General features: G+C 39.1%; 8 protein-coding genes across 8 annotated transcripts; 3 read left to right on the top strand and 5 right to left on the bottom strand.

Moving 5' to 3' along the window:
• Nucleotides 1-43,696: 43,696 nt before the first annotated feature.
• Nucleotides 43,697-47,237, bottom strand: LOC139353119 (transcription initiation factor IIA subunit 1-like). The gene is made up of 4 exons (XM_070996418.1): nt 45,234-47,237; nt 44,344-44,392; nt 44,214-44,270; nt 43,697-44,148 (listed from the first exon to the last, which is right to left on the bottom strand). The coding sequence occupies exons 1-4, from the start codon at nt 45,906-45,908 to the stop codon at nt 43,775-43,777; spliced, it is 1,155 nt and encodes a 384-aa protein (XP_070852519.1). The 5' UTR covers nt 45,909-47,237; the 3' UTR covers nt 43,697-43,774.
• A 3,571-nt stretch (nt 47,238-50,808) lies between these two features.
• LOC139353130 (uncharacterized) lies at nt 50,809-52,113 on the top strand. Its single transcript, XM_070996447.1, has 2 exons — nt 50,809-51,677; nt 51,737-52,113. The coding sequence occupies exon 1, from the start codon at nt 51,163-51,165 to the stop codon at nt 51,520-51,522; it is 360 nt and encodes a 119-aa protein (XP_070852548.1). The 5' UTR covers nt 50,809-51,162; the 3' UTR covers nt 51,523-51,677; nt 51,737-52,113.
• Nucleotides 52,114-66,196: 14,083 nt separating this feature from the next.
• On the top strand, nt 66,197-70,765 carry LOC139352841 (uncharacterized). The gene has a single exon (XM_070995479.1). The coding sequence runs from the start codon at nt 66,197-66,199 to the stop codon at nt 70,763-70,765; it is 4,569 nt and encodes a 1,522-aa protein (XP_070851580.1).
• A 606-nt stretch (nt 70,766-71,371) lies between these two features.
• On the bottom strand, nt 71,372-72,425 carry LOC139352840 (uncharacterized). Its single transcript, XM_070995478.1, has 2 exons — nt 72,068-72,425; nt 71,372-71,862 (listed from the first exon to the last, which is right to left on the bottom strand). The coding sequence occupies exons 1-2, from the start codon at nt 72,423-72,425 to the stop codon at nt 71,372-71,374; spliced, it is 849 nt and encodes a 282-aa protein (XP_070851579.1).
• A 1,025-nt stretch (nt 72,426-73,450) lies between these two features.
• Nucleotides 73,451-80,330, bottom strand: LOC139352839 (uncharacterized). Its single transcript, XM_070995477.1, has 4 exons — nt 80,241-80,330; nt 74,603-74,915; nt 74,062-74,529; nt 73,451-73,995 (listed from the first exon to the last, which is right to left on the bottom strand). The coding sequence occupies exons 1-4, from the start codon at nt 80,328-80,330 to the stop codon at nt 73,451-73,453; spliced, it is 1,416 nt and encodes a 471-aa protein (XP_070851578.1).
• Nucleotides 80,331-90,561: 10,231 nt separating this feature from the next.
• On the top strand, nt 90,562-95,510 carry LOC139352838 (uncharacterized). Its single transcript, XM_070995476.1, has 3 exons — nt 90,562-91,041; nt 91,130-91,427; nt 91,696-95,510. Exons 1-3 carry the CDS (start codon nt 90,562-90,564, stop codon nt 95,508-95,510), a joined length of 4,593 nt encoding a protein of 1,530 aa, XP_070851577.1.
• Nucleotides 95,511-96,353: 843 nt separating this feature from the next.
• Nucleotides 96,354-98,416, bottom strand: LOC139352837 (uncharacterized). The gene is made up of 4 exons (XM_070995475.1): nt 97,880-98,416; nt 97,106-97,787; nt 96,547-96,900; nt 96,354-96,487 (listed from the first exon to the last, which is right to left on the bottom strand). Exons 1-4 carry the CDS (start codon nt 98,414-98,416, stop codon nt 96,354-96,356), a joined length of 1,707 nt encoding a protein of 568 aa, XP_070851576.1.
• Nucleotides 98,417-98,488: 72 nt separating this feature from the next.
• LOC139352836 (uncharacterized) lies at nt 98,489-118,213 on the bottom strand. Its single transcript, XM_070995474.1, has 4 exons — nt 118,103-118,213; nt 99,641-99,953; nt 99,100-99,567; nt 98,489-99,033 (listed from the first exon to the last, which is right to left on the bottom strand). The coding sequence occupies exons 1-4, from the start codon at nt 118,211-118,213 to the stop codon at nt 98,489-98,491; spliced, it is 1,437 nt and encodes a 478-aa protein (XP_070851575.1).
• Nucleotides 118,214-144,179: the final 25,966 nt, after the last annotated feature.

Here is a 144,179-nt window from a genome sequence, read left to right as displayed (position 1 = left end):
GTCACACTATTATTAAACACATATATATATCCCGGTTACTCTTAAGAAACACTATGCTTGTCTCACTCCCTCATACTGTATACTCCCAACTCTTGTAACATAGGCTAAGCCTGTACAAATCTGCACAATAAAGATCACTTTTGCTGCGACCGCCTAAGAAGAAACACCTAGAAAGTGCCGTCTACACTTTTTAAGATCAGCATGGTTTCAGCATGGTGCAACGAACACACTAACCACAACAAACGACTTAACACTAAAACCCGTCCAGCTTTCATATTTATACCCGTTACTCGTAGAGTAAAAGGGTAAACTAGATTCGTCAGAAAGTATGCAACAGGCAGAAGGAAGCGTTTCCTTCCCCACAAAGTATATATATTCTTGATCAGGATCACTAGCCGAGTCGATTTAGCCATGTCCGTCTGTCCGTCCGGATGAACGCTGAGATCTCGGAAACAATAAGAGCTAGACTATTGAGATTTGGCGTGCAGATTCCTGAGCTTCTTACGCAGCGCAAGTTTGTTTCAGCAGAGTGCTACGCCCACTCTAACGCCCACAAGCCGCACAAGCCTGTGGCGCCCACAATTTTCATGCTAGATTAAAAAATTAAACTGAAATGTATTGACTTCGTCAATACCTAACAATTGATCTAAAACAAATTGCCACGCCCACTCTAATGCCCATAACGCTTAAATCTGTCTACCGCCGGTAGGTAGCGCATTTTAATCTCGCTTTGCTTCTTGAGTATCTCCATTTCCCTTTGGTCCCTTTAGCTGAGTATCTAAAAGTCGAGGTACTCGGCTATAGCATTCTTCCTTGTTTTTAAATAAAAAATTAAATTAAATTTAACTCTTATTTTTATAACCCGTATACATCCCAAAAATGATTGATATCGGCCCGGTTACTAAAAAGTAATAACCAAATAAAAATCAATATTTTGCAATTTAAACGAGATTGTTCACCACATGCAACAAATCCGCTGTTTTCATTAATACGCCACCAAGCCCCTAAGTGCGCTGTAGGCTAGGTGGCACTATAGAAGAAAAATAATAGAAATAGTTTCTAAAATGACAGCGTTTATACGGACGGACAGACAGGCGGAAGAATTTATATAGCACTGTGGACGGCTGTGGAAGCGCACTAGGAGACTATGCGGAGGTACTAAATATAAAAATGACAGAGCTTTGAAAGTGTAGAAGTAAAAATTCAGAAAATTTGCAGCTGATGGGGCTGATGGAATGCATTGGATTCTTTTGACCTTTTCTTTCTGCTGGTATTACGCGAGGAATGTCATCTCATTTGCTAAAATTCGATGTTTCGTTCAAAAGCTATTTCAAAAACAAGATTGGGTGATACAAATTAAAGTTATTGTCCTTTTGTTTGTTTAATTAAACTAATCACTTGGAAGCTCTTAAGAAGGTCTAGATAGAAAACCTTTGTTTTACAACTTTTAGAGAAACTCGCTAGTTAGCTGAAAGTCCCAAATGAAAGTAATACCCAAATAAAAATCAATATTTTGCAATTTAAAAGGGATTGTTGTGGCACTACAGATGAAGAAGATAGGTGGCGCTAGACGTGTTAGTGAAAAAATCAGAGTTGATTTGAGCATATCTCCATTCCTCTCGCACTCCCTCAAGCTGAGTAACGGCTATCTATTAGTCGAGGCCATCGACTATAGCTTTTTCACTTGCTCTTAACCTCGTTAAGAGATGTTGTTGTTTTATATTTTATATCGTCGGATACGCTTTCTTTAACCTGGTACATACTCTCCGACGAATCTTGTCAGATAGTTCTCTAGCCGGGGTAAAACCTATATCGTGGACAAGGAACCTATACAAGAAATTTATGTAGAAGGGTGGAACCTGTAGTAGGAATTTGTATGAGAGGTAGCAGCACGAGGTACTGAGAGGGCGATCGCACTGCTTGGTGGGGAACTTGGGAGGGGTCCCGCTGAAAACGCTCTCTGGTGGCAGAGCGAGGTACTGAGAGGGCGATGGCGTTGCTTGTTGGTGAACTTGGATGACTCCGACTGGGAGGTGGCAGCACGAGGTACTGAGAGGGCGGAGGCTATGAGGATTCTACACTCCGGATTTTCTCTGAGCCTACGAGGACTCTACACTCCGGATGCTCTCGGAGTCTACGAGAATTCTACACTCCGGATATTCTCGGAGACTACGGAGATTCTATACTCCGAATGCTCTCGGAGACTACGAGGATTCTACGGTGGGAGCTCTCGGCCGAGATGCGCCGCGCGGATGCGAAACCAAACACGCGCCGTTGATCTGAGTCGAGAAAGGGTAGGAGGAGGAGGAGGGGGTGTAGGGGTAGAAATAACACACGGGGTTTTTAAGTTTCAGGTTTGTATTGGCAATTGATAAGAATAGGGGGGCCCTGGCTACTGCCCTCACAATGGGTATGCTTGCTTACGTGAAATTTGGTGCGCTGGTCGGTGTTGCGCAGATCGGCAAAAGCCTAAAACACTAACGAAAAGGTGCGGCGTTCGCGGGTTCGAGTACGCAAGGCTGACTTGAGCCCCCGGCGGATCGGCACGTAACTTGTCACGTGTGTGTCGGTAGTGGTGTGCCGGAGTGATGGACACACGTCCACTCTCGGCGAAAAGTCAAAACGGAAGAGGCCGAGCTTAGGAACCTCACGAGTGCGATCACGCGTTAGAGGGGCTTTGTCTAGGGTGCGTCTCTTGGCTCAAAATTAATTCTAGTTTAATTAGTTTCCTTGGTTCCTAGTATTTTAATTCACAACGTTGAACTTCATGTCCGATCTTAAAGCTAATAGCGAGACTATGACTATGATTACAACAAACTAATTAAGAATGAATACGCTTTGTGCGCCCTTGATTTAGGGCGTTACAATCTATATATATATTTTAATAAATGTGTTTAATACGTATTCATTATTAATTTATTTTTTTTTTGGGTCAATCGATAGGTATGGATGAGAACAATAAATTTCAGTTAACATTTTTATTCTAGCATCAAAACTGTAGGAGCCACAGTTTAGGGCGGCTTGTGGGCGTTAGAGTGAGCGTGGCACTCTGCTAAAACAAACTTGCGCTGCGTAAGAAGTTCAGGAATCTGCATGGCAAGTCTCAATAGCCTAGCTCTTATAGTTTCCAGACGGACAGACGGACACGGCTAGATCGACTCGGCTAGTGATCCTGATCAAGAATATATATACTTTGTGGGGTAGGAAACGCTTCCTTCTGCCTGTTACATACTTTCCGACGAATATAGTACACCCTTTTACTATGCGAGTAACGGGTATAATTAGTTTCGGCAATAACAGGAAATGTTAGTACATAAATATTGAAATTATAAAAATTGTGCAATATAATTCTCTTAAAAACATGTATTATAAATCAAACTGTTTCTTATTGAATGCAAGTTGTGTTTTATTTAACTGGAATGTAAAGCAATTCACTTGATTGTTTACCGTAACAGAATACAAAAGTTGGTTTGCGGGCTCTTCTCCGTGTTAAATTAAAAATTTTTGGTTTTTGAGCAATGAAATATCATGCGATTTATACGTTAAAAACCTGTTTTCAGTTTAAAATGCGAACGAAAAAATATGCCGAAAATTCTGGGAAAAAAAGTCAGCAGACGGCACAAACTCTAACGCGAAGATGTCAGAATATTTGGATTGAATGAGAATGAATCCTTGATAAGGTGTCCCTTAAGAAAATAGAGAGGAACGCTATAGTAAATTGCGTCGACCATCAGACACATGTTACACATCTACAGGAAGTGCTATAGAAGTAGATATACTCAGCTACAGGAAGTGCGAGAGAAGTATATATACCAGCAGCAATTTGTGGGCGTTCAACTGAACGTGCCAAATTTTGTTGAGTTCAATCGCTAGGTGTTACAGAAACCAACACATTTCAGTTAAAATTTATATTCTAGCGTCAAAACTCAGTGCGCCAAAGTTTTGGGAGGCTTGTAGGTGTAAGAATTTACGTGGCCCCCGCCAAGCCCAAGCAAGGTCTTCTCAAAGTTAATTTGTAACCTTTTAGCCTAGCTTCATGGATTGAAGGAAAAATGTAAGTCTACATTTTAGAACAAAATTCTTAATTCCAATTTCCTTCTTATTCGAGCATAATGTCCTCCCTGTCTTTTTGTTCATTTTCGAATATAAAACTCGTGTTCTGCGTGCTCTGTGTTATCCAACTCGCAGAGTGAACAGAAAAAATACTGCTACTAGTTAGGACTGCCTCAGTCTTGTGCGCTGCCAAGGCGAGTCCCTCGGAATCAAGGCAGGCGCTTTCTCGTTTCCCTGCTTCGTTGTAGATTCTTTCTGCACCCAAAAGGTGCTTGGCAGCAGCGACTATGGCTACGTCGTACGCAATGTCAATCAGTCCTACCTTAATCAGGAATCGTGGTCCTTAAGATCCCATTGTAAATGACATTTCACAACAATGGGCTTAGATCTAGTCGGTCTAAAGTCAGTTTCATACAGAAATAGGCGGTCTTTGAAATAGATCGACATCACTCCATGTATATGCATTGGAACATTTACGCTGCTCAATGCATTTAGTGTGTGGTGCCAGCTAGCGCAGTTGAATGCGTTTTCTATGCAGTAGTGCCTAGTGGTAAATTGACCATACTGCATCTCTGAGAGACCGTTGGCTTCGGCAAGGGCACCTCCCAGCTGGAGCTCGCGGCCAAACCGGAGCTCACTAATGTACGTCTGCTTCGTTCCGAAGTTCATCAGCACTAGGTAGAGTGCAGCGAAGCTCTCAAGTAGCGCTTTTCCGCTCGAATTAGTTTTGGGAGAGCCCCAGTCCCTGGCCCAAGCATTAAAGTTCCCGACAATTGCGATGGGTACCGATATTCCCAGATATCGCCTCCAGGAGGCTAAGGCTTTTTTAAAGATAACAGCTATAGAAGGATCTTACTGTAAGCAGGTTAATTTGATTGTATAATGAAAATTCTTTATTTATTGTTCGAAATCATTGGACATTTTATCGGGAGGGAATAAGTTTAAAGGGGGTGATTTAAACTTATACCCTTCCGATAAAATATACCTATGCCAACGTTTCTTCCAATCCTCCAAACATGCCAAATAGAAGCTTTCCGGCATTGTCCCCGCTAACGACTCGAATCGCGGATCAGGCGAATACGGTGGTTTCGAATCGATGTGCGTCGAATTTTTAAAAAAATGGTTACGAAGGACGAGTAAAATGTGAGCCGGTGCATTATCGTGATGCAAAAACCAAGAGCTGTTGTTTTCAATAGTTCTGGTCTTTTTAGACCACTCCAAGTCTGCCCCTGGGATTTGTTCCGACAATCCTCTGCTTTCCCCGTCGGGGAAATGTAGTGCTCACTGGTAGCGTAGGAGGTTTGGTCTTTGTCCCACAGAAGCTGCTGTGTTTCAATTGAGCTTTAATATTTTAAACTAATTTCAAAATTCGATTTACAAAAATTATTTCTTTCCTTAAAATTCAATTTTAAATACAATTTACAGATAAAACTTTTTTAAAGATTCCGCCCAATAATTCCCTACGTACTACGGCACGCACTTATGTGATGACCTGCACCCTGTCCATAGTTAGCTGCTATAGCATCCGCAGATTTTTCGCACACTACTATCTGCTGAATGCGTCAGCGCTTTTTACCAACGACTAAATATTTGCTAAGTAAAGCGTGAGTGAGAAAAAGTTAGTAACAATTACGCAAACAACGAGTGGAACAGTAAAAGCAAAGATTCCTCCTGTTTGGGAGAAAAAGTCCCAGCCGGGACTTCCAGGTCACAAGCTGAAGTTTAGGTGCGTTTTGAACACCTCCTCACCTTACATATCATCAGGCTTAGGGTAATCCAACGCATATGGGAGGCTCCTTTTCTGTACCCTCAGTATCTTAAAAACACAATGTTCATTCATTAGTCACATTTTTAATTCATATAGCGATGACGTAGTATGACTAATCACGAACATACGTTACAAATTTTGTCAAACATAATGTAATGTTAAGAAGAAATCATACAGTTTAATGATAATTTCAATACAACTTAATTTCTTTCTTTTCAATATCAAGCCCAGTTTTTTTATTTTTTTTTTAAATGCTTTGCTATTTATATATTGAATGTTCTCCCTTTGGATACTAACAATAAGTGTATCAAATCTTAGACTAATTAATCTAACTCACAGTCATATGACTGATGTTGTGCTAAAGGGGCCCGAAAGTTATAGCTGGCTTGGCAGGTCGTTGCGTTGTAGACGGGATCGGCTGGAAACCCAAGTCAAGCCTCTTGCGAAGCGATTGGGGTGCACAGAGAGTTTTTCGTTGTAGGACGCTTTTTGTTTGTCTATTTCATCTTTTACGGTAAGAATGCTTAGGTGCCTGTGGATGTTTTGGTTGCGAATATACCATGGTGCCCCAGTGATAGTTCGCAGGATTTTCGATTGAACGCGTGTATAATGTCTATGTTGCTTCTGCTGGCGTTCCCCCATAGTGGTTGTTGTAGAGCAAAACCTTGTAGTCCAGACGCAGGGGCGAACGAGCGTTAAGAATCCAGTGGAAGCTGCTGGCCTTTAGTTTTAGATGTACTTTCTTGCGTTCGATGTGTCTTCTCCAGGTTAGTCGTCTGTCAAGGTGGACGCCGAGATACGTTACATCGTTGACTTGAGGAATCTGCGTATTATACAATAATAGTGGAGGGCATGTTTCCCTGTTGAGAGTAAACGTTATGTGTTTACATTTTTGTTCATTTATTTTAACCCGCCAATTAGATAGTCATCTCTCTACTACGAGGAGGTGGTTTGCTAGCTGTGTTGTGGCTCGGCCTGGGCACCTCGAGTGACTTAAAATTGCGGTGTCGTCAGCGAACGCAGATGTTGTTAGCTGCTCGTTCGTGGGAATATCCGCTGTGTATAGGAGGAACAGAGTAGGCCCTAGCGCGCTTCCTTGCGAGACTCCAGCTTTGATAATGTAGTCGTCGGATGTTGTTGTATTGCACCTTACTGCGAAGGTCTTGTTGTATAGATACGACTCAAGAAGCTTGTGAATGTAATCAGGTAAGTGTGATTTGATTTTGTGCTCGATCGAAGGCTTGAGATACATCGAGGAATATTGCGCTGCAGTATTCCCGATGCTCAAAGGCTGTGCGTATTTCTGATGTTATTCTGTTAACTTGTTCGATTGTTCCATGGTTTTGACGAAATCCAAATTGATGAGCAGGGGTAACATTGTGTGCTCCTAGATATGGTGTTATGCGATTTAGAAGGCATTTTTCGAACAGCTTAGACAGACACGATAATAAACTAATTGGTCTGTAGGATGACGGAATTGTGTGCTCTTTTCCGGGCCTCGGTATCATAATGATAATAGATTTTTTCCATTTTTTCGGATAGTAGCCGAGAGTTATAATCCCATCGAAGAGCTTACAAATAACCTCAATGGCAGAGTTTGGAAGTTCAATTAACATTTTTGGGGTTATTTGGTTACCGCCAGTGTCCTTTTTCGGTTTCAGTTCCCCAATGACTTTCGCGATCTCCTTTGGCTGAAACAATGGTGGTAGGGAAATAGATTCAGATTCGATTTGTGGTAGAAAAAATGAACCAGTGGCAGGGTTCGGCTGGAAGACGTTTCTTAGATGTAAAGGAAAAGTTTCGGCTTTATCTTCGTCGCTGCGGGCCCAGATGCCAGAAGAGTTTCTTATGTGATTGTTTGTGTGACTGTTTCGATTGGAGAGCTCAGATTTGGGTGAGCCCTCCACAGAGGATGTTTTGTACTGGTTGGCGATAGTTTTTTAATGTACTGCAGCTGTGCATTTTCTGTTTCTTGCTTTAGAGCTCGATTTAGTGAGCGAGTGGCTTCCTTAAGACGTTGTTTTGATGACTGTTGGCACGTCGCAGGCGCCTCTTTTCTAGGACTAACCGTTAATTTGCAGATTAGTTTTGAAGTGGTTGGTTTGCACGTCCCTGCCTTGGGGTGTTGAGATAGTGGCTGCCTCCACGAATACTTCTTCAAGAGCATCGGTAGAGCAGTCGATGTCCGCTTCGATGTTGAAGTGAGGGGTTAATTTGAAGTGTGAGCTTACGTACATTTTATATTTTAACCAGTTCGATCTGTGCGACGTCAGCCTGAGGGGGTGATCTGTGGTTTTTGTGCTTCGAAGAAGAGTTATTAGCACTGGCGAATGGTCTGACGACAGGTCCGAAAGCGCTTTGGCGCTTATTAGATTGCGGGGAATGTTTTTTGTCACCGCAAAGTCTATTAGGTCTGGAACTTTCCTGTTGTTCGGTTTTATGATTGCATTGCATAATTGCCTTCCTTTGGGAGTAACAAGGCGAGATCGTCAGTGCGTGTGTTTGGCATTAAAGTCCCCTGCAGCTATAAAGCGATCTCCAAGCAAGTTGTAGAAGTCCATGAATTGTCCTTGAGAAATTGGAAAGCGAGGCGGACAGTAGACAGCGGCTATGGTGAGGTTTCCGTTGCCTGACTGCACTTTGATAGACGTGGCTTGTAAGTAATTAGTTGCAAATCTTTGATAAAAGTGGTGCTTGATGCGTTCCCTGATTAGGATGCCGGTTCCGCCGTGGGCCTTACCATATGGATGGTCTGTGCGGTAGAAAGTGTAGCCTCTTGTTTGGAAGTTGTATTTGTCTGTGAGGTGCGTCTCTTCCAGTAGCATAATGTCGATATGATTATCATTCAGGAACTGTGTTACTTCAAGGTTGTGCGGTGAAACGCCATTAGCGTTCCACATTGTTATTCGAAGATTTGGCATCTGATTATTTGGACTGCTTAGCTGCAAGTAGCTGTAACACCATGTTCTGGTTTTAAACCAGTGTTTGCATGGTCGTTTTCATGAATGAAAACTTTGTTGGATGGTGACCATCATAGTTTCCAGAGTGCTTTGCGACTGTACTTGGATCTGCTGAGCGTTTCCTAGATTAGACTGGAGTGGGTTTTCCGTCCCCGATCGAAGGGCATCGGCGTATGAGAATCCCTTCTGGGTATTTAGTTGACCAAATGAGGATATTGCAGCCGTGCCCAAAAATACTTCCGGCGTCGTACTCGAGTAAGTGTACGCATTTTGGGTATTCTGATGACGCGTTGCTATTACTTTTCGCATGCGGTCCTTCATCTCCTTGTAGATCGGACAGCCCCTGTAGTTTGCCGTGTGGTTACCTTGGCAGTTAACGCATTTTTTCTTTTTGGGGTCTTCTTTGTTGGCAGGGCAGTTAGCCGAACTGTGGAAGCCCCACAAGCCACACAGACTGTTCGAAGTGAACAGTATGCCCTGGTGTGTCCATACTCCTGACAATTTGTGCATTGCACTGGACCGTTCCTTTTATGTGGCTCTTCCACGTTAATTCTTCGGTGCAATAAGTATTGCAGGTTATAAATGGGGTGCACTTCATTTTTCTTCAAGACTCTGCTGTCTGGCTCCAGCTCGACCCTGAAGAGTGGTTGCGGCTCTTTTTTCCTGTTTATAATGTTGCTGACGTTCTTTGCAGAAAACCCTTTTTCCTTGAGAGCATCGATAACTTCCTTGGCGGTTACGTCGGGCTCGATTCCTTTTATTACCACTTGCAGGCCCTCGCTGCTTTTTAGTTGGTACGTGTAGTAGCTTTTCCTAGCTTCCTCCAGGTATTTGGATACTGCTCGGAAGTGTTCTTCAGATTTGGTCTGACGCTTGGTTTCATGGATATCCCCTTTTGTGACCGGAACAACATGAAAGTTTCCGTCCCCGGTCAGCGTAACAATTTTGTTGACCACGGCGTTCGAGATTTTCTCCCTACTGTAAATTGGTGGGGGCTTAGGTTTCGGTTGGATCTCCTGAGCCCCTCCTGATTAATTTTCTGCTAGAATCGCAAATCGATTGCTGTCGGATCTCCCGGGTAATATATCTTCTACTTAGACACGGTTTATTTTTGACTTGTTACCTACCGCGGTGTTCTGCGGGCTAAGCTTACGGTTGATATGGATGTATCGATCTAGTCCGGTCTGTATGGCCGGACCCGCTTGCTGAATTTTGTTTTGGTTTTGATTTGTTGCCTTGGTTTTTGTTGCCGTTGTATTTAGAGCTGCGGTTGCAGTCGATTCCGAAATAATAGTCGTAGCTGTGGTTGTCGTTGGTTTTTAGGTTTTTTTAGGGCGGATGCAGAAGTTTTACCGTTGCATGTTGTTGGTGCGCCAGGGGTCGAAACTGATGGTGGGGGGGTTTTGCATTGTTGACTCCACGCCGTCGGAGTAGGGGTAGCCGTAAGTAAGCATGGTGAGCAAGATCGTGCTCTTTGGCTATCGACCGACAGTAGGGTCGTTTTTTTGCACTTCGCTATCACGCGTTGAGACATACGAAAAGTAACCGTCTCTTCGGCTCGCGGAGCTGAGTTGCTTTTTATTCTGTTCGTAGCTCATTGAGCTTTTATTTGCGTGGCACTTATTTATTATTATAAGATGAAAAAATGTATGTGCTAGTTAAAGTCATTACACCGATTTTGTGAGTTGAAACCAAAATTTCTTTCGCTTATTTGAAATTAACCAGTTTAGTTTTTGTGTTTTGTTTGCATTTAATTTATCAACTTTCTTGCACTTTTCGCGGAGCTCGCACAAGACACGTCCGCTCTCTTCAGCGGTCGCGTTCTAAAAAACTCAGTTCAAATTACAAATAATATTTAAGTTGACCGCGTAGCCCTTCATTTAATGTGCACACACAATCTTAGAACCATTTAAATATAGGAAGAGTGTCAGGAAATCAATTAAGTGGTAACAAAATCTTCTTAGGCAAAACTTTAATTTTAATTCATAGAGCGGTAGCATAGCACTATCAATCACTAACATACGTTACAATGTAAAACGTCAGGAATTGAATAAAGTGGTAACTAAATCTCTTTACGCATTACTTCGGCGATGCAAATTCAGTGTGTATTACGGCAAGTGCCGAGAATTTGCTCTACACAGATTAAGTTCAATGAAAAAGTGAACGTCGAAAAAGCATAGCGCCCGAGGCGGTGACTGGTGGGTGCGCGTCGATCCTTCATAGTTCCTCCAAATGAAGACTACTCCTAGTGCTCATCTGCGTTTTCGCATGCTAGACTAAAGGTCTGTTCCTGCTAAAAACAATTACATATTTTTGTCGAGTTCTTAAGATACGCCACTTTGAATTTCAATTAGGCATTCATTTCCGTGGACCATCGAGGCCCCTTTTCTAGACTATTACCAACCTCACTCAGCTTTGCTTTTCTTTATTTTTTCCGAGTTCCTGCTTCTGTTATGACCAGCAATCGACGTGGTGGTGCTTTGGGTAAATGTTAACTACTTTTCTTCACGACTCAAAAGCACTCAAATCACTGAAGGCAACTCAAAGTGTCGCGAAAATAGTGGACAGTGGCAAAGCCAATAGCTAGAAATAAGAACGAAAATCCAGCTTCCTCTTGGCTTAGATTCGCCCACTCCAATCTTTTTGATTGAATAGTTGATTTAATTAAAATGCAAGATGTTTAAAGTTGTCATGCTCATGTCAACAGTTCACTTTAGGAATATGGAAAGTGATTAAGTGTTTTATATTGAGAACATGAAAGCCGTTATCAACATTAATCATGATCTGCATCAAACACCTTCCATCAGATCACCTCAGCGAGCGAATGAAGGTGAGAGGAACAGGATCATCTGAGGCCTAGGGACTAAAGAACGGAGTCAGCGAGGCGAATGATTGTCGAGTAATCGTGGCCAGCCGAGCCACCCAACCAGCTGTAATCAGACCACCGAAATAATCCCACCGAAAGCATTAAATTCTCTGATTTCTCTACTAGGCAGTCACGTTATATAAATTTGGTGGGACGAAGACACAGTCCACTGAGCTAGCCGCACGAATCTTGAGGCCAGCAGACCAACAAAATCAGTTCGTAACATCTAGAGCCCAACGTGATTCTCCCAACAGTGAAAGCAGCATAAGCAGAATGAATAAGAAGTGGAGCAGGAGGACTTTGCCTATGGCGCACAGAGGCTTAACATTACCCTAGATGGCAGAGTGGACGACATGAGAAAGGCATTGTCGGAATATTATTCAGGGACGAAGTACGCCAAAACTCGTCGATATCTGGGCCGAACTGGAGGTTGCATTACACTACCAATCAGTACCGACCATCACGGTAATTCATAGAGCTTTTACACCTAATTCCCACCGCGGTACTTTAATACGAAGCTTACGGATCAAGTCAAGCAACGGAAGCAGGGTCTTGAGGCCACTCAATTATTCCCGGAAAGAAACCCAACATCATACTAAATTCTAAAAGTATTTGGCTTAATGATGAATTAGTCATTAAAGAATTTGTTCCAAACAGACGGAGAACTAGTAATAGGCCTTCCACGACTGTACCTGCGCCAAAAAAATGAGCAGCTTATTTTTGGCCTATCAAAATGTTAGGGGACTCAATATGAAACTACCTAAGCTTTATGCTGACTCCTCTGCCTTTTCTGAAGACATTCTGGCCTTTACTGAGACTTGACTGAAACCGGAGATATCAGACTCCGAAGATCTGTCCAAAAATTTTAAAACGTATAGAACTGATCGCTCTCCTCGTAGGGGGTGTGGGGTGCTGGTTGCCGTTACCTCTACTTTATCATCGGAGAGAATATACTTTCTTAATCCCAATGACATAAAATTCGTTGGTGTTCAAGTTTCTTTGAAATCTTTTTCTATTTATGTAACTTGTTCTTATATTCCACCTGGATCCGACTTAACAATTTATGAGCAACATTTGTCTGCAATAAAAACTGTTTTATCTCATCTTTCCGAAAGGGATCTTTTAATTGTTTTGGGTGATTTCAATCTCGCTGACATTTCTTGGTCCCTTTCCACTGACTCACTTGTCTCTACCCCTTTATCTGACCATGACTTCGTTGACGGTCTGTTAGAATTATCATTACAGCACGTTAGCTTTATACGTAATTCACTAAACAGACAATTAGATCTTGTATTTGTTTTAGATCCGTCTGAAGTCACTGTATCTAGAATTGACCAACTAGTTGTGCCTGAAGACCAGTATCATCCCACATTAGAACTTACAATTTGTCTTCCCGGCGTTGATACCCTCTCTCCTTCACTTTCTTCAAATAAATGTAGATGCTTTCGTAAATGTGACTTTAGTAAACTCAACCACTTGATTTCACAATATAACTGGACAAATTTATATAATTGCTTGGATATTAAAGTGCTACGGAACTATTTTATAGTGTCCTAAACTCTTTTTTCTGTGAATTTGTTCCTGACAGTTTTCCTCCTAAGTTAGACGGGCCACCTTGGTTTACCAATCAATTGCAAAGACTTAGAAACCTAAAAACAAACTTCTATAAAAAGTACAAAAAGTCGGGTAGGCCAACCGATTTTTCAAGATATGTGGTGGCTCGTACTAATTTTAATGTACTTAACAGTCATTGCTATTCCATGTATTTGAACCATGTATTTGTCTTTGGACCGAATATACTCAGTAAACGATTTAGGTGTTCTCCTAGATCCTAAACTTAAATTTGACTCCCACATAACCTCTACTGTAAATAAAGCTATGAGTGTTCTTGGGTTTATAAAGCGTTGGTCTAAAGAATTTGATGATCCATACACTACCAAATTATTATTTACCTCACTTGTCCGACCTAATTTAGAATACTATTCTTCCGTTTGGAGTCCTCAGTATCAAGTGCACATTGACCGTATAGAGTCCGTACAGAAACAACTTCTTCTTTTTGCCTTACGTGGTTTGAACTGGGATCAAAACGTCAGGTTGCCTTCTTACTCGAGTAGATTGCTATTAATTAATTTGCCTACTCTAGTAAGCCGTAGAATTATGCTTGGTACTATTTTTATGAATAATCTTATCAGAGGCGATATTGATTCTGTAGATTTGGAAAAGCCGTCTAAGTTTCAATGTTCCTGTTAGACTAATGCGAAACTACCATCCTATCAGCTTGCCACGATGTTCATCTAATTTTAGTCAGCATGAGCCCTTTCGCGTTCTTTCTAATAATTATAACAACCTGTATCATTTAATTTGTTCCTCAACTTCTATCCCTGTACTAAAAACTAAAATCCTAGCTCATTTGTTTTAATCTTGTTGATCAATGTTTTGTCCTGTCTTTATTTGTTCTATGTACCTTCCTCGCGAACCGTATTTGCCCGAAATAAAAATGGGTCCGCGCGTAACAAGCACGTGCTTGGTGTCGTTTGGGCCACTTGTTTGTACTGCTTTTAGTGCATCAACGTTCAACAATATAATAAAATAAATGAGAAAATACACTATATAGAAGTGTTCAGTGGCACTTTCAATATCCATACAATTGTACAATTCTGTCCAATTATATTGAGAAATCATGTCGTTAAGTTTTTTATAGTTACATTTTCGGAAACATCTCACTTTAGTTTGAGAAACTAAAGGAGAGAGGGTATCAACGCATGGGAGGCAGATTGTCAATTCCATTGTTGGATGATATCGGTCTTCAGGTACAACAAGAGCGTCAATTCTAGATACCGTGACTTCAGACGGGTCTGAAACAAACACAAGATCTAGTTGTCTATTTAATGAATTCCGTATAAAGCTTACTTGCTGTAACGATAATCCTAGAAGACCATCAACAAAATCATTGGCGGATAGAGGTATAGCGACTAGTGAGTCAGTAGGAGGAGACCGAGAAATATCAGGGAGATTAAAGTCACCCAAAACAATCAAAAGGTCACTTGTAGAAAGAAGGGATAGAACAGATTTTATCGCAGACAGGTGGTGCTCATAAATTATTAAATCAGAGCCAGGTGGAATATAGGAACATGTAACAAATATTGAGAATGATTGCAAGGAAACTTTCACACTAACAAATTCAATTTCATTAGGAGTATCAGAGTGAATTCTCTCGGATGTTAGGCTAGTGCTAACGGCAATCAGCACACCGCCTCCCCTACGTGAGGAGCGATCGGTCCTATAGGCATTAAAATTGTTTGACAGAACTTCATTGTCAGATATCTCTGGTTTCAGCCAAGTTTCCGTAAAAGCCAAAATATCAGCAGTAAATGCAGAGGAGTCAGCATAAAGCTTGGGTAGCTTCATATTTAGTCCCCTAACATTTTGATAAGCCAAAAGTAAACTTTTTAGTTTTTTGGCGCAGTGGAAGGTCTGTTATTTGTTCTCGGTTTATTGGGAACAAATTCTTTTATTACTAAATCATCATTAAGCCAAAAGCTTTCAGAAAGTAGTACCTTAAACACATCAGGCGGAGCAAATATTTTAAACGACGATATACTACGAGCATATGAAAATCTAAATTGTTCCACTGAAATATTCTCGGATGGGAATTTTTCACGAATAAATTCCAAAACATCCTCAGATGTGGTACCTGGGGTGAATCTCGAAACAAATAATTGTTTTCTATGTGGAACAACTGATAATTTCTTACTACCATCCTATTAACTTGCCACGATGTTCATCTAATTTTAGTCAGCATGAGCCCTTTCGCGTTCTTTCTAATAATTATAACAACCTGTATCATTTAATTTGTTCCTCAACTTCTATCCCTGTACTAAAAACTAAAATCCTAGCTCATTTGTTTTAATCTTGTTGATCAATGTTTTGTCCTGTCTTTATTTGTTCTATGTACCTTCCTCGCGAACCGTATTTGCCCGAAATAAAAATGGGCCCGCGCGTAACAAGCACGTGCTTGGTGTCGTTTGGGCCACTTGTTTGTACTGCTCTTAGTGCATCAACGTTCAACAATATACAATATATAATATATATCATTAAGGAAGACTTCACCCCGAACCTCAGGATCTCTCTAAAAGCATACAAGGAGTATGACATGGATACGCTAATAATCTTATTCATGACTGAGGAACTAAAAAAGGAGCAAGAAGCGTTCTTAAAAGATTACAAGTTCTCTAGGATCAAGTCAGCAGCCCCAATGATAGTCACGTGTAAGGCACCGGCGACCATGAAGAAATGGCGAATGGACACAGCCACACCTTGGCCAACGGCAGACGTCAGTCAACGGCCCAAGTAATGACTCGCTGGACATAATTTTATAATACCAGTCAGGAACCGATACAAAGGTTGGCTCAAGTGGAAACTATCGGTGGCAGTCATTCAGCAAATAAGCGAAGAAAAAGATACTACGAAATTCCTTCAATACCATGACGGGAACATTGAACATGGCGGAGCACCAGATCACAATGAAGGATGACAAACCAATCAAGTAGAGATACTACCCCAAGCATCCCAATATCTAGGGGGAGATCAACGAAAAGGTAGATGAGCTTCTCCAGATGGGCTTTACTCAATGAGACCATCCAGTTCCATTATAGTAAAAGTGAAAAAAAAGATAGGCAAGTGGAGTCGACCTCAGAAGGATCAACGCTAAGTCTGTAAAAGATGCCTACCCAATGCCCCGCACATCCTGGAACAGCACGAGGAAATGCGGTACATCATCAGATTATAACTAAAGGATGGATGCTGGCAAATTCCACTGGTGAAGAGCAGTAGGCAATACATTCCCTGCCAGGAAAATGCCTGTTCCAATGAGGGTATTGCCGTTTAGACAAACGGCAAACCCGAAAGAATGTAAATTTTCAAGAAAGAACTGCTAAGCCTGAGCCGTCGAGTGACCCTAAGGAAGTGGCAGCCATCGCTGAAGATAAACTACCCTCGACCGTCAGAGAACTCCGGCAATACCTGGGAATAGCGTCGTGGTAACGCTGATTTATGCAAGAGGCATGTTTGCGGAAGTGAAGGCAAGAGAGTAGTAGGGAAAGATGGGTTCTGGGACAATTAGCATATTAATGGCCCCCGGCCCCCCTCCCCCTTCAATAACGTATGCGGGCTCTGGGACAATTAGCATAATCCAATAAATTAACTGATTTTAATGGGCTTTGAAGTCATAAAAATGTCACGATCATGTCTATAAAGAGTAAAATTAATTGCCCCCATCGCCCCCACATACCCATGTGACAATATTGATCATGTATCCTTCCCCTCATTATGTGCAATTAATAGTCAGGTGAAAAACGTGTACGTGAGAAAGGTCGCACAGCCATAGTATCCAAAGTATCATGTTGGGGAAAGGTGTGATCACGTACCCTTTTGCCTCATTATCACAGGCAAGTATTCAAAGATGGTTATTTTAGAGGAACATGTCCGATCATGTTGGGGAATAATGTTTCCTATGATTGTAAAACTAATTTAGAAATCAAAAGAACCCCAATAAAATAAATCTCACAAGTTAATGATTCTCAGATGTGGAATATTTTCAAATACACATTTTTGTTCCGCCCCAGAACGTTTAACTGGTAAATTGTCTAAGATTCTCTCCTTTCCACAAATGGGTCATAAACATGTCATAAAAGGGATTCAAGCAAGAGCTACCCGAACATGCGCACCTGTCAATTACCTGACCGCAATAAAAGGGACACATGCACAACCCAGAAGGCGCACGCTCATTGACAAGACCATGGGCCTCACGCCAACGACCTCATACGACGTTCCCATAATAGGGGTTGAAATCTCGACCGCGCAACAACTCGCAAGTAGCCGACATATCTCAGTCAAGGAAGTATTTTCCATTCTCCGTACCTGTAATTTTAACTCGAAATAAAAAGTCAGAAGTTTATTTTGTAGCATAATAACACATTTATTCATTTATTTTGGTATTGCAAACATTTTTGTTATATATATAGAAATAAATTTTCTGCTTTGATTCCGGCGATTTGCATAGAAGAAGCAGGCGCACGTTTCCGACGTCATTTCTGCATTACAAAATGTAAGGTGTTCACCATAATTCGTAGTTTTGAGATCATGTCCACCTCGATTCATGAACATAGATTTTGTGTTTAGAAGATATTGAAAATGCTGACCAATTATCTCTCTTTTAAATTGTTCAATAAATTGGTCAATTTCCTCATGAAATTTCATTTTGTTAATTTTTTTTTCTTGTAGGTCTTTACACATCTAGTCTCAACTTTAAAATGATGTATAAAAATTATTTTATTGCTTTGGAGCTACTTTTAAAAAATGTCAAAATAATTTATGCATTGTTTAGAGCACAAGCCCCGTCCTTAAGGTGTGTTTCACAATAGGGAAAGCGGTTTCCTTTAAACCTGTTTAATGACGGACAGCCCAATTCCTCGATATTAATGAGCTGACGACTCCCAAAAAACTTCTGTAGAAATCGTTTCTTTTCCACACCTTTTCAAATAATTTGTTTTCCGCTTGTAATTGTCCTTAGATACTTCCGAGTTTGTGGAAAACTGTTCTCTCCATCGTTCCAAAAAATTTTGTGATGTGTATTGGTTAACCAAATTGCAGTCTTTCGAGATTTTGTATTTAGCAAAGTAAAATCATATGTTGGTTTTATTAAAATACTATTATTCAAGTTTGGATCTTTTTCGAATACAATTCCAATTTCCTTTAAAATATAACTATTATTATTATCAAAGAATCCTTGAACACCAATCGAAACAGTATCTTTCAACATTTTTCTAATGCTAAACGACTCGTTGTACTAGTCCGTTTAATGGGTTATATTCAACTAAACGGTCATGTATGAGGAGACAGTAAGCTTGGGTATTTTCATGACTTGGTGTCTTTAGTTCTATTGAAATTCTCACATCAATAGGACCAGTTTTCACTGATTCGTTTTGATATGAAAGATCAACCACAATAATAGGGCCCTTCAATTTAAATTCATTTGGGGTCAAAAATGGCTGTGATTCACGATTATAGTAACTAGATTGAAATCTTGTATACATTTCATATAGGTGAGCATACTGATTCTTACTAAAATCAACATTCAGATTATCATATGTATATGACTCAGAATTCAAGTGAACTTTCAAGTTTGATAAGTTATTTGTGATAAGTTCTCCATTTAGTGTAAATCCAATTATGGCAAATCAATGCTTTTTCGCGGTTAGCCGACAATTTCACATTCCAGCTGTGTTGACTTCCATACCCCAATTTGGGGATAACATATGAGTCCCAACTCCGGAATGCGATTGGTAGGTTTACACCACTTTTAATAATATCGTACATCTTAATTTTTGCAAAATCGCTCGGAGTTACATGGGGAATTTTCCAGGTTACTTTCGTCATTTCCAACTTAAAAGTTTGTTCATTTCTGGTTTGTTCAAACACATCACCAAGATTCTTAGTTAGCATCAACACTAGTTCATGTTTACAATTTAACAAAACTTTTTTATAATCCTCAGCAAATCCCAATAAATTTTTTAATGGTACAGAAAAGTTAAAGTGGGGTCCCGTAGATATTTCGTCCCCACTGCTCTATCCGGAATTTAATAGATTTTGACTTTGAAGATTATCCAGAGATATAAAATATTTTAGGGTAGTACTCATATTGATGGACATGGACTTGACACATTGGACACGTTGTGTTTAGTTGTTACCTAGCAGTATTTTGATGCTTACTTTCTCTTTAGTCTTGTTTTTGGGATGGTTACTTTGTGTATGATACCTGTAAAGTACTTGCTTTTGGATGATTACTTTTTGTATAGTATCTGTAAAGTACTTGGTTTTAGATGGTAACTAACTGTTAACAAGTGTTATGAGTTGTTATAGTTTCTGGTTAAGAATTATCAAAGCATACAAACCAACTTACCGTGAACTATAATTACCTGACCATCATTAAAGTCACATGCCCAAGACCTAAGGAGCAGGCCGTCTGATAAGTTCATACATCTCAAGACCATTGATAAGGGATGATGTTCCGACCGTTCACCAACTCGGAAGTAGCCGACGTACCTCATTAAACAAAATACTTTCCCTTCATCCGTACTTGTAGTTTTAATTACAGTCAGAAAGAAATTTTGTATGATCATTTAATTTTATTTTATTTATTTTATTGTTGTAAACATATTTCATTTAATTCATAATTAAATATATATTATATATATTTTTATATAATTAATTTTCTGACTCCTCCCTCTGTAAGAAATTTATGGGCTGTTAACCTTCGTTCCAAACGCAGATTTTCGCTTGGCTCCCACAGATAGATGTAAAATTGTTCTCACAATTTAATATTTCTCAGATGTTAAATTATTTTTAAAGCATTCATTTGTTCAGTCATCAATTTTATATTATTTTGTTTATTTTATTATTGTAAACATATTTCATTTAATTCATAACTAAATATATATAACATATATTTTTAATATTTAATTTTCTGACTCCTCCCTCTGTAAGAAATATATGGGTTGTTAACCTTCATTCCAAGCGTATATTTTCGCTTGCTTCTCATAGATAGATGTAAAATAATTCTTACAATTTAATGTTTCTCAGATGTTGGATTATTCTTAAACCATTCATTTGTTCAGTCAGAAACAAATTTTATAGGATTATTTAATATTATTTTATTATTGTAAACATATTTCATTTAATTCATAACTAAATATATATTATATATATTTTAAATATTTAATTTTCTGACTCCTCCCTCTGTAAGAAACAAATGGGTTGTTAACCTTCGTTCCAAACGCATATTTTCGCTTGGTTCCCATAGATAGATGTAAAATAATTCTTACAATTTAATGTTTCTCAGATGTTGGATTATTCTTAAACCATTCATTTGTTCAGTCAGAAACAAATGTTATAGGATCATTTAATATTATTTTATTATTGTAAACATATTTCATTTAATTCATAATTAAATATATATTATATATATTTTTATATAATTAATTTTCTGACTCCTCCCTCTGTAAGAAATATATGGCTTGTTAACCTTCAGTCCAAACGCATATTTTCGGTTGGTTCCCATAGATAGATGTAAAATTGTTCTCACAAATTTAATATTTCTCAGATGTTGAATTATTTGTAAAGCATTCATTTGTTCCATCCCATAATAATATTGTAATATATTTCGAAACCCTCTTTCAATTTAATTTCTGATTCAAGTTTATGATAGAGGTGTTGGGACCTGGTAATATCGGTTCTTGTTGTCAACTATTTTTCTAGTTCTAGTTTTCTAATTGTATTCTATTTGTATACTATTTGTATGAGTAAGGCATCATTGTCTAAGATTCTGAATATGTTTAATAAGCTCTTTAATTACAATACTGATTAGCTGGTTGCTATATATTTAGTAGATGTATACAAGTTGTTTAGTATCTGGTTTCTATATGTTTAATAGATGTATAAAAGTTGTTTACTAGATGTTTACAAGTTGTTTACTAGCTGTTTAGTATCTGGCTACTATATATTTAGTAGATGTATACAAGTTGTTTAGTATCTGTCTACTATATATTTAGTAGATGTATACAAGTTGTTTAGTATCTGGTTTCTATATGTTTAATAGATGTATACAAGTTGTTTACTAGATGTATACAAGTTGTTTACTAGCTGTTTAGTATCTAGTTACTATATATTTAGTAGATGTATACAAGTTGTTTAGTATCTGGTTTCTACATGTTTAATAGGTGTATACAAGTTGTTTACTAGATGTATAAAAGTTGTTTACTAGCTGTTTAGTATCTGGTTACTATATATTTAGTAGATGTATACAAGTTGTTTAGTATCTGGTTACAATATATTTAGTAGATGTATGCAAGTTGTTTAGTATCTGGTTTCTATATGTTTAGTAGATGTATACAAGTTGTTTACTAGATGTATACAGGTTGTTTACTAGCTGTTTAGTATCTGGTTTCTATATGACTAGTAGATGTATACAAGTTGATTAATATATGTATACAAGTTGTTTACTAGATGTTTAGTGTGTGGTTTATATATCTTTAATATCTGTTTACTTGATATTTACTATTTATTATTAGCTGGTTACTAGTTGCTATTAACGTCTACGAGTTTTTATAGTCTTTTGTTAAGAATGATCAAAAAATCTTGATCACTAGACGACTTTCAATGTGAAGTAAAAACTTACACTCTGATTTTCAATGTGTTTGCTATGTACGTAAGAAAAAATGCAAAGCCAAAATATCTCAAGATTGATATATAAATCTTAGAGGAACATGTCCGATTATGTTGGGGGAAGATGTATCCTGTAATTGTAAAACTAATTAAGAAATAAATTGTTCACAAGTTGTCTAAAAGCTGTGTAGAAGCTGCTTTGATAAACAATTTTGATTCATAATGACAGATATTAAGAATATATAATAATATCATCCACTTTAACTAGTATATTGTTAAAATAAAACATTTCCATTTTTCATGTTCTTTCATCTTATGTAGGTATAGTAAATGTAATCTTAACTACGATAGCTAGCCTTACATCCCATAACTATAGTTATTAGCTACAATAAAATGTCTAGAAAGAAGAAAATATATGAATGTCAAATAACGATTTAAAACTAACTATAATTGGGAAACTAATTGAAATCGCTCCGACGTAATACAGTAAAAAACAAAAAACACTGTGATTATCCCATTTTCTATCACCATAACAAATGAGTATACTCACACCTAAATGACCAATTGTATCCTTTGTCCAAAATGTCTGTGACTTTCACTTATAAATTTGTCACCGATAATTTAAATCCCATTAAGCAAATCACCCATTGCTAACCGTACAATAAACACAGGTGGTGGTGTAAAGGATTGCTAAAATGTCTCGACGCAGGCGCAAAGGTCAAGGTAATGGAAAAAATTCATGGAATATTATCCCTTCATAAAAAAGGTCATAAAAAATATAATAAGGAAAGTATTTTTTATTTGCGAACCATTTATAACTGTTACCAACAACACAAATAGTTATGTTACAAGGGTTCCGAAAATGCCTCAACGAAGGCACGTTGGGACCTGGTAATATCTGTTTTTTGTACTTTTTATATATATCTTTTATTTATTATTTTTTATTTTTATAATTAATTTATTTATTTATTTTTTTTGTTTTCTAATTGCTTAATTTCCCTTAGAACGAAAACCGGCGGAATGTGCCTTCTCCCGGGAAGAGTAGCTCCTCCGCCTCTCTCTCAGCCGCCTGCTGTCTCCGCTCCTCGGTCGGGAATAAGGCCATACCTGGGCGGACGCTCCTCCGCCTGGTGACGGGAAAGCTCGGGAACAATGGGTTCCAGAACAGACCTTGGTACACTGCGGTGTACCAGTCCGCCTCTTCCTTTATCCTCTCGTGGGTCGCCATCCTTCATAGTTTAGCATGTTTTGCTCCTGGCGATCTACCAGCGCGAGCAACCTATCCTCGTTTACCGGACGTTTCGATAGAACCCTCCGGAGCTGAAACGCAGTGGTCCTCAGCGCGTCTATTAGTGGGAGTTCCTCCCAATACTGATGCTCTGCTTCTTCCTGCAGCGCTTCCACCTGTTGGCGTGCCCATTATTCTGTCGGGTAGGGCTCTCGGCCCACTCGCGTCTTTGCTCGCTCAGGCGAGCGCGCATTTCAGTGATGTCGCTAGGAATTTCGGTCATCCTTCTGCTGTGATGTCTTCTGGTGTTCTGCTTGGGTTATCAAGCAGCAAACAGCTCTTTAAATACTGTTAGTGCTGGCAAGAAATTTATGACTAACCGTTGTATTAGTTTTGAGAGTGTTATTCCACTTAAATTTAAAATTTTGTTGTTCCAATCTTCCAAGGATTTTTTATTGTTTGTGCTTACTTTTGCACCTTCGCTGTGGACTTTTTCGGAACCCCTTGTAACATAACTATTTGTGTTGTTGGTAACAGTTATAAATGGTTCGCAAATAAAAAATACTTTCCTTATTATATTTTTTATGACCTTTTTTATGAAGGGATAATATTCCATGAATTTTTTCCATTAACTTGACCTTTGCGCCTGCGTCGAGGCATTTTAGCAATCCTTTACACCATAACCTGTGTTTATTGTAGGTAACCAACTTGACTCTGGGGTTATGGCACGGTTAGCAATGGGTGGTTTGCTTAATGGGATTTAAATTATCGGTGACAAATTAAAAAGTAAAAGTCACAGACATTTTGGACAAAGGATATGGTTTTTTTGTTTTTACTGTATTGCGGCGGAGCGATTTCAATTACTTCTATTGGTGTTGCTGGTAACAGTTATAAATGGTTCGCAAATAATAAATACTTTCCTTATTATATTTTTTATGACCTCTTTTTGAAGGGATAATATTCCATGAATTTTTTCCATTACCTTGACCTTTGCGCCTGCGTCGAGGCATTTTAGCAATCCTTTACACCACCACCTGTGTTTATTGTAGGTAACCAACTTGACTCTGGGGTTATGGCACGGTTAGCAATGGGTGGTTTGCTTAATGGGATTTAAATTATCGGTGACAAATTTATAAGTGAAAGTCACAGCAAAACAGCTCCTACACAGCTTTTAGACAAATTGTGAACAATTTATTTCTTAATTAGTTTTAAAATCACAGGATACATCTTCCCCCAACATAATCGGACATGTTTCTCTAAGATTTATATATCAATCTTGAGATATTTTGGCTTTGCATTCTTTCTTACGTACATAGCAAACACATTAAAAATCAGAGTGTAAGTTTTTACTTCACATTGAAAGTCGTCTAGTGATCAAGATTTTTTGATCATTCTTAACAAAAGACTATAAAAACTCGTAGACGTTAATAGCAACTAGTAACCAGCTAATAATAAATAGTAAATATCAAGTAAACAGATATTAAAGATATATAAACCAGATACTAAACAGCTAGTAAACAACTTGTATACATCTATTAAACAACTTGTATACATCTACTAATCATATAGAAACCAGATACTAAACAGCTAGTAAACAACTAGTATACATCTAGTAAACAACTTGTACACATCTACTAAACATATAGAAACCAGATACTAAACAACTTGCATACATCTACTAAATATATTGTAACCAGATACTAAACAACTTGTATACATCTACTAAATATATAGTAACCAGATACTAAACAGCTAGTAAACAACTTGTATACATCTAGTAAACAACTTGTATACATCTATTAAACATATAGAAACCAGATACTAAACAACTTGTATACATCTACTAAATATATAGTAACCAGATACTAAACAACTTGTATACATCTACTAAATATATAGTAGCCAGATACTAAACAGCTAGTAAACAACTTGTATACATCTAGTAAACATATAGAAACTAGATACTAAACAACTTGTATACATCTACTAAATATATAGTAACCAGGTAATCAGTATTGTAATTAAAGAGCTTATTAAACTTATTCAGAATCTTAGACAATGATGCCTTACTCATACAAATAGAATAGAATTAGAAAACTAGAACTAGAAAAATAGTTGACAACAAGAACCGATATTACCAGGTCCCAACACCTCTATCATAAACTTGAATCTGAAATTAAATTGAAAGACGCTCCTATGCTAACTAATGAGACTTTCGAAATATATTACAATATTATTATGGGATGAAACAAATGAATGCTTTACAAATAATTCAACATCTGAGAAATATTAAATTTGTGAGAACAATTTAACATCTATCTATGGGAACCAACCGAAAATATGCGTTTGGACCGAAGGTTGACAACCCATATATTTCTTACAGAGGGAGGAGTCAGAAAATTAATTATATAAAAATATATATAATATATATTTAATTATGAATTAAATGAAATATGCTTACAATAATAAAATAATATTAAATGATCCTATAACATTTGTTTCTGACTGAACAAATGAATGGTTTAAGAATAATTCAACATCTGAGAAACATTAAATTGTAAGCATTATTTTACATCTATCTATGGGAACCAAGCGAAAATATGCGTCTGGAACGGAGGTTAACAACCAATTTATTTCTTACAGAGGGAGGAGTCAGAAAATTAAATATTTAAAATATATATAATATATATTTAGTTATGAATTAAATGAAATATTTTTACAATAATAAAATAATATTAAATAATCCTATAAAAATTGTTTCTGACTGAACAAATGAATGGTTTAAGAATAATCCAACATCTGAGAAACATTAAATTGTAAGAATTATTTTACATCTATCTATGGGAAGCAAGCGAAAATATACGTTTGGAACAACTCATATATTTCTTACAGAGGAGGAGGAGTCAGAAAATTAAATATTTAAAATATATGTAATATATTTTTAGTTATGAATTAAATGGAATATGTTTACAATAATAAAATAATATTAAATGATCCTATAAAATTTGTTTCTGACTGAACAAATGAATGGTTTAAGAATAATCCAACATCTGAGAAACATTAAGTTGTAAGAATTATTTTACATCTATCTATGGGAAGCAAGCGAAAATATACGTTTGTAATGAAGGCTAACAACCCATATATTTCTTACAGAGGGAGGATTCAGAAAATTAAATATTAAAAATATATGTAATATATATTTAGTTATGAATTAAATGAAATATGTTTACAATAATAAAATAAACAAAACAATATTAAATTTATGACTGAACAAATGAGTGCTTTAAAAATAATTCAACATCTGAGAAATATTAAGTTGTGAGAACAATTTTACATCTATCTATGGGAACCAACCGAAAATATGCGTTTGGAACGAAGGTTAACAACCCATAAATTTCTTACAGAAGGAGGAGTCAGAAAATTAATTATATAAAAATATATATAATATATATTTAATTATGAATTAAATGAAATTTGTTTACAATAATAAAATATAATATATATATATATATATATATATATAATTTAAATCCCATTAAGCAAATCACCCATTGCTAACCGTACAATAAACACAGGTGGTGGTGTAAAGGATTGCTAAAATGTCTCGACGCAGGCGCAAAGGTCAAGGTAATGGAAAAAATTCATGGAATATTATCCCTTCATAAAAAAGGTCATAAAAAATATAATAAGGAAAGTATTTTTTATTTGCGAACCATTTATAACTGTTACCAACAACACAAATAGTTATGTTACAAGGGTTCCGAAAATGCCTCAACGAAGGCACGTTGGGACCTGGTAATATCTGTTTTTTGTACTTTTTATATATATCTTTTATTTATTATTTTTTATTTTTATAATTAATTTATTTATTTATTTTTTTTGTTTTTTAATTGCTTAATTTCCCTTAGAACGAAAATCGGCGGAATGTGCCTTCTCCCGGGAAGAGTAGCTCCTCCGCCTCTCTCTCAGCCGCCTGCTGTCTCCGCTCCTCGGTCGGGAATAAGGCCATACCTGGGCGGACGCTCCTCCGCCTTGTGACGGGAAAGCTCGGGAACAATGGGTTCCAGAACAGACCTTGGTACACTGCGGTGTACCAGTCCGCCTCTTCCTTTATCCTCTCGTGGGTCGCCATCCTTCATAGTTTAGCATGTTTTGCTCCTGGCGATCTACCAGCGCGAGCAACCTATCCTCGTTTACCGGACGTTTCGATAGAACCCTCCGGAGCTGAAACGCAGTGGTCCTCAGCGCGTCTATTAGTGGGAGTTCCTCCCAATACTGATGCTCTGCTTCTTCCTGCAGCGCTTCCACCTGTTGGCGTGCCCATTATTCTGTCGGGTAGGGCTCTCGGCCCACTCGCGTCTTTGCTCGCTCAGGCGAGCGCGCATTTCAGTGATGTCGCTAGGAATTTCGGTCATCCTTCTGCTGTGATGTCTTCTGGTGTTCTGCTTGGGTTATCAAGCAGCAAACAGCTCTTTAAATACTGTTAGTGCTGGCAAGAAATTTATGACTAACCGTTGTATTAGTTTTGAGAGTGTTATTCCACTTAAATTTAAAATTTTGTTGTTCCAATCTTCCAAGGATTTTTTATTGTTTGTGCTTACTTTTGCACCTTCGCTGTGGACTTTTTCGGAACCCCTTGTAACATAACTATTTGTGTTGTTGGTAACAGTTATAAATGGTTCGCAAATAAAAAATACTTTCCTTATTATATTTTTTATGACCTTTTTTATGAAGGGATAATATTCCATGAATTTTTTCCATTAACTTGACCTTTGCGCCTGCGTCGAGGCATTTTAGCAATCCTTTACACCATAACCTGTGTTTATTGTAGGTAACCAACTTGACTCTGGGGTTATGGCACTGTTAGCAATGGGTGGTTTGCTTAATGGGATTTAAATTATCGGTGACAAATTAAAAAGTAAAAGTCACAGACATTTTGGACAAAGGATATGGTTTTTTTGTTTTTACTGTATTGCGGCGGAGCGATTTCAATTACTTCTATTGGTGTTGCTGGTAACAGTTATAAATGGTTCGCAAATAATAAATACTTTCCTTATTATATTTTTTATGACCTCTTTTTGAAGGGATAATATTCCATGAATTTTTTCCATTACCTTGACCTTTGCGCCTGCGTCGAGGCATTTTAGCAATCCTTTACACCACCACCTGTGTTTATTGTAGGTAACCAACTTGACTCTGGGGTTATGGCACGGTTAGCAATGGGTGGTTTGCTTAATGGGATTTAAATTATCGGTGACAAATTTATAAGTGAAAGTCACAGCAAAACAGCTCCTACACAGCTTTTAGACAAATTGTGAACAATTTATTTCTTAATTAGTTTTAAAATCACAGGATACATCTTCCCCCAACATAATCGGACATGTTTCTCTAAGATTTATATATCAATCTTGAGATATTTTGGCTTTGCATTCTTTCTTACGTACATAGCAAACACATTAAAAATCAGAGTGTAAGTTTTTACTTCACATTGAAAGTCGTCTAGTGATCAAGATTTTTTGATCATTCTTAACAAAAGACTATAAAAGCTCGTAGACGTTAATAGCAACTAGTAACCATCTAATAATAAATAGTAAACATCAAGTAAACAGATATTAAAGATATATAAACCAGATACTAAACAGCTAGTAAACAACTTGTATACATCTATTAAACAACTTGTATACATCTACTAATCATATAGAAACCAGATACTAAACAGCTAGTAAACAACTAGTATACATCTAGTAAACAACTTGTACACATCAGATACTGTAACCAGATACTAAACAACTTGTATACATCTACTAAATATATAGTAACCAGATACTAAACAGCTAGTAAACAACTTGTATACATCTAGTAAACAACTTGTATACATCTATTAAACATATAGAAACCAGATACTAAACAACTTGTATACATCTACTAAATATATAGTAACCAGATACTAAACAACTTGTATACATCTACTAAATATATAGTAGCCAGATACTAAACAGCTAGTAAACAACTTGTATACATCTAGTAAACATATAGAAACTAGATACTAAACAACTTGTATACATCTACTAAATATATAGTAACCAGGTAATCAGTATTGTAATTAAAGAGCTTATTAAACTTATTCAGAATCTTAGACAATGATGCCTTACTCATACAAATAGAATAGAATTAGAAAACTAGAACTAGAAAAATAGTTGACAACAAGAACCGATATTACCAGGTCCCAACACCTCTATCATAAACTTGAATCTGAAATTAAATTGAAAGACGCTCCTATGCTAACTAATGAGACTTTCGAAATATATTACAATATTATTATGGGATGAAACAAATGAATGCTTTACAAATAATTCAACATCTGAGAAATATTAAATTTGTGAGAACAATTTAACATCTATCTATGGGAACCAACCGAAAATATGCGTTTGGACCGAAGGTTGACAACCCATATATTTCTTACAGAGGGAGGAGTCAGAAAATTAATTATATAAAAATATATATAATATATATTTAATTATGAATTAAATGAAATATGCTTACAATAATAAAATAATATTAAATGATCCTATAACATTTGTTTCTGACTGAACAAATGAATGGTTTAAGAATAATTCAACATCTGAGAAACATTAAATTGTAAGCATTATTTTACATCTATCTATGGGAACCAAGCGAAAATATGCGTCTGGAACGGAGGTTAACAACCAATTTATTTCTTACAGAGGGAGGAGTCAGAAAATTAAATATTTAAAATATATATAATATATATTTAGTTATGAATTAAATGAAATATTTTTACAATAATAAAATAATATTAAATAATCCTATAAAATTTGTTTCTGACTGAACAAATGAATGGTTTAAGAATAATCCAACATCTGAGAAACATTAAATTGTAAGAATTATTTTACATCTATCTATGGGAAGCAAGCGAAAATATACGTTTGGAACAACTCATATATTTCTTACAGAGGAGGAGGAGTCAGAAAATTAAATATTTAAAATATATGTAATATATTTTTAGTTATGAATTAAATGGAATATGTTTACAATAATAAAATAATATTAAATGATCCTATAAAATTTGTTTCTGACTGAACAAATGAATGGTTTAAGAATAATCCAACATCTGAGAAACATTAAGTTGTAAGAATTATTTTACATCTATCTATGGGAAGCAAGCGAAAATATACGTTTGTAATGAAGGCTAACAACCCATATATTTCTTACAGAGGGAGGATTCAGAAAATTAAATATTAAAAATATATGTAATATATATTTAGTTATGAATTAAATGAAATATGTTTACAATAATAAAATAAACAAAACAATATAAAATTTATGACTGAACAAATGAGTGCTTTAAAAATAATTCAACATCTGAGAAATATTAAGTTGTGAGAACAATTTTACATCTATCTATGGGAACCAACCGAAAATATGCGTTTGGAACGAAGGTTAACAACCCATAAATTTCTTACAGAAGGAGGAGTCAGAAAATTAATTATATAAAAATATATATAATATATATTTAATTATGAATTAAATGAAATTTGTTTACAATAATAAAATAAAAAAAATAAAATTAAATGATCCTACAAAATTTCTTTCTGACTGTAATTAAAACTACAAGTACGGATGAAGGGAAAGTATTTTGTTTAATGAGGTACGTCGGCTACTTCCGAGTTGGTGAACGGTCGGAACATCATCCCTTATCAATGGTCTTGAGATGTATGAACTTATCAGACGGCCTGCTCCTTAGGTCTTGGGCATGTGACTTTAATGATGGTCAGGTAATTATAGTTCACGGTAAGTTGGTTTGTATGCTTTGATAATTCTTAACCAGAAACTATAACAACTCATAACACTTGTTAACAGTTAGTTACCATCTAAAACCAAGTACTTTACAGATACTATACAAAAAGTAATCATCCAAAAGCAAGTACTTTACAGGTACCATACACAAAGTAACCATCCCAAAAACAAGACTAAACAGAAAGTAAGCATCAAAATACTGCTAGGTAACAACTAAACACAACGTGTCCAATGTGTCAAGTCCATGTCCATCAATATGAGTACTACCCTAAAATATTTTATATCTCTGGATAATCTTCAAAGTCAAAATCTATTAAATTCCGGATAGAGCAGTGGGGACGAAATATCTACGGGACCCCACTTTAACTTTTCTGTACCATTAAAAAATTTATTGGGATTTGCTGAGGATTATAAAAAAGTTTTGTTAAATTGTAAACATGAACTAGTGTTGATGCTAACTAAGAATCTTGGTGATGTGTTTGAACAAACCAGAAATGAACAAACTTTTAAGTTGGAAATGACGAATGTAACCTGGAAAATTCCCCATGTAACTCCGAGCGATTTTGCAAAAATTAAGATGTACGATATTATTAAAAGTGGTGTAAACCTACCAATCGCATTCCGGAGTTGGGACTCATATGTTAACCCCAAATTGGGGTATGGAAGTCAACACAGCTGGAATGTGAAATTGTCGGCTAATCGCCAAAAACCATTGATTTGCCATAATTGGATTTACACTAAATGGAGAACTTATCACAAATAACTTATCAAACTTGAAAGTTCACTTGAATTCTGAGTCATATACAAATTATGTTTTTTCCTTCGGGATATATTAAAAAAAAGCGATTTTTATTTTAATATACAACGGAGTTTTTATTGGTAAAGTTCTTTCAAGTTAGATCCCCAATCTTAAACTGATTTTACAAAATGCATTATTCTTATAACTATGGCTTTTAGCGGGGACAGCGACGCGAGCAGCGAAAGTGGACTTTGATTGAGAATTTTGATTGGTCAAATCTGTGGCCCGATGAAACGGTTTCTAGGCTGCATCTTTTGTTTAATTAATTTGGATTGGCCAAAGCTTTTATGCTGACGAATGGGTTCTCAGGCTGGACCCTTTGTTTAAATGTTTGAATATTGTTTATGTCTACCGTCGTCGATAAAGGCGTGAGAAGTGTTTATAATTCTGGTGCTGCCGATTGAAGGCGTGGGAAAGATTTGTGTCTGAGTGGTTAAATGTTTATGTCGGATTGATTTGAATAACTGCGATAGTAGGCTCTGGACTTATGTTATTGACAATTGGAATAATGGGTATCTCGGGATATACAGGTTGTATGTTGGGTTTGGTATCCAGGGTATTTGCGTATACGGCACTCGCCCCTCCTTTAGAAGATTCAACATCCTTGTTGAATTTAAACAAAATTTCTTTTTTGTTGGCTAGGCGCCTATATGTAAATATGATGTAAGTAGTAATGCTTAAAAGTATAATTATTAATATTGTAAAAACAATCCACTTATAAATTGATTCTTGTTTTTGTTGATAGGTAATAGAGTTTTTAAGTTTTAACAATCGTATTGGTTCATATAAAGTAATATTAGTGCTGGATAATATAATTTTATATTCTTTTATGTTCTTTGATGTTGTAATTTTAATATCTCTTATTTCTAAGGTACATTGACTTAATTGTATTATATTGTTACCCTGAATTGTTTTGTTGAACATTTCGCAATCTTGATTAATTTGTGTCTCTTTTAAATTATAAGTAATAATGATGTTAGGCTCAATATATTTTAAAGATTCATTTTCTGATACAAAAGTGTGTTGACATTTCGCAAATTGATTAGTAAGGATTTGAGATATACATTGATCAGTGATAATAAATTTTTGGTCTAAAATATTTGCTAATGAATTTGGTGAATTTTCCAAGTAAAATACTTTCTTTTCGTCATTTACAAAATATTCATAATTATCATTTATATCAATTTGTCGGCCCATATTATCTGGATATTTAATAATTCTATATTTTTGTGTTTCTTTAAAAGAAGTGGGTATATGGGCTAGAATAAAAGTGTCTTTAGTTTGACTGCTTAACCAAGCTGAAGTTTTGATTGAGAGTAATTTTTCTTCGTTTATGTTCTCCAACTCTTCATGTTTTAGTATTTTAGGATTAAATATTCCAACTCTTGTTAATTGTAAACTCATTTGTAAATCTTCAATGTATTCTAGGAACATATTTAAGGAATATCTAAAAATGTGCAAAGCTTTTTCTTCTTGTTTATCTTTTACGAGATTGCTTATATCTTTTGATTGTTCATTTATTATTTGATTTATTTCATTAAATTCTTTGTTTTCAATTAACATTTCTTGTAAGTTTTGTAGTTTATCTTCCAACTCTTTTTTATCATCTTCAGTTAATGTTCCAAATAGATACTTGTGAGCTGTCCCTAAAAAGTTAATTAATCCCCGTTTTTGTCTCGATGAATGAAGTAATTCCCTTGATTTCATGTTTTAATTGTTTCAATGTTAATGCAATGTCCGGTACATTTTTAAATTGGTTTTCGTATTTTATAAATTCCTGATATGTTTCAAATATTTTAGTTTGATTTATTTTAATCATATGATGTTCATACTTTAGAGGTATTTTTATAGTCCCTGTGTTCAGAAGTAAATAACCGTTATTCGAAGTAATGGGTGTAATGCTAATTTATTGAGCTGTTGTCAATGGTATTTTTGTCCATGTCACTATCATGATCATTTTCATTATCAGAATCAGTACTGTCAGTTTCCCTGGAATGAGGAGAGAGATTTTGTATTTTAGCTTTTTTAAATTTACTTATGTGTTTTACTACTTTATGACCCCTATTAGTTTCTTGCCAGTGCTTTTCGTCTTTTTGTTCCTGTCTCCTGTCTTTTTGAATGGGTTTACTAATTTAGCTTTACGTTTCATTTTTTTTTTCAACTTTAGTGTATTCCAGATCTACTTCATGTTCCTCGAGGTCTTTATTAAGTTTATCTATCTTATGTTCTTTTTGTTTTTGCATATTTTTGCTTGGTTTTATTCCATAAAGAAATACTACAGCAGGAGTTTTACCTGTGGCATCGTGGGTTATTTCATGATTATAAACATATGTTGCCTTTTCTATGTTCATTAACTTATCTTCAGCGTCCGTAAGTGTATTAATAATTCTAAGTTTTTCATTGATTGTTTTATGTACCCTTTCTATATCGGCTATACCATTCTTGCTAGTTGTAATTTCAATGTTAATATTTTCTTTTTGTAACCAATTTTGTAATGATTTAGATACTAGGCCAGGATCTTGATCCATTTTAATTGTTTTCGGTTTACCTATCATATTAAAGATTTTAAGAAGAGCTTTTTTACTTTCAATCCAATCTGTGGTTTTTGTTTCAATAATAGAAATGAATTTTGAATGAATGTCGATGCATGTTAAAAATTTACGTTGGTCAATAAAGTAATAGTCTATAACATATTTATCGCGAATATTTTTGGTTTCTGGAGTTTTTTCAAACGGAAGAGCAACTTTTCTGTGCTCTGCTTTGCATAAATTACAAATTTCACATTTATTAATAATGTTTTGAATAAGTTTTTGTGCGTCTGGGTAGTAGTATTTCATTTTAAAAGTGTCATAAGTCTTTTTAATTCCTTGGTGTATTGTTTTCTCATGTATTTCTAATATTTTTTCATGAAAGTCTGCATATGTGGGCAAGTTGGGAAGTGCTACTGAAGTTTTCATTAATTTCGTACCAGTATTTGGTTTAATTAATTTCATATAGGCTCGTTGAAAAATTGCAAAATCTTCGTCATTATTAATGTACATATCAAAATTGTGTCCACAAATAAATTTTATAATTATGTCTTTTGCCAAAGTCTCAGTCATGTTACTGTAAATAATTGTATTAATAGTTTTGTTAAAGTAGTGAGTAAGTTCGTTAGTGTATTGATTTCCCTTTTCAAATATAAGTTGGTGATTAAAAACGTTAACTGGTCGTTCGGTAATTTGTATGCAATCGCCATTATCTTCTTGTGCACTATGCACTGTTGCTGCAGTAGTATCTACATCGTCTTCATTTTGAAATACTTCTTCAATTTTGTTATCTTTTGATTCCTTTTTTGTAATCCTGGATAGAGCATCTCCTACATGATTCTATTTTCCTTTAATGTACTTTATTTCATAATCAAACTCTCTAAGCTTTATTTTCCAACGTTGTAATTTCATATTAGGTTCCTTTATATTGTGTAACCAAACAAGTGGTTTATGGTCAGAACATATTTTAAAACTTCTTCCAAAGAGATAGGGGCGGAAATACTTAGTCGCCCATACGATAGCTAATAATTCTTTTTCAATAGCTGCATAATTTAACTCATGTTCATTTAAAGTTCTACTGGCAAAACAAATGGGTTTCCCTTCTTGGGATAGTACAGCACCTAATGCATAATTGCTTGCATCTGTAGTTAGATCAAACTTCTTTTCAAAATCTGGATGTATGAGAATTGGATCGTTACTTATTAAAGTTTTTAATTTTTCAAATGCTTCATTGTAACTAGGATCGTTTATATTTATTTTTGCTCCTTTCTTTAAGCAGAGAGTCATTGGTTTGGCAATTTTTGCGAAATCTTTTATAAATTTACGATAAAAACCACAAAGGCCTAAAAATGATTTTATTTGTTTTGGAGAGTTTGGAATTTTAAAATCTTGAATAGCTTGAATTTTATTTGGATTTGCTCTGATTCCTTCAGTTGAAATAATGTGACCTAAAAATTCAGTTTCTCGTTTCATAAACTCACATTTATCTAATTGTAGTTTGAGATTCGATCTGCGAAGACGTTCGAATACTTTTTTTAAAGATTGAATATGCTCTTGTAAAGAGGTTGAAAATATAACAATGTCGTCTAAATATACTAGACAATGGGTACCTATTATGTCGTGTAATATATTATTCATACAACGCTGAAATGTGGCGGGTGCAATTTTAAGGCCGAAGGGCATTCTAGTATATTCATATTGACCCTTCTTAGTGGAGAATGCAGTTTTTTGAATAGAGTCCGGGTCCATTTCAATTTGATGGAACCCTTTAGCAAGATCTAATGTTGTAAAGTATTGACATTTCCCTAACTTGTCTAATATTTCGTCCATGTTCGGAATAGGGAATTTATCATTGATAGTTATTTCATTCAGTCCTCTGTAATCAATAGCCATACGAAATTTGGGTATGCCCGATGCATCCCTTTTCTTGGGTACCATTACAATTGAACTGCAATAAGGAGATTTGGATTTTCTGATAATACCTTGTCTTATCATTTCTTCAATTTGTTTTTCTACTTCTGTATCGTAAATGTAAGGATAACTATATGTTCTCCTATAAATCGGTTCTTCATGTTTTGTTTTTATAACGTGTTTGATTTCGTTCGTGAAAGTCAAATTTTCACCTTCATGATACTGAATATCAAAATATTTTGACATTAAATAATGAAGTTCAGTTTTTTCTTCATAATTTAAGTGATCGTCTCTAATATTATTGTCAGATAAGTCCGTTTGTAAGGCATAATTATATTCTTCATCATCTACTACATTTGAAGCAGTTTGATTACATTTATCCGTTATATTTACCATAGGGAATTCATAATTATGTAATTCAATGGTGTTTTTCATAAAATCAATTTTTGCTGACGATTCTTTCAGAATTTGTCTTCCTATAAGAATGTCATAATGTTTTGAAAAGCTTTTTATAAAAAATGTTTGCTTAGATGAAAATAATTTTGGAATACTAAACTGAATATATTTATTCAAAGTTACAGATTCACCAATTGTTTCAAATTTAGTAGAATTATTTTTAATTGGGTAGTTAAAGAAGTTTTCGTTAATTAAATTTATGCTTGATCCTGTATCGATAAGACAGAGGCATGGTTTATTATCAATTTTAATTTTTATGGCTGTAGTGTTTCGTCCGAGGCTGTTGTCTGAAAATGTGTCAAATGTGTCCATTGGCTCAGACTTACGTTGTTGATCTGAATCTGAAACTCGGGGAGGTTTTTGGGGAACAGTGGTACTCTGAGTACTTTGGTTACCCTGTCCTTGATTGTTTTGAAAAGTTTTAGGATAGTAATTATTTCCTGAATTATTATTATTAGAATTATTGTTGTTACCCCAATTTCTATTAGAGTCGAATCTATTCTGTCTCTGCTGGTTGTTGTTATATTTGTTTTGATAATTGTTATTTTGGAATCTACCCCCTTGGTTATTATCTGAATGATAGTTGGGTTTTGCATTTGAGTATGATTTTGATGTTTTAAAATCCTGAAATTCATCATCTTCCTGAGAGTTTTTGAACATATAAGAACGATTGTTTATGGATTTATCTTCAAAGATTCCTACAGTTTGGGCAGCTTGTTTTAATTTAAGAGGAGACGAAATATCAAATTTACTTAATGTAATAAAAGTTTTGACTGGTAATTTTTCACGAATCACTTCAGCTAATGTATCACTCAATGTCCTCGAAACTAGAACTGTGTTTGATGAATTATTGTCTAAGCTCAATTTACAACAAATTCTACTAGTCTGTTCTTCCAATTCTTCAACAAATTTTCTTAAATTATTTTTATATTTAATCTCACGTAATTCTGCTATCATTCGATGTGGAGGTGTTGCGCTGTTGAACTCGCTGATAAGTAGGGTTCTCAATTCCTTCCAGTCCTGTGGTATGTTTCTCATCAAGAGTGATCTGGCTTGTCCAACTAGGAGGTTCCTGATGGCTGCTTGGATAATTTGATTTTGGCCTTCTGATGTTGTAGGGTAATGGTAGACTAATTCATCGACTTCTTTTATAAAGAGAGCCAGTAGGTAGTTAATACGGGAGCTGGCTCACTAGGTAATAAATCATGTCAAAAAAGGAGGTGGGGGTGACCCTAATTAGTCACGCATGGTTGCACACTGACCCTAATTAGTCACGCATGGTTGCACACAGGTGTTCTAATGACCTACTTAGCATAATTAATTCAAAAAGGGGGGTGTTGCTGACCCTAGTTAGATGAGCATGGTTGCACACAGGTCACTTAATGAGGTTAGAAAGTGGTGTGTAGGAGTGTGAGTGAGTGGTGTTTTGAAATGTCTTGTTTTGTCTTGTCTTTTTCTCAAGCTAAAGGTGCGTGTGTGATAGGGGTGTTTTGTCATGCGTGGGATTTTGTGGAGTGCAATGGTTGCACACAGGTCACTATGTTGCTTCTAACTTGTGTTAGAACGCGTTATGCGTGGGCGTTTTGTTGAGTCAATTAGGGTTGTAGGTGACACCTGGCTTGCGTGTGTGATAGGGGTGTTTTGTCATGCGTGGGATTTTGTGGAGTGCAATGGTTGCACACAGATCACTATGTTGCTTCTAACTCGGGTTAGAAGGCGTTATGCGTGGGCGTTTTGTTGAGTCAATTAGGGTTGTAGGTGACACCTGGCTACGGTCTTGTGGTCAAAAGGTGTTGGTTTGAGGGATATTAGACCGCATACTTTTGTGGTGTGAAACAAGCGTGAGTTCGGTAACCTCCCCCTCTTTAGCGAGCATTAGATGGGAAAGTGAGCGTGGGAGTGTAACAAAAACGTTGTTTTGTTATGCGTGGGCGTTTTGTTGATTCAATTAGGGTTGTAGGTGACACCTGTTAGTGTAACCTGCCTACGGTCTTGTGGTCAAAATGGTGACTGTGGTGGTGGTGGTTCCTAACAGAACAAAACCAAATGAGATCGTTTGTTTAGTCAAATACGTTTTTCTTTAATCATATTTGAAAATTTTTTCTCATGCGCTTACATGAGAGAGAAAACGGTTACCTTCTAAGTTTTCAAAAAATGTATGTGTTAAGGAGAAATGTGGAAAGTAGTTCAGTTTTAGAAAACTATTCGTTTTACAAGGGGTGTTTTGTCATGCGTATGAATTTGTAAAACTATATTTAGGCGGAGGAGGAGGAGGAACGGAAGTTGTTTTTCTATGCGTGGGCGTTTTGTTGATTCAATTAGGGTTGTAGGTGACACCTGTTAGTGTAACCTGGCTACGGTCTTGTGGTCAAAAGGTGTTGGTTTGAGGGATATTAGACCGCATACTTTTGTGGTGTGAAACAAGCGTGAGTTCGGTAACCTCTCCCCTCTTTAGCGAGCATTAGATGGGAAAGTGAGCGTAGGAGTGTAAGAGGGATGGTGGTGGTGGCGGTGCTTGTGGTGGTGGTTCCTAACAGAATATACACATTTATACACAAAAACAAATGAGATCGTTTGTTTAGTCAAATACGTTTTTCTTTAATCATATTTGAAAATTTTTTCTCATGCGCTTATAGAAAGAGAAAACGGTTACCTTCTAAGTTTTCAAAAAATGTATTTGTTAAGGAGAAATGTGGAAAGTAGTTCAGTTTTAGAAAACTATTTGAGTTGAGCGAACCATCTAGAATCGTCGTGTGAACCCTCCGGTAATTCAAAGCTAAAGTAAAGTTGTGTTAACTTACGTTCCATCCGAATTCGATTTGTGCGAGATTATCAAATTGATAAAAATTAAAATACTTTACCAAGTGTAAAGTAAAGTTGTGTGAACTGTGAACTACCCAGATTTGTGTTGTGTAAACTTATCAAATTGATAAAACATAAAATACTTTACAGTAAAAGTAAAGTATAACAAAGTGAAAAGTACAAGTAACAATACAATACTTCCAAAAAAAAAAAAGGAAAAAATAAAAACAAAAAAATGAACAAGTATTGTGGAAAGTGCAACATTACCCTATCGGGTAACATTTCGTGGGCTCATCATCTGCGAACGGAGCAACACAAGAAGAATGTTGTTGAACCAGTGGATTCAAGGATAAAAAAAATCAGTTCTGGATTTCAAGGAAGGATTGTTCACTACTTATATGAAAACACCAACAATGATGTAATTTATCCAACACAATTTATGGAGCAAGCAGGAGAAGCTTTTCTACCTCACTTGTATCCATTGTTGGAAAGTTATGCATCGGTGAAAATAAATTTTGAACTTTTTGGAGAGTACGGACTTTTGAAGGAAGAAAAGGAATGTATTGAAATAAAGTCATTTCAAAGTAAGATGACAATAATTAGTGCCTATTCGAACATTGAAAATGAATATAAGGAGCACATGGAAAAAATTTTGGCGAGGATGGAAGAATTCCAAGAAAGGGATAGTGGATGGACTTTGCTTCATCTCACTCGATTGGAGATGAATATTAATCAATATTCACCCTTAAGAGGATCATCTTATATAAAACTACCCTCTTGTTTAGAAGGAAAAAAAGCAATTATAAATGTAAAAAACACAGATGATGAATATTGTTTTAAATGGAGCTTAATCGCAGCATTAAGTAAACTAAATAAGAATGCGAACAGATGCACAAGCTATAAAGTGAATATAAATGATGAAGTAATTCAAGTCAATGGGATCACACTAAATTTCACTGGATTGCAATTTCCACTAAAGCCTGCGGATATATCGAAATTTATGGAAATAAATAAGGAGATAAATATTACACTTTTTGGATTCGACGATGGAGTTATATTCGGGCCCATATTTTACTCTCCTGAAGTGAGGAGAAATCATATAAATATGTTGATACTGGAGGAAGGATGTAAAGCACACTATACTTGGATAAAAAATCTCTCAAAGTAAGTTGTTTTATCATTTTATCATTATTATATCTTTTACCTGTTTTTGTTTTTAAATTTCATAATATTTATTTGCTTTCATACTTAAAAAAAAATTTTTTTTTCTTGTGTTTATCTTTTTTTAGTTTGGTTTCCTCTCAAGTTTCGAGAGACAAATCAAAAAAATGGTTCTGTCAAATTTGCTTAAATTACTCATTGAGTGAAGATGCTGCTAACCGGCATTCAGAAGTCTGTGGGAAAAAAGTCTCGCGTTTACCCAACATGAAGGATGCCACTTTACGGTATACAAATGTTCAAAAGGAAGTGATGGTCCCATTCACAGTTTACGCTGACTTTGAAGCCATCCTTCAACCAATTAATAAAAACGAAACATTAAATTTAAATATTATAAATATACATAGACCTGTTTCATATGCATACTATATAAAGTGTGCACATGATAACAGTTTAGATAAGTTAGTCTTAGAAACTGTATTTAACTCGGGAATGAATTTCCTGTTATCACTAATAGAAAATTTAAGTTTTATATATGAAAACTATATTTCAAAATCTGTTTCTTTAATAATGTCAGATGTTGAAGAAGATGATTTCCAAAAATCTAATAATTGTCATATATGCAACACTCCTCTTTTATTAGACAGAGTTAGGGATCACTGTAACTTCACAGGAAAATTTAGGGGGGCAGCACATAATGAGTGTAATTTAAAATATACAGTTCCAAAATTTATTCCTGTTTTCTTCCACAATTTCACCAGGTATGATTGCCATCTATTTATTAAAGATTTGGCAGTCATACCTGGTGAAATAAAGGTAATTCCATTAAATAAGGAACAATATATATCAATTTCAAAAATTATAACTTTAAGTAATGGTGATAACTTTGAAATCCGTTTTCTAGACTCGTTTCGATTTATGCCTTCTGCTTTAGATACATTAGCTTCAAATCTAGATAGTGAACAAATGTGTATAACAAGATCATTTTTCCCTAATGAAAATCATTTCAACTTAATGCGACGAAAGGGTGTATTTCCATATGAATATTTAGATTCAGTTGAGAAATTAAAAGAAAGTAAATTACCTCCTAGAGAAGCTTTCTATAGTTCCTTAACCGAAAATAAATGTTCAGTTGAAAATTATACTCACGCACAAAAGGTATGGAATGAGTTTTCTTGTAATAATCTTAAAGATTATTTAGAATTATATTTAAAAACAGATGTTTTATTAATGTCTGATGTCTTTGAAAACTTTCGAAGACTTTGTAGTAAAATTTATTCACTTGATCCAGCACATTTTTTCACTACACCAGGATTATCATGGGAAGCTATGTTAAAATGTACTAAAATTGAATTAGATTTATTAACTGATATAGATCAGTATAAATTTATTCAAAGTGGTATTCGTGGTGGCTTAGTTCAATGTACATGTAGATATGCTAAAGCAAATAATAAATATGTTGAGAATTTTGATAGTACTCAAAAATCATCATATTTGATTTATTTGGATGCAAGTAATTTATATGGTTGGGCTATGTCACAATCTTTACCATATGGAGGTTTTGAATGGATTTCAAGGGGGGGACTTGATAGTATTAACATTGCTGAGATTGCAGATGATAGTGAATATGGATACATTTTTGAGGTAGATTTAAAATATCCTTTAAAATTGCACGATAAACATAATGACCTTCCATTTTGTTGTAATAATCAGTTACCAACAAAGTCAGACAAAATAAAAAAATTAATTGCTGATTTAAGGGATAAAGAAAAATATATAATTCATTATAAAAATCTTCAACAGTGTATAGAAAATGGATTAATTCTAACAAAAATTCATAGAGGTCTTCGCTTCTTTCAGAAACCTTGGCTAAAAACATATATTGATTTGAATACATTCCATAGAACTAATGCAAAAAATACATTTGAAAAAGATTTTTTTAAACTTTTAAATAATGCTGTCTACGGTAAAACGATGGAAAATGTAGATAAGCGCGTTAATATTAAATTAATTACTGAATGGGAAAGTGCTTCACCATCCGATTCTTCTGGTCCAAAAAGGCATTGCGGTAGATCTCTTATTTCAAAGTCAAACTTCCATAGTGTCAAACAGTTTTCAGAAAACTTCTTTGCCTTTCAAATGAAAAGATTAAATGTGTTGTACAACAAACCTTTATATTTAGGTTTTGCTGTATTAGATTTATCGAAATGGAAAATGTATGATTTTCATTATAATTATATCAAACCTAAATACAATGAAAATGTTCAATTAAATTATATGGATACAGATTCTTTTATATATACCATTAACACTGAAGATTTTTATAAAGATATTCAGAATGATGTTGAGATGAAGTTTGATACATCAGATTATTCTGATGAATTACTTAATCTCTATAATTTTCCTAAAGCTAATAAAAAAAGGTTGGGTTTTTTTTAAGATGAACTCAATGGAAGACCTATGACTGAATTTGTTGGTTTGAGATCAAAAATGTATGCCTTTAAAACATCTAATAGTAATGACAGCTCTGAAAAAACAGTGAAAAAATCAAAGGGTGTTAAAAGAAGTGCAATAGATCAACTAACTTTTAATAGTTTTAAAAAATGTTTGTTTTCGGAAGAGGAAGTGGTAGGCTCTATGTCAATGATTAGATCTAAAAATCATCTTTTATCAACAATTAAATGTAAAAAAGTAGTTCTCAGTCATAAAGACACAAAGGTTCTTATACAAGACAATAAAATTAATACACTACAATATGGCCATTATAAAATAGATGAAAAAAGATTAGAAAATAAACTTAATGAAATGGATTCAAATATTTATGTTTATGAATAAAGAATAAAAGAAATAGAGAATTGTTCTAATAGAAATAATTATCAAGAGAATGAAATAGAAAAATTTAAGAAAAATATATATGAATGTGAATTTGAAATGTTTTATACAGAACTAGAATTAAATTTATTAGATTGTAAAAAAAATGAATAAATTTACTCTATAATTGTAAATAAGACAGAACAAACAACGCTTTTTTATTTAAAGGGTAAAATGTAAGGTAATGTATAAACTAAATATTACAATTCACAATATTATTATTATTATTATTATAAAATTTTTATTTAACAGAACAAACATCGCCTTTACTTACAGGGTAATGTTAAAATTTATGAGAATTAACAGAACATGAAAATTTGAATTTAACAGAAGAATTACAATATTTTCTTTGAATTACATTCAATTTGTTTACTTTCTTCTATATTTAGTGGTACAGTTTGTTTATAGTTATCTATACCACCCTGTAATCTATATACTTTATTGTCATCATTACTTAAAGGAATTGATTTAATGTATTTATCATTATCTTCATCTAAATTAAACGGTATAGTTTGAACATAGTTATCTATACCACCCTCAACAAGAATAGTTTCATCCTCACTAGATGATCTTGGAATACATGGTTCCGGATTTTCATCATCATAAAGGATTGTATCATGGTCATCATCATCATCATCATCGTCATCGTCATCACCATACAAATTATGAGAAAATTTGCCATCCTCTTTTTTATTAATGTTTTGGAGATCTGAAAATATAAATATTTTACTATATATATATATACAAATATTATTTTATATGTATTTAACCAACCTTTTTGAGCTCCATCCGAAATATTATTTTCAACTTTTTTATTTATGTTTTGGAGTTCTGAAAATATATATATATATATATATTAGTATAGAAAATTATATATATATATATATATATATATTAAACTCACCTTTTTTTAATTTACTCGAATTATTATTTTCATCTTCTATTTTTATATTCTGTAAAAATAAACATATTTCCCTACTAAATCAGATTATGTTATAATATCACTATTAGTTATTTTGAAATCGTTAATATCGTTAATTGATATTTTATCTGTACTAATCTGACTTTCTTTTTTATTTAAATATTCAAGCATCATTTGAGCTGCTAAATTTCTCTTTCTTAAATATATCCCATTAATTCTTTCTGCTTCCTCTATTTCAATTTCTTGGATTTGTGGACCATCACTAAGATAACCTGTTTCTTCTTCTTCTATCTCTTCTCTTTTACTCTCTTGTTTGGAGAGAAGATCAGCATCCTTTGATATTTTTTCATAGACAATCCTGTCTTTTCGTCTCTCTGCATTAATTACTGTTTGGGATAAAACTTCTGCAAATTCAAAACAATTTATTCTTAAAGTTGCTAAGGGGGTATTAGTATTGCGTTTAGATTTTTGATGGCGGTGGCGATTAGATAAATATTTTAAATTCATACGCTTAGATTTACTTAGACTTCGTCTAGAATGTGTTCTTCTATATATATTATTGTAATGACATTTAACTCCTACTGTAGCAGTTTTGTATTGGATGGTAAAGAATCTGTTTAGACCCCTTCTTCCCAAATCCATATGCCCTCCTATTCTCCTTTCATTTTCAACTAATTTTTGCTTAAAATTCTCAATTATACCTCTCTTTGTGAATTCGATTTGAGAGTTGTGTATGTTTTCAGTGCTTTTTAATTTATGAGTAGTGTTCCTTTTTATTGGAACCCGACTTACACTTTCAATTCTGTATCACTATCACTGATCCCCAACACTAATTCTTGTGACGTATTACTAAATGTTGGTGCTCGACTTACGTTTTCAAATTCTCTCTCACTATCAATTATACCCATATCAATTTTTTCTGATTTTTCTTCTCCTATGTTCTTATTTTCTATGTGATCAACACTTTCATTTTCGCTATTAAAATCAAAAAGATTGGTTGGGGTTGTAGTTGTTGATGTAGCTGTTTTTGTTGTATCTTCTTCCAGAAGTTCTTTTTTTAATGTAGTTGCTACTGTTGTAGTTGTTGTTTCTTCCTCCTCCTCCTCCTCCAGAATTCCCCTTCTCATTGTAGGTGTAGTTGCACTTGTTGTAGTTGAGGTAGATGTAGTTGTAGTAGATGTTGATGTAGATATTTCTTCTTCTTCAACTGTACTTGCACTTGTACTTGTTGTTAAGTCTTTTTCATTAATGCTACCATTAATAGCATTAAATATTTTAGTATCGAGTTCACTTTTTAAGTTTGGTTTCTCACTTTCATCACTTGTCTTGTTTATGAGATCCATAAAAATATGACTGTCCTCTAGGATCTCAAATTTTAAGTCAATTTTAATGATTTTTTTTAGTTTTGGAACATTGATAAATAACCCAATCGAATTATTGGAAGTCGATGGGTTTTCAATTAAAGTCATTTCATTGGGGAGTGGTACCATTTTCACCATCGGATTAAAGAGGGAAAGTATCACAAAAAATATTATAAAAACCGTCATTTTAATTTTGATTTTGTTTTTTTTGACAATCGAACAAACGAACTATCGAATGAATAAGCAAACGATCCGAAATTGAGTTGCGTGAACGAATAGATGGAAACTGAACACTTTTTGAAATTCTTCCGCCTTTATACCCTCCAGATTTGTATATATAAATATGTAACGTTCTGTTTAAATTCTTATCTGTACATGCTTTTCTTCACACTTTATAAATAGGAATTGCGTGATTGTGAAGAAACATAATTTATTTCACGCATTGACGTCAATGTCTACATTTTTATTGTTGTTTATAGAATTTCGTTTTTATGAATCCAACTATCTTCTGATTTTGAAAGGCCTACCCAACGCACAAGCACATAATCAAGTTCCACCCAAAATTCTTATCTGTATATACTCTTTTAGTCTAGCCAACGCACAAGCTCATAATCAAGTTCCGTTCCGTTTATAAATAGGAATTGCGTGCTTGTGAAGAGGAAACATAATTTATTTTCACGCATTGACGTCAATGCCTACATTTTAATTGTTCTATGCTTCCACTTGTTCTTTATAGAATTTCGTTTTTATGAATCCAACTATCTTCTGATTTTGAAAAGCCTAGCCAACGCACAAGCACATAATCACCTTTTTGTTTCACAATCTTTTCAACAAGATAAGTATTAGGGAATTTTGTTTTTTTAATTTCTTGTTTATAGAAACCGCCTTGTACTGGATCACCCTTCAAGTCCTCAAGTAAATATGTGGTGGGGGATGTATTTTGTACTTTCCGAATTCGAAAAATTTCCGTTGTCCAGTTTGGGGTATAGCCTTTTTCAAAGACATGTTTATATTTACTTATTCGTACATGATCCCCCTCTTTAAAGTCCCCATTTGTAAATATTTTTAGATGATTGTATGATCTCATCAAAATCTGTTTTTCATTTTTAGCATTGACGTCAATAGGCTTCATTTTAATCGTTCTATGCTTCCTGTTATTATAATTATTAATCAACTCTTTGTATATTTGAAGCCAAGTATATTTTCCATTAAAACTAAACTCACGCCACATAAGTTCTTTTATTGTTCTATTAAAACGTTCCACAATAGATGCTTTAAGAGTACTAAATGTTGAGTAATGATTAATTTCATATCTTTTCATCAATTCTCTAAATTGTTTATTATAGAATTCATTTCCATTATCTGTTTGTAAATTCTTTGGTACTCCACGACCAGATTTCATTATTTTTTCCATTGCTTTTGTAACTTCATCTGCATTTTTTGATTTTATTGCTTCACCCCATCCATATTTAGAAAATGTATCTATTACTGTTAACAAATACCTATACCCCTTATTTGATGATGCATTGCCCCCATTTCAACCAAATCAGCCTGCCATAAATTATTAATACCCTTTACTATAACTCTACGTCTTGGGAAATTCTTGAATGATGGGCGATGTAACTCATTTACAATATCTCGTTTACTCATAGCTTTATTTTATCTGGTATAAATGGTTTCTTCTCTAAAGATTCAGTTTCACCTTTTAAAACTGAGGTTGGTGCAATTATATAATTGAAAATGTTACTTTCTATTTCATTTATATCCTCCACTACCTTATTAAAAGTTTTCATGAGAAATTCCAATTTTTTAGAAATTTCACTCACTTTTCCCTCAATATTATTGATTCGAGGTCTTAATCTAAAGATTTGTTGTTTCTGCGGTTGCTTAGAAATTTCATTAGATGTATTCTGTACTACTTTACTTATTTCATCATCAATATAAATCTTTGTTGCAATATCATTTTCATGAATGGGGGGTAGGGAATTTTTAAATCGTTTCCTCTGAACATTTAAATGTCCATCATAATCATTAAGTATACTTTGAAATTTTTCTAGACCTTTTGTTATATCTCTTGAGTACTCTTTCTCATTTAAAAAACAACCAAACTTATCAACTGACATTTTAATTATAAAATAAATAATGAAAGAGTGGTATATTTATGTATGATCCACATTAATTGTTAAAACTTCTTCTTCGTTTACACGATGTGCAAATGGACTTTTCCGAAGTATTATTCCATCTATTTGTGTCTGATCAGAACGAATGATTGGTGGAGGTTTTTTTAAATGTTGGTTTATGACTTTGTTAAAATTTTCCAATTTATCAACAAACTCTTTTATTGAATTATGTATATACTCCATTTGAGTTATCATTTTTATTACTTTACTTTCCAGCTCTGATACTCTTTTATTTCGTAGTTGAAATGATTTAGTTATAGTTTCCATTTGATGTGATTTCGCTTCATTAATTTTATCATCAACATACAATTTAATAGCCAAATCATTTCCGTTTATTGGTTTTGAAGAGTTTTTAATTCTTTTTTTCTGAACATTTATGTGACCATCAGTGTCTATATATATACCTGTAAGACTCTCAACTTCCCTTTTGAAAAGCAAGGAAAAATCTCTATCATTTGAAAAGTGACCAAACTTGTCAATAGACATTTTACTATTAAACAAAATGAGAAAATGTTTTCTATTTTATTAATATATTATTTTTGCTTCCCGCAATTCTTCTATTATTGAAAGAATTTCATTAGTATGGTTATTATTACCAGCAGCTCTCGATGCCATTAAGAGTTGCAATCTTTCAACAAGTTCATTAACATTATCCCAATATACATAGTTTGGTGGTATTTTTTGTAGTCTCATATACCCAGAACCAGTATGTTCTTCATTTACTGAAGATGATATTAATGGTTTAATAATTGAAGAATATTTTTTTAGAACGATTCCCCTTTACTTGACCATCTGGTTGATAGTTTCTTTTGTGAGCACTTGTTTCAATTAAAATGTTTTTATATGATTCTAAATCGTTCTTAGTATAATCCTTAGGACTATTATGAAAAATTAAAGAGTATAGACCTGGTGATAGAGTCCATAAATTTCCACTTCCTAATTCCATCAAATTTTTTTTAATTTTAAGTGTTGTATTACCCAACATTAAAATATTATTTTCTTCTCTTGGTCCATAACTATTGTCTAAAATCTTTTCTTGCTTTAACTGATTAATGTTGAGATTGTACTTCACCCCGGTTTCTTCATATACACTTTCATTTAAATCATCTGTGTGAGGTTGTTGAGAAACATCGGATTCATCTAAAAGAGACTGTTGTGAAACATCAGATTCATCTATAAGAGACTGTCGTGAAAAAGCATCAACATAAGCATCACTCTCACTATCACTTTCGATTACTCTCTCGTGTTCCCTTTTTTTCTTTTTTACTTTTTGGTACTCTTATATTCTCTTTCTTGAACTTAGTCTTAATATCATGTGTATCATTAATATATTCTTTTTTATTCAATTTTTTATTTTCAGTGAGTAATTCATGTAAAGGTTCTGTAATAGGTTTAAAAGTTTCCTCCAAATTTGATACTTTCTCATTTTTTTATTTGTTTCAATTCGTTAAATTTTCTTTTTAATGAATTTCTACTTTTCGTCAACTGTTCTAAAAGTTTACGCTTGATACTCATGTGCTACTGGGAAAAATGTAGTATAATTTAAATATTTATAACAAAGAGTTTGAGTTTGAGTTTTATAAAACTTTATTTTTATTTTTATTTTTATTTTTATTTATCAAAATAGATGCATTAATAATATTAAAAATGAAAACATTTTAAGCTTTATTTAATTCTAAATAGAGATTGTTATCCTTCTTTTTAATAATACAAAAAAGATTATCTTTTATATAATCAATTTTCGGCCAAAGAGCTAGTGAGATGGCTCTGAGGGCGCCGAGCTGAAGGCTACCGAACGGGTCGCAGGTTGCGGATAGCGAGCGCCCTGGTTCTCCAGGGTAGCTACGAATAAGCGTGGAAGTTGGACACGGCCCGGCCACCGCCAAGCCCCCAACACGAAGCGCAAATAAGTAGCCCCGGACAGTCAGCGGGTATCTGCGCCGTAGCAGTACCGACGTCGCGCTTGTGCTGCCGCCTCCGACAAATAGCTCACACACACCCATTCCCACACTCTTTGAACCTACCTCTTTCCCACCCACACAACTCATCTCACCCCGGGCTGGACTAAGGTGTCACTCGTACCGTGCCGAGAGTCAATCTGGCTGGGAGCCCGAGTCATCAAATAACTCAGTCTCAAACGGTGAGCTCAGGCAAGTGGCGACCGCCTGTTCTAAGTCAGCCTTACCCGGGTACGGCGGATCTCTGCCCGGGTGGACCTGTCCTTTCTCCGCAGCTCGTGGGATTTAACATGGAGAACTTAACAAATACTAAACAAAAAGACTGCACAAGACGAGAGCCCGACACTCTTATAAAGTCGGAAGTCGTAACCAACGACGAAAGAAAGAGCAAGATCACGGCTCTGACTACCCCAGTCCACGTGACGTCGACCCCTGCCAAGGCCAGCGAACAACGCAGCCGGCTAAGCCCAACTCGCCATAGCGACAAGCCCAAGCCTCCCACCAGCGTAGGTGTGGCTAACCAGCCACTCCAACCTGAGGGGAGCGCCAAAGCCGGTCTCGTGGTGAGTACCAGGGCAAAGGAGTTTAAGAGGGTACCACCTAACCAGGCAGGACCTTTTGAAAGAAAGAAGGCTTCCAGGATCCTCAAACGGCTGGCCACCAATCCGATACGTGAGGATCAGACTTCGAAATTGGATTACCAGAAAATCCAAGAGGACATAGCCTGGGCGAAGGCAGATATCCCAGATTTCGACATCGCTATGACTACCAGCAACAAGCGAGAGAGGTCGATGGAGTCAGCTCAACCAGCGAGCAAGAAGGCCAAAGTAACCAACCGCGGCACATGGTCGAGATCCTTTGCGGAAGTGGTAAAGGATCGGAAGATCATTGGAGTCATCGACCAGAGCGATGAAGGCGGAAGGATCCCAAGAAACCATTGGTCTGGTTAGACGGGCCCTTGCGACAGTGGCCTTGAAAGTGCTGGACGAAAACCCAGGACCGCCACCCGATTGCACAGATGCAGGGTGGTACCAGGGCAACGTAAAGTTGATCGCCTGCGAAGACGAGAGATCGGCAGCACTCTACAAGGCTGCAATTGACAAAGTCGGCGAGGTCTACCCCGGGGCCAAGCTGGCAGTTTGTGAGGCTGCGGACATCCCGTCTCGACCGAGAGCGAGGGTGTGGCTGCCGTCGGAACCATCGGAACCAGAGGCTATACTCAGCCTGCTGACCAGGTTCAACCCAAAACTGCCAACAGACGGTTGGAAGGTGGTCAAGGTGGAGAAAACCGAGCGAGTCACCATGAGCGTGGTTATCCTCCTAAACCAGGCCTGCTTGGAACCCCTCGCAGCCCAGCAGCACAGAGTGAACTACGGGTTCGACAAGGTGCAGCTTCGTATTTACGACACCGATAAAACAGCGGCAGACAACCTGGCTGCCTGTGCGTCGTACGAACCCCCGAGCGACGACGAACCAGATCACGAGGAGGCCACCCTCACCGGCTACGTGTCAACCGACTCGGAGCTGACGGAGAGCCTGAAACAGCTGTGCACCCAGGACACAACCCGACCAGGGCGCTCTGTCCTCCAGGACATAGCGGAGGAAGCGGAGGGTACCCAGCCCGACCCCAGTCCCAAAGATGGTGCAGTTTCTGCAAATTAATCTGCACCACAGCAAGGCAGCATCCGCTGCCCTCCTCACCCGCCTGGCTACAGGCAACATAGACGTAGTCCTCATTCAAGAGCCATGGATTGTTGGTAACAACATCTGTGGCCTATCAACCCCCCTATACAAGCTATTTTACACCAAGGACAAGGGTAAAACCAGAACCTGCATTCTTACAAAAACACACTTTAACACATTTCTTATTCCACAGTTTAGCGAAGGCGACCTTACCACGGTCAGACTGGAGCTAAACGAACACACCCATCACACCATAGCATCATTCTATCTGGCTCACGACCACGAAGGGCCACTACCAAACACCACTACACAAGAACTCATACGCACTCACTCATCTAAGGAACTCATCCTGGGTGGGGACGCTAACTCACACCACACATAATGGGGAAGTACAAACACCAACGAAAGGGGTGAGTTACTCTACGACTATCTCCTTCAATCAAATCTATTCATCTGCAACAAAGGTAATGACCCAACTTTCATCACTAGAAATAGGAGGGAAGTACTAGACATTACTCTAATATCTGATCCCTTACTTAACCAGCTAGACGCGTGGAAGGTGGGGATCGAACACTCATTCTCGGACCACCGATACATAGAATTTACAATAAGTCTAGAACATCCTTCCGCCGAGAACATAACTAATCTAAGATTAACCAACTGGGGATACTATAAAAATCTCCTCAACAGGAACCTACCCGCTCCTCCGACACACATACGCAACCGTCAAGAATTAGATAGCCTAGTTAACACTTTTACTGATATCTGCGGTGAGGCCTTAAAAAGGGCTTGCCCAAGTAGAACAGTCAAAACAAAGCACAAACCCCCATGGTGGAACCCAACCCTAGCGAACCTTAAAAGAGAGTGTAGAACTTACTTCAATAAAGCTAAATACAACAATAGCGAATCCTCCTGGAATCTATATCATTCAAAACTAAGCCTATACAAAAAGGAAATAAGAATATCAAAACGAAGAGCCTGGGCTAACTTCTGCAGTAGCATAGAATCTACTGCGGAGGCATCCAGACTCAGAAGAATTCTAGCTAAAGCTCCAGCTATTATTGGCTATCTTAAAACCAATGCTGATGGCTGGACGGAAAACAGTCAGGAAACCCTTGAACTACTGTTAGACACACACTTCCCTAACAATACCCAGGTAGTGGAGGACCTCCACATAGAGGTGAATCTAGACGACCAGAGTATTGCCAACATTTCAAACCCTGACCGCATTCAGTGGGCTGTTAACTCTTTTAAGCCCTTCAAATCACCTGGCCCAGATGGGTTCTTCCCGGCCCAGCTACAACGGACATTAGATATGTCCCTTCCCTGGCTGACAGCCATCTTCCACGGCTGCCTTGCTCTAAACCATATTCCAACAAGGTGGCTGGACGTCAAGGTAATCTTTATATCGAAAGCCGGCAAGCCCTCCCACACTAACCCAAAGGACTTCCGCCCGATCAGTCTCTCTTCCTTCTTGTTGAAGACCCTGGAAAGGCTAATTGACACCCATATCAGACTAACCATCGACCATAGCCTACTCTCTGACGCACAGCATGCGTACCGTAAGGGTAGATCAACCGATACCGCCCTCCACTCTCTAGTGTACAGTATAGAACGAGGCTTCCACAATAAGGAATACTCTCTTGCAGCGTTTCTAGACATAGAAGGCGCCTTCAACAACGTCACCCCAACGGCGATCACTGGTGCTCTGACTGAACTGGGCATTGAGCGGCCCATAGTGGGACTCATACACACCATGCTAACCAGCAGGGTAGTGCACTCCACTATGGGATCGGCCCTCTCGACCAGGAATGTCAGTAGAGGAACCCCACAAGGGGGCGTACTCTCACCTCTTCTATGGGTTTTGGTGGTCAACAAACTGCTATCACTTCTAGAAGAGGCGGGCACAAAAGTGGTAGCCTACGCGGATGACGTGGTTATCCTACTGCAGGGCAAGTTCCCGCAAACCCTTTGTAATCTAATGGAGACAGCCCTATCCACCCTTTCCAGGTGGACGGCTGGCTGTGGACTGGGAGTTAACCCGGAAAAGACCGAACTAGTTCTCTTTACAAGGAAGTACAAGGTACCAATTCTAGTTCCCCCAAAACTACACCAAACGCGCCTAACCCTTAGAAACCAAGCAAAGTACCTAGGTGTCATTCTTGACAAAAAGCTCCTCTGGACTGATAACATCCTAGATCGCACACGCAAAGCGGCCATAGCCCTCTTCGCTTGTAAAAAAGCCATAGGGAGGAAGTGGGGTTTCTCCCCCATGATAGTTCACTGGCTATATACTGCAATAGTCAGGCCCATTCTCCTCTACGGAAACATCGTTTGGTGGCCTTCTCTAGATAAGAACTGCAACCTCCGGATCCTTCACAAGATGCAAAGGAGCGCAGAGCTCTGCATCAGTGGGGCGCTGCGCACTACCGCCACCGAGGCACTAAACACAATTCTCGATCTCCAACCCCTGGACCTACTTGCCAAAAGCTGGGCATCTGCAACAGCGCTGAGACTCCGTGAAGCAGCGGCTTGGACAACGGGCTCCACGGGTCACTCCATTATCCTATCAAAACATTCACCCCTACCACGTTATACAGACTACGTCCCACCCATAGTCAACTTCGAAAGAAGATACAAAATTCATATACCCACCCGTTCAGACTGGGACAACCTCCCACATCAATTCGTAAACGCCGTCAACATATACACTGACGGCTCCAAGTTTAACTCCCAAACAGGTGGGGGAGTCTTCTCCCCCGAACTAGACATAAAAGTCTCTTTCCGCCTACCAGACCACTGTAGTGTTTTCCAAGCGGAAGTGATGGCAATTCAGGAAGCCACTACCCACCTGAACACGTCTGTACATAAAGACAGTGATATCTTCATATTCTCGGATAGTCAAGCTGCCCTCAGGGCCCTCGACTCCTACACAACGAGCTCAAAAACAATCTCTGAATGCCGCAAATCTCTTAACGAGATGGCCACTCATCTGAGAATCAGCCTCATCTGGGTGCCTGGGCACCGCAACATTGAGGGCAACTGCATAGCAGACGAGCTGGCAAGACAGGGGACAACCGCCGATATCCTTCGTGATAAGGACACGGTAGGGATGCCCATGGCTACCTGCAAGCTCCTTCTCAGGCAGAGATTGTATACTCTTTCCAACAACCGTTGGAACTCAATCTCAATATGCCACAATTCTAGACTCACATGGCCAAACTATAACACGAAAAGAACAAAAACTCTCCTACAATGTAGTAGGGAGGACATCTCCACTCTCCTAAATGCCCTCACGGGCCACTGTCTCATAGGGACTCATGCGACAAGGCTGGGTCTAAGTAACCACGACTTCTGCCGCAGCTGCAAAGAGATAGACGAAGAGGAGAGCATCGAACACCTCCTATGCTTCTGCCCAGCGCATAACCTAAAGCGCTTTCAAACCCTAGGTAGCTACACACTTCCGAACCTTGCGGCCATTCAGGACGTAAGCATTCAAAAACTACTATGTTTCTTAAGAAGAACAGAATACTTCGCGAAGGCAGTAAACCCATGAGCTAGGGAAACGGATCTTTCAGAGATCATGTGGTATCACAAGGGGCCCATTGTGGCCTAAGTGAGGGGACTAATATTTAGTCTCCAACCACTCCTACCTAACCTACCTAACCATATAATCAATTGTTGAATCCTCTAAAGTTGAGTATCGTTCCGGCAAGTACAGCATATACTCTTCAAGTTCAAGAGTGAGGGTCATCCCAAAGCTGGTTTTCTTACGTTGAGCACGTCGAATAGGGTAGCACACCTCCGATTCCATCTTCGCCTTTGTTAAGAGAGGTTTTGGTGCGTTACCATTAAACTCCTTGAGTACTTTCATCATTCCCGGTTTGACCATTTGTAGTTGTTTCTTCTTGTAGTTGTTTTCGTTGTTTTTGGTGCTTTTACCTGTTTTTGTTGTTGATTTTAGTTGTTATTTTAACAGTTGTAGCTGTTTTTTGTTGTTTAATTTACCTGTTTTTAGCAGTTGTAGCTGTTTTTTTGTTGTTTAATTTACCTGTTTTTAGCAGTTGTAGCTGTTTTTGTTGTTAATTTTAGTTGTTTTTTAGCGGATGTAGCTGTTTTGTTGTTGTTTTCAGCTGTTTTTAGCAGTTGTATCTGTTTTAATTGTTGTTGTTGTCTTACTGTTTTAACTGTTTTTTATGTTGTTCTTATTGTTGTTGATTTTGATGATTGCAAGATTTTTTAGGTTGAAACTTTAGGCTGAGAACGTTTTAGCTTGAAACTTTTAGGTTGAGACTGTTTGCAGGTGGTTTTTAAATGTGTGTTAGAATAACTTTTGATCGAGTTTTTATACCTTGAGGTAAACTAACCCTCCCTGTTCTCTCTCATTCTTGATTTAGCATCGACCAATCATAGCAGTGAATAGCATGTAAATAGGGTGGGTTTCAAGAATCATAGAGAAATTACTTGATCATAGTGTAAAAGTTAGGGTGGGATAGAGAGAGTAAGAATTGGAGGGACAGGTGTCCACAGTTGGTACTATTAAAGTCTTGTTTTCTCTCATAGTTATAGTTAATGTTATTCCCCAAGTATTTCACAATTTCTTTTGGGGGTTGTAAATTTCCAAAACTATCAAAGTAATGTATACTTTTTTTATTTTTGTTATAAGCTACCCAATGTGTACCATTTGATGAACTATCATCTAGATTTATAATTCCTGACTCTTCTCTCCAAGGAGATTTGGGGAGTGAGTCTCTCATAAACACACCTCGGAAATGTGGAATGTACTTTTGAGCAAAATTCAAAATTTCGAAATTTGAAAGAGGTTTTTTAGGTAGCTTAGTAATTAGTTTTTTGGATTTCCTCTAAATGGATTAAGATATAATCCATAACCTTTTCTATAAGGTTTAAGAAACATACCTTCACCCACCTTAATACTTTCCATTTTCTTATTATGTTGCTTACTCTCTTCTAATTGTTTTTTCCCCATATTTGCATTATTAATAGTTTTAGCAATAGCTGCACTACCAGAGGCGAGACTACCTAATGCACTTAGTGCAGTCAAAATGGGTACAATAGGTAAAAAACCACCAATTTTCGGTACATTAATAATACGAGGAATCTTAATTTTTTTTTTATTTCTGCCAATTGATTTATTGACTGCTTTACGTGCAACCTTAATCGCACTCATTAGATCTAGTGGCTTCTGAGTTTTCAATGCCCGCATTCCTGTTTGGATAACATTTGAAAAACTCTTTACCTTTGATTTCCTTTTCTTACACTTTCTCTTTGTTCCCTTTTTCACACCCATTCCGAATTTCTTTTTTGTTTTCATAATATTTGTAATCAAGTATGCTGCTGTTTTCTCTGCAATACTACTATCTTTTGAACCAACACGTTCCCACGCTTTATTTATTAGTACTGCGTCAGCCCTATGTCGATCAGCTAGATCCTTATATTGTGAATATGCAATATCATGTACTCTACAAGCTTCATCCAATTGATTTATCCCACGATCACCGCGCTCCAACCTTTGTTTTAGCTTTGTTCCAGGTCCACAAAAATTATAACCAGGAATATGTACTTCAAATGGAAGTGTGTTAATTATTTTGTTGATAATACCACTACCTCGTTTCAAGTTTGAACTCTGACTGCAACAATTATAAAAACTTTTACCCATTTTATATAATGTTTAATCAAGGAGCATTTCTCATCGAATGAAGTACATTACACACGTGAATATGCGTTTAATACGTCAAAAACAAGAAATCTGTGTTAGAAATATCGAGGGTGGTGATCATTCATTAACAAATTCAGTTCCACGACATAGTTCTTTATTACCCAATACAATAAGAGCATTGGTTGTCGGTCCCTCAAACTGTGGAAAAACAAATGTTATGCTCAGTCTTATTGAAAGTCCAAACGGGCTAAAATTTGAGAATATATATGTATTCTCAAAGAGTTTATATCAACCAAAGTATGAGTATTTAGAGAAACTAATTAAACCGATAAAGGGAATGGGATATTATACGTTCTCACAAAATGATGAAGTTTTACCACCCGCTAAGGCTAAAGAAAACTCTATTATGATTTTTGATGATGTTGCTTGTGCAAAACAAAACAACATTCGTTCATATTTCTGTATGGGGCGTCATAAAAATATAGATTCTTTTTACCTATGCCAAACATATACTCATATTCCAAAACATCTAATACGTGATAACGCGAATATGATTATAATGTTTAAACAAGATGATTTAAATATGCGTCATATATATCGTGATCATGTAAATACTGATATGTCCTATGATTCATTTATGAAAATTTGTCAAAAGTGTTGGAGTGATAAATACGGATTCCTCATAATAAGTAAAGATAACGATATGGAAAAGGGAAGATACAGGAAGGGTTTTAATGAATTTATAATTATTTGAGAATATAAGTTTCATTCTGTAAGCTATATTTTCACAGTACATTATTAGACCCCAAAATGAGTAGATCATTCACTCTTACATTAAATGGTAATGAACCCATTACAAACATTTCTTATTTCCCACCCATTGAACTGACAAATGGTGAATATGAGTGTGCACTCATTGACTTTCATATGTACAACTCTATACCCAATGTTGATATAAATAATAATCTATTTCATATTGGTGATAAACTAATTCAACTTCCAATCGGGTCATATGAACTCAATGATATTTATGATTTTCTAAAAAATAAACTAAAAGATTATGATCTTGAGAAAACATTTCAAATGGAGAGTAATAATAACACACTTCAAGTTCATATTACAACTACCAAGGAACCTATTTATTTTAATAGAAACAACTCCATTGGACAATTGCTTGGTTTCAATAAAAAAATAATTTATCCCGACTTGAAAAAAACATATATATCTGATCAACCTGTCAACATTTTAAAAATAAACACAATACGCTTAGTATGTAATATTATAAGCGGGTCATATATTGATAGTAGACAAGATCATTCATTATACGAATTTGGAATTAATGTTCCACCAGGCTATAAAATGAATATCACACCACACAATCTTATTTACTTACCAGTCAACACTAGAGAAATAAGTACACTCTCTATTCACATAACTGATCAGAACGGTGAATTAATAAATTTACGCGGTGAAAACTATACAATTCGTTTACACTTAAGATTAATACAATGATTATATACAATAAAAGAGGTGATACCTACCATCATCAGCACACTTTAAAACATAAAGTTATAGGAAGAGATAAGAATTACAATCCAAAATCAAGATTTATATGTACTCCCCCATGAGAGTCTTCTAAATTTTCAAGGAGATATTACCCTAATTAAGGAAGGGGGAGCGGTAGAAACTCAAAATGTTATTGCGAAAATGAGAAATAATTGTATGGCATACTTTTTAGATGAAATACGCTATGAAATCAATGGTGTTGAAATAGATAGAACAAGATTTAGTGGTATTACTTCTACAATAAAAAACTTTGTTTCTTTAAATCAATTTGAAAGCAAGAGACTTTACAATTCTGGATGGAGTGGAGGACCCGTTTTCAATTTAAGCCCCCACTTCAACTTTTCAATACCCCTTAAAAACCTACTTGGATTTGCTGAAGATTTCAAAAAAGTATTATTAAATTGTAAACATGAACTAGTACTATTAATATCAAAAAATTTTAATGATGTACTTGAGCAAGATAAATTTGAGAATGCACAATTAGTCGGAAAATATCATCTCAATATGACTAATATTACATGGAAAATTCCTCATATAACACCCAGCGATTCAACGAAAATTAAAATGTATGATATTATAAAAAGTGGAACCAATCTACCGATTGCATTCCGTAGTTGGGATACATACATTAATCCTAAACTAAGTAATGGAACAAATCATGTTTGGAATGTTAAATTAGCTGCTAACCGAGAACGTCCACGATTTGCTTTAATTGGATTTAAAGATAACCACTATCTGATTACAAACAATTTAAGAAATCTAAAGGTCTATTTAAACTCTGAAACTTATCCCTACGATGACTTAAACTTGGACTTTGATAAAGATCGATTTGCTCACCTATATGATATGTACTGCAAGTTTCAATCTAGCTACTATAACCGAAGTGAATCTCCTTTACTATCACCTACAGACTTTAAAACTAAAGCTCCTATTATCGTAATTGACTTATCATATCAAAATGAAATGGTTAAATCGGGGCCCATTGATGTTAGGATTTCAATTGAACTTACCAAGCCCGCTATCGAAAATGTTCAAGTATATTGCGTGCTCATACATGATCGTTTAGTTGAATATAACCCGTTGAATGGTCTAGTTCAGCGGATTGTCTAACAATTAATCAATCAATCATGAGTGAAGATATTGTTGCAATTGATGTTCAAGGATTTCTTGGGAACAACAATAAATTTATTCTAAAGGAAATTGGAGTCGTATTCAAAAACGAGACAATCTTGAATTCTAATTTTATCATACACTCTCCACATGATTTTATTGAATTGAATAAGAAATGTAGAAAAACAGCTACTTGGCTAACAAAAAAACATCACAAAATTTATTGGAATGATGGAGTATACTTTTTCAAAGAAACACAAATGTATCTAAGAGAAATAATTAGAAAACAGGAAATAATTTGTAAGGGATATCAAAAAAGGTTATTCCTACAAAAATTTTTAACAATTGATAATGTAATTAACATTGATGAAATTGGTTGTCCCTCTCTAAAAATAATGGATGGAAAGCACTTTCCATACTGTTCATTACATGCTCGGGATGGTGTCTGCTCTCTGAACAATGCTCATAAAATCTTAAACTTTTACACAAACGAAAACTCCTAAACACCTTTTAACCATTCATTCACATTTTGAGAGTCGGGCAAATAAGTTTACGAAATGACTGATTCTAATAACAATCTTAATATACCGACTTATTCATCTTTAATAAATAAAATTAATTTTTTTATTAATACATTTGGAAATATGATTTCAAAAGAGGACTTGAAATTACTACTGGAGACAAGGAACATGTTCATGGGTACTGACGTAAAGGAGTTTATAAAAACAACATTTGGAGAACATTTAAATTTATGTACATTTTCTAATGATAATATAGAAACTTGTGCTTGTTTTCATTTTGTAATTCAACAATATAGAGTTAGAAAATTAATTTCATCATATATTGAAATTTTTAAATAAAGAGAAAACCAAAAAAAAAAAATTTTCTATTGTTTTGAATTTGTTTTCGAGGGTGGGTCTATCATCAGCTGTTGCATTTTTTAACATCTGTTTTCTAAGTATAATACAACGAGTTGTCTCTACCAAACTTTAGTTTAAGATAAACATTCAGACTATTACGTTGAAAGAAAAAATGATTTCCTCAAAAATTGAAGAGTTCTTAAGGGAGCATGGAAGTGAGATCTTCAAGGAACATGCTACGAAATTGAAATCATTTCATACATTTTTTAAAGATGTAGAAGCCACCCCACTACTTCATTCAAAGTATGGAGAACACCTATCATCCTGTGCATGGGCATATGATGATTGTAAAGTTGGACCTGACACTTGCAGGTGTATGCATGTTGAAAAGAGAGAAGAAGACGCCTTAAAATTGATGGAAAGATACATTCATTTATTTAAAAGACTCAATGTAAACTAATTTAAGACGAATATATAGAAATAAAAACGTATTTGACTAAACAAACGATCTCATTTGTTTTTGTGTATAAATGTGTATATTCTGTTAGGAACCACCACCACAAGCACCGCCACCACCACCATCCCTCTTACACTCCTACGCTCACTTTCCCATCTAATGCTCGCTAAAGAGGGGAGAGGTTACCGAACTCACGCTTGTTTCACACCACAAAAGTATGCGGTCTAATATCCCTCAAACCAACACCTTTTGACCACAAGACCGTAGCCAGGTTACACTAACAGGTGTCACCTACAACCCTAATTGAATCAACAAAACGCCCACGCATAGAAAAACAACTTCCGTTCCTCCTCCTCCTCCGCCTAAATATAGTTTTACAAATTCATACGCATGACAAAACACCCCTTGTAAAACGAATAGTTTTCTAAAACTGAACTACTTTCCACATTTCTCCTTAACACATACATTTTTTGAAAACTTAGAAGGTAACCGTTTTCTCTCTCATGTAAGCGCATGAGAAAAAATTTTCAAATATGATTAAAGAAAAACGTATTTGACTAAACAAACGATCTCATTTGGTTTTGTTCTGTTAGGAACCACCACCACCACAGTCACCATTTTGACCACAAGACCGTAGGCAGGTTACACTAACAGGTGTCACCTACAACCCTAATTGAATCAACAAAACGCCCACGCATAACAAAACAACGTTTTTGTTACACTCCCACGCTCACTTTCCCATCTAATGCTCGCTAAAGAGGGGGAGGTTACCGAACTCACGCTTGTTTCACACCACAAAAGTATGCGGTCTAATATCCCTCAAGCCAACACCTTTTGACCACAAGACCGTAGCCAGGTGTCACCTACAACCCTAATTGACTCAACAAAACGCCCACGCATAACGCCTTCTAACCCAAGTTAGAAGCAACATAGTGATCTGTGTGCAACCATTGCACTCCACAAAATCCCACGCATGACAAAACACCCCTATCACACACGCAAGCCAGGTGTCACCTACAACCCTAATTGACTCAACAAAACGCCCACGCATAACGCGTTCTAACACAAGTTAGAAGCAACATAGTGACCTGTGTGCAACCATTGCACTCCACAAAATCCCACGCATGACAAAACACCCCTATCACACACGCACCTTTAGCTTGAGAAAAAGACAAGACAAAACAAGACATATCAAAACACCACTCTCTCACACTCCTACACACCACTTTCTAACCTCATTAAGTGACCTGTGTGCAACCATGCTCATCTAACTAGGGTCAGCAACACCCCCCTTTTTGAATTAATTATGCTAAGTAGGTCATTAGAACACCTGTGTGCAACCATGCGTGACTAATTAGGGTCAGTGTGCAACCATGCGTGACTAATTAGGGTCACCCCCACCTCCTTTTTTGACATGATTTATTACCTAGTGAGCCAGCTCCCGTATTAACTACCTACTAGAGCCAAATAGAGTGGGTCTCCGTTGAATTTATTTATCTGTTTTAGTTGCAGAAGGAAATGATTCATGGATACATCTGAGAGGGCTTGTGATGCTTTTGCTGCTGCGGCCACGGCTGCTGCTGCTGCGGATGTTGATGGCAATTCCATTTTTTAATGGTTTTATTTTTTTTAGGCGAAATTAATTAGATTTATTATCGCTGGGTTAGACACTAGAAATCCTCATTCGTGATTTAACTAATGTTGGTAAGTTCGTTTTGCGGATACAAATAATGTTTTAATTTTCGCGAAGTGATTTTTTTAAGTCCCTTTTAGGTAGTCACTCGCGAGGATATTACTTGTATCCTACCGACTGCGCCAATTATGTTTTTTGCTTCGGGATATATTAAAAAAAAGCGATTTTTATTTTAATATACAGCGGAGTTTTTATTGGTAAAGTTCTTTCAAGTTAGATCCCCAATCTTAAACTGATTTTACAAAATGCATTATTCTTATAACTATGGTTTTAGCGGTGACAGCGACGCGAGCAGCGAAAGTGGACTTTGATTGAGAATTTTGATTGGTCAAATCTGTGGCCCGATGAAACGGTTTCTAGGCTGAATCTTTTGTTTAATTAATTTGGATTGGCCAAAGCTTTTATGCTGACGAATGGGTTCTCAGGCTGGACCCTTTGTTTAAATGTTTGAATATTGTTTATGTCTACCGTCGTCGATAAAGGCGTGAGAAGTGTTTATAATTCTGGTGCTGCCGATTGAAGGCGTGGGAAAGATTTGTGTCTGAGGGGTTAAATGTTTATGTCGGATTGATTTGAATAACTGCGATAGTAGGCTCTGGACTTATGTTATTGACAATTGGAATAATGGGTATCTCGGGATATACAGGTTGTATGTTGGGTTTGGTATCCAGGGTATTTGCGTATACGTCACTTACATATGATAATCTGAATATTGATTTTAGTAAGAATCAGTATGCTCACCTATATGAAATGTATACAAGATTTCAATCTAGTTACTATAATCGTGAATCACAACCATTTTTGACCCCAAATGAATTTAAATTGAAGGGCCCTATTATTGTGGTTGATCTTTCATATCAAAACGAGTCAGTGAAAACTGGTCCTATTGATGTGAGAATTTCAATAGAACTGAAGACACCAAGTCATGAAAATACCCAAGCTTACTGTCTCCTCATACATGACCGTTTAGTTGAATATAACCCATTAAACGGACTAGTACAACGAGTCGTTTAGCATTAGAAAAATGTTGAAAGATACTGTTTCGATTGATGTTCAAGGTTTCTTTGATAATAATAATAATTTTATTCTAAAGGAAATTGGAATTGTATTCGAAAAAGATCCAAACTTGAAAAATAGTATTTTAATAGAACCACCATATGATTTTACTTTGCTAAATACAAAATCTCGAAAGACTGCAATTTGGTTAACCAATACACATCACAAAATTTTTTGGAACGATGGAGAGAACAGTTTTCCACAAACTCGAAAGAATCTAAGGACAATTACAAGCGGAAAACAAATGATTTTTAAAGGTGTGGAAAAGAAACGATTTCTACAAAAGTTTTTTGGGAGTCGTCAGCTCATTAATATCGAGGAAATGGGCTGTTGTGACGATTCGCACCCGATCGTCAAAGTTGAGCAGAAGTCTACTCTGGGTGTCTTTCACACACTTTGTAATAAAAACTCGGAAATATGTTGAACTTCACCAGTTGTATTCTTTTGTATACTTTCAATCTTTGACTTAATTGCTATCTTTTGATTTACAAATTAGGAAATATAAAGCTCGGTTATAAACGCGACCAGCTTCTCCTTATGTCTTCTTCGTAGTGTAATGCTGCTAACATTAGCAGCAGAAATCTAACATTCGCTGTTAAAACTGCTGTTGTCCACTGCATCTCAGAGTCGCCAGAAAACAGCTGTCCAGCTTCTCCTAATCGACAGAAACACCCGTTCATGCCGCCCCCAATACTGGACCCAGTATTCAAAGCCTTAAACCATGCTTAACTCTGAAAAGGTTGAAGTGTGGAGTGAATGCGGGTATATTCAAAGGTGCATGGGTTGTGTACTTGGGCTAGACTCTTCAGTAAATCTTGGCAAGGGCAAACGACAAATCTTTGACACAGACCTCTTGTAAATACCCGTTGAGGTCTTAATTGTAGCTACTCGAACGAGCCCATCGGCCCCAGGATGTAAGTCGATGATTCGCCCTAATTTCCAGTCAGAAGGACCAGTTCTATCCTCCTTGATGATGATCATGTCGTTGCGCTGAAGATTGTCAGTTTCGTGGCGCCACTTGGGGCGCGCCTGCAGATGAGATAGCCAATCTGCACTCCATTTTCTCCAAAAGAGGCGAAACATCCTTTCACCATTCAGGAACTCTGTGTTTAATGAAGAATCCTTAAGACTAGGCTCAGGGAGTGACATCATTGAATCCCCGATTAAAAAGGGGTGAGAGCTTGCAAATCATCTAAGTCAGACGTTAAGGGGCATAATGGCCAAGAGTTCAAGCACGCTTCTATCTGGACAAGAATGGTAGACAGCTGCTCGTACGTCATTCGAATCCCATTAAACGATCGATAAAGATGGGTTTTAACAGCCTTGTTGATGAACGCATTGCAGCCGTTATTTAATTTTGAATCTTATTCTTTTTGGTATATGAAATACTAACTTTTGCCTTTTTTATGTATTTTGGTGCTGCGTCACACTTTAGAGATTTTTTAGGACTTAGTGTTAAGACTACAACTGTACGCATCGGACACACAAGAAAATGTGACAAAATTTAATCATTGAAATACAGTCCACTCAAATTGGGAAATAAAACGTTTTTATTCTACACCATATCTTTGGTCCTTCTAGCCAGATTTAGTTACTGATTAACATGGATCAGTTTAAACTTTTGAAGGCAGCTAGAAGCCGTGCGAAGGCAAGCATTACGCGTTTGCTAACGGCGTCTCAAGATCCACGTGCGGGATCAAAATGGGAGCTTGATGAAATACAAGTTTCATTGGAAAGGCTCAACATCGTCTGGAAAGAATTCGAGTCCATCAGCGACCAAATGGTCCTTTTTGACGAAGAGGAAGGGTACGTCGATCCAGCCATCGACAACGAAAGGTACGAAGACAAGTACTTACAAGCAAGCACATTATTTCGCAACCTCATACGCACCTGTGAAGAATGTCCGGAGAATGAAAGAGAAGGCAACAACTTCAGACACTCTGGCAACCCTGATGAGGCCGCACCAATGGCATCAGGAGTGGGAAACGAAAACCTAGTTCGTTTTCTGGAACAACAACAACAGCTCAACGAGCGTTTGGCTGAGCAACAAGCAACGCTTTTGAGGGCAAACTCGGCAGCAAATGTAATGCACAATGAACTGCCAAAAATCCACATCAAGCTATTCACTGGCGACTACAAGGAGTGGCCAGCCTTTAAAAACATCGCAACAGCTCAACGAGCGTTTGGCTGAGCAACAAGCAACGCTTTTGAGGGCAAACTCGGCAGCAAATGTAATGCACAATGAACTGCCAAAAATCCACATCAAGCTATTCACTGGCGACTACAAGGAGTGGCCAGCCTTTAAAAACATCTTAGAGAGTACGATCCATAGCAAGCAGCATTTGACAGCAAATCACCGTCGCAAATGGATCGAAGGAAGCCGAGAACTGGAATCTCCGTCTGTGGATGATCTACTCAAGTTTTTAGACCGACGTTGCGAGGAATTTGAGCTCAGCAAAAGTGAGTCAGACATAGACTCCAAGGTTGGCCCACAACATGTCAAGGCAAAGCGATCGTCACACGCTTTAGTATCGATGGAAGCAAACACTTGTGTGAAGTGTAACTCGAAGGAGCACAAGATCTACGCCTGCTCAAAGTTTGGTGAATTGTCAATCGAGCAGAGACGCACATTTGTTAAGGCAAAATCACTGTGTTTTAACTGCCTTAAGCCTGGGCATGTGTCGCGAAAGTGTGAATCCAAATTCACATGCAAGTTTTGCCACAATCGTCACCACTCTCTGCTACATGCAGATATTCTTGGTTCGCAAGCCGCTGTCGCTGCGACACACTCACGAGATGATGAAAGACACATCCCAAGCGCTCCCGAAGATGCTACCGTCACCATCAGCCATATCGCACGGGCACAAGTGGCTCCCACAGCTGAATCCTTGTGCAACGGATCAACAACCGCAACACAGCCACAAGGGCTACGAAAAAGTGCATTGCCAACAGCTCTAGTGTTTGTAAGAAACGCAACAGGATCGCACACTACCTGCCGGGTGCTTTTGGACAGTGGTTCGGAACTGTCGTACATCTCGGAGCGGTGCGTACAGGCACTCGGACTGGCACGCTCACCGTCACGAATCTTGGTGACCGGTATTTCGTCAATCAAGGCTGAGACAACTAGAGGCTGCAGCACACTGGACTTGCAGTCAAGGATCTCAGATCACACAATGAAGGTACGTGCTCACGTACTCAGCAAAATTACCTCCACGTTGGCAAGACATGATATCGCCGCCTCAGCACTCAAGGCATTCGCTGGCTTTGAGCTTGCGGATTCTGACTATCAATCGTTGGCGCCAGTTGATATACTCCTGGGCAGCGACTACGTTTGGACCGTGTTCACCGGTCAAAAGATGTTCGACAACCAGGGCAACATCATCGCCATTTCGACCATATTTGGATGGGTCATAACATCTATCGTTCCTACCGGATGTTCATCTACAACAACAATGCACACGGCTATTGACATTGACGAATCGCTACGGCGCTTTTGGGAGCTGGAGGATGTCAACCAGGAATTCCATGGGAAACCAGAGGACGATGAAGTTGAACAGCACTTTGTGAAGACGCACACTCGGGACTCTAAGGGGCGTTACATCGTCGAACTTCCGTTCAAAACCTCCATGGAACAGTTTTCGGATACTTTACAGGGAGCGCTAACAAGATTCAGGGGTGTAGAGCGCCGCCTAAAGAAAGACCCCAATCTGCATTCACAGTACGTGCAATTTATGCGTGAGTATCTTCAGTTGGGCCACATGCGAGAACTATCGCCAGAAGACATTGACAAAAAGCCGAGCTTTTACTTGCCACATCATCCTGTATTTACCCAAAAATTACGCGTCGTATTTGACGGCTCATTCAAGGACACGAATGGACGGTCCTTAAACGAAGCTCTGCACATTGGACCCAGCATTCTACGAAACCTTTTCTCGATTTGCATGCGTTTCAGAATGTTCAAGTTCGTCTTCTCAGCAGATATTGTCAAAATGTATCGACAAATCTGGGTGGCTGCCAACCATTGTGGCTATCAGCGAATTGTTTGGAGAGAAGATGAAACGACTCCTATTAAACACTATGAACTGTCCACGGTAACATACGGCACATCCTGCGCACCATTTTTGGCAGTGAGGGTCCTGGATCAGTTAGCTCACGACCATCAACACGACTTTCCTACCGCTGCAAAGATCTTGAAGGAGCAGTTTTATGTGGACGACGTACTGACCGGAGCACATACCGAGGAGGAGCTCATTCGCAATCAAAATGAGTTGATCCAGTTGATGAAATGTGCAGGCATGGAACTTGGTAAATGGGTTTCCAATTCATCACTTGTCGCTGACAGATCTCTCGCTACAACCGAAGTACAAGGCAAAGGATCCAATTCTACAGCAAAGGTTCTTGGCATTCATTGGGATCCAGAAGAGGATATGTTATTCTACAAAGTTTGCCTTACAACAAATCCGCACAACACCAAACGCCAAGTGCTGTCAGATGTGGCACGCATCTTTGACCCGCTGGGTATTCTGTCGCCAGTGGTAGTGCAGTTCAAAATTCTGTTCCAAGAATTGTGGCTACTCGATTTTGGCTGGGACACGGAGCTTCCTCCGAAAGCTGCGGACTGGTGGAATAAATGCCGTAACGACCTACACATCCTTCGCGACCTACGCCTGCCACGGTTTGTCCAAAACAATGAAGATCACATCGAACTGCATGGATTTTCAGATGCATCCATCAAGGCATATTCTGCAGTCATCTATAGCAGAGTAGTGCGAGCAGATGGCACCGTATCAGTTTCACTCATAGCAGGAAAAACCAGAGTTGCTCCGCTGAAGCAGCAGTCTCTACCGCGTCTTGAGCTGTGTGGCGCTTTGCTACTGAGTCGACTGTTCTTATCAGTCAAGGCTGCGCTACAACACAAGGACATTGAAGTGCATGCATGGTGCGACTCAACCATAGTCTTGGCCTGGCTTTCACATCCACCATCTAAGCTTAAAACATTTGTAGCCAACAGAACCTCAGAAATTCTCGAAGCCTTACCGCGCAACGCATGGCATCATGTAAACACAAAGGAGAATCCGGCGGACTGCGCCACACGAGGAATGCTTGCTTCGGACCTTATCCATTTCGACCTATGGTGGATGGGACCTTCATGGCTGCAAGATCCAGAAATGCTTGCGGTAAAGTTGACCTTTAAAAAGTTCTGTTCTTCCCTTTTAGAAAACCATGGAAAAGAGGAAGTGAAGACCACCTCATTAACCGCACAGGAAACCTGCTCATTGTCACCAATCGAAGCTTTGACTCAACGCGTCTCGTCCTGGACAAAGCTGGTACGCGTTGTAGCTTACGCCTTGCGCTTCATCCAAAAGACCAAGGCCATTAAATCTGCAACGCTGGCAAATGGAAAGATGCTCACCTTTGAGGAGATTCAGGCTGCTCGCATTCTTTGCCTGCAAGAGGCTCAGAAATGTTTCATGGAAGACCGCAAACTACTGACGGAAAACAAGCCACTTCACAGCCGCTCCCAGTTGGTGAAGCTCTCGCCGATTATCTGCAAGGATAGCCTTCTTCGAGTTGGTGGACGACTGGACAACTCACAATTACCAGCTGATGTAAAACACCCTATACTGCTTCCCAAGTCGAACCGCATCACAAGAATGATTTTGGAACACGAGCATACGACAAATCTTCATCCAGGAGTTTCTGCACTTTTTGTAATTGTTCGTCAAAAGTACTGGATCTTTGGTGCGCGCAACCTGATAAGAAATCTGGTTCACAACTGCATCAAATGCTTTCGCCAACGTAAACTCACGGAGCACCAATTCATGGCCGATCTACCAGGCATCCGTATAACAGAAGCTTTACCCTTCCAGCACTCAGGCTGTGATTACGCTGGACCATTTATACTTAAGGAAAGGAGAGGGCGCAATCCCCGAAAAACTAAGGGCTACATATGCCTCTTTGTTTGCCTTGTGACATCCGCCATACATTTGGAACTGGCAACCGATCTCAGCACAGACACATTCCTGGCATGTCTTAGGCGTTTAATGTCCCTTCGAGGAAAATGCTCACAAATCTTCAGCGACAACGGGACGAATTTTGTTGGTGCCAAACGGGCATTAGATGAGATGCAGCAACTTCTATCTTCGCAGGAGCATCAACGCAATCTAACACAATCGCTGGCCAATGATGGAATCAAATGGAGTTTTATACCTCCCCATTCGCCACATTGGGGAGGGAAGTGGGAGTCATCAGTACGTTCCGTCAAACTACATCTGCGTCGAGTTGTAGGAAAAACTGTTCTAACCTGTGAACAAATACAAACTCTGATTGCTCAGATCAGTGCAGTAGTAAACTCGCGACCGCTATGCTACACACCTGACACTGACCTCACCTACTTGTCTCCGGCCCACTTTTTAATTGGATGCCCATTCACAACTGTTCCAGAGGGAGATCTTACTCATTTGCCGATCAATCGTCTGGACTATTGGCAGCACTTGCAATCGATGTTTCAAGGGTTTTGGAAACGCTGGCATCAAGAGTATTTGACATCCCTGCAGCAACGCCAAAAGTGGAGCAGCAAGGAACGCAACATCGCAGTAGATAATGTAGTCCTCGTCAAGGACTCAAATCTCCCTCCAGCAGCTTGGATACTAGCCCGTGTAGTGGAAGCTCATCCTGGACCAGATGGACTTGTACGCGCTGTAAAACTTAAGACGTCTACTGGAGAGATGACCCGGCCCATCACCAAGTTAGCAGTACTGCCTAATTCTGAAACATTGTTTCAGGGCGGCCCGGGATGTTGATGAACGCATTGCAGCCGTTATTTAATTTTGAATCTTATTCTCTTTGGTATATGAAATACTAACTTTTGCCTTTTTTATGTATTTTGGTGCTGCGTCACACTTTAGAGATTTTTTAGGACTTAGTGTTAAGACTACAACTGTACGCATCGGACACACAAGAAAATGTGACAAAATTTAATCATTGAAATACAGTCCACTCAAATTGGGAAATAAAACGTTTTTATTCTACACCAAGCCTTTACGTTAGATTCCCAGAGTCCTCCAAAATTTGGACTATGTGGAGGATTGAAATGCCATTGAATGTTTCGACGAGTAAGTTCAGGAACTACTGTCTCTTCAATTCCTTTATAGAATTCATTGGTCCACAGCTTTAGAGACTTGTCGGATGAGATATAGTTGGTTCCACAGTCGCTGTATAGATGTTGACAAAAACCCCTACGTCCGATAAAGCGCTGCAGCGCCCACAGAAAATGCTGTGCTGACATTCCAGTGACTGCTTCCAAATGAATCGCTTTGCTCGCTAAGCAAATGAAAACTGCAATGTATGCTTTATAGCAAGTGTGACCTCTGAATCTGGATGACTTTATATCAATCGCACCAGTGTAATCAACTCCAGTTGCTTCGAACGCCCGTTTGGGCGGATTGACACGGTGCGCTGGTAAATCTCCCATCAGTTGGCTTGATGGTGATACCGTTGACGATCCAGAAAACTTGATGAATTGTAGATAAAGTTAGTTGCACACCGCCATGTAAGGTGTTGTGATGAGCGTTCCTTATAACCAAAATCGTCAGGTGGTGGGCCTTTGGAAGGATTATTGGTGTGCGTTGAGACATGGAGAGCTGCAAAGCATTCTTAAGTCTGCCTTTAACTCTCATGGGCCCCTCATCGTCGAGAAACGGTGATAGCTGGCTGAGTTTGTTGTGTTTGGATAGAAATTTGTTGGATCGTAGTCTTGATAATTCTTCCGAATAGACTTCTTGTTGAACCATCCGCACCAGTGCGAACAAAGCCTGTTGAAATTCAGATACCTGAATAGGGCCGGTGAGTCTATCCGCCTTTTTGTGACGAGTATTATAAATGAATCGTTTGACGTAGGCTGTAACGAATAAGAGTTTATTATAGGAGGAATACGATTCGATAAATGGTTGCACTTCTATACAAATGTGGGCTCCGATGTGCTTTAAGGATTGCTCTCCTGAAATAAGTTCTGATTTTGGGGACTGAAAGATGCAGCCAATGTGGTCCGTTCCACCAAAGCGTGTGGTGTTTCAGCTGGGAAGGGGTGAGTCCGCGTGTAGCACAATCTGCTGGGTTTTCTTGCGTAAGAACATGTCTCCACTGCGATGGCGATCTTGCCTCCAGGATTGCTTCAATTCTATTCGACACAAATGTCTTCCAACGCCTAGGGTCACCGCTGATCCAATACAGCACTATCATTGCATCCGACCAGTAGTGTACGGATATGGTGTGATGTGATGCTTGAAGTTGATTGACAATCCAATCGGCTAATTGTGTACACAGCAGGGCTCCGGATAACTCAACTCTCGGAATTGTTAGCGGCTTAACCGGTGTGACTCGACTGCGGGCGGCTAATAAGCTAACCTGCACGGAACCATCCGTACAACTAGCTCGAAGATAAGCGCATGCTGCATACGCCATGGATGATCCATCACAAAACATGTGTAGTTGCAACGTCGAGACATGCCTTAAATCGAAGCCTAACCACCGAGGGATGTGTATCTCTTCAATGTCGGGGAGCTCTTGAATGAGCTGTCGCCACCGCTCGGCGAGTTGATCTGGCAATGGGTCGTCCCAATCTAATGATGCGGGGGGCTCATCCTTGCGCTCGATACGAAAACTCCAAACTTCCTTCAACAGGATTTTCGCAGCGATGATCACTGGTGCCAGGTATCCCAACGGATCGAATAAGCGTGCTACTGCGGATAGTATAGAACGTTTGGTGAATATAGGATTGAGAGAAAACTTAAGATTAAAACCAAAACCATCTTTGTTTGGATGCCAATACAACCCTAAAGTTTTAATGGAGTCCATATTGTCTATCTCAAAAATGCTACTGTTAGAGAGTAGTAGTTGTATGTAGTTGGGATGCTTTCTAAGAGATCTGGATGGTTGGATGCCCACTTCTTGAGCTCCATGCCTGCTGATTGCAGAGCTGCGATGACATCATTGCGAATTTTTAGAGCTCCGTCGATGGTCTCGTGTCCTGTTTGAACATCGTCCACATAGATTTCTTTTTTAAGGACATGCTCGGCCAGAGGATAGCGTTCGCGCTCGTCGGACGCAATCTGATGTATGACTCGAATCGCTGTGAAGGGTGCCGAGGCAGTGCCAAACGTTACTGTAGTCAAAAAATATTCCTTGATGAGTCCCTTTTCATCGCGCCAGAAAATTCGCTGATACTGGGCATCTTCTTCATGCATATCTATGCAGCGATACATTTTCGTTATATCGGCCACGAAGACATACCGATGGAGACGCCAGTTGAGTATAACTCCTCCAAGATCGTTTTGTAGGGCGGGACCCGTGCATAAAATATCATTCAAAGACCTCCCGTTCGACGTTTTGCACGAAGCGTCGTATACGACGCGCATCTTTGTAGTTAAACTGTCGTCTTTGATCACAGCATGATGTGGAACGGTGCACGCAGAGATTGGGAGTTGCCTTTAAGCGTTGATCCTAGTGTGTTCTTCCTCACTACCTTTTACCTCTTTTATCTGCTTTAGATCAAAGTACTCTTGAATAGTGCTGGCATACTGTTGACTGAAATCTGGCCGATGATTAAGTTTCCTTTCCAGGGCGTGGAAACGGTTTAATGCGATTTGCCTTGACCGGCCGATCACCTGTGTGGGGTCAAACAACGTTTTTAAAGGCAAACGAACTAGATATTTCCCATTCGGCTGACGGATATGAGTTTGTTGAAAATGGTCTTCACACCATTTTTCCTCTGCGTTGAGTTGTCGTGTTGTGGAGACCTGATCCAATTCGAAAAACCTTTGTACCATGTTGTTTAGGTTTGCCAAATTACAACGGATGGAGATTGATGTCGTCTGGGCTGCTTCAGCTGGTACAAAAACTATCCAGCCCAGCTGTGTGTTTTGTGCAATTGGTTCTGCAACCGTCCCTTTGCGTATGTCCGGAAGCATTAATTGCGGGATTATGTCGACACCGATAAGTAGGTCAATGCGACCCGACTTGATGAAATTAGGACCTGCAAAGGATAACCCTTGGAGATGTTTACAGGACTTAATGTTGACATTTTGTTTTGGTAAATGACCTGTTAGTGACCGAAGGATGAAGGCTGAGGATACGTAGGCATTAAAATCCGATCCTGAACATGAGATTATGGTGAAGTCGGTGCTGTGCCTGCACTGATTATGCGACGTATTACCAATTCCCGTGATCTCAGCTCGAACAGGATCCCGTTTGAGTCTAAGCGCTTGAACGATGTTTTCCGTGATGAGGGTGCCTTCCGAGCCATGGTCGATGAGAGCTCGAACTAAAGCTGACTGCCCAGTGGAGTTATTTACGATCCGAACCAGTGCAGTAGCAAGAAGGGTCGTTGAGTTCAGGTGGGAGGCAACTGCGCTGAAGAGTTGCGTTGATGGTGCATTTTGTACAGCGGCTGCGCTCCGACCAGAGTTTGAAGCATGCTGTCGGGATACTTCAGGAGACAATGACAATGTGTAACAAAGTGTGGTGCCGTTGACCACATTGCGAGCAGTTTCGGTTGCTGCTGCATTGACTGAGAGAATGGGAAGCACTAAGGCAGTTGATGCTTGCCTTCGAGCGGTCGACTATAACCTTTCGCGCGAAACAATCCTTGGCAAGGAAGTCCGGGCACCGTCTTAGAACGTGATTCTGTTGGCAGAGCGAGCACCTGATGGATCCAGACTCAAGAGTACTGTGGAAGCTGTGTCCCCTAACAGTGGAGTTTCCCGATGGTCTGGTTGTCTGGCGATGATTGGTCGATTGTATAGATGATCTAACTGGAACGGCTGGTTTCCTACTCTCGATTAGGTCGATGCTGACCAATCGATTGTGAAGAAACACCTCCAGCTTTGTGAAGGTGGGGATTTCCACGTTGTTGCCCAGGGAATGTTCCCAGGCCTGTGTTGTGCTGATGGGCAGCTTTGTGAGTAAGTGATGTACCAACCAATGATCACAGGAATCAATGGCAATGTGTAGTCGTCGGAACTGCAGTCGAGGGTTGTTTTTTTTTTTTTTTTTATATGATGGACGTTGATGCACTACGAGCAGTACAAACAAGTGGCCCAACGACACCAAGCACGTGCTTGTTACGCGCGGGGCCCTTTTATCAATTTGGGCAAAACATACGAGTTCGCGAGTTCGTTTTTTCACAAGGTTCCATGCCACTGAATGTATGTGTACGTGTATGTTCCCCTCATGGGCCACCAAAATGTTGTGACGATTCGCACCCGATCGTCAAAGTTGAGCAGAAGTCTACTCTGGGGGTCTTTCACACACTTTGTAATAAAAACTCAGAAATTTGTTGAACTTCACCAGTTGTATTCATTTGTATACTTTCAATCTTTGACTTAATGCTAACTTTAATTTACAAATTCGGAAATATAAAAGCTCGGTTATAAACGCGACCAGCTGCTCCTTCTGTCTTCTTCGTAGTGTAGTGCTGCTAACATTAGCAGCAGAAATCTAAAATTCGCTGTTAAAACTGCTGTTGTCCACTGCATCTCAGAGTCGCCAGAAAACAGCTGTCCAGCTTCTCCTAATCGACAGAAACACCCGTTCATGGGCTGTCCGTCATTAAACAGGTTTAAAGGAAACCGGTTTCCCTATTGTGAAACACACCTTAAGGGCGGGGTTTGTGCTCTAAACAATGCATTAATTATTTTGACATTTTTTAAAAGTAGCTCCAAAACAATAAAATAATTGTTATACATCATTTTAAAGTTGAGACTAGATGTGTAAAGACCTACAAGAAAATAGAATTAACAAAATGAAATTTCATGAGGAAATTGACCAATTTATTGAACAATTTAAAGGAGAGATAATTGGTCAGCATTTTCAATATCTTCTAAACACAAAATCTATGTTCATGAATCGAGGTGGACATGATCTCAAAACTACGAATTATGGTGAACACTTTACATTTTGTAATCCAAAAATGACGTCGGAAACGTGCGCCTGCTTCTTCTATGCAAATCGCCAAATATATAACAAAAATGTTCGCAATACCAAAATAAATGAATAAATGTATTATTATGCTACAAAATAAACTTCTGACTTTTTATTTCGAGTTAAAATTACAGGTACGGAGAATGGAAAATATTTCCTTGACTGAGATATGTCGGCTACTTGCGAGTTGTTGCGCGGTCGTGATTTCAACCCCTATTATGGGAACGTATAAGAGCTAGCAGTCAGCACACACCTTTCCCCAACATGATCGGATATGTTCCTCTAAGATAACAACCTTTGGATACTATTGTTGTGCGACCTTTCTCACGTACACGTTTTTCACCTGACTATTAATTGCACATAATGAGGGGAAGGATACATGATCAATATTGTCACATGGGGATGTGGGGGCGATGGGGGCAAATAATTTTACTCTTTATAGACATGATCGTGACATTTTTATGACTTCAAACCCATTAAAATCAGTTAATTTATTGGATTATGCTAATTGTCCCAGAGCCTGTTATTGAAGGGGGAGGGGGGCCGGGGGCCATTAATATGATAATTGTCCCCCCAGAACCCGTCTTTCCCCTACTACTATTGATAAATAACCCAATCGAATTATTGGAATTCGATGGGTTTTCAATTAAAGTCATTTCATTGGGGAGTGGTACCATTTTCACCATCGGATTAAAGAGGGAAAGTATTACAAAAAATATTATATAAACCGTAATTTGATTTTTTTGGATTTTTTTTTTTGACAATCGAACAAACGAACAAACGAATGAATAAGCAAACAATCCGAAATTGAGTTGCGTGAACGAATAGATGGAAACTGAATACTTTTTGATCAAGTTCCGTTCAAATTCTTATCTGTGCATGTTTTTCTTCACTATTTATAAATAGAAATTGCGTGATTGTGAAGAAATATAATTTATTTTCACGCATTGACGTCAATGTCTACATTTTAATTGTTCTATGCTTCCACATGTTCTTTATAGAATTTCGTTTTTATGAATCCAACTATCTTCTGATTTCGAAAAGCCCAACCAACGCACAAGCACATAATCATCTTTTTGTTTCACAATCTTTTCAACAAGACAAGTATTAGGGAATTTTGTTTTTTTAATTTCTTTTTTAAGAAACCACCTTGAACTGGATCACCCTTCAAGTCCTCAAGTAAATATGTGGTGAGGGATGTATTTTGTACTTTCCGCATTCGAAAAATTTCCGTTGTCCAGTTTGGGGTATAGCCTTTTTCAAAGACATGTTTATATTTACTTATTCGTACATGATCCCCCTCTTTAAAGTCCCCATTTGTAAATATTTTTAGATGATTGTATGATCTCATCAAAATCTGTTTTTCATTCTTAGCATTGACGTCAATAGGCTTCATTTTAATCGTTCTATGCTTCCTGTTATTATAATTATTAATCAACTCTTTGTATATTTGAAGCCAAGTATATTTTTCATTAAAACTAAACTCACGCCACATAAGTTCTTTTAATGTTCTATTAAAACGTTCCACAATAGATGCTTTAAGAGTAATAAATGTTGAGTAATGATTAATTTCATATCTTTTCATCAATTCTCTAAATTGTTTATTATAGAATTCATTTCCATTATCTGTTTGTAAATTCTCTGGTACTCCACGACCGGATTTTATTATTTTTTCCATTGCTTTTGTAACTTCTTCTGCATTTTTTGATTTTATTGCTTCACCCCATCCATATTTAGAAAATGTATCTATGTTAACAAATACCTATAGCCTTTATTTGATGATGCATATGCCCCCATTTCAACCAAATCAGCCTGCCATAAATCATTAATACCCTTTACTACAACTCTACGTCTTGGAAAATTCTTGAATGATGGGCGATGTAACTCAATTACAATACCTCGTTTACTCATAGCTTTATTTTATCTGGTATAAATGGTTTCTTCTCTAAAGATTCAGTTTCACCTTTTAAAACTGAGGTTGGTGCAATTATATAATTGAAAATGTTACTTTCTATTTCATTTATATCCTCCACTACCTTGTTAAAAGATTTCATGAGAAATTCCAATTTTTTAGAAATTTCACTCACTTTTCCCTCAATATTATTGATTCGAGGTCTTAATCTAAAGATTTGTTGTTTCTGCGGTTGCTTAGAAATTTCATTAGATGTATTCTGTACTACTTTACTTATTTCATCATCAATATAAATCTTTGTTGCAATATCATTTTCATGAATGGGGGGTAGGGAATTTTTAAATCGTTTCCTCTGAACATTTAAATGTCCATCATAATCATTAGGTATACTTTGGAATTTTTCTAGACCTTTTGTTATATCTCTTGAGTACTCTTTCTCATTTAAAAAACAACCAAACTTGTCAACTGACATTTTAATTATAAAATAAATAATGAAAGAGTGTATGATCCACATTAATTGTTAAAACTTCTTCGTTTTCACGATGTGAAAATTGACTTTTCCGAAGTATTATTCCATCTATTTGTGTCTGATCAGAACGAATGATTGGTGGAGGTTTTTTTAAATGTTGGTTTATGAATTTGTTAAAATTTTCCAAATTATCAACAAGCTCTTTTATTGAATTATGTTTATACTCCATTTGAGTTACCATTTTTATTACTTTACTTTCCAGCTCTGATACTCTTTTATTTCGTAGTTGAAATGATTTAGTTATAGTTTCCATTTGATGCGATTTCGCTTCATTAATTTTATCATCTACATAAAATTTATTAGCCAAATCATTTTCATGTATTGGTTTTGAAGAGTTTTTAATTCTTTTTTTCTGAACATTTATGTCACCATCAGTGTCTAGATATATACCTGTAGGACTCTCAACTTCCCTTTTGAAAAGCGAGGAAAAATCTTTATCATTTGAAAAGTGACCAAACTTGTCAATAGACATTTTACTATTAAACAAAATGAGAAAATGTTTTTTATTTTATTAATATATTATTTTTGCTTCCCGCAATTCTTCTATTATTGAAAGAATTTCATAAGTATGGTTATTATTACCAGCAGCTCTCGATGCCATTAAGAGTTGCAATCTTTCAACAAGTTCATTAACATTATCCCAATATACATAGTTTGGTGGTATTTTTTGTAGTCTCATATACCCAGAACCAGTATATTCTTCACTTACTGAAGATGAAATTAATGGTTTAATAATTGAAGAATATTTTTTAGAACGATTCCCCTTTACTTGACCATCTGGTTGATAGTTTCTTTTGTGAGCACTTGTTTCAATTAAAATGTTTTTATATGATTCTAAATCATTCTTAGTATAATCCTTAGGACTATTATGAAAAATTAAAGAGTATAGACCTGGTGATAGAGTCCATAAACTTCCACTTCCTAATTCCATTAAATTTTTTTTTAATTTTAAGTGTTGTATTACCCAACATTAAAATATCATTTTTTTCTCTTTGTCCATAACTTTTGTCTAAAATCTTTTCTTGCTTTAACTGATTAATGTTGAGATTGTACTTCACCCCGGTTTCTTCATAAACACTTTCATTTAAATCATCTGTGTGAGGCTGTTGTGAAACATCGGATTCATCTATAAGAGACTGTTGTGAAACATCAGATTCATCTATAAGAGACTGTCGTGAAAAAGCATCAACAAGCATCACTCTCACTATCACTTTCGATTACTCTCTCGTGTACCCTTTTTTCTTTTTTACTTTGAGGTACTCTTATTTTCTCTTTCTTGAACTTAGTCTTAATATCATGTGTATCATTAATATATTCTTTTTTATTCAATTTTTTATTTTCAGTGAGTAATTCATGTAAAGGTTCTGTAATAGGTTTAAAAGTTTCCTCCAAATTTGATACGTTCTCATTTTTTATTTGTTTCAATTCATCAAATTTTCTTTTTAATGAATTTCTACTTTTCGTCAACTGTTCTAAAAGTTTACGCTTCATTGTTGTCGTTTTCTCTGATACTCATGTGCTACTGGGAAAAATGTAGTATAATTTAAATATTTATAACAAAGGGTTTGAGTTTGAGTTTTATGAAATTTTATTTTTATTTTTTTTTTTTATTTATCAAAATAGATACATTAATCATATTAAAAATAAATACATTTTAAGCTTTATTTAATTCTAAATAGAGATTGTTATCATTCCTTTTAATAATACAAAAAAGATTATCTTTTATATAATCAATTGTTGAATCCTCTAAAGTTGAGTATCGTTCCGGCAAGTACAGCATATACTCTTCAAGTTCAAGAGTGAGGGCCATCCCAAAGCTGCTTTTCTTACGTTGAGCTCGTCGAATAGGGTAGCACACCTCCGATTCCATCTTCGTCTTTGTTAAAAGAGGTTTTGGTGCGTTACCATTAAAGTCCTTGAGTACTTTCATCATTCCCGGATTGACCATTTGTAGTTGTTTCTTCTTGTAGTTGTTTTCGTTGTTTTTGTTGCTTTTACCTGTTTTTGTTGTTTATTTTAGTTGTTTTTTTTAGCAGTTGTAGCTGTTTTTGTTGTTGAATTTACCTGTTTTTTAACAGTTGTAGCTGTTTTTGTTGTTAATTATACCCGTTACTCGTAGAGTAAAAGTGTATACTAGATTCGTCGGAAAGTATGTAACAGGCAGAAGGAAGCGTTTCCGACCCCTTAAAGTATATATATTCTTGATCAGGATCACTAGCCGAGTCGATCTAGCCATGTCCGTCTGTCCGTCTGTCTGTCCGGATGAACGCTGAGATCTCGGAAACTATGAGAGCTAGGCTATTGAGATTTGGCGTACAGATTCCTGAGCTTCTTACGCAGCGCAAGTTTGTTTCAGTAGACTGCCACGCCCACTCTAACGCCCACAAACCGCCCAAAACTTTAACTCCTACAGTTTTGATGCTAGATAGAAAATTTTAACTGAAATGTATTGTTCTCATCAATACTTATCGATTGACCTAAAAAAAAGTTTGCCACGCCCACTTAAACGCCTACAAACCGCGAAAACCTGTGGCGCCCACAATTTGCATGCTAGATAAAAAATTTTAGCTGAAATGTATTGGTGTCGTCAGTACCTATCGATTGATCCAAAAATAAATTTGCCACGCCCACTCTAACGCCCATAACGCTTAAATCTGTCTACCGCCGGTAGGTGGCGCATTTTAATCTCGCTTTGCTGCTTGCATATCTCCATTTCCCTTTGAGTAACGGGTATCTGATAGTCGAGGTACTCGACTATAGCGTTCTTCCTTGTTTTACTTGTTTTTTAGCAGATGTAGCTGTTTTGTTGTTGTTTTCAGCTGTTTTTAGCAGTTGTATCTGTTTTAATTGTTGTTGTTGTTTTACTGTTTTAACTGTTTTTTATGTTGTTCTTGTTGTTGTTGATTTTGATGATTGCAAGATTTTTTAGGTTGAAACTTTAGGTTGAGAACGTTTTAGCTTGAAACTTTTAGGTTGAGACTTTTTGCAGGTGGTTTTTAAATGTGAGTTAGAATAACTTTTGATCGAGTTTTTATACCTTGAGGTTAACTAACCCTCCCTGTTCTTTCTCATTCTTGATTTAGAATCGAGCAATCATAGCAGTGAATAGCATGTAAATAGGGTGGGTTTCAAGAATCATAGAGAAATTACTTGATCATAGTGTAAAAGTTAGGGTGGGATAGAGAGTAAGAATTGGAGGAACAGGTGTCCACAGTTGGTACTATTAAAGGTTTGTTTTCTCTCATAGTATTTCACAATTTCTTTTGGGGGTTGTAAATTTCCAAAACTATCAAAGTAATGTATACTTTTTTAATTTTTGATATAAGCTACCCAATGTGTACCATTTGATGAACTATCATCTAGGTTTATAATTCTTGACTCTTCTCTCCAAGGAGATTTGGGCAGTGAGTCTCTCATTAACACACCTCGGAAATGTGGAATGTACTTTTAAGCGAAATTCAAAATTTCGAAATTTGAAAGAGGTTTTTTAGGTAGCTTAGTAATTAATACGAGGAATCTTAATATTTTTTTTATTTCTACCAATTGATTTATTGACTGCTTTACGTGCAACCTTAATCGCACTCATTAGATCTATTGGCTTCCGAGTTTTCAAAGCCCGTATTCCTGTTTAGATAACATTTGAAAAACTCTTTACCTTTGATTTCCTTTTCTTACACATTGTCTTTGTTCCCTTTTTCACACCCATTCCGAATTTCTTTTTTGTTTTCATAATATTTGTAATCAAGTATGCTGCTGTTTTCTCTGCAATACTACTATCTTTTGAACCAACACGTTCCCACGCTTTATTTATTAGTACTGCGTCAGCCTTATGTCGATCAGCTAGATCCTTATATTGTGAATATGCAATGTCATGTACTCTACAAGCTTCATCCAATTGATTTATCCCACGATCACCGCGCTCCAACCTTTGTTTTAGCTTTGTTCCAGGTCCACAAAAATTATAACCAGGAATATGTACTTCAAATGGAAGTGTGTTAATTATTTTGTTGATAATACCACTACCTCGTTTCAAGTTTGAACTCTGACTGCAACAATTATAAAAACTTTTACCCATTTTATATAATGTTTAATCAAGGAGCATTTCTCATCGAATGAAGTACATTACACACGTGAATATGCGTTTAATACGTCAAAAACAAGAAATCTGTGTTAGAAATATCGAGGGTGGTGATCATTCATTAACAAATTAAGTTCCACGACATAGTTCTTTATTACCCAATACAATAAGAGCATTGGTTGTCGGTCCCTCAAACTGTGGAAAAACAAATGTTATGCTCAGTCTTATTGAAAGTCCAAACGGGCTAAAATTTGAGAATATATATGTATTCTCAAAGAGTTTATATCAACCAAAGTATGAGTATTTAGAGAAACTAATTAAACCGATAAAGGGAATGGGATATTATACGTTCTCACAAAATGATGAAGTTTTACCACCCGCTAAGGCTAAAGAAAACTCTATTATGATTTTTGATGATGTTGCTTGTGAAAAACAAAACAACATTCGTTCATATTTCTGTATGGGGCGTCATAAAAATATAGATTCTTTTTACCTATGCCAAACATATACTCATATTCCAAAACATCTAATACGTGATAACGCGAATATGATTATAATGTTTAAACAAGATGATTTAAATATGCGTCATATATATCGTGATCATGTAAATACTGATATGTCCTATGATTCATTTATGAAAATTTGTCAAAAGTGTTGGAGTGATAAATACGGATTCCTCATAATAAGTAAAGATAACGATATGGAAAAGGGAAGATACAGGAAGGGTTTTAATGAATTTATAATTATTTGAGAATATAAGTTTCATTCTGTAAGCTATATTTTCACAGTACATTATTAGACCCCAAAATGAGTAGATCATTCACTCTTACATTAAATGGTAATGAACCCATTACAAACATTTCTTATTTCCCACCCATTGAACTGACAAATGGTGAATATGAGTGTGCACTCATTGACTTTCATATGTACAACTCTATACCCAATGTTGATATAAATAATAATCTATTTCATATTGGTGATAAAGTAATTCAACTTCCAATCGGGTCATATGAACTCAATGATATTTATGATTTTCTAAAAAATAAACTAAAAGATTATGATCTTGAGAAAACATTTCAAATGGAGAGTAATAATAACACACTTCAAGTTCATATTACAACTACCAAGGAACCTATTTATTTTAATAGAAACAACTCCATTGGACAATTGCTTGGTTTCAATAAAAAAATAATTTATCCCGACTTGAAAAAAACATATATATCTGATCAACCTGTCAACATTTTAAAAATAAACACAATACGCTTAGTATGTAATATTATAAGCGGGTCATATATTGATAGTAGACAAGATCATTCATTATACGAATTTGGAATTAATGTTCCACCAGGCTATAAAATGAATATCACACCACACAATCTTATTTACTTACCAGTCAACACTAGAGAAATAAGTACACTCTCTATTCACATAACTGATCAGAACGGTGAATTAATAAATTTACGCGGTGAAAACTATACAATTCGTTTACACTTAAGATTAATACAATGATTATATACAATAAAAGAGGTGATACCTACCATCATCAGCACACTTTAAAACATAAAGTTATAGGAAGAGGATCGAAACCAAAAAGACACACACTTACATTAAAAAATAAGTTAATTCTTAAATCATTGGGCTTCAAAGTGCGAGTTTAACTAAAGTCATGGGGTTGAATGAAATATTGGCAGTACGGGAAAAACCTTTCTCTGATGAAAGTATATCAAAGAAGGAATATCACAGCTATCAACCCTATCAACAATCATTTAAACCAAATGATGAGATAAGAATTACAATCCAAAATCAAGATTTATATGTACTCCCCCATGAGAGTCTTCTAAATTTTCAAGGAGATATTACCCTAATTAAGGAAGGGGGAGCGGTAGAAACTCAAAATGTTATTGCGAAAATGAGAAATAATTGTATGGCATACTTTTTAGATGAAATACGCTATGAAATCAATGGTGTTGAAATAGATAGGATTTAGTGGTATTACTTCTACAATAAAAAACTTTGTTTCTTTAAATCAATTTGAAAGCAAGAGACTTTACAATTCTGGATGGAGTGGAGGACCCGTTTTCAATTTAAGCCCCCACTTCAACTTTTCAATACCCCTTAAAAACCTACTTGGATTTGCTGAAGATTTCAAAAAAGTATTATTAAATTGTAAACATGAACTAGTACTATTAATATCAAAAAATTTTAATGATGTACTTGAGCAAGATAAATTTGAGAATGCACAATTAGTCGGAAAATATCATCTCAATATGACTAATATTACATGGAAAATTCCTCATATAACACCCAGCGATTCAACGAAAATTAAAATGTATGATATTATAAAAAGTGGAACCAATCTACCGATTGCATTCCGTAGTTGGGATACATACATTAATCCTAAACTAAGTAATGGAACAAATCATGTTTGGAATGTTAAATTAGCTGCTAACCGAGAACGTCCACGATTTGCTTTAATTGGATTTAAAGATAACCACTATCTGATTACAAACAATTTAAGAAATCTAAAGGTCTATTTAAACTCTGAAACTTATCCCTACGATGACTTAAACTTGGACTTTGATAAAGATCGATTTGCTCACCTATATGATATGTACTGCAAGTTTCAATCTAGCTACTATAACCGAAGTGAATCTCCTTTACTATCACCTACAGACTTTAAAACTAAAGCTCCTATTATCGTAATTGACTTATCATATCAAAATGAAATGGTTAAATCGGGGCCCATTGATGTTAGGATTTCAATTGAACTTACCAAGCCCGCTATCGAAAATGTTCAAGTATATTGCGTGCTCATACATGATCGTTTAGTTGAATATAACCCGTTGAATGGTCTAGTTCAGCGGATTGTCTAACAATTAATCAATCAATCATGAGTGAAGATATTGTTGCAATTGATGTTCAAGGATTTCTTGGGAACAACAATAAATTTATTCTAAAGGAAATTGGAGTCGTATTCAAAAACGAGACAATCTTGAATTCTAATTTTATCATACACTCTCCACATGATTTTATTGAATTGAATAAGAAATGTAGAAAAACAGCTACTTGGCTAACAAAAAAACATCACAAAATTTATTGGAATGATGGAGTATACTTTTTCAAAGAAACACAAATGTATCTAAGAGAAATAATTAGAAAACAGGAAATAATTTGTAAGGGATATCAAAAAAGGTTATTCCTACAAAAATTTTTAAAAATTGATAATGTAATTAACATTGATGAAATTGGTTGTCCCTCTCTAAAAATAATGGATGGAAAGCACTTTCCATACTGTTCATTACATGCTCGGGATGGTGTCTGCTCTCTGAACAATGCTCACAAAATCTTAAACTTTTACACAAACGAAAACTCCTAAACACCTTTTAAACAATTCATTCACATTTTAAGAGTCGGGAAAATAAGTTTACGAAATGACTGATTCTAATAACAATCTTAATATACCGACTTATTCATCTTTAATAAATAAAATTAATTTTTTTATTAATACATTTGGAAATATGATTTCAAAAGAGGACTTGAAATTACTACTGGAGACAAGGAACATGTTCATGGGTACTGACGTAAAGGAGTTTATAAAAACAACATTTGGAGAACATTTAAATTTATGTACATTTTCTAATGATAATATAGAAACTTGTGCTTGTTTTCATTTTGTAATTCAACAATATAGAGTTAGAAAATTAATTTCATCATATATTGAAATTTTTAAATAAAGAGAAAACCAAAAAAAAAAAATTTTCTATTGTTTTGAATTTGTTTTCGAGGGTGGGTCTATCATCAGCTGTTGCATTTTTTAACATCTGTTTTCTAAGTATAATACAACGAGTTGTCTCTACCAAACTTTAGTTTAAGATAAACATTCAGACTATTACGTTGAAAGAAAAAATGATTTCCTCAAAAATTGAAGAGTTCTTAAGGGAGCATGGAAGTGAGATCTTCAAGGAACATGCTACGAAATTGAAATCATTTCATACATTTTTTAAAGATGTAGAAGCCACCCCACTAATTCATTCAAAGTATGGAGAACACCTATCATCCTGTGCATGGGCATATGATGATTGTAAAGTTGGACCTGACACTTGCAGGTGTATGCATGTTGAAAAGAGAGAAGAAGACGCCTTAAAATTGATGGAAAGATACATTCATTTATTAAAAAGACTCAATGTAAACTAATTTAAGACGAATATATAGAAATAAAAACGTATTTGACTAAACAAACGATCTCATTTGTTTTTGTGTATAAATGTGTATATTCTGTTAGGAACCACCACCACAAGCACCGCCACCACCACCATCCCTCTTACACTCCTACGCTCACTTTCCCATCTAATGCTCGCTAAAGAGGGGAGAGGTTACCGAACTCACGCTTGTTTCACACCACAAAAGTATGCGGTCTAATATCCCTCAAACCAACACCTTTTGACCACAAGACCGTAGCCAGGTTACACTAACAGGTGTCACCTACAACCCTAATTGAATCAACAAAACGCCCACGCATAGAAAAACAACTTCCGTTCCTCCTCCTCCTCCGCCTAAATATAGTTTTACAAATTCATACGCATGACAAAACACCCCTTGTAAAACGAATAGTTTTCTAAAACTGAACTACTTTCCACATTTCTCCTTAACACATACATTTTTTGAAAACTTAGAAGGTAACCGTTTTCTCTCTCATGTAAGCGCATGAGAAAAAATTTTCAAATATGATTAAAGAAAAACGTATTTGACTAAACAAACGATCTCATTTGGTTTTGTTCTGTTAGGAACCACCACCACCACAGTCACCATTTTGACCACAAGACCGTAGGCAGGTTACACTAACAGGTGTCACCTACAACCCTAATTGAATCAACAAAACGCCCACGCATAACAAAACAACGTTTTTGTTACACTCCCACGCTCACTTTCCCATCTAATGCTCGCTAAAGAGGGGGAGGTTACCGAACTCACGCTTGTTTCACACCACAAAAGTATGCGGTCTAATATCCCTCAAGCCAACACCTTTTGACCACAAGACCGTAGCCAGGTGTCACCTACAACCCTAATTGACTCAACAAAACGCCCACGCATAACGCCTTCTAACCCAAGTTAGAAGCAACATAGTGATCTGTGTGCAACCATTGCACTCCACAAAATCCCACGCATGACAAAACACCCCTATCACACACGCAAGCCAGGTGTCACCTACAACCCTAATTGACTCAACAAAACGCCCACGCATAACGCGTTCTAACACAAGTTAGAAGCAACATAGTGACCTGTGTGCAACCATTGCACTCCACAAAATCCCACGCATGACAAAACACCCCTATCACACACGCACCTTTAGCTTGAGAAAAAGACAAGACAAAACAAGACATATCAAAACACCACTCTCTCACACTCCTACACACCACTTTCTAACCTCATTAAGTGACCTGTGTGCAACCATGCTCATCTAACTAGGGTCAGCAACACCCCCCTTTTTGAATTAATTATGCTAAGTAGGTCATTAGAACACCTGTGTGCAACCATGCGTGACTAATTAGGGTCAGTGTGCAACCATGCGTGACTAATTAGGGTCACCCCCACCTCCTTTTTTGACATGATTTATTACCTAGTGAGCCAGCTCCCGTATTAACTACCTACTAGAGCCAAATAGAGTGGGTCTCCGTTGAATTTATTTAACTGTTTTAGTTGCAGAAGGAAATGATTCATGGATACATCTGAGAGGGCTTGTGATGCTTTTGCTGCTGCGGCCACGGTTGCTGCTGCTGCGGATGTTGATGGCAATTCCATTTTTTAATGGTTTTATTTTTTTTAGGCGAAATTAATTAGATTTATTATCGCTGGGTTAGACACTAGAAATCCTTATTCGTGATTTAACTAATGTTGGTAAGTTCGTTTTGCGGATACAAATAATGTTTTAATTTTCGCGAAGTGATTTTTTTAAGTCCCTTTTAGGTAGTCACTCGCGAGGATATTACTTGTATCCTACCGACTGCGCCAATTATGTTTTTTGCTTCGGGATATATTAAAAAAAAGCGATTTTTATTTTAATATACAGCGGAGTTTTTATTGGTAAAGTTCTTTCAAGTTAGATCCCCAATCTTAAACTGATTTTACAAAATGCATTATTCTTATAACTATGGTTTAGATTTTAGTAAGAATCAGTATGCTCACCTATATGAAATGTATACAAGATTTCAATCTAGTTACTATAATCGTGAATCACAACCATTTTTGACCCCAAATGAATTTAAATTGAAGGGCCCTATTATTGTGGTTGATCTTTCATATCAAAACGAATCAGTGAAAACTGGTCCTATTGATGTGAGAATTTCAATAGAACTGAAGACACCAAGTCATGAAAATACCCAAGCTTACTGTCTCCTCATACATGACCGTTTAGTTGAATATAACCCATTAAACGGACTAGTACAACGAGTCGTTTAGCATTAGAAAAATGTTGAAAGATACTGTTTCGATTGATGTTCAAGGTTTCTTTGATAATAATAATAATTTTATTCTAAAGGAAATTGGAATTGTATTCGAAAAAGATCCAAACTTGAAAAATAGTATTTTAATAGAACCACCATATGATTTTACTTTGCTAAATACAAAATCTCGAAAGACTGCAATTTGGTTAACCAATACACATCACAAAATTTTTTGGAACGATGGAGAGAACAGTTTTCCACAAACTCGAAAGAATCTAAGGACAATTACAAGCGGAAAACAAATGATTTTTAAAGGTGTGGAAAAGAAACGATTTCTACAAAAGTTTTTTGGGAGTCGTCAGCTCATTAATATCGAGGAAATGGGCTGTTGTGACGATTCGCACCCGATCGTCAAAGTTGAGCAGAAGTCTACTCTGGGTGTCTTTCACACACTTTGTAATAAAAACTCGGAAATATGTTGAACTTCACCAGTTGTATTCTTTTGTATACTTTCAATCTTTGACTTAATTGCTATCTTTTGATTTACAAATTAGGAAATATAAAGCTCGGTTATAAACGCGACCAGCTTCTCCTTATGTCTTCTTCGTAGTGTAATGCTGCTAACATTAGCAGCAGAAATCTAACATTCGCTGTTAAAACTGCTGTTGTCCACTGCATCTCAGAGTCGCCAGAAAACAGCTGTCCAGCTTCTCCTAATCGACAGAAACACCCGTTCATGCCGCCCCCAATACTGGACCCAGTATTCAAAGCCTTAAACCATGCTTAACTCTGAAAAGGTTGAAGTGTGGAGTGAATGCGGGTATATTCAAAGGTGCATGGGTTGTGTACTTGGGCTAGACTCTTCAGTAAATCTTGGCAAGGGCAAACGACAAATCTTTGACACAGACCTCTTGTAAATACCCGTTGAGGTCTTAATTGTAGCTACTCGAACGAGCCCATCGGCCCCAGGATGTAAGTCGATGATTCGCCCTAATTTCCAGTCAGAAGGACCAGTTCGATCCTCCTTGATGATGATCATGTCGTTGCGCTGAAGATTGTCAGTTTCGTGGCGCCACTTGGGGCGCGCCTGCAGATGAGATAGCCAATCTGCACTCCATTTTCTCCAAAAGAGGCGAAACATCCTTTGACCATTCAGGAACTCTGTGTTTAATGAAGAATCCTTAAGACTAGGCTCAGGGAGTGACATCATTGAATCCCCGATTAAAAAGGGTTGAGAGCTTGCAAATCATCTAAGTCAGACGTTAAGGGGCATAATGGCCAAGAGTTCAAGCACGCTTCTATCTGGACAAGAATGGTAGAAAGCTGCTCGTACGTCATTCGAATCCCATTAAACGATCGATAAAGATGGGTTTTAACAGCCTTGTTGATGAACGCATTGCAGCCGTTATTTAATTTTGAATCTTATTCTCTTTGGTATATGAAATACTAACTTTTGCCTTTTTTATGTATTTTGGTGCTGCGTCACACTTTAGAGATTTTTTAGGACTTAGTGTTAAGACTACAACTGTACGCATCGGACACACAAGAAAATGTGACAAAATTTAATCATTGAAATACAGTCCACTCAAATTGGGAAATAAAACGTTTTTATTCTACACCATATCTTTGGTCCTTCTAGCCAGATTTAGTTACTGATTAACATGGATCAGTTTAAACTTTTGAAGGCAGCTAGAAGCCGTGCGAAGGCAAGCATTACGCGTTTGCTAACGGCGTCTCAAGATCCACGTGCGGGATCAAAATGGGAGCTTGATGAAATACAAGTTTCATTGGAAAGACTCAACATCGTCTGGAAAGAATTCGAGTCCATCAGCGACCAAATGGTCCTTTTTGACGAAGAGGAAGGGTACGTCGATCCAGCCATCGACAACGAAAGGTACGAAGACAAGTACTTACAGGCAAGCACATTATTTCGCAACCTCATACGCACCTGTGAAGAATGTCCGGAGAATGAAAGAGAAGGCAACAACTTCAGACACTCTGGCAACCCTGATGAGGCCGCACCAATGGCATCAGGAGTGGGAAACGAAAACCTAGTTCGTTTTCTGGAACAACAACAACAGCTCAACGAGCGTTTGGCTGAGCAACAAGCAACGCTTTTGAGGGCAAACTCGGCAGCAAATGTAATGCACAATGAACTGCCAAAAATCCACATCAAACTATTCACTGGCGACTACAAGGAGTGGCCAGCCTTTAAAAACATCGCAACAGCTCAACGAGCGTTTGGCTGAGCAACAAGCAACGCTTTTGAGGGCAAACTCGGCAGCAAATGTAATGCACAATGAACTGCCAAAAATCCACATCAAGCTATTCACTGGCGACTACAAGGAGTGGCCAGCCTTTAAAAACATCTTAGAGAGTACGATCCATAGCAAGCAGCATTTGACAGCAAATCACCGTCGCAAATGGATCGAAGGAAGCCGAGAACTGGAATCTCCGTCTGTGGATGATCTACTCAAGTTTTTAGACCGACGTTGCGAGGAATTTGAGCTCAGCCATAGACTCCAAGGTTGGCCCACAACATGTCAAGGCAAAGCGATCGTCACACGCTTTAGTATCGATGGAAGCAAACACTTGTGTGAAGTGTAACTCGAAGGAGCACAAGATCTACGCCTGCTCAAAGTTTGGTGAATTGTCAATCGAGCAGAGACGCACATTTGTTAAGGCAAAATCACTGTGTTTTAACTGCCTTAAGCCTGGGCATGTGTCGCGAAAGTGTGAATCCAAATTCACATGCAAGTTTTGCCACAATCGTCACCACTCTCTGCTACATGCAGATATTCTTGGTTCGCAAGCCGCTGTCGCTGCGACACACTCACGAGATGATGAAAGACACATCCCAAGCGCTCCCGAAGATGCTACCGTCACCATCAGCCATATCGCACGGGCACAAGTGGCTCCCACAGCTGAATCCTTGTGCAACGGATCAACAACCGCAACACAGCCACAAGGGCTACGAAAAAGTGCATTGCCAACAGCTCTAGTGTTTGTAAGAAACGCAACAGGATCGCACACTACCTGCCGGGTGCTTTTGGACAGTGGTTCGGAACTGTCGTACATCTCGGAGCGGTGCGTACAGGCACTCGGACTGGCACGCTCACCGTCACGAATCTTGGTGACCGGTATTTCGTCAATCAAGGCTGAGACAACTAGAGGCTGCAGCACACTGGACTTGCAGTCAAGGATCTCAGATCACACAATAAAGGTACGTGCTCACGTACTCAGCAAAATTACCTCCACGTTGGCAAGACATGATATCGCCGCCTCAGCACTCAAGGCATTCGCTGGCTTTGAGCTTGCGGATTCTGACTATCAATCGTTGGCGCCAGTTGATATACTCCTGGGCAGCGACTACGTTTGGACCGTGTTCACCGGTCAAAAGATGTTCGACAACCAGGGCAACATCATCGCCATTTCGACCATATTTGGATGGGTCATAACATCTATCGTTCCTACCGGATGTTCATCTACAACAACAATGCACACGGCTATTGACATTGACGAATCGCTACGGCGCTTTTGGGAGCTGGAGGATGTCAACCAGGAATTCCATGGGAAACCAGAGGACGATGAAGTTGAACAGCACTTTGTGAAGACGCACACTCGGGACTCTAAGGGGCGTTACATCGTCGAACTTCCGTTCAAAACCTCCATGGAACAGTTTTCGGATACTTTACAGGGAGCGCTAACAAGATTCAGGGGTGTAGAGCGCCGCCTAAAGAAAGACCCCAATCTGCATTCACAGTACGTGCAATTTATGCGTGAGTATCTTCAGTTGGGCCACATGCGAGAACTATCGCCAGAAGACATTGACAAAAAGCCGAGCTTTTACTTGCCACATCATCCTGTATTTACCCAAAAATTACGCGTCGTATTTGACGGCTCATTCAAGGACACGAATGGACGGTCCTTAAACGAAGCTCTGCACATTGGACCCAGCATTCTACGAAACCTTTTCTCGATTTGCATGCGTTTCAGAATGTTCAAGTTCGTCTTCTCAGCAGATATTGTCAAAATGTATCGACAAATCTGGGTGGCTGCCAACCATTGTGGCTATCAGCGAATTGTTTGGAGAGAAGATGAAACGACTCCTATTAAACACTATGAACTGTCCACGGTAACATACGGCACATCCTGCGCACCATTTTTGGCAGTGAGGGTCCTGGATCAGTTAGCTCACGACCATCAACACGACTTTCCTACCGCTGCAAAGATCTTGAAGGAGCAGTTTTATGTGGACGACGTACTGACCGGAGCACATACCGAGGAGGAGCTCATTCGCAATCAAAATGAGTTGATCCAGTTGATGAAATGTGCAGGCATGGAACTTGGTAAATGGGTTTCCAATTCATCACTTGTCGCTGACAGATCTCTCGCTACAACCGAAGTACAAGGCAAAGGATCCAATTCTACAGCAAAGGTTCTTGGCATTCATTGGGATCCAGAAGAGGATATGTTATTCTACAAAGTTTGCCTTACAACAAATCCGCACAACACCAAACGCCAAGTGCTGTCAGATGTGGCACGCATCTTTGACCCGCTGGGTATTCTGTCGCCAGTCGTAGTGCAGTTCAAAATTCTGTTCCAAGAATTGTGGCTACTCGATTTTGGCTGGGACACGGAGCTTCCTCCGAAAGCTGCGGACTGGTGGAATAAATGCCGTAACGACCTACACATCCTTCGCGACCTACGCCTGCCACGGTTTGTCCAAAACAATGAAGATCACATCGAACTGCATGGATTTTCAGATGCATCCATCAAGGCATATTCTGCAGTCATCTATAGCAGAGTAGTGCGAGCAGATGGCACCGTATCAGTTTCACTCATAGCAGGAAAAACCAGAGTTGCTCCGCTGAAGCAGCAGTCTCTACCGCGTCTTGAGCTGTGTGGCGCTTTGCTACTGAGTCGACTGTTCTTATCAGTCAAGGCTGCGCTACAACACAAGGACATTGAAGTGCATGCATGGTGCGACTCAACCATAGTCTTGGCCTGGCTTTCACATCCACCATCTAAGCTTAAAACATTTGTAGCCAACAGAACCTCAGAAATTCTCGAAGCCTTACCGCGCAACGCATGGCATCATGTAAACACAAAGGAGAATCCGGCGGACTGCGCCACACGAGGAATGCTTGCTTCGGACCTTATCCATTTCGACCTATGGTGGATGGGACCTTCATGGCTGCAAGATCCAGAAATGCTTGCGGTAAAGTTGATCTTTAAAAAGTTCTGTTCTTCCCTTTTAGAAAACCATGGAAAAGAGGAAGTGAAGACCACCTCATTAACCGCACAGGAAACCTGCTCATTGTCACCAATCGAAGCTTTGACTCAACGCGTCTCGTCCTGGACAAAGCTGGTACGCGTTGTAGCTTACGCCTTGCGCTTCATCCAAAAGACCAAGGCCATTAAATCTGCAACGCTGGCAAATGGAAAGATGCTCACCTTTGAGGAGATTCAGGCTGCTCGCATTCTTTGCCTGCAAGAGGCTCAGAAATGTTTCATGGAAGACCGCAAACTACTGACGGAAAACAAGCCACTTCACAGCCGCTCCCAGTTGGTGAAGCTCTCGCCGATTATCTGCAAGGATAGCCTTCTTCGAGTTGGTGGACGACTGGACAACTCACAATTACCAGCTGATGTAAAACACCCTATACTGCTTCCCAAGTTGAACCGCATCACAAGAATGATTTTGGAACACGAGCATACGACAAATCTTCATCCAGGAGTTTCTGCACTTTTTGTAATTGTTCGTCAAAAGTACTGGATCTTTGGTGCGCGCAACCTGATAAGAAATCTGGTTCACAACTGCATCAAATGCTTTCGCCAACGTAAACTCACGGAGCACCAATTCATGGCCGATCTACCAGGCATCCGTATAACAGAAGCTTTACCCTTCCAGCACTCAGGCTGTGATTACGCTGGACCATTTATACTTAAGGAAAGGAGAGGGCGCAATCCCCGAAAAACTAAGGGCTACATATGCCTCTTTGTTTGCCTTGTGACATCCGCCATACATTTGGAACTGGCAACCGATCTCAGCACAGACACATTCCTGGCATGTCTTAGGCGTTTAATGTCCCTTCGAGGAAAATGCTCACAAATCTTCAGCGACAACGGGACGAATTTTGTTGGTGCCAAACGGGCATTAGATGAGATGCAGCAACTTCTATCTTCGCAGGAGCATCAACGCAATCTAACACAATCGCTGGCCAATGATGGAATCAAATGGAGTTTTATACCTCCCCATTCGCCACATTGGGGAGGGAAGTGGGAGTCATCAGTACGTTCCGTCAAACTACATCTGCGTCGAGTTGTAGGAAAAACTGTTCTAACCTGTGAACAAATGCAAACTCTGATTGCTCAGATCAGTGCAGTAGTAAACTCGCGACCGCTATGCTACACACCTGACACTGACCTCACCTACTTGTCTCCGGCCCACTTTTTAATTGGATGCCCATTCACAACTGTTCCAGAGGGAGATCTTACTCATTTGCCGATCAATCGTCTGGACTATTGGCAGCACTTGCAATCGATGTTTCAAGGGTTTTGGAAACGCTGGCATCAAGAGTATTTGACATCCCTGCAGCAACGCTAAAAGTGGAGCAGCAAGGAACGCAACATCGCAGTAGATAATGTAGTCCTCGTCAAGGACTCAAATCTCCCTCCAGCAGCTTGGATACTAGCCCGTGTAGTGGAAGCTCATCCTGGACCAGATGGACTTGTACGCGCTGTAAAACTTAAGACGTCTACTGGAGAGATGACCCGGCCCATCACCAAGTTAGCAGTACTGCCTAATTCTGAAACATTGTTTCAGGGCGGCCCGGGATGTTGATGAACGCATTGCAGCCGTTATTTAATTTTGAATCTTATTCTCTTTGGTATATGAAATACTAACTTTTGCCTTTTTTATGTATTTTGGTGCTGCGTCACACTTTAGAGATTTTTTAGGACTTAGTGTTAAGACTACAACTGTACGCATCGGACACACAAGAAAATGTGACAAAATTTAATCATTGAAATACAGTCCACTCAAATTGGGAAATAAAACGTTTTTATTCTACACCAAGCCTTTACGTTAGATTCCCAGAGTCCTCCAAAATTTGGACTATGTGGAGGATTGAAATGCCATTGAATGTTTCGACGAGTAAGTTCAGGAACTACTGTCTCTTCAATTCCTTTATAGAATTCATTGGTCCACAGCTTTAGAGACTTGTCGGATGAGATATAGTTGGTTCCACAGTCGCTGTATAGATGTTGACAAAAACCCCTACGTCCGATAAAGCGCTGCAGCGCCCACAGAAAATGCTGTGCTGACATTCCAGTGACTGCTTCCAAATGAATCGCTTTGCTCGCTAAGCAAATGAAAACTGCAATGTATGCTTTATAGCAAGTGTGACCTCTGAATCTGGATGACTTTATATCAATCGCACCAGTGTAATCAACTCCAGTTGCTTCGAACGCCCGTTTGGGCGGATTGACACGGTGCGCTGGTAAATCTCCCATCAGTTGGCTTGATGGTGATGGCCGGTGTTTGAAACAGGTTACGCACTGTCGCAGAATCCTTTTTACTGCCTGTTTACCGTTGACGATCCAGAAAACTTGATGAATTGTAGATAAAGTTAGTTGCACACCGCCATGTAAGGTGTTGTGATGAGCGTTCCTTATAACCAAAATCGTCAGGTGGTGGGCCTTTGGAAGGATTATTGGTGTGCGTTGAGACATGGAGAGCTGCAAAGCATTCTTAAGTCTGCCTTTAACTCTCATGAGCCCCTCATCGTCGAGAAACGGTGATAGCTGGCTGAGTTTGTTGTGTTTGGATAGAAATTTGTTGGATCGTAGTCTTGATAATTCTTCCGAATAGACTTCTTGTTGAACCATCCGCACCAGTGCGAACAAAGCCTGTTGAAATTCAGATACCTGAATAGGGCCGGTGAGTCTATCCGCCTTTTTGTGACGAGTATTATAAATGAATCGTTTGACGTAGGCTGTAACGAATAAGAGTTTATTATAGGAGGAATACGATTCGATAAATGGTTGCACTTCTATACAAATGTGGGCTCCGATGTGCTTTAAGGATTGCTCTCCTGAAATAAGTTCTGATTTTGGGGACTGAAAGATGCAGCCAATGTGGTCCGTTCCACCAAAGCGTGTGGTGTTTCAGCTGGGAAGGGGTGAGTCCGCGTGTAGCACAATCTGCTGGGTTTTCTTGCGTAAGAACATGTCTCCACTGCGATGGCGATCTTGCCTCCAGGATTGCTTCAATTCTATTCGACACAAATGTCTTCCAACGCCTAGGGTCACCGCTGATCCAATACAGCACTATCATTGCATCCGACCAGTAGTGTACGGATATGGTGTGATGTGATGCTTGAAGTTGATTGACAATCCAATCGGCTAATTGTGTACACAGCAGGGCTCCGGATAACTCAACTCTCGGAATTGTTAGCGGCTTAACCGGTGTGACTCGACTGCGGGCGGCTAATAAGCTAACCTGCACGGAACCATCCGTACAACTAGCTCGAAGATAAGCGCATGCTGCATACGCCATGGATGATCCATCACAAAACATGTGTAGTTGCAACGTCGAGACATGCCTTAAATCGAAGCCTAACCACCGAGGGATGTGTATCTCTTCAATGTCGGGGAGCTCTTGAATGAGCTGTCGCCACCGCTCGGTGAGTTGATCTGGCAATGGGTCGTCCCAATCTAATGATGCGGGGGGCTCATCCTTGCGCTCGATACGAAAACTCCAAACTTCCTTCAACAGGATTTTCGCAGCGATGATCACTGGTGCCAGGTATCCCAACGGATCGAATAAGCGTGCTACTGTGGATAGTATAGAACGTTTGGTGAATATAGGATTGAGAGAAAACTTAAGATTAAAACCAAAACCATCTTTGTTTGGATGCCAATACAACCCTAAAGTTTTAATGGAGTCCATATTGTCTATCTCAAAAATGCTACTGTTAGAGAGTAGTAGTTGTATGTAGTTGGGATGCTTTCTAAGAGATCTGGATGGTTGGATGCCCACTTCTTGAGCTCCATGCCTGCTGATTGCAGAGCTGCGATGACATCATTGCGAATTTTTAGAGCTCCGTCGATGGTCTCGTGTCCTGTTTGAACATCGTCCACATAGATTTCTTTTTTAAGGACATGCTCGGCCAGAGGATAGCGTTCGCGCTCGTCGGACGCAATCTGATGTATGACTCGAATCGCTGTGAAGGGTGCCGAGGCAGTGCCAAACGTTACTGTAGTCAAAAAATATTCCTTGATGAGTCCCTTTTCATCGCGCCAGAAAATTCGCTGATACTGGGCATCTTCTTCATGCATATCTATGCAGCGATACATTTTCGTTATATCGGCCACGAAGACATACCGATGGAGACGCCAGTTGAGTATAACTCCTCCAAGATCGTTTTGTAGGGCGGGACCCGTGCATAAAATATCATTCAAAGACCTCCCGTTCGACGTTTTGCACGAAGCGTCGTATACGACGCGCATCTTTGTAGTTAAACTGTCGTCTTTGATCACAGCATGATGTGGAACGGTGCACGCAGAGATTGGGAGTTGCCTTTAAGCGTTGATCCTAGTGTGTTCTTCCTCACTACCTTTTACCTCTTTTATCTGCTTTAGATCAAAGTACTCTTGAATAGTGCTGGCATACTGTTGACTGAAATCTGGCCGATGATTAAGTTTCCTTTCCAGGGCGTGGAAACGGTTTAATGCGATTTGCCTTGACCGGCCGATCACCTGTGTGGGGTCAAACAACGTTTTTAAAGGCAAACGAACTAGATATTTCCCATTCGGCTGACGGATATGAGTTTGTTGAAAATGGTCTTCACACCATTTTTCCTCTGCGTTGAGTTGTCGTGTTGTGGAGACCTGATCCAATTCGAAAAACCTTTGTACCATGTTGTTTAGGTTTGCCAAATTACAACGGATGGAGATTGATGTCGTCTGGGCTGCTTCAGCTGGTACAAAAACTATCCAGCCCAGCTGTGTGTTTTGTGCAATTGGTTCTGCAACCGTCCCTTTGCGTATGTCCGGAAGCATTAATTGCGGGATTATGTCGACACCGATAAGTAGGTCAATGCGACCCGACTTGATGAAATTAGGACCTGCAAAGGATAACCCTTGGAGATGTTTACAGGACTTAATGTTGACATTTTGTTTTGGTAAATGACCTGTTAGTGACCGAAGGATGAAGGCTGAGGATACGTAGGCATTAAAATCCGATCCTGAACATGAGATTATGGTGAAGTCGGTGCTGTGCCTGCACTGATTATGCGACGTATTACCAATTCCCGTGATCTCAGCTCGAACAGGATCCCGTTTGAGTCTAAGCGCTTGAACGATGTTTTCCGTGATGAGGGTGCCTTCCGAGCCATGGTCGATGAGAGCTCGAACTAAAGCTGACTGCCCAGTGGAGTTATTTACGATCCGAACCAGTGCAGTAGCAAGAAGGGTCGTTGAGTTCAGGTGGGAGGCAACTGCGCTGAAGAGTTGCGTTGATGGTGCATTTTGTACAGCGGCTGCGCTCCGACCAGAGTTCGAAGCATGCTGTCGGGATACTTCAGGAGACAATGACAATGTGTAACAAAGTGTGGTGCCGTTGACCACATTGCGAGCAGTTTCGGTTGCTGCTGCATTGACTGAGAGAATGGGAAGCACTAAGGCAGTTGATGCTTGCCTTCGAGCGGTCGACTATAACCTTTCGCGCGAAACAATCCTTGGCAAGGAAGTCCGGGCACCGTCTTAGAACGTGATTCTGTTGGCAGAGCGAGCACCTGATGGATCCAGACTCAAGAGTACTGTGGAAGCTGTGTCCCCTAACAGTGGAGTTTCCCGATGGTCTGGTTGTCTGGCGATGATTGGTCGATTGTATAGATGATCTAACTGGAACGGCTGGTTTCCTACTCTCGATTAGGTCGATGCTGACCAATCGATTGTGAAGAAACACCTCCAGCTTTGTGAAGGTGGGGATTTCCACGTTGTTGCCCAGGGAATGTTCCCAGGCCTGTGTTGTGCTGATGGGCAGCTTTGTGAGTAAGTGATGTACCAACCAATGATCACAGGAATCAATGGCAATGTGTAGTCGTCGGAACTGCAGTCGAGGGTTGTTTTTTTTTTTTTTTTTTATATGATGGACGTTGATGCACTACGAGCAGTACAAACAAGTGGCCCAACGACACCAAGCACGTGCTTGTTACGCGCGGGGCCCTTTTATCAATTTGGGCAAAACATACGAGTTCGCGAGTTCGTTTTTTCACAAGGTTCCATGCCACTGAATGTATGTGTACGTGTATGTTCCCCTCATGGGCCACCAAAATGTTGTGACGATTCGCACCCGATCGTCAAAGTTGAGCAGAAGTCTACTCTGGGGGTCTTTCACACACTTTGTAATAAAAACTCAGAAATTTGTTGAACTTCACCAGTTGTATTCATTTGTATACTTTCAATCTTTGACTTAATGCTAACTTTAATTTACAAATTCGGAAATATAAAAGCTCGGTTATAAACGCGACCAGCTGCTCCTTCTGTCTTCTTCGTAGTTTAGTGCTGCTAACATTAGCAGCAGAAATCTAAAATTCGCTGTTAAAACTGCTGTTGTCCACTGCATCTCAGAGTCGCCAGAAAACAGCTGTCCAGCTTCTCCTAATCGACAGAAACACCCGTTCATGGGCTGTCCGTCATTAAACAGGTTTAAAGGAAACCGGTTTCCCTATTGTGAAACACACCTTAAGGGCGGGGTTTGTGCTCTAAACAATGCATTAATTATTTTGACATTTTTTAAAAGTAGCTCCAAAACAATAAAATAATTGTTATACATCATTTTAAAGTTGAGACTAGATGTGTAAAGACCTACAAGAAAATAGAATTAACAAAATGAAATTTCATGAGGAAATTGACCAATTTATTGAACAATTTAAAGGAGAGATAATTGGTCAGCATTTTCAATATCTTCTAAACACAAAATCTATGTTCATGAATCGAGGTGGACATGATCTCAAAACTACGAATTATGGTGAACACTTTACATTTTGTAATCCAAAAATGACGTCGGAAACGTGCGCCTGCTTCTTCTATGCAAATCGCCAAATATATAACAAAAATGTTCGCAATACCAAAATAAATGAATAAATGTATTATTATGCTACAAAATAAACTTCTGACTTTTTATTTCGAGTTAAAATTACAGGTACGGAGAATGGAAAATATTTCCTTGACTGAGATATGTCGGCTACTTGCGAGTTGTTGCGCGGTCGTGATTTCAACCCCTAGTATGGGAACGTATAAGAGCTAGCAGTCAGCACACACCTTTCCCCAACATGATCGGATATGTTCCTCTAAGATAACAACCTTTGGATACTATTGTTGTGCGACCTTTCTCACGTACACGTTTTTCACCTGACTATTAATTGCACATAATGAGGGGAAGGATACATGATCAATATTGTCACATGGGGATGTGGGGGCGATGGGGGCAAATAATTTTACTCTTTATAGACATGATCGTGACATTTTTATGACTTCAAACCCATTAAAATCAGTTAATTTATTGGATTATGCTAATTGTCCCAGAGCCTGTTATTGAAGGGGGAGGGGGGCCGGGGGCCATTAATATGATAATTGTCCCCCCAGAACCCGTCTTTCCCCTACTACTATTGATAAATAACCCAATCGAATTATTGGAATTCGATGGGTTTTCAATTAAAGTCATTTCATTGGGGAGTGGTACCATTTTCACCATCGGATTAAAGAGGGAAAGTATTACAAAAAATATTATATAAACCGTAATTTGATTTTTTTGGATTTTTTTTTTTGACAATCGAACAAACGAACAAACGAATGAATAAGCAAACAATCCGAAATTGAGTTGCGTGAACGAATAGATGGAAACTGAATACTTTTTGATCAAGTTCCGTTCAAATTCTTATCTGTGCATGTTTTTCTTCACTATTTATAAATAGAAATTGCGTGATTGTGAAGAAATATAATTTATTTTCACGCATTGACGTCAATGTCTACATTTTATTTGTTCTATGCTTCCACATGTTCTTTATAGAATTTCGTTTTTATGAATCCAACTATCTTCTGATTTCGAAAAGCCCAACCAACGCACAAGCACATAATCATCTTTTTGTTTCACAATCTTTTCAACAAGACAAGTATTAGGGAATTTTGTTTTTTTAATTTCTTTTTTAAGAAACCACCTTGAACTGGATCACCCTTCAAGTCCTCAAGTAAATATGTGGTGAGGGATGTATTTTGTACTTTCCGAATTCGAAAAATTTCCGTTGTCCAGTTTGGGGTATAGCCTTTTTCAAAGACATGTTTATATTTACTTATTCGTACATGATCCCCCTCTTTAAAGTCCCCATTTGTAAATATTTTTAGATGATTGTAGGATCTCATCAAAATCTGTTTTTCATTCTTAGCATTGACGTCAATAGGCTTCATTTTAATCGTTCTATGCTTCCTGTTATTATAATTATTAATCAACTCTTTGTATATTTGAAGCCAAGTATATTTTTCATTAAAACTAAACTCACGCCACATAAGTTCTTTTAATGTTCTATTAAAACGTTCCACAATAGATGCTTTAAGAGTAATAAATGTTGAGTAATGATTAATTTCATATCTTTTCATCAATTCTCTAAATTGTTTATTATAGAATTCATTTCCATTATCTGTTTGTAAATTCTCTGGTACTCCACGACCGGATTTTATTATTTTTTCCATTGCTTTTGTAACTTCTTCTGCATTTTTTGATTTTATTGCTTCACCCCATCCATATTTAGAAAATGTATCTATGTTAACAAATACCTATAGCCTTTATTTGATGATGCATATGCCCCCATTTCAACCAAATCAGCCTGCCATAAATCATTAATACCCTTTACTACAACTCTACGTCTTGGAAAATTCTTGAATGATGGGCGATGTAACTCAATTACAATACCTCGTTTACTCATAGCTTTATTTTATCTGGTATAAATGGTTTCTTCTCTAAAGATTCAGTTTCACCTTTTAAAACTGAGGTTGGTGCAATTATATAATTGAAAATGTTACTTTCTATTTCATTTATATCCTCCACTACCTTGTTAAAAGATTTCATGAGAAATTCCAATTTTTTAGAAATTTCACTCACTTTTCCCTCAATATTATTGATTCGAGGTCTTAATCTAAAGATTTGTTGTTTCTGCGGTTGCCTAGAAATTTCATTAGATGTATTCTGTACTACTTTACTTATTTCATCATCAATATAAATCTTTGTTGCAATATCATTTTCATGAATGGGGGGTAGGGAATTTTTAAATCGTTTCCTCTGAACATTTAAATGTCCATCATAATCATTAGGTATACTTTGGAATTTTTCTAGACCTTTTGTTATATCTCTTGAGTACTCTTTCTCATTTAAAAAACAACCAAACTTGTCAACTGACATTTTAATTATAAAATAAATAATGAAAGAGTGGTATATTTATGTATGATCCACATTAATTGTTAAAACTTCTTCGTTTTCACGATGTGAAAATTGACTTTTCCGAAGTATTATTCCATCTATTTGTGTCTGATCAGAACGAATGATTGGTGGAGGTTTTTTTAAATGTTGGTTTATGAATTTGTTAAAATTTTCCAAATTATCAACAAGCTCTTTTATTGAATTATGTTTATACTCCATTTGAGTTACCATTTTTATTACTTTACTTTCCAGCTCTGATACTCTTTTATTTCGTAGTTGAAATGATTTAGTTATAGTTTCCATTTGATGCGATTTCGCTTCATTAATTTTATCATCTACATAAAATTTATTAGCCAAATCATTTTCATGTATTGGTTTTGAAGAGTTTTTAATTCTTTTTTTCTGAACATTTATGTCACCATCAGTGTCTAGATATATACCTGTAGGACTCTCAACTTCCCTTTTGAAAAGCGAGGAAAAATCTTTATCATTTGAAAAGTGACCAAACTTGTCAATAGACATTTTACTATTAAACAAAATGAGAAAATGTTTTTTATTTTATTAATATATTATTTTTGCTTCCCGCAATTCTTCTATTATTGAAAGAATTTCATAAGTATGGTTATTATTACCAGCAGCTCTCGATGCCATTAAGAGTTGCAATCTTTCAACAAGTTCATTAACATTATCCCAATATACATAGTTTGGTGGTATTTTTTGTAGTCTCATATACCCAGAACCAGTATATTCTTCACTTACTGAAGATGAAATTAATGGTTTAATAATTGAAGAATATTTTTTAGAACGATTCCCCTTTACTTGACCATCTGGTTGATAGTTTCTTTTGTGAGCACTTGTTTCAATTAAAATGTTTTTATATGATTCTAAATCATTCTTAGTATAATCCTTAGGACTATTATGAAAAATTAAAGAGTATAGACCTGGTGATAGAGTCCATAAACTTCCACTTCCTAATTCCATTAAATTTTTTTTTAATTTTAAGTGTTGTATTACCCAACATTAAAATATCATTTTTTTCTCTTTGTCCATAACTTTTGTCTAAAATCTTTTCTTGCTTTAACTGATTAATGTTGAGATTGTACTTCACCCCGGTTTCTTCATAAACACTTTCATTTAAATCATCTGTGTGAGGCTGTTGTGAAACATCGGATTCATCTATAAGAGACTGTTGTGAAACATCAGATTCATCTATAAGAGACTGTCGTGAAAAAGCATCAACAAGCATCACTCTCACTATCACTTTCGATTACTCTCTCGTGTACCCTTTTTTCTTTTTTACTTTGAGGTACTCTTATTTTCTCTTTCTTGAACTTAGTCTTAATATCATGTGTATCATTAATATATTCTTTTTATTCAATTTTTTATTTTCAGTGAGTAATTCATGTAAAGGTTCTGTAATAGGTTTAAAAGTTTCCTCCAAATTTGATACGTTCTCATTTTTTATTTGTTTCAATTCATCAAATTTTCTTTTTAATGAATTTCTACTTTTCGTCAACTGTTCTAAAAGTTTACGCTTCATTGTTGTCGTTTTCTCTGATACTCATGTGCTACTGGGAAAAATGTAGTATAATTTAAATATTTATAACAAAGGGTTTGAGTTTGAGTTTTATGAAATTTTATTTTTATTTTTTTTTTTTATTTATCAAAATAGATACATTAATCATATTAAAAATAAATACATTTTAAGCTTTATTTAATTCTAAATAGAGATTGTTATCATTCCTTTTAATAATACAAAAAAGATTATCTTTTATATAATCAATTGTTGAATCCTCTAAAGTTGAGTATCGTTCCGGCAAGTACAGCATATACTCTTCAAGTTCAAGAGTGAGGGCCATCCCAAAGCTGCTTTTCTTACGTTGAGCTCGTCGAATAGGGTAGCACACCTCCGATTCCATCTTCGTCTTTGTTAAAAGAGGTTTTGGTGCGTTACCATTAAAATCCTTGAGTACTTTCATCATTCCCGGATTGACCATTTGTAGTTGTTTCTTCTTGTAGTTGTTTTCGTTGTTTTTGTTGCTTTTACCTGTTTTTGTTGTTTATTTTAGTTGTTTTTTTTAGCAGTTGTAGCTGTTTTTGTTGTTGAATTTACCTGTTTTTTAACAGTTGTAGCTGTTTTTGTTGTTAATTATACCCGTTACTCGTAGAGTAAAAGTGTATACTAGATTCGTCGGAAAGTATGTAACAGGCAGAAGGAAGCGTTTCCGACCCCTTAAAGTATATATATTCTTGATCAGGATCACTAGCCGAGTCGATCTAGCCATGTCCGTCTGTCCGTCTGTCTGTCCGGATGAACGCTGAGATCTCGGAAACTATGAGAGCTAGGCTATTGAGATTTGGCGTACAGATTCCTGAGCTTCTTACGCAGCGCAAGTTTGTTTCAGTAGACTGCCACGCCCACTCTAACGCCCACAAACCGCCCAAAACTTTAACTCCTACAGTTTTGATGCTAGATAGAAAATTTTAACTGAAATGTATTGTTCTCATCAATACTTATCGATTGACCTAAAAAAAAGTTTGCCACGCCCACTTAAACGCCTACAAACCGCGAAAACCTGTGGCGCCCACAATTTGCATGCTAGATAAAAAATTTTAGCTGAAATGTATTGGTGTCGTCAGTACCTATCGATTGATCCAAAAATAAATTTGCCACGCCCACTCTAACGCCCATAACGCTTAAATCTGTCTACCGCCGGTAGGTGGCGCATTTTAATCTCGCTTTGCTGCTTGCATATCTCCATTTCCCTTTGAGTAACGGGTATCTGATAGTCGAGGTACTCGACTATAGCGTTCTTCCTTGTTTTACTTGTTTTTTAGCAGATGTAGCTGTTTTGTTGTTGTTTTCAGCTGTTTTTAGCAGTTGTATCTGTTTTAATTGTTGTTGTTGTTTTACTGTTTTAACTGTTTTTTATGTTGTTCTTGTTGTTGTTGATTTTGATGATTGCAAGATTTTTTAGGTTGAAACTTTAGGTTGAGAACGTTTTAGCTTGAAACTTTTAGGTTGAGACTTTTTGCAGGTGGTTTTTAAATGTGAGTTAGAATAACTTTTGATCGAGTTTTTATACCTTGAGGTTAACTAACCCTCCCTGTTCTTTCTCATTCTTGATTTAGAATCGAGCAATCATAGCAGTGAATAGCATGTAAATAGGGTGGGTTTCAAGAATCATAGAGAAATTAGTTGATCATAGTGTAAAAGTTAGGGTGGGATAGAGAGTAAGAATTGGAGGAACAGGTGTCCACAGTTGGTACTATTAAAGGTTTGTTTTCTCTCATAGTATTTCACAATTTCTTTTGGGGGTTGTAAATTTCCAAAACTATCAAAGTAATGTATACTTTTTTTATTTTTGATATAAGCTACCCAATGTGTACCATTTGATGAACTATCATCTAGGTTTATAATTCCTGACTCTTCTCTCCAAGGAGATTTGGGCAGTGAGTCTCTCATTAACACACCTCGGAAATGTGGAATGTACTTTTAAGCGAAATTCAAAATTTCGAAATTTGAAAGAGGTTTTTTAGGTAGCTTAGTAATTAATACGAGGAATCTTAATATTTTTTTTATTTCTACCAATTGATTTATTGACTGCTTTACGTGCAACCTTAATCGCACTCATTAGATCTATTGGCTTCCGAGTTTTCAAAGCCCGTATTCCTGTTTAGATAACATTTGAAAAACTCTTTACCTTTGATTTCCTTTTCTTACACATTATCTTTGTTCCCTTTTTCACACCCATTCCGAATTTCTTTTTTGTTTTCATAATATTTGTAATCAAGTATGCTGCTGTTTTCTCTGCAATACTACTATCTTTTGAACCAACACGTTCCCACGCTTTATTTATTAGTACTGCGTCAGCCTTATGTCGATCAGCTAGATCCTTATATTGTGAATATGCAATGTCATGTACTCTACAAGCTTCATCCAATTGATTTATCCCACGATCACCGCGCTCCAACCTTTGTTTTAGCTTTGTTCCAGGTCCACAAAAATTAAAACCAGGAATATGTACTTCAAATGGAAGCATTATTTTGTTGATAATACCACTACCTCGTTTCAAGATTGAACTCTGACTGCAACAATTATAAAAACTTTTACCCATTTTATATAATGTTTAATCAAGGAGCATTTCTCATCGAATGAAGTACATTACACATGTGAATATGCGTTTAATACGTCAAAAACAAGAAATCTGTGTTAGAAATATCGAGGGTGGTGATCATTCATTAACAAATTCAGTTCCACGACATAGTTCTTTATTACCCAATACAATAAGAGCATTGGTTGTCGGTTCCTCAAACTGTGGAAAAACAAATGTTATGCTCAGCCTTATTGAAAGTCCAAACGGGCTTTAATTTGAGAATATATATGTATTCTCAAAGAGTTTATATCAACAAAAGTATGAGTATTTAGAGAAACTAATTAAACCGATAAAGGGAATGGGATATTATACGTTCTCACAAAATGATGAAGTTTTACTACCCGCTAAGGCTAAAGAAAACTCTATTATGATTTTTTATGATGTTGCTTGTGAAAAACAAGACAACATTCGTTCATATTTCTGTATGGGACGTCATAAAAATATAGATTCTTTTTACCTATGTCAAAATGAGTAGATCATTCACTCTTACATTAAATGGCAATGAACCCATTACAAACATTTCTTATTTCCCGCCCATTGAACTGACAAATGGTGAATATGAGTGTGCACTCATTGACTTTCATATGTACAACTCTATACCCAATGTTGATATAAATAATAATCTTTTTCATATTGGTGATAAAGTAAATCAACTTCCAATAGGACCATATGAACTCAATGATATTTATGATTTTCTAAAAAACAAACTAAAAGATTATGATCTTGAGAAAACATTTCATATTACAACTACCAAGGAACCTATTTATTTTAATAGAAACAACTCCATTGGACAATTGCTTGGTTTCAATAAAAAAAATAATTTACCCCGACTTGAAAAAAACATATATATCTGATCAACCTGTCAACATTTTAAAAATAAACAGAATACGTTTAGTATGTAATATTGTAAGCGGATCATATATTGATAGTAGACAAGATCATTCATTATACGAATTTGGAATTAATGTTCCACCAGGCTATAAAATGAATATCACACCACACAATCTTATTTACTTACCAGTCAACACTAGAGAAATAAGTACACTCTCTATACACATAACTGATCAGAACGGTGAACTAATAATTTTACGCGGTGAAAACTATACAATTCGTTTACACTTAAGATTAATACAATGATTATATACAATAAAAGAGGTGATACTTACCATCATCAGCACACTTTAAAACATAAAGTTATAGGAAGAGGATCGAAATTAAAAAGACACACACTTACATTAAAAAATAAGTTAATTCTTAAATCGCTGGGCTTCAAAGTGCGAGTTTAACTAAAGTCATGGGGTTGAATGAAATATTAGCAGTACGAGAAAAACCTTTCTCTGATGAAAGTATATCAAAGAAGGAATATCACAGCTATCAACCCTATCAACAGTCATTTAAACCAAATGATGAGATAAGAACTACAATCCAAAATCAAGATTTATATGTACTCCCCCATGAGAGTCTTCTAAATTTTCAAGGAGATATTACTTTAATTAAGGAAGGGGGAGCGGTAGAAACTCAAAATGTTATTGCGAGAATGAGAAATAATTGTATGGCATACTTCTTAGATGAAATACGCTATGAAATAAATGGTGTTGAGATAGATAGAACAAGATTTAGTGGTATTACTTCTACAATAAAAAACTTTGTTTCTTTAAATCAATTTGAAAGCAAGAGACTTTACAATTCTGGATGGAGTGGAGGACCCGATTTCAATTTAACCCCCCACTTCAACTTTTCAATACCCCTTAAAAATCTACTTGGATTTGCTGAAGATTTCAAAAAAGTATTATTAAATTGTAAACATGAACTAGTACTATTAATATCAAAAATTTTTAATGATGTACTTGAGCAAGATAAATTTGAGAGTACACAATTAGTCGGAAAATATCATCTCAATATGACTAATATTACATGGAAAATTCCTCATATAACACCCAGCGATTCAACGAAAATTAAAATGAATGATATTATAAAAAGTGGAACCAATCTACCGATTGCATTCCGTAGTTGGGATACATTCACTAATCCTAAACTAAGTAATGGAACAAATCATGTTTGGAATGTTAAATTAGCTGCTAACCGAGATCGTCCACGATTTGCTTTAATTGGATTTAAAGATAACCACCATCTGATTACAAACAATTTAAGAAATCTAAAGGTCTACTTAAACTCTGAAACATATCCCTACGATGACTTAAACTTGGACTTTGAAAAAGATCGATTTGCTCACCTATATGATATGTACTGCAAGTTTCAATCTAGCTACTATAACCGAAGTGAATCTCCTTTACTATCACCTACAGACTTTAAAACTAAAGCTCCTATTATCGTAATTGACTTATCATATCAAAATGAAATGGTTAAATCGGGGCCCATTGATGTTAGGATTTCAATTGAACTTACCAAGCCCGCTATCGAAAATGTTCAAGTATATTGCGTGCTCATACATGATCGTTTAGTTGAATATAACCCGTTGAATGGTCTAGTTCAGCGGATTGTCTAACAATTAATCAATCAATCATGAGTGAAGACATTGTTGCAATTGATGTTCAAGGATTTCTTGGGAATAATAATAAATGTATTCTAAAAGAAATTGGAGTCGTATTCAAAAACGAGACAATCTTGAATTCTAATTTTATCATACACTTTCCACATGATTTTATTGAATTGAATAAGAAATGTAGAAAAACAGCTACTTGGCTAACAAAAAAACATCACAAAATTTATTGGAATGATGGAGTATACTTTTTCAAAGAAACACAAATGTATTTAAGAGAAATAATTAGAAAACAGGAAATAATTTGTAAGGGATATCAAAAAAGGTTATTCCTACAAAAATTTTTAACAATTGATAATGTAATTAACATTGATGAAATCACTTTCCATATTGTTCATTACATGCTCGGGATGGTGTCTGCTCTCTGAACAATGCTCATAAAATCTTAAACTTTTACACAAACGAAAACTCCTAAACACCTTTTAACCATTCATTCACATTTTGAGAGTCGGGCAAATAAGTTTACGAAATGACTGATTCTAATAACAATCTTAATATACCGACTTATTCTTCTTTAATAAATAAAATAAATTTTTTTATTAATACATTTGGAAATATGATTTCAAAAGAGGACTTGAAATTACTACTGGAGACAAGGAACATGTTCATGGGTACTGACGTAAAGGAGTTTATAAAAACAACATTTGGAGAACATTTAAATTTATGTACATTTTCTAATGATAATATAGAAACTTGTGCTTGTTTTCATTTTGTAATTCAACAATATAGAGTTAGAAAATTAATTTCATCATATATTAAAATTCTAAAATAAAGAGAAAACCAAAAACAAAAAAATTTTCTATTGTTTTGAATTTGTTTTCGAGGGTGGGGGTATCATCAGCTGTTTCATTTTTTAACATCTGTTTTCTAAGTATAATACAACGATTTATCTGTACCAAACTTTAGTTTAAGATAAACATTCAGACTATTACGTTGAAAGAAAAAATGATTTCCTCAAAAATTGAAGAGTTCTTAAGGGAGCATGGAAGTGAGATCTTCAAGGAACATGTTACGAAATTGAAATCATTTCATACATTTTTTAAAGATGTAGAAGCCACCCCAGTAATTCATTCAAAGTATGGTGAACACCTATCATCCTGTGCATGGGCATATGATGATTGTAAAGTTGGACCTGACACTTGCAGGTGTATGCATGTTGAAAAGAAAGAAGAAGACGCCTTAAAATTGATGGAAAGATACATTCATTTATTTTAAAGACTCAATGTAAACTAATTTAACACGAATATGATTAAATAAAAACGTATTTGACTAAATAAACGGTCTCATTTGTTTTTGTGTATATTCTGTTAGGAACCACCACCACAACCACCAACACAAGCACCACCACCACCAACACCCCTCATACACTCCTACGCTTACTTTCCCATCTAATGCTCGCTAAAGAGGGGGAGGTTACCGAACTCACGCTTGTTTCACACCACAAAAGTATGCGATCTAATATCCCTCAAACCAACACCTTTTGACTAGAAGACCGCAGACAGGTTACACTAACAGATGTCAACTACAACTCTAATTTAATCTACCCTATTAAAACTATCCCTAATTGAATCAACAAAACGCCTCACGCTTGTTTCACACCACAAAAGTATGCGGCCTAATATCCCTCAAACCAACACAACAAAAGTATGCGATCTAATATCCCTCAAGCCAACACCTTTTGACCACAAGACCGTAGACAGGTTACCGATTTTACAATTGTCACCCATTGCGTAGCGATTGCGATGATCATGAAGAGTGACAATGTTCCACCAAGAGTCGCAAGATGGGCTGTGTTCTTACAATAGTTTAAATCTTTGATACAGCACAGAGCAGAAAGTCAGATGTAACGCAGCCGCCTTAACTCCTTCGGTTTCGAAAAATCGACAAAGTATCCTAAAAGAGAAGCACAAGACAAAGGCAAGTGGATTAATGCCGAAAAAAGCGTTAAATATAGCGTTTAGAGTAACGATGTTTTTCGTCAAAAAAATTCTTTATAATGTTGTTGCGAAAGAGCTTCTAGTCGTTCAAAATTCAATAAATGAAGAAATAATCGGAATAGTGCATCACGAAGGCCACTATGGCGCTATGAAATCTCGTGAGCTACACTCAGGAAAAACACCGTGCTTAAATCAAGTACAAACAGCCTTGATTTAAAAACGATTTCATGCTTACCTTTTAAGAACGTTCGTGCTTAAGTGGTTCTCACAATGAGCACATTTTGTCTGTAAACTCAAAAAATGTTCAACTATTTGCTCTAAAAGTGTTCGGTATATAAGGAGCATAAATTAATCAGAGCCAATGCCCAGTGCCAATGCAAGTCGTAAGTAAACTTAAAATAATTTTATTATTTAGATATATATCGTTTATTTCAGTTTTCAATGCTTATTTCTTTACCAATTTAAATTTACAGTACATGTTTGTTGATCTAAGAATTATTCATCCTTAAATCATGCCTGCAACTTTCTTACTTTATTATTAAATCGTTCTTGCTTTAAGAACAGACTAGTTTTAATACTTGAACGTAGAACGAAAGGTTCTGAGACATAGTATTTTAGGTCTTGAAAATTCGTGCTTGAAAGCTGAATTTTAACCAAAAAGAAGTAAAACCACAATTTAGCCACGGTAGAAAGATTTGTATACCTGTTACTCGTAGAGTAAAAGAGTATACTAGATTCGTCGAAAAGTATGTAACAGACAAAAAAAAGCGTTTCCGACCCCATAAAGTATATATACTCTTGATCAGGATCACTAGCCGAGTCGATCTAGCCATGTCCGTCTGTCCGTATGAACGCTGAGAACGCTGAGAACTAGGCTATTGCCCACAACTGTGGATCCAACAGTTTTGACGCTAGAATACAAATTTTAACTGAAATGTATTGTTCTCATCAATAGCTATCGATTGACCCAAAAAGAGTTGGCCACGCCCACTTTAACGCCCACAAACTGCCCACAAACTTCAAAATATGTGAACGAGGATATTTTGGAAACTATCAAAAGATAGAGAATTAGGATATCAGATTTAGATTCCGTAGCCTTGTTCGCAACGCAAGCCACGCCCACTCTAAAGCCCACGAACCGCCTAAGCCTGTGGCGCCTACAGTTTTCATACTATACAAAAAATTTGAACTGAAATGTATTAGTCTCGTCAAAACCTATCGATTGATCAAAAAAAAGGTTTGCCACGCCCACTCTAACGCCCACAAACCGCCTAAGCCTGGAGCGCCCACAATTTTTATGCTAGAAAAAAATTGGAACTAATATGTGTTCTCGTCTATACCTATCGATTGACCCAAAAAAAATATTTTTGGTTCCTACACTTAGAGAAAAACTGTTCTCAGCGTTCTTAATCTCAGTATTTTCGATCTCAAAAGTGAGTCAAGATCGACTCATACTAAAAATCCTAAAATCGTCATCGAATTCTTCTGGGTTTGCGAACGGGCTTTTGAGAACGGTCGATCTTGATTTCGGTATGAATCGTTCTCGGCTTCAACATCGAATCGATCTCGATTTCGAGAAGAACCGTTCTTTGTTTTAACATCGCATCGATCTCGCTCCCAGAATCCTTTCTCAATTAAAATGCTAAATTTTTTCAATTTATATATATTTTAGCCGTACGGCTTTAATATCATTACTAAGTTTAAATACATGGAGAGGAGCGTTACAAAGTCGGACAAACTATAAATGTAGTTTCTTGGTGGATTTTTTACAACGTACGATCTTAAATGATATTTGTATTCTACTTTAATTTTTTTACAATATACATAAACTTCACTTACATTTATTTTGGGAATTAAAAATTGGTTAATTTTAACATAAATTTATTCTTGTTTAAACCTCCTTCCACTCCGTCAACCCTGAAAAGCACACGGAACCAAATCGTTGGGAAACCGCCTAACTAGAAAAAAAATTTTAACAGTCTTTAAAACGCGTGGCTTTAAAGAGAAGTCGGTGTTTAAAAACTCGTTTAAGTTTATTAAAACACTCTGTAACTATTCCAAAATAACACAAGGGAAACGCTATTGTCGACGAATTCGTTTATCAGAAACCCGGTACTCAGCTAACAAAAAAGCGCAACCTATCGTTCATTCCTATCGGCTGTTTACGAGATTTTACTAACACGCCCGATAACTTGAACCATTGGAGGCTTTTGTGGAATTTCGTAAGCAGCCGATTTTCTGTATGAATATATCTCCACTCTCGCACTCTATTGAGTTCGCTAATTATTTATCATTTTTTGGTTATAACTTTTTAATGAATAGTCCGACTTCAATAATTTTTGGCATGTAGATGGGTACTAACAATAATAATCTTATTTAAATTTTTGCAAGATATTAAAAATGTGGGCGCTAGACGGGTAACAGTGTTATGGGCGATTATGGGCGTGGCACCCTGCTAAAACAAACAAACCAATAATCTACATGCCAAATCACAAAATTCTCTCTTATAGTTTCCGAGATCTCAGCGTTTATACGGACAGACGGACATGGCTAGATCGACTCGGCTAGTGATCCTGATCAAGAATATATATACTTTATGGGGTCGGTAACGCTTCGTTCTACCTGTTACATACTTTCGCTGAGTATAAAACTAAATTTGTATTATCCACATGTAGATGTACTTTTCTGTAGTTCAAGGACTCCATGGCTCCTACATTGGTTAGCACCACGAAACCGGTCGATTACTGACCTTTATGTATTAACCAGCTTATATTTTATATCACTTGCTTTTGATCTGTCTCTTTCCGCCCTCCAGTCCCCATTGAATTTTCGTCTCTCTTTAGTCTTTCTCGAACACATTTTCTTGTCTTTAAGTTGTCAGATATATTAATGGTAGCAACTTAGTTACAGAGTCCCCAGCGTGCTACAAGATTAAGATTCCTTAGCCTCGTATATAACTGAACAGAACTGTTTCTTTTACAGTTTTAATTCTAGAATACAAATTTTAACTAAAATTAATTTTTCTAGTCAACCTATTAATTGAACTTAAAAAGTTTTCCACCGCCACCCTTACGCGCACATGTCTCGGAAACTATCCGAGTTACAAATTTGAGATTGAGCATGAAGATTCATACTCATCGCAAGTGTAGAATGCCTAGAAAGAAGAATGCATTGATTTCGGTAGTATCTATCGATCTACTTATAGCCCTAAAAAAAGAATGCCACGACCATAATGCATAAATCTGTCTGGTGCCGACACTATTAAAGATCTTGTAAAAGTTAAATGCATTTTTGCTTTGATCATCAATACATACCTACAAGTAGATCAAATCAGACCATTCTTTAAGATATTTTGACTAAATAGTGTAATCGCCGCCAAGAGGCTCCGTGCAATATCGGAGGTATGCTGCTAGCATATCACCCTTGCGCTCTCTTTAGTTGATAAACGATGCACTCGATTATATCGCTCAAATATGATTTTCTAAGTAGTGAAATTTTCGGTGAATGTGAATAAAAGCAAGGCAACAAAACAATTTGAAAACATAAATATTTATTTCAAAAAATTCTTTGCCAATTAGAGCGGCTTAGCTCTACGGAAATAATTTCCGAAATTTGCACAGAAAGGTTTTTAGCTTAGGTTGTTTATTATATTTATAAGCTTCCATTCAAGTGCTCAAGTACTGTGAGTATTGAAAAACTTAAAAGCAAGCAAATGTTTGTTTAGTAATTTGAAAAGATTCTCTGTACATATATACATATTTAAAATTACATACTTCACTACTTGGCGCATGCTCACATAATTAAACAGCTAAAATGAAATGTAATGCAAGCTACTTACGTTCAAGGCGAAATCACCACTGTTCGTGTGGTAAAGAATTTACCTTAATAAGTTCAGTGTTAGCTTTTTTGTGACATCAAATGTAACATTTTGTGTATAGTTCATAAATTTTATTGAAAAATGGAGAAATTACATGATTATCAAGGGATAGCAGGTCGATTTCATCAATGGAGAGGAAACATTAAACAATTATACGAAGACTTTCAAGAAAAATATTCAACAAATTTAGTTGCCACAGTTCAAAGTCAACTTAAAGGAAACGCAAGTGCCAATAAAGACTTTTCGCACGTTTTTAGGTAAGAATGTATTATAATTCCCAGCTAACACAACAAAATAGAAGGATATAATCAAGTGCCTATAAGATATCCATTAACCTGGATGCCGATGTGTGCAATCTTGGGCTCAGTCGTTTTGCTTCTTGCATTTCTCCATCTCCCTCGTACTCTTCTTAGCTGGTATCTCTTGTTTAATTACAAGATTACATAAATTACACTTCTTCCACTTAAGTAATAAGTTCCTTAAAATAAATATTACGCTTAGCCACAATACTATGGTTCATAACACGATTTAAAGGTTTAAAGGTTACTTTTATATATATGCAAAAGAATCAAAAATTGTTGTTTTTAATATTCCTTAAACAAATTTTCAATGTTTTAACAAAAAAAAACGCTTAAGTCGAGTGCGCGTGGCGCCTTCTGAAATAAACTGGCGCTGAGCAAGAACCTTTAGAATCTACATACGAGGTCGATCTTAAAGATCTACAAGATTTCATACTTATACTTATAAATTAAATAGTTTCTTACAGGGCTAACACAAAAATATTTTTGAATTGAATTTTACCGTAAAATAATCCTGTCGTCACAGAACTTTTTAACTTAAAATACCGTTAAATAAAACGAAATTACTTACAAAAGTCAAGCAACAATATAAAATTAAAAGTCATATGTGACGTCACGTCAAAAATTCCAAATAATTGTAGTCGTATGTATTTGCAATAATATTATTGAGAGTTCGCGTAATTTGTTCTTAAAATAATTTTGACTAAGGAGATGCAGCCAAAATTAAAAATCTTTTTCAATTTATAGGTGTTTTAGCAGTGCAAGAGCTTAGATTTGTTGAAAAAAAGTCAGATAAATATATAAATATATATATATAAATATATATATATAAATATAAGAACGTATCAATTAGATCTTCGGATCCTATAAGATCTTAGGGCACGCTCCTCTATCGCCCACAACCGCCCATACGCCCACGCTAAAATCTGTCTAGCGCCCACATGTGTGAGGACTTGAAGATTCATCATCTTCGTGCATACATTTTTTTAAAGTCGGACCATCCATTTAAAATTTATAAGCCAATAAAGAAATCTACGCTACGTGGTGCCGTTGCGGGGTGTGCAATTGTGAACAGTCGCTTTGCTCCATATATCCATCTCCCTCGCACTCCCCTTAGCTGAGTAACGGGTATTTGATAGTCGATGGCATAGCGACTACAGCGATTTCTCTTGTTTTTCTTTTTCTTCAGGCGATAACTAAACAAACAATTATATTTTGTTTAAATTTGTGAACTATAAATTAAACAACTTAGCTTATTTCATTTTAAAGCCAGAACTGAAGAAAATACTTTTTTAGTGTACAGTTAAATATGTATTCCATTTTTGTAAATTTTTAAACTTTCTTGAAGATGCACAAAGTTTGATATTGATTTTTGGAAAAGTGACATTCAAAAAACGAATCTTTCCGCTACGATTTAATTTTCGAACGTCCCGATCAAGGTGAAAAAGAAGTTGTAAAATAATTATGACTTATCCCTGTTTCTGGGATACATATTATGTATATACAATGTATATTATACATACTGCTTGTGTCTAGCCGAAGTAAACACTTCTGGGACACGCTGCGTGACAAGGGGGGTAGTGAGCAATAGACGCACGCACGGGGACGCTTTGATGGCAGGAAGATGATCGCGTCTCGACAACGGTAACGATGGTAAATGCGTTGCTGGACCAGAGGTGATGCGTGAACTGCGCTGAGGTTAAGCTAACGAAGGTTAGCTGCTAGTTGAGATTGTGTAGTATTTCGAGCCCTTCCAAAAGAGGCCGGTGAATTTTGATTATGTATTGCAGAATGTATTGACCGCTTGGCGTGTCGAGTCGCAAGGTAAGTTAGTGAAACGTCGAGTCATGCGTTGACAGGAAACATAACAAGCTGATCAGCTCTTATCACCTGCAGTGGGTGCAACACATTGAGAAATTCCCTCAGTAAAGGTGAATTACTAATTAGGGCGGATCCCTCTTTTAGCTGCGAAGGTTCCAGCATGTGATACAAGTTTACCATTTCTTCTTGCTCAGTGGAAACTGAAATTGTGCCCTGGTAAAAATTGATCATATGGCATGTCAAGAGTTCGTGGAGTTCCTGAAACAAGGCTTTCTTGGTAAAATTTAGAAATTTTATCAAGAATTAAGACCTTTTTGAAGTTGATGGGAAGTCGGTCCTATTTTAATCGTTAATTCTCCTGCATTATGTTTTTCAGTAATCGGCAAGGAACCATTATGTGAAGCGGTTGATTCTCATTCAGATGAGTCAGTTTCCAAATTTTTCTGATTGGATACTTGTATCTTTAAGCTCTATTTTTTTATGATCCATCAATGATGAGTTCGTTAAATGGATCCTTCACCGATAGAGACCGTTTGCTTTCCTCTTTATCAAATTGGTCGTCATCCACTGGATTTTCATCTTTCGTTAGCTCTCGAGCAGGGTTAGGTCCTACAAGATAGTCTACGCCTTCTTCATAAATAGGTTTTATTTCCGTTTTCCATAAGGTTTTTTGAGAAAGGCAATGGCTAAATAACCATGTCTTGTGCCTTGCGCAAGAGGTTTATTAGGTCCTAGTGTAGGAAATTTACCGGTCATTAAGCAGGGGTATCAGCAGCCCCCAAGCTTAGGTCAATAAGTCCAGGTTGCTGAAAATCAAATTCTGCTTACGGCAGTCCCTGGGAAATATTAAGATCGTTGGGAATAATATAAACGTCTCCTATTGTTTCAAAATCAGATATACACGACGAAAGCTTTAGTACTAGTTTCTTTTGATATTTTCCCCCCGATTCGAGATATTTATATGGTTGACGACATTTCCATAAGAGATAGGAGATCTTCCATTCTAATACATGGCTTTCAACCTTTTAAGCTGTAGGCATGGAATTTCTGCATGCTCCTACTTGAACAATGTCTTGGCGCTACGTTTTGGGAGGCATTTCCTGAAAACGGCTACATGCCCTAAAGTTATGTGGTCCTAGGTGACAGATCTTGAAGCTTTCTTCGTAGTGGACTGATTGATTGCGTTGGAGCGTTGTTGTAGGTTGTGCGTTTATCGGCTCCAGCATGCGAGCGCGGCGCTCAATAAACGTCAGTACACGCGCTAGCAGTGGAATTTCCGTTGGTGCATCCGTTGAATTTTCTAGTGTAGCTAGAGTCTGTTTTCTTCTGATAATAAAACACAGAATTTGATCCCATGATTGTTTGCTGATATCGAGGTTACTTAGAGTGCTTAAAGTCTTTCGCACTGTATCACGTAGATCTCAAAGCTGTTATGCAGACCCGTTAATGGGCATATAATCGACGATTTCTCCTTTTGGAGCAAAGACTAATATTTTGCCGTATTGGTGCCTTGTTATACCCGTTACTCGTAGAGTAAAGGGGTATACTAGATTCGTCGGAAAGTATGTAACAGGCAGAAGGAAGCGTTTCCGACCCCATAAAGTATATATATTCATGATCAGGATCACCAGCCGAGTCGATCTAGCCATGTCCGTCTGTCTGTCTGTCCGTCTGTCCGTCTGTCCGTCTGTCCGTCTGTCCGGATGAACGCTGAGATCTCGGAAACTATGAGAGCTAGGCTATTGAGATTTGGCGTGCAGATTCCTGAGATTCCTGCGCAGCGCAAGTTTGTTTCAGTAGAGTGCCACGCCCACTCTAACGCCCACAAACCGCCCAAAACTGTGGCTCTTACAGTTTTGATGCTCGATAGAAAAGTTTAACTGAAATGTATTGTTCTCATCAATACCTATCGATTGCTCCAAAAAAAAGTTTGCCACGCCCACTTTACCGCCCACAAACCGCGAAAACCTGTGACGCCCACAATTTTCATGCTAGATAAACAAATTTAACTGAAATGTATTGGTCTCGTCAGTACCTATCGATTGGTCCAAAAAAAAGATTGCCAGCGCAAGTTTGTTACGCGAACATGCCACGCCCACTCTAACGATTACAAGCCGCTAAAACCTGTGGCGCCCACAACGTTCATGCTAAATAAAAAATGTTAACTGAAATGTGTTAGTCTCGTCAATACCTATCGATTGATCCAAAAAAAAGATTGCCACGCCCACTCTAACGCCCACAAACCGCCTAAACCTGTTGCGCCCACAATTTTCATGCTAGATACAAAATTTTAACTGAAATATATTGGTCTCGTCAGAACCTATCGACTGATTAAAAAAAAGTTTGCCACGCCTACTCTAACGTCCATAATGCTTAAATCTGTCTACCGCCCACATAACCATATATTGAGATCGCATTGGCGCATTTCAACCTCGCTTTTCTGCATGCATATGTCCATTTCCCTTCGGTCCCTTTAGCTGAGTAACGGGTATCTTATAGTCGAGGTACTCGACTATAGCGTTCTTCCTTGTTTTTTATCAATCGCTGGTATTGACGAGACCAGTAAATTTCAGTTAACATTATGTATCTAGCATGAAAGTTGTGGGCGCAACAGGTTTGGTCAGCTTGTGGGCGTTAGAGTGGGCGTGGCAATTTTTTTTTGAATCAATCGATAGGTATTGACGAGACTTATACTTTTCAGTTAAAATTTTGTATATAGCATAAAAATTGTAGCCACCACAGATTTGGGCGGCTTGTGGTCGTTAAAGTGGGCGTGGCATATTCGCGTAACAAACTTGCACTGCTTACAAGGCTACGGAATCTAAATCTGAAATCCCAATTCTCTGTCTTATTATTCTCGTTCATATTTACGATTTTTTGAAGTTTGTGCGCGTTAAAGTGGCCGTGGCAAACTTTTTTTGGGTTAAGTAATAGGTTTTTATGAGTAAAATACATTTCAGCTAAAATTTTTATTCTAGCATCAAAACTGTAGGAGCCACAGTTTTGGCCGGTTTGTCGTTAGAGTGGGCGTGGCACATTGATGAAACAAACTTGCGCTGCGTAAAAAGCTCAGGAATCTGCATGTTTTATCCCAGTATTTTAGCTCTTATAGTTTCCAATATCTCAGCGTTCATCCAGACGGACGGACGGACGGAAAGACGGACATGGCTAAATCGACTCGGCTAGTGATCCTGATCATGAATATACTCGTATATACTTTGTGGGGACGGAAAAGCTTCCTTCTGCCTTTTACATACTTTCCGACGAAATCAAAGAGCAGCGAAATCAAAGAGCGCTTGGATGCTGTGTACGGTGACTCTTCTCCTTCGATGGCGACCGTCAAAAATTGGTTTAACGAGTTTCAACGTGGTCGCACGTCGGCTTTTGGTGAGCCACGCCCAAGTGCCCCGAAAACGGCTACCACGGAGGATAACGTGACAAAAATCCACGATCTCGTATTGGCAGACCGCCGATTGAAGATACGCGAGATAGCTGAGACTGTAGGCATGTCATGGGTCATATCCTGCACGAAAATTTTGGGCATGAGAAAGCTGTCGGCGCGATGGGTGCCGCGTTTGGTCACTCCGGCCAACAAACGCAACCGTGAGACCCCTTCAGAGCATTGTTTGACTCTGTTTAAGCGCAATCCGAAGGAGTTTCTGCGTCGACGAAACATAGATCCACTTGTACACACCAGAGACCAAGGAACAGTCGAAACAGTGGACTTCATCCGGCGAACCTGCTCCGAAGAAGGCGAGGACTGTCCCATAGGCCGGAAAGGTGATGGCCACCGTTTTCTGGGATTTACAAGGTGTGATCTACATCGACTACCTGGAGAAGGGCCAAACGGTCACAGGGCTGTACTATGCCGAATTATTGGGCCGATTCGCCGCCGAATTGCAGAAAATACGGCCCCATTTGGCGAAGAAAAAAGTGCTCTTCAATCATGACAACGCACCGGCTCACACTTCCGCCCTCGCCAAGGTCAAATTGGTCGAATTGGGCTACGAACTGCTACCCCATCCACCATGTTCTCCAGATTTGGCCCCGTGTGACATCTTTTTGTTTCCAAACTTGAAAAAGTCACTCGCTGTGCAGAAATTTGCGTCGAATGAGGAGGTCATCGCCCCCACAGAGGCCTATTTTGAAGACCTCGAGAAAACGTATTTTTCAGACGGGTTAAAGAAGTTGGAGCACCGCTGGGTCAAGTGTATCGAGCTAAAAGCAGATTGTGTTGAGAAATAAATCGCCACTTTTCCAAAAATTTTCGTTTTTCTTTTGGAGGCTAAGTACTTATCGGACCACCCTCGTAACCTCCTACGCTTGGAAATAAAATTTTTTAATTAGTTCTGAATTTTGAAATAAATTTAATGAAAATCGGACGACAATCACTGTGGACGGCAGTACACGTAGTAGCGAAGCGCGCAAGAGAGCGTGCGAAGACAACTACTATATATAGCCGCAGAATTGAAAATCTGCCATTATGGTCCAATCGTAACGAGTGATACACCAATCGAAAGGTATCGCACTAACTAAGAAGATTGCATACCAAGACTTTCGAAATATAGATTTGTTTAAGAAAAAAAGCGGTGAAAGTGTAAAAGTAAAAATTTAAAAAATTGGATCTGCTGGAAACGGTAGGGATAAAAGCCGACGGCTGTTTAGCTAGTTTTGTTCTTACTGAGAATACGCGATGTACCGTTCAAAAGTAATTCAAAAAACAAGATTTTCTTCTTCTTCCCTTTGTTTGTGGGTTTGTATGCATCCCATCTTAGTTTTAGGGTTTTGGAAACCCTCTGGGTGTATAAAGTAGCTTAAAATAGAAAACGTTTGTTCTACGTCTTTTGGAAAAACCCGCTAGTTTAACGGAAAATAAAAAAAAAAGGCAGAATTAAAATGCTTATAGTATCTAAACAACTAATGCTACAGAAACGTGCTGAATATCTCTGAAAAGATAATTTAATATGCTAAATACTCTTCATATAGTAAAATTGATTCAGAGTTATGATAAAAAGTTTTTTTTAAAACCACTTTTTGACTATATCCTCAAAATTGAGTTGAACGATTTCTTTTTAAATATTAAATCTTGTTGCCCTAAAAATTACCGTTTGGAAGATATTAAGCGATAAAAAGTGCAACTCGTTTTAGCTCCGAATACGAAATATTTCATACTTATTGAAATAAACAAGAAAAAAACCAATTTGATGAAAAATGTTCTTATTGGATTTTTTCAAACGAAAATCTATTATGGTTTTCGGGTCCTTTACTTGCATGAAGCTAATCGAAATAGGAAACTTGATCTATTTGTTCTACCACTTTGGAAAAACCCGCTAGTTCGGCGGGAAATGTAAGAAACGACAGATTTCTCTTGGAATCTGAAACTATACAGCCCTTGAGATTCCAATTCAATGATTTGAATGACTCCTAGTCATGGTATTGGGGTACTTAAACTCTTGTGCAAAAAAAGGTGTTTTTGTTTGATAAAAAAGTAGATGTAATCCAAGATGGAGCCATTTTTGTAAATGGAGAAAATACAGTTGATGACACTTATTTAAATGGGTAATTTTTAATAACTTTTAATGGGACCTCAAAAATTAATAATATTTCCTACACCAATGTAGACAATAAGATATTGGAATACATCACAGCTCGAAAATATACAGATTTTGTAATATCCGAATATATTATATCTAATGATTCGGAACTCTCATTTGATAACATTAACATACTAAATCCATTTATTTAAATTTAACAAACTAAAATACCAGTTACGTTAATATTAATCATATTCACATTTATATATTTAATTATTATGGTTATAATCAAATTCAGAAAATTTTTTAATATTCAAACCATGGCAAATTCATATTGAAAGCAATATTTCCGATAATGAAATAAATAATATACCCGACAATGAAAATACCCTAGAAGAAAATATCATTGTCGAATTAACCAATTAATTACATACAATATACCCATCAGTTCCAATGAATCGAGACGATTCAATTTAGAATGGGGGGAGTTATATGACACATTATTTAGGGGCTCTTACCCAATACATAAACAACTTTGAGCCGAGAGCTAATTTCCAAATAACTCTGACAGACCCGAGAAAAATCCGTGTTCAGCCATTTCTGTCAACCAAGCCTACAAATCATTCCCACCCAGATCAATTTCACGCAGTCCGAATAAACGGATGCTGTAAACATCCAAGCCGATATTGTAAACAATCGGAGTCCCAAGTCCCTGAGTCCGCTAACGTAAACAAAAGATCCCCGAAGCGAGCCCCGAGTCCGCTAACGTAAACAAAAAGATCCCCAAAGCGGTCCCTAAACTCCGTTAATGCAAACACCAATTTCCGGCCAAGATTGCACTTCAAATTGCATCATCCTATTTTCCGACTCTCTTGAGTCATTCTCTTTATCAATTTTTGGGGATAAAATCTCTTAAGCCGAGGTTTGATTATTGATCATTGAACAAGAGAGCAGGCAGTCCGTTTTAAAGATCAGAATCGAGCAGTAGAACAAATCGAGAAAAAGTATAAGAACAGTGAATAAAATAAATTCGACCTATTGAAAAATTGTAATAGTAAATAAGTGATTGTTAAAAATAAAAATAAATTTTTTTAATTACTTCACTAGTGAGAAACTTAATTTTCACATAAAACTTCTGTTCCACATTTTGACCCCCAGCCTAATTTCTAGGCAAACGTGCCCAAATAAATTAAGTACAAATTGTAAAAATAAATACAGAGCTCTGTTATTGTATTTTTAAGTTTTAACTTATTAAAATTTGATTATAGTTTTTATCTTTAAGAGTAAACATATGAATAGGAGGATTAATAATTTTCTTAAGATTAAATATTTTTTATATTCCGTATCCGACAACCTCGTACTAATAGTAATTTGGTCCATATTTAAAATGAATTTGATATAATTTACTTATTGCTAAGTAAGCCTAATGCGCAATACAAACAGCATGGCTTTCCCAATACATACATACATGCACACATATACATTTACATATGTGAATGCACAGACATTTACTAACGTACACATTTGTAAAATTAAATAAAAGCCAAAATATAACTCATTTTTATAAAAGTTTTAAACGAATTTTAAGAGCCGGAGGATAAAATGGATGTTTTGGAGGCATTCATAGAAGAAAGTCTGCAGGACATTGTAACGAACTGATTTTGTGTGTCTGCTCGCTACGAGATTCGTGCGGCTAGCTCAGAAGATTGTGCGTTCGTCCCACCAAATTTATATGACGTGATTGCCCGTAGATCAGTGAGACAACAAAGTGTTCAAATGGTAACAGTGGGATTTATTCTCGTGGTATTAGTACAGCGGGTGTGTGGCTGGGCTGGCTTCGGTATCTCTGGGCTCTGGTTCCGCCGGCTGCTGGCGCTCCTCTTTCTGGCTCCTCGACGCGTTGACTCGTCCTCCTCTGGATCCTGGGTCTCGGGACGCTCGTAGTGGCCGCCTCTGCTTGCTTGCCGACGCGTTGCCTCGGGGTCGCTTGTTGCGCCTTAGACCCGCAGAGAGTTCGGCCTTGTGGGCTTAGGGAAGCGTCACCGTTCTCAGACTAGGGTGAACAAGCCTTGCTCTCCAGGCTGACGCCTTTCGAGGCAATACCTGTCCCTTGCTCTGTCCCGGACGGTCCCGCTAGGTTCTTGCTCTGTTCGCGCTGACAGTCAAGGCTGCCGCCCGGAGGCTGTCTAGCGGTTCACTTCGCTTTACGCCTAGCGCAGACGAACGTTCCACCCGGCTTCACCCTAATGCGTGACGTCCGCGACGCTCCTGCGCTCCCCAATGAGCTCCGCGCGGCGATGGTAACGTGGCTGCCGGAAATGTCTGCTGGCGTCGCTGTCGATGTCCTCTGCGCTGTCTTCTGACCAGTATCTCGTTGTTCTGGCGCTCGGGGAGCTGGGCGGTCGCTGCTCGGGAACTTCGCCGGTAATCGCAGGGCTCTCCAGGCTGCCGCCTCTTGAAACCGCAAATCGATCTACCGCTCGTCCGTCACGCCAGGTCCTGCTTGGTCGGGCAAGGTACGCTGGGTCGCAGACAACTTTCCTCCCCAAGCTGACGGCTCTTCGTCGTAGGACTCTTTTGTTTGTCTCTGACAGACCCGCCGGGCGACTCGCCAGGGTGTGGTCGTGACAAAGTTAGAAAACAAACGCCTTGACTTAGCCGCGTTATGCCTTTCAGAACTCAGCCACCTGTGTCTCAATTCGGAGATTCCTGATGTCCTAATCCCGAACGTCTCGACGTGGCGATCTTGCTCCTTGTATGCTTCCCACGGCGCTGCTTCCGACGACTCGCTTGGTTGTAGCTCCCTCGTAGATTATTTGCTTGACTGACTGTTTATTTGGTACTTTAATTGATCTTGAAGGTTTGACTCCTCGTGATCGACTGATCCAGCTGCCAGCGCTCTGCGGCCTTATATAGGGCCTCCAAGCACCGTTATTTCCCTTTTGCGCACGGCCCGCTGGATCTCTCCACTCTGGGTCCAAAGTTCGTGCCTCCTGGATGACCCACTTGTCCTTTATGTACCGCTTCCAATAGATGTTCCGCCCACTTCTGCCGTTCCGCTGATTCCCGTGCCGCTTGTGGCACGCCTGTGTGCCGCTCCACTGCCGAGATGTGGCACTTCCTCTCCCGGTCCAAAGTTCACGGGAGAGTCCAAAGTCCAGTGGAGTTCCGTTATCCCCTTCTGCATACGGCACTCTTGCTCTGCCCGCGAAGTCTCCATTCTCTCTCGATCTCCATCCTTGGTCTCCAATCTCTCTCGCTCTCCTTCATTGGTCTCCACTCTCTCTCGCTCTCCTTCGTTGGTCTCCAAACTCTCTCGATCTCCTTCATTGGTCTCCAAACTCTCTCGCTCTCCTTCGTTGGTCTCCAAACTCTCTCGATCTCCTCGCCGCGCCGTAACTACGCGAATTCGCCGCGTATCTGGTAAGCGGCCGGCCATCTGCTGCTGCTTCTATTTGTGGGGAGTTATTCAACTCCTCACATTCCCCCCTTACTTCGGGAAACATTTAAGACTGGTTCCTACTCTCCGGCGTTCCCTTGCTTATCCTAGCCTTTGAGTCCTTGTGATTCCCGCGGCGCTCCCTCGTTGCTCCCTCGATGCTCCCTCGACGCTCTTAACTCCCTTGAGTTTCTACAGCGGGGGTCATCCGCCTCGTAGCAACTTTAAATCTCCCGCGCCGATATTTCCTGTGTTCCCACTGGGACATCGATACTCCTGGGCTATCGATCCCCAGCTCGCTGCTCATTGCTGCGTCTCACTCCTTTCCATGTTTCCTCCGCCTGGTCACACCATTCGTGCGTGATCGATATTTATTCGCATATCGATACCGACGGTGCGGCGTTGCCACCTGCTCGTTTGCGATATTTCCACCTTGGCCGATATTTCCATTGTCGTGTGCCCATCGATCGCACTATCGTCCAGTGCCAATCGATCGCCTATCGAGGCGCCCCCTTCCCTGGCTCGTGGTGATTTTGCAACTTTCATACTATGAAATTCATAGGTAAGTTTCTTTTGCATTTCCTTCACTCCATTTCATCTCATCCTTTCGTCCTCTCTCGCCCTTCACTCGTCCTCTGTTGGCAGCATCTGACTCCACATTGGCAGTTTTTGAGAGCGGTTGCGGAGAGGACTTCGCATTCGCTTCGCAACCAGGACAGCCGGTAAGTATTTATGATGTCTTTCTGCTTCCTGCATTAAGCCCCCTTTAAATTTCAGGTTGCTGGTGCGGCCCATGCATGCCCCGTTCCTTTTCTTGTTTTTAGTCAACTGTTGGTGTGGTGCGTGTTTCTGTTTTTTTTTTTTTTGGTGACCAGCTGGCTACGGTGTAGATCTGATTCTGCACCGTCCTCCCCTTTTCCTCGGGTAACAACTAGACGAGCTCGTCCGGCGCATTCCGTATAGAATCTCCGGATGCTGCGGTGTATGTCTGGACTGCGCGTCTTGTGTTGCTTGTCTCCTTCCGCGCATACTCTCTTCTACGTTACCCGTATCCTTGTGCCGTTTTGTAAGTGTCCCTTCCGCCTGGCGTTATCGCGGATGACTCTGGCAACTGCCCGACGCTGAATCCTGTTGCCTTGCGGTCGGGATCACCATCCATCCCTATCCACGTCCTTGTGCCCTACCCTTATGGTTGACCTTTCTGCGTGGCGTGTGGATGACTCGGCCTGACGCCTAATCCTGTGGCCTCGCAGTCTGGATCAACGTGTGCTCCTTATCCATGTCCTTGTTCTATCCTGATTGTCCTTTCCGTGTGGCGTATGGATGACTCTCGCTTCGGCCTGACGCCTAATCCTGCCGCCTCGTACCCGTTGTTAGACATCTGATGTTTCTGCTGTCTGCTCGTTTACTTGTTGCTTGAGCTCGCCAACGTGAACTGTCTTTTCTTTCTTCGACTGTGTGTGGCGAATTTTGCAGATCACTGGAGAGACGAAATCTACCACCTGGTAAGGGCCATCGTACCTCGGGGCTAGTTTTGCAGCGAATCCTTCAGCCGCTTTGGACAGGTGATGTTCCTTGGCCCACACTATATCGCCCACCGCTGGTGACCATTGTCTCCTTCTCAGATTGTAGTGTCTGGCTTGGTCCTGGGACGCCTTTTCCATATTTCGCCGCACGATCTCGAATACCTCTCTTAGTTTGTTGGCATTTTCCTCAGGGGTCTCCGTAGCTCGTCCAGTTCCTAGGGTTTCCTTATCGTATAGGCTGCTGGGTAGACGTGGTTCCCTTCCCTGGGTAAGAAACGCCGGTGTATGGCCGGTGGATTCCGATGTGCTCGTGTTCACTGCTAGCATAATCTCCGGCCACTTCTCGTCCCAGTTTCTCTGGTCCTGCCCTGCGAACTGCGCAATCATGGTCTTGACCGTTCTGTTTGCTCGTTCGGTTGGATTCTCTTGTGGTGTGTATGGCGCGGTGAATTGTTGACTGATACCCATCTCAGCCAGGAAATTTTTAAATATGCGGCTTGCAAACTGTACTCCATTGTCCGTTATGACCACCTTCGGGACCCCGTACCTTGCGATTATGCGCTCCCTAAACGCCTTCTTGAGCGATTCTGCCGTCGCACTGCGTAGGGGCACCAGTTCCGTCCATTTCGAAAACCTGTCTATCATGACCAGCAGCATTTGGTTCCCGTGCTTAGATCTTGGTAGGGGTCCAACGAAGTCTGCACATACCGTGGCCCATGGTTCCTCCGGCACTTGGGTCAACATCTTCCCAGCCGCCTGCATCTGATTGGGCTTAAACCGCATGCAAATCTCGCATTTTCGTACGTGGGCTCGGGCGTCTCTATGCATGCCTGGCCAGTAGTATCGGGCTGCCAACCGTGCAATTGTCCTTCGGCTTCCTACGTGTCCCGCGGACGGTGCGTCGTGGTTTTCCCTCAACACTGTTTCTCGTAGCGACTTCGGGACGCACATCTTCCATGACGCGACGTCTTCACTGCCTGCTCGGTGAGGTATGTTTCTGTACAGTGTCTCACCATCCATAACATAGTCCGGGTACTTCTGCGGTTGGGTCCTTATCTTTTCGCCCATGCCCTTGATCCAGCTGCACTCTCCTGAGGTTATTGTTGCCGATGCCTCTTTTACTCCTCGTAGCGTCTCTGGTAGTGGTTGTCTTGATAATGCGTCGGCCACCACGTTTAGCTGGCCCTTTCTGTACGCTATCTTAAAGTCGTACTGTTGTAGCTCCAGGGCCCATCTGGCGATCCTTCCTGAAGGGCTTTCGATGCTGTTAAGCCACTTCAGGGCCATGTGGTCGGTTACTACCTTAAAGTGGTAACCTTCCAGATATGGCCTGGGCTTCCGGATCGCCCAGACGATCGCCAAGCACTCCTTCTCCGTTGTCGAGTAGTTCTTTTCCGCGCCGTTCAGTGTTCGGCTCGAGTAGGAGATTACTCTTTCGCCCTTTTCGGTGTCCTGGGTCAGTATCGCTCCGATGCCGTAGTCGCTGGCGTCTGTTTGCAGGATGAAAGTTCTACTGAAGTCCGGGCATGCTAGCACTGGATCTGCCACGAGTCTTGCCTTAACCTCCTCAAACGCCATCTGGTGCTCTGGTGTCCACTCCCACTTACTGCCTTTGCGCAGCAGGTCGTTCAGGGGTTTGACGATTCTGGAAAAATCTGGTACAAACCGGCGGTACCACGACGCTACTCCTAGGTATTGCCGGAGCTCTTTGACAGTCGATGGCGGTTCTAGTTCGGCGATGGCGGCTACTTTTTCTGGATCTGTTCCTATTCCCTCGCTAGTCACTCGATGACCCAGGTACAGCAGCTCCTTTTTGAAGAATTGGCATTTTTCTGGATTCAGCCTCAGATTTGCCTCCTTTAGACGCCGGAACACTTCCCTCAGGTTTCTTTTGTGTTCTTCCAGCGTGCGACCGATCACTATTATGTCATCCTGGTAAGCGAATGCGTGAGGTGACATCTCGGGGCCAATTACTTGGTCCAAGACTCGCTGAAACGTTGCCGACGCCGAGTGAAGTCCGAACGGCATTACCCTCCACTGAAACAGACCTTTGCCTGGTACCGTAAATGCTGTATATTGCCTGCTACTTTCTTCCAGTGGGATCTGCCAGTATCCATCCTTCAGGTCCAAACTGCTGATGTACCGCGCTTCTCTTAGTTGATCTAGGATGTAGTTTATGCGGGGCATTGGGTAGGCATCCTTCACTGACTTCGCGTTGATCTGCCTGAAGTCGACACACAGTCTCCACTTGCCTGTCTTCTTTTTCACCATCACGATGGGGGAGCTGTATGGGCTCTTTGAATGCTCTATGAACCCCATTTGGAGAAGCTCGTCCACCTTTGCGTTGATTTCCCCTTAAATTTTTGGTTCTTTGGGTAGTATCTCTGCTTGATTGGCTTGTCGTCCTTCATTTTGATCTGGTGTTCTGCCATATTCGATGTTCCCGACATTGTGCTGAAGTCTGCCAGCTCTGTTTCAAGGAACGCTGTAGTATCGTCCAACTCGTTTACTTGTTGAACGACTGCTACTGATAGCTTCTCCTCAAGCCATCCATTGTGTCGGTTCCTGGCTGGTATTATTATCTCGTGTCCAGCACACCTTATCTCGGTTCCGACTTGTTTCAGGAAGTTCCATCCCAACACTAATGGATCCACTACTCCGGGTAAAATCAACAGGCTCATGGTCACTTGTTTGTTGCCGAATTTGACCTCCACCTCGAGCTGCGCATCAATTCCGCCGCACCTTCCATCTGCCAACCTAACTTGCCGTCTCGTCTTTGTAATCTTTCCTAGAGCAGCAATATTGTCTGCCAATTCTTCGCTCACGAAGCTTGCCGTTGCTCCGGTGTCGATTGTGGCTTTGTAGCTGTTCCCGCCAATCATCACAGCTGCGGACAACTGCTGCTCCTCCTCGATTAGCTTGCCCGTTAGTTTGGAGAGGTGGCACTGTGCGATCCCCGCTCGCCTCTCTGCGGCTGAGATCGCTGGCCATTTCCCGATCGTTGGCAGCAATCGACGCTCCTGACACCCACCTTGCCGCATATCCAGCAAAACAGCAGCCGCTGGTTTCGACATCCTCTAGCCCAGTGTCCGTTCCTACCGCATTTCCGACAGGCCTCCTGCGGGTCTGTGATATGGGTGGCCTCTTGTGGCCTCTGTGTGTTGCTTGGCGGCCTCCACAAGGTATTGTTTGGCTGTCTCTGTTGCTGTGGGGGTGGTGCCCAATGGCCTCCGCGTGGTGCGTCTGTTGCCTGCTGTCGTCTGGCTTGGTGTGGTGGTGACCATTGGTCGTTTCCTCGTGTGTCCTGGTTATCTTCCTCCTCGCATCTCCTGCATGTCACCTGTGTTGGTGACGTCGACTTTGTCTTTGAGAACTTGTTCTCCTGTGCGAAGACTTCCCGTTCCTTTTCAAGTTCTTCGTACTCATCGGCTAGGATCATTAGCGTGTCCAGGTCCGACACTTTGTATGCTCTTAAGAACATTCGTAGGCTTGGGGTGCAGTTCTCTTTAATGACCCTTAACGTCTCTTTCGTAGAATAGTTAAGTGGCCTCACCATCGTCTGCATGTCGATCATGTAGTCCTTGAACGACTCGCTGAAGCCTTGCTTCCTTTGCCGGACCTGGTCCGCCAGCCTGGTGAAGAAGTCTCTTGGCAGGAAATATGTGTGGAAGCTTTCAATGAATTCTGCCCATGTTCTCCATTGCTTATTGTTGGCGATGAACCATTTCAAGGCCCTTCCTTTTAGCAACTCCGGCATCGCTCGAGGGATCATATCAAGCTCCAAACCGTACGTGTTGGCGGACCATTCTACCTGCTCCAGGAACTCGAATGGTTTTTCCGCCCCGTCGAACCTGAACGACCATTCGCGGACCTGCTTAGCGACCTTTGCATAGTCCGACTGGCTTGGTCTCGGGATCAGCGCTGCTGCTTTCTTTTCTTGGCTTGATTCTCTCCTGTGGGCCTCTTTCTGCATGTTGTCAACGCTCAGGCTTGCCACCAGGTTGTCCCCTTCAGCGTTCGTTAACGTAATGCTTGGGCCGGCTTTGTCGTAGTAGTTGTGGATCGTTCTCTGTTTCGGAGTAGTATTCCGATAGTGCCTTCCTCATGTCGTCTAGCCTGCCCTCCAGGGCGACGTTGAGCCTCTGTGCGACATGGGCGAAGTCTTCCTTCTTGAGGCGGTAAATCCACTTCTTTCCCATTTTTACTGTGCTGTTCTCACTGTTGCGACAATCACGTTGGGCGCCAGATGTAACGAACTGATTTTGTGTGTCTGCTCGCTACGAGATTCGTGCGGCTAGCTCAGAAGATTGTGCGTTCGTCCCACCAAATTTATATGACGTGATTGCCCGTAGATCAGTGAGACAACAAAGTGTTCAAATGGTAACAGTGGGATTTATTCTCGTGGTATTAGTACAGCGGGTGTGTGGCTGGGCTGGCTTCGGTATCTCTGGGCTCTGGTTCCGCCGGCTGCTTGCGCTCCTCTTTCTGGCTCCTCGACGCGTTGACTCGTCCTCCTCTGGATCCTTGGTCTCGAGACGCTCGTAGTGGCCGCCTCTGCTTGCTTGCCGACGCGTTGCCTCGGGGTCGCTTGTTGCGCCTTAGACCCGCAGAGAGTTCGGCCTTGTGGGCTTAGGGAAGCGTCACCGTTCTCAGACTAGGGTGAACAAGCCTTGCTCTCCAGGCTGACGCCTTTCGAGGCAATACCTGTCCCTTGCTCTGTCCCGGACGGTCCCGCTAGGTTCTTGCTCAGTTCCCGCTGACAGTCAAGGCTGCCGCCCGGAGGCTGTCTAGCGGTTCACTTCGCTTTACGCCTAGCGCAGACGAACGTTCCACCCGGCTTCACCCTAATGCGTGACGTCCGCGACGCTCCTGCGCTCCCCAATGAGCTCCGCGCGGCGATGGTAACGTGGCTGCCGGAAATGTCTGCTGGCGTCGCTGTCGATGTCCTCTGCGCTGTCTTCTGACCAGTATCTCGTTGTTCTGGCGCTCGGGGAGCTGGGCGGTCGCTGCTCGGGAACTTCGCCGGTAATCGCAGGGCTCTTCAGGCTGCCGCCTCTTGAAACCGCAAATCGATCTACCGCTCGTCCGTCACGCCAGGTCCTGCTTTCCTCCCCAAGCTGACGGCTCTTCGTCGTAGGACTCTTTTGCTTGTCTCTGACAGACCCGCCGGGCGACTCGCCAGGGTGTGGTCGTGACAAAGTTAGAAAACAAACGCCTTGACTTAGCCGCGTGATGCCTTTCAGAACTCAGCCACCTGTGTCTCAATTCGGAGATTCCTGATGTCCTAATCCCGAACGTCTCGACGTGGCGATCTTGCTCCTTGTATGCTTCCCACGGCGCTGCTTCCGACGACTCGCTTGGTTGTAGCTCCCTCGTAGATTATTTGCTTGACTGACTGTTTATTTGGTACTTTAATTGATCTTGAAGGTTTGACTCCTCGTGATCGACTGATCCAGCTGCCAGCGCTCTGCGGCCTTATATAGGGCCTCCAAGCACCGTTATTTCCCTTTTGCGCACGGCCCGCTGGATCTCTCCACTCTGGGTCCAAAGTTCGTGCCTCCTGGATGACCCACTTGTCCTTTATGTACCGCTTCCAATAGATGTTCCGCCCACTTCTGCCGTTCCGCTGATTCCCGTGCCGCTTGTGGCACGCCTGTGTGCCGCTCCACTGCCGAGATGTGGCACCTCCTCTCCCGGTCCAAAGTTCACGGGAGAGTCCAAAGTCCAGTGGAGTTCCGTTATCCCCTTCTGCATACGGCACTCTTGCTCTGCCCGCGAAGTCTCCATTCTCTCTCGATCTCCATCCTTGGTCTCCAATCTCTCTCGATCTCCTTCATTGGTCTCCACTCTCTCTCGCTCTCCTTCGTTGGTCTCCAAACTCTCTCGATCTCCTTCATTGGTCTCCAAACTCTCTCGCTCTCCTTCGTTGGTCTCCAAACGAATTCGCCGCGTATCTGGTAAGCGGCCGGCCATCTGCTGCTGCTTCTATTTGTGGGGAGTTATTCAACTCCTCACATTCCCCCCTTACTTCGGAACACATTTAAGACTGGTTCCTACTCTCCGGCGTTCCCTTGCTTATCCTAGCCTTTGAGTCCTTGTGATTCCCGCGGCGCTCCCTCGTTGCTCCCTCGATGCTCCCTCGACGCTCTTAACTCCCTTGAGTTTCTACAGCGGGGGTCATCCGCCTCGTAGCAACTTTAAATCTCCCGCGCCGATATTTCCTGTGTTCCCACTGGGACATCGATACTCCTGGGCTATCGATCCCCAGCTCGCTGCTCATTGCTGCGTCTCACTCCTTTCCATGTTTCCTCCGCCTGGTCACACCATTCGTGCGTGATCGATATTTATTCGCATATCGATACCGACGGTGCGGCGTTGCCACCTGCTCGTTTGCGATATTTCCACCTTGGCCGATATTTCCATTGTCGTGTGCCCATCGATCGCACTATCGTCCAGTGCCAATCGATCGCCTATCGAGGCGCCCCCTTCCCTGGCTCGTGGTGATTTTGCAACTTTCATACTATGAAATTCATAGGTAAGTTTCTTTTGCATTTCCTTCACTCCTTTTCATCTCATCCTTTCGTCCTCTCTCGCCCTTCACTCGTCCTCTGTTGGCAGCATCTGACTCCACATTGGCAGCTTTTGAGAGCGGTTGCGGAGAGGACTTCGCATTCGCTTCGCAACCAGGACAGCCGGTAAGTATTTATGATGTCTTTCTGCTTCCTGCATTAAGCCCCCTTTAAATTTCAGGTTGCTGGTGCGGCCCATGCATGCCCCGTTCCTTTTCTTGTTTTTAGTCAACTGTTGGTGTGGTGCGTGTTTCTGTTTTTTTTTTTTTGTGACCAGCTGGCTACGGTGTAGATCTGATTCTGCACCGTCCTCCCCTTTTCCTCGGGTAACAACTAGACGAGCTCGTCCGGCGCATTCCGTATAGAATCTCCGGATGCTGCGGTGTATGTCTGGACTGCGCGTCTTGTGTTGCTTGTCTCCTTCCGCGCATACTCTCTTCTACGTTACCCGTATCCTTGTGCCGTTTTGTAAGTGTCCCTTCCGCCTGGCGTTATCGCGGATGACTCTGGCAACTGCCCGACGCTGAATCCTGTTGCCTTGCGGTCGGGATCACCATCCATCCCTATCCACGTCCTTGTGCCCTACCCTTATGGTTGACCTTTCTGCGTGGCGTGTGGATGACTCGGCCTGACGCCTAATCCTGTGGCCTCGCAGTCTGGATCAACGTGTGCTCCTTATCCATGTCCTTGTTCTATCCTGATTGTCCTTTCCGTGTGGCGTATGGATGACTCTCGCTTCGGCCTGACGCCTAATCCTGCCGCCTCGTACCCGTTGTTAGACATCTGATGTTTCTGCTGTCTGCTCGTTTACTTGTTGCTTGAGCTCGCCAACGTGAACTGTCTTTTCTTTCTTCGACTGTGTGTGGCGAATTTTGCAGATCACTGGAGAGACGAAATCTACCACCTGGTAAGGGCCATCGCACCTCGGGGCTAGTTTTGCAGCGAATCCTTCAGCCGCTTTGGACAGGTGATGTTCCTTGGCCCACACTATATCGCCCACCTCTGGTGACCATTGTCTCCTTCTCAGATTGTAGTGTCTGGCTTGGTCCTGGGACGCCTTTTCCATATTTCGCCGCACGATCTCGAATACCTCTCTTAGTTTGTTGGCATTTTCCTCAGGGGTCTCCGTAGCTCGTCCAGTTCCTAGGGTTTCCTTATCGTATAGGCTGCTGGGTAGACGTGGTTCCCTTCCCTGGGTAAGAAACGCCGGTGTATGGCCGGTGGATTCCGATGTGCTCGTGTTCACTGCTAGCATAATCTCCGGCCACTTCTCGTCCCAGTTTCTCTGGTCCTGCCCTGCGAACTGCGCAATCATGGTCTTGACCGTTCTGTTTGCTCGTTCGGTTGGATTCTCTTGTGGTGTGTATGGCGCGGTGAATTGTTGACTGATACCCATCTCAGCCAGGAAATTTTTAAATATGCGGCTTGCAAACTGTACTCCATTGTCCGTTATGACCACCTTCGGGACCCCGTACCTTGCGATTATGCGCTCCCTAAACGCCTTCTTAAGCGACTCTGCCGTCGCACTGCGTAGGGGCACCAGTTCCGTCCATTTCGAAAACCTGTCTATCATGACCAGCAGCATTTGGTTCCCGTGCTTAGATCTTGGTAGGGGTCCAACGAAGTCTGCACATACCGTGGCCCATGGTTCCTCCGGCACTTGGGTCAACATCTTCCCAGCCGCCTGCATCTGATTGGGCTTAAACCGCATGCAAATCTCGCATTTTCGTACGTGGGCTCGGGCGTCTCTATGCATGCCTGGCCAGTAGTATCGGGCTGCCAACCGTGCAATTGTCCTTCGGCTTCCTACGTGTCCCGCGGACGGTGCGTCGTGGTTTTCCCTCAACACTGTTTCTCGTAGCGACTTCGGGACGCACATCTTCCATGACGCGACGTCTTCACTGCCTGCTCGGTGAGGTATGTTTCTGTACAGTGTCTCACCATCCATAACATAGTCCGGGTACTTCTGCGGTTGGGTCCTTATCTTTTCGCCCATGCCCTTGATCCAGCTGCACTCTCCTGAGGTTATTGTTGCCGATGCCTCTTTTACTCCTCGTAGCGTCTCTGGTAGTGGTTGTCTTGATAATGCGTCGGCCACCACGTTTAGCTGGTCCTTTCTGTACGCTATCTCAAAGTCGTACTGTTGTAGCTCCAGGGCCCATCTAGCGATCCTTCCTGAAGGGCTTTCGATGCTGTTAAGCCACTTCAGGGCCATGTGGTCGGTTACTACCTTAAAGTGGTAACCTTCCAGATATGGCCTGAGCTTCCGGATCGCCCAGACGATCGCCAAGCACTCCTTCTCCGTTGTCGAGTAGTTCTTTTCCGCGCCGTTCAGTGTTCGGCTCGAGTAGGAGATTACTCTTTCGCCCTTTTCGGTGTCCTGGGTCAGTATCGCTCCGATGCCGTAGTCGCTGGCGTCTGTTTGCAGGATGAAAGTTCTACTGAAGTCCGGGCATGCTAGCACTGGATCTGCCACGAGTCTTGCCTTAACCTCCTCAAACGCCATCTGGTGCTCTGGTGTCCACTCCCACTTACTGCCTTTGCGCAGCAGGTCGTTCAGGGGTTTGACGATTCTGGAAAAATCTGGTACAAACCGGCGGTACCACGACGCTACTCCTAGGTATTGCCGGAGCTCTTTGACAGTCGATGGCGGTTCTAGTTCGGCGATGGCGGCTACTTTTTCTGGATCTGTTCCTATTCCCTCGCTAGTCACTCGGTGACCCAGGTACAGCAGCTCCTTTTTGAAGAATTGGCATTTTTCTGGATTCAGCCTCAGATTTGCCTCCTTTAGACGCCGGAACACTTCCCTCAGGTTTCTTTTGTGTTCTTCCAGCGTGCGACCGATCACTATTATGTCATCCTGGTAAGCGAATGCGTGAGGTGACATCTCGGGGCCAATTACTTGGTCCAAGACTCGCTGAAACGTTGCCGACGCCGAGTGAAGTCCGAACGGCATTACCCTCCACTGAAACAGACCTTTGCCTGGTACCGTAAATGCTGTATATTGCCTGCTACTTTTTTCCAGTGGGATCTGCCAGTATCCATCCTTCAGGTCCAAACTGCTGATGTACCGCGCTTCTCTTAGTTGATCTAGGATGTAGTTTATGCGGGGCATTGGGTAGGCATCCTTCACTGACTTCGCGTTGATCTGCCTGAAGTCGACACACAGTCTCCACTTGCCTGTCTTCTTTTTCACCATCACGATGGGGGAGCTGTATGGGCTCTTTGAATGCTCTATGAACCCCATTTGGAGAAGCTCGTCCACCTTTGCGTTGATTTCCCCTTGAATTTTTGTGTTCTTTGGGTAGTATCTCTGCTTGATTGGCTTGTCGTCCTTCATTTTGATCTGGTGTTCTGCCATATTCGATGTTCCCGACATTGTGCTGAAGTCTGCCAGCTCTGTTTCAAGGAACGCTGTAGTATCGTCCAACTCGTTTACTTGTTGAACGACTGCTACTGATAGCTTCTCCTCAAGCCATCCATTGTGTCGGTTCCTGGCTGGTATTATTATCTCGTGTCCAGCACACCTTATCTCGGTTCCGACTTGTTTCAGGAAGTTCCATCCCAACACTAATGGATCCACTACTCCGGGTAAAATCAACAGGCTCATGGTCACTTGTTTGTTGCCGAATTTGACCTCCACCTCAAGCTGCGCATCAATTCCGCCGCACCTTCCATCTGCCAACCTAACTTGCCGTCTCGTCTTTGAAATCTTTCCTAGAGCAGCAATATTGTCCGCCAATTCTTCGCTCACGAAGCTTGCCGTTGCTCCGGTGTCGATTGTGGCTTTGTAGCTGTTCCCACCAACCATCACAGCTGCGGACAACTGCTGCTCCTCCTCGATTAGCTTGCCCGTTAGTTTGGAGAGGTGGCACTGTGCGATCCCCGCTCGCCTCTCTGCGGCTGAGATCGCTGGCCATTTCCCGATCGTTGGCAGCAATCGACGCTCCTGACACCCACCTTGCCGCATATCCAGCAAAACAGCAGCCGCTGGTTTCGACATCCTCTAGCCCAGTGTCCGTTCCTACCGCATTTCCGACAGGCCTCCTGCGGGTCTGTGATATGGGTGGCCTCTTGTGACCTCTGTGTGTTGCTTGGCGGCCTCCACAAGGTATTGTTTGGCTGTCTCTTTTGCTGTGGGGGTGGTGCCCAATGGCCTCCGCGTGGTGCGTCTGTTGCCTGCTGTCGTCTGGCTTGGTGTGGTGGTGACCATTGGTCGTTTCCTCGTGTGTCCTGGTTATCTTCCTCCTCGCATCCCCTGCATGTCACCTGTGTTGGTGACGTCGACTTTGTCTTTGAGAACTTGTTCTCCTGTGCGAAGACTTCCCGTTCCTTTTCAAGTTCTTCGTACTCATCGGCTAGGATCATTAGCGTGTCCAGGTCCGACACTTTGTATGCTCTTAAGAACATTCGTAGGCTTGGGGTGCAGTTCTCTTTAATGACCCTTAACGTCTCTTTCGTAGAATAGTTAAGTGGCCTCACCATCGTCTGCATGTCGATCATGTAGTCCTTGAACGACTCGCTGAAGCCTTGCTTCCTTTGCCGGACCTGGTCCGCCAGCCTGGTGAAGAAGTCTCTTGGCAGGAAATATGTGTGGAAGCTTTCAATGAATTTTGCCCATGTTCTCCATTGCTTATTGTTGGCGATGAACCATTTCAAGGCCTTTCCTTTTAGCAACTCCGGCATCGCTCGAGGGATCATATCAAGCTCCAAACCGTACGTGTTGGCGGACCATTCTACCTGCTCCAGGAACTCGAATGGTTTTTCCGCCCCGTCGAACCTGAACGACCATTCGCGGACCTGCTTAGCGACCTTTGCATAGTCCGACTGGCTTGGTCTCGGGATCAGCGCTGCTGCTTTCTTTTCTTGGCTTGATTCTCTCCTGTGGGCCTCTTTCTGCATGTTGTCAACGCTCAGGCTTGCCACCAGGTTGTCCCCTTCAGCGTTCGTTAACGTAATGCTTGGGCCGGCTCTGTCGTAGTATGTCGCCTCTAGCTCGGCCCAGATGTCGACGAGTTGTGGATCGTTCTCTGTTTCGGAGTAGTATTCCGATAGTGCCTTTCTCATGTCGTCTAGCCTGCCCTCCAGGGCGACGTTGAGCCTCTGTGCGACATGGGCGAAGTCTTCCTTCTTGAGGCGGTAAATCCACTTCTTTCCCATTTTTACTGTGCTGTTCTCACTGTTGCGACAATCACGTTGGGCGCCAGATGTAACGAACTGATTTTGTGTGTCTGCTCGCTACGAGATTCGTGCGGCTAGCTCAGAAGATTGTGCGTTCGTCCCACCAAATTTATATGACGTGATTGCCCGTAGATCAGTGAGACAACAAAGTGTTCAAATGGTAACAGTGGGATTTATTCTCGTGGTATTAGTACAGCGGGTGTGTGGCTGGGCTGGCTTCGGTATCTCTGGGCTCTGGTTCCGCCGGCTGCTGGCGCTCCTCTTTCTGGCTCCTCGACGCGTTGACTCGTCCTCCTCTGGATCCTGGGTCTCGGGACGCTCGTAGTGGCCGCCTCTGTTTGCTTGCCGACGCGTTGCCTCGGGGTCGCTTGTTGCGCCTTAGACCCGCAGAGAGTTCGGCCTTGTGGGCTTAGGGAAGCGTCACCGTTCTCAGACTAGGGTGAACAAGCCTTGCTCTCCAGGCTGACGCCTTTCGAGGCAATACCTGTCCCTTGCTCTGTCCCGGACGGTCCCGCTTGCTCAGTTCGCGCTGACAGTCAAGGCTGCCGCCCGGAGGCTGTCTAGCGGTTCACTTCGCTTTACGCCTAGCGCAGACGAACGTTCCACCCGGCTTCACCCTAATGCGTGACGTCCGAGACGCTCATGCGCTCCCCAATGAGCTCCGCGCGGCGATGGTAACGTGGCTGCCGGAAATGTCTGCTGGCGTCGCTGTCGATGTCCTCTGCGCTGTCTTCTGACCAGTATCTCGTTGTTCTGGCGCTCGGGGAGCTGGGCGGTCGCTGCTCGGGAACTTCGCCGGTAATCGCAGGGCTCTCCAGGCTGCCGCCTCTTGAAACCGCAAATCGATCTACCGCTCGTCCGTCACGCCAGGTCCTGCTTGGTCGGGCAAGATACGCTGGGCCGCAGACAACTTTCCTCCACAAGCTGACGGCTCTTCGTCGTAGGACTCTTTTGCTTGTCTCTGACAGACCCGCCGGGCGACTCGCCAGGGTGTGGTCGTGACAAAGTTAGAAAACAAACGCCTTGACTTAGCCGCGTGATGCCTTTCAGAACTCAGCCACCTGTGTCTCAATTCGGAGATTCCTGATGTCCTAATCCCGAACGTCTCGACGTGACGATCTTGCTCCTTGTATGCTTCCCACGGCGCTGCTTCCGACGACTCGCTTGGTTGTAGCTCCCTCGTAGATTATTTGCTTGACTGACTGTTTATTTGGTACTTTAATTGATCTTGAAGGTTTGACTCCTCGTGATCGACTGATCCAGCTGCCAGCGCTCTGCGGCCTTATATAGGGCCTCCAAGCACCGTTATTTCCCTTTTGCGCACGGCCCGCTGGATCTCTCCACTCTGGGTCCAAAGTTCGTGCCTCCTGGATGACCCACTTGTCCTTTATGTACCGCTTCCAATAGATGTTCCGCCCACTTCTGCCGTTCCGCTGATTCCCGTGCCGCTTGTGGCACGCCTGTGTGCCGCTCCACTGCCGAGATGTGGCACCTCCTCTCCCGGTCCAAAGTTCACGGGAGAGTCCAAAGTCCAGTGGAGTTCCGTTATCCCCTTCTGCATACGGCACTCTTGCTCTGCCCGCGAAGTCTCCATTCTCTCTCGATCTCCATCCTTGGTCTCCAATCTCTCTCGATCTCCTTCATTGGTCTCCACTCTCTCTCGCTCTCCTTCGTTGGTCTCCAAACTCTCTCGATCTCCTTCATTGGTCTCCAAACTCTCTCGCTCTCCTTCGTTGGTCTCCAAACTCTCTCGATCTCCTCGCCGCGCCGTTACTACGCGAATTCGCCGCGTATCTGGTAAGCGGCCGGCCATCTGCTGCTGCTTCTATTTGTGGGGAGTTATTCAACTCCTCACAACATAATACAGCAAGGTGGAAATATTGAAGATGAGCTTATGAAAAGCACCGTGCTTAATTCGATGCAAATAAAAAGTCCCGTTGAATATTTCAATTCATTTTTTGATAATGACATCTTTGAAAAGATATGCACGGAAACTAATAAGTTCGCCTTTCAAGATAAAGGAGTGGAGCTGAAGTGTGAGGTATGAGAGTTGCGAAGATATATAGGCATACTGCTCTACCTAGGCGTAGTAAAAATTCCAACAATGCGTACGGCATGGTCAAATAATTTTAAATTAGCCGCAATATTAGACGCATTGCCACGAAATAGATTTGAAAAAATAAAATCATATTTTCACATAAATGATAATTTGAAGCAACCCGGAAAAGGTGAAGATGACAAACTATGACAAACTTTATAAGATCCGTCCCTTATTAAATAAATTAAAAGAGAAATTTAATGAAATATCACAAGAGGAATATCAAAGCTGTGATGAACAGATGATTTCCTTCAAAGTTAAAAGTAGTATCTTCCTAAAAAGCCGCACAAGTGGGTCTTTAAAATGTTTTCTAGAGCTGGGGTGTCTGGCATTATAAATGATTTTTGCCTTTACGTTGGAGACGGAACCTGTAAGTCTTATGGACTTGGATTGTCTTCAGATATTGCTTTGCATTTAGCTTCAAACATTTTTGACAATCAAAATTGTAGACTATTTTTTGATAACTGGCTTACTTCAGTAAGCCTAATGATAGCATTAAAGGAAAGGGGTATCTTAGCAGTTGGCACAATTCGCAATAATCGTCTAAAAAATTGCAATCTTCTTAATGGAAAACAGTTAGCTGGCAAAGGCAAGGCAACTTTTGACATAAAGGTCGAAGAAACTTATAACTCGATGTCGTGTCGCTGGTATGATAATAAATATGTTCAGCTTATTTAAAATTATATTGTTTCTGAGTGCATGCATTGGTGCCGCAAAGAGAAAATCATTGTTAAAATACCTCGACCTGTTATTGTAGATAGGTATAATAGAAACATGGGTGGTGTTGATCTATCAGATATGCTATTAGAATTGTTCAAAGTAAATCATCGCTCTAAAAAAAGGTACATGCGAATCGTTTATTGGTGTATGAATGTGACAGTGGTGAATAGCTGGCTACTACACCGCCTAGATCATAAGCAATTATTTGAGAGAACAAAACATATGCGTGGCCAACTTTTTTTTGCTCAATCGATAGCTATTGATGAGAACAATACACTTCAGTTTATGGTTTATATTCTAGCATCAAAACTGTAGGATCCGCACTTTTGGGCGGCTTGTGGGCGTAAGAGTGGGTGTGGCACCTTGCTAAAACAAACTTGCGCTGCGCAAGAAGCTCAGGAATCTGCATGCTAAATCCCAATAGCCTAGCTCTTACAGTTTCCGAGATCTTCCTTCTGCCTGTAACATACTTTTCGACGAATCTAGTATAGGCTTTTAATCTAAGAGTAACGGGAATAAAAAGTATTTTCATAATTAAATAATAAACTAAATAATACAACAATAACTAAATAAATATAAATAAATAAAAATTCATATTATTATTTTTAGGTATTAACCTTAGCATAAAATTTTGAGATATCCATAAATTGTTGCTGGATTCGAAACTACTACACTTTACTCTTGGTTAATTAACCTTTTAAGTGATTTCTCTACTATGAAAGCATTTTTATCATTTATTTTTTAAAGTTCCTTTTCATAAAATGAGCCTTTAAGGAGTTACTCATATTGTCTTATAGTTGAATGTTAAATTTTTGTAAGGATACACACTTAGGAATAATATGATTATTCTAAAGTTATAATTCTTGCAGTCGTACTATGGAATTCTAACATTAAAATGTGGAAAAAGATATGCCTAATCTTAGTAATGATCTCCAGGACTCAGAAACAAATTAATTTTTGTTACCATACTGATAAAATCGTACTGCTTATCTGATTTCCTAAATCTAATGTAAAATTTTATATAATGCAAGCACGGATGCGTCCATTCTTCGTTGTCAAACCCAATATAATATTTTTTC

The sequence above is a fragment of the Drosophila suzukii genome, chromosome 3, assembly GCF_043229965.1.
Source record: "Drosophila suzukii chromosome 3, CBGP_Dsuzu_IsoJpt1.0, whole genome shotgun sequence".
In the NCBI taxonomy this organism is placed as follows: domain Eukaryota; kingdom Metazoa; phylum Arthropoda; class Insecta; order Diptera; family Drosophilidae; genus Drosophila; species Drosophila suzukii.
This window is presented reverse-complemented; position numbering and strand designations above follow the sequence as displayed.

Bases quoted from the DNA above. Each gene is read 5' to 3' on its own strand.
- LOC139353119 (XM_070996418.1), bottom strand. From the start codon at position 45,908: ATGACGGTTTTTATAATATTTTTTGTGATACTTTCCCTCTTTAATCCG. The intron at 44,393-45,233 runs GTAAGTCGAGCA...TTATTTTTACAG, and splicing joins GTGAGAGAGAATTTGAAAAC to AATATAAAAATAGAAGATGA. The intron at 44,149-44,213 runs GTTGGTTAAATA...TTATATTTTCAG, and splicing joins TTCGGATGGAGCTCAAAAAG to ATCTCCAAAACATTAATAAA.
- LOC139353130 (XM_070996447.1), top strand. From the start codon at position 51,163: ATGAGCGTGGTTATCCTCCTAAACCAGGCCTGCTTGGAACCCCTCGCA.
- LOC139352841 (XM_070995479.1), top strand. From the start codon at position 66,197: ATGCACAATGAACTGCCAAAAATCCACATCAAGCTATTCACTGGCGAC.
- LOC139352840 (XM_070995478.1), bottom strand. From the start codon at position 72,425: ATGGCGTATGCAGCATGCGCTTATCTTCGAGCTAGTTGTACGGATGGT. The intron at 71,863-72,067 runs GTGCTACACGCG...TATTCGTTACAG, and splicing joins GCAAGAAAACCCAGCAGATT to CCTACGTCAAACGATTCATT.
- LOC139352839 (XM_070995477.1), bottom strand. From the start codon at position 80,330: ATGGTCAATCCGGGAATGATGAAAGTACTCAAGGACTTTAATGGTAAC. The intron at 74,916-80,240 runs GTGTGCTACCCT...TTACTCACAAAG, and splicing joins AGACGAAGATGGAATCGGAG to CTGCCCATCAGCACAACACA. The intron at 73,996-74,061 runs GTCATTTACCAA...TATCCTTTGCAG, and splicing joins CATCCTTCGGTCACTAACAG to GTCCTAATTTCATCAAGTCG.
- LOC139352838 (XM_070995476.1), top strand. From the start codon at position 90,562: ATGGATCAGTTTAAACTTTTGAAGGCAGCTAGAAGCCGTGCGAAGGCA. The intron at 91,042-91,129 runs GTAATGCACAAT...ACATCGCAACAG, and splicing joins GGGCAAACTCGGCAGCAAAT to CTCAACGAGCGTTTGGCTGA. The intron at 91,428-91,695 runs GTTGGCCCACAA...TGCTACATGCAG, and splicing joins GCTCAGCCATAGACTCCAAG to ATATTCTTGGTTCGCAAGCC.
- LOC139352837 (XM_070995475.1), bottom strand. From the start codon at position 98,416: ATGCGCGTCGTATACGACGCTTCGTGCAAAACGTCGAACGGGAGGTCT. The intron at 96,901-97,105 runs GTGCTACACGCG...TATTCGTTACAG, and splicing joins GCAAGAAAACCCAGCAGATT to CCTACGTCAAACGATTCATT. The intron at 96,488-96,546 runs GTGTGCAACTAA...AACGGTAAACAG, and splicing joins TCACAACACCTTACATGGCG to GCAGTAAAAAGGATTCTGCG.
- LOC139352836 (XM_070995474.1), bottom strand. From the start codon at position 118,213: ATGGTAAACTTGTATCACATGCTGGAACCTTCGCAGCTAAAAGAGGGA. The intron at 99,568-99,640 runs GTTTCGCGCGAA...CCATTCTCTCAG, and splicing joins GGACTTCCTTGCCAAGGATT to TCAATGCAGCAGCAACCGAA. The intron at 99,034-99,099 runs GTCATTTACCAA...TATCCTTTGCAG, and splicing joins CATCCTTCGGTCACTAACAG to GTCCTAATTTCATCAAGTCG.